The 144,179-nt window shown below is 37.5% G+C and overlaps 2 protein-coding genes and 1 pseudogene across 6 annotated transcripts; 1 reads left to right on the top strand and 2 right to left on the bottom strand.

Moving 5' to 3' along the window:
- Positions 1 to 17,620: 17,620 nt before the first annotated feature.
- LOC126945363 (nucleophosmin-like) lies at positions 17,621 to 19,053 on the bottom strand (annotated as a pseudogene).
- A 4,397-nt stretch (positions 19,054 to 23,450) lies between these two features.
- On the bottom strand, positions 23,451 to 55,874 carry FANCB (FA complementation group B). 4 transcript variants are annotated; one of them, XM_050775276.1, is made up of 10 exons: positions 55,322 to 55,392; positions 51,480 to 51,600; positions 47,144 to 48,164; positions 41,814 to 41,966; positions 40,513 to 40,605; positions 35,669 to 35,797; positions 33,147 to 33,313; positions 28,365 to 28,795; positions 28,012 to 28,249; positions 23,451 to 27,509 (listed from the first exon to the last, which is right to left on the bottom strand). In XM_050775276.1, exons 3-10 carry the CDS (start codon positions 48,092 to 48,094, stop codon positions 27,095 to 27,097), a joined length of 2,577 nt encoding a protein of 858 aa, XP_050631233.1. In that variant the 5' UTR covers positions 48,095 to 48,164; positions 51,480 to 51,600; positions 55,322 to 55,392; the 3' UTR covers positions 23,451 to 27,094. The 4 variants fall into 4 exon arrangements, with proteins under 4 accessions (XP_050631233.1, XP_050631235.1, XP_050631236.1 ...); XM_050775278.1 differs by lacking the exon at positions 51,480 to 51,600 and adding an exon at positions 51,669 to 51,698 and having other exon boundaries at positions 55,322 to 55,363; XM_050775279.1 differs by lacking the exons at positions 51,480 to 51,600; positions 55,322 to 55,392 and adding an exon at positions 55,791 to 55,874.
- Positions 55,875 to 56,136: 262 nt separating this feature from the next.
- MOSPD2 (motile sperm domain containing 2) lies at positions 56,137 to 107,932 on the top strand. Of its 2 annotated transcripts, none has more exons than XM_050775151.1 (15): positions 56,137 to 56,334; positions 56,486 to 56,555; positions 78,399 to 78,554; positions 81,001 to 81,087; positions 83,083 to 83,237; positions 86,557 to 86,617; positions 88,926 to 88,964; positions 94,809 to 94,933; positions 97,174 to 97,350; positions 98,178 to 98,290; positions 100,417 to 100,513; positions 101,413 to 101,509; positions 101,943 to 102,072; positions 104,423 to 104,525; positions 105,438 to 107,932. In XM_050775151.1, exons 1-15 carry the CDS (start codon positions 56,326 to 56,328, stop codon positions 105,573 to 105,575), a joined length of 1,557 nt encoding a protein of 518 aa, XP_050631108.1. In that variant the 5' UTR covers positions 56,137 to 56,325; the 3' UTR covers positions 105,576 to 107,932. The 2 variants fall into 2 exon arrangements, with proteins under 2 accessions (XP_050631108.1, XP_050631109.1); XM_050775152.1 differs by having other exon boundaries at positions 56,139 to 56,334; positions 107,147 to 107,932.
- Positions 107,933 to 144,179: the final 36,247 nt, after the last annotated feature.

Below are 144,179 nucleotides of genomic sequence, written 5' to 3' on the forward strand. Positions count from 1 at the left end.
TCATAGGTGGGAACTGAACAATGAGAATGCTTGGACACAGGACAGGGAACATCACACACTGGGGCTTGTCTTGGGTTAGGGGGCAGGGGACGGGATAGCATTAGGAGAAATACCTAATGTAAATGACAAGTTAATGGGTGCAGCAAACCAACATGGCACATGTATACATATGTAACAAACCTGCACATTGTGCACACGCACCTTAGAACTTAAAGTATAGTAATAATTAAAAAAAGATTGGTGGGGGGAAGAATCCCAAATTTAAAAAAGATGCCATAAAAGGTTAAAAAAAAAAAAAAAAGCTTGTGCACAGCAAAATAAATAATCAACAAAGTGAACAGATTGATTAGCTCAATATTGCTAATCAGATAAAAGCAAATTAAAACCACCAGCCAGAATGGGTATTATTAAAAAGTCACAAAATAACAGATGTTGGTGAGAATGTGAAGAAAAGGGAACACTTATACACTGTTAGTGAGAAGGCAAATTAGTACAACCTCTATGGAAAACAGTATGGAGATTTCTCAAACATCTAAAAATAGAACTACCATTCGATCCAGCAAACCCACCACTGAGGGTCTACCCAATGGGAAAAGCAATCATCTTATCAAAAAGACACCCACAGTCATATGTTTATCACAGCACTATTCACCATAGCAAAGATATGGAATCAACCTGTCTATGAACAGATGACTGGATAAAGAAAATATGGTACATATACACCGTGGAATACTACTCAGACATAATAAAGAATGAAATAGTGTCTTTTGCAGCAACATCAATGGAACTGGAGGCCATTATCTTAAGTGAAATAACTCAGAAACAGAAAGCCAAATACGGCAGGTTTTCATTTGTAAGTGGGAGCTAAATAATGTGTACACATGAACATAAAGTATAGAATAACAGACATTGGAGACTACAAGAGGTGGGAGGTTGGGAGGTGAGTGAGGGATGAGAAATTACTTAATGGATCCAATGTACACTATTTGGGTGATGGCTATACTAAAAGCCCAGACTTCACCAGTAGGCAATATATCCATGTATCAAAACTGCATTTGTATCCCCTAAATTTATGTAAATAAAAAAGAAAGAATTGAACAGATAAAATGTACAAATATAAAATAAAACAAAATAATTTTAAAAGGAGGATCAGAAATCTTGGCAAATATTAGTAATGTCTACACAGATACATAGAATATTTTTAGATTTTACTTCTAGGCAAAGAAGGAAAAATAAAATACAAATGTTATATAGTAAAAATAAAATTAAAATATTTCAAGGTATTTTCAAGTATCAGAAGTTTTTTCCCACCTTCCTCCCACTTGTTTCTTGTTTCAGTCTCTTGTGACCAAGGAAAAAAAAGAAATAAAAAATAAGACTTCAAACACTTTATTTATTTTAATCCAAGCCATGTCATTAATGAGGGAATGAGAGCTTTATTTAATCTATCACAGGGTTTCTCAACCTCGACATTACTGACATTTTGAGCTGGATCATGCTTGGGCACTGTCCTGTGCATTGCAGGATGCGTTGGCAGCCTTTCTGGCCTCTACCCACCAGATTCCACTCCAGTTGTGAAAAGGAAAAGTGTCTTCAGACATTATCAAATGCTCCTGGCAGATTGGAAACATTAATTCTGGTTGAGAACCACTTTTCTAAGTTTCTTTTGACCAGTAAATCATCTAAAAGGAGGAAGATGGTCTAAAATATCAAGTGGCTCATATTGAGGTCAAGTAGATCAAAGATGAAAGAAACACCTTCTCCCAGATCTACCACTTATTTCCCCTGTGACTTTGGGCAAGTTTCTGAACCACTCTTTACCTTATCTATAAAATGAGAATGATGTTACCTAGCTCAGAAGCTTATTGTAAGAATTAAATGAAACACTATCTACTATTTTCTCTCTGTTTTGGGAAACTATTCCTATTATACACCCAGTTCCTATACAGACACAGGGAGTCTATTTCTGAACTTTCTGTTCTCTTCTATTTGTGTCTCTGCCTATTTCTGTGAGAGTTCCCCGCTGTTTTTATTAACCATTATTATTATTAGCCCTCTATTATCCACAGGTGACTTGTCTGGGAAACTCAGCCATTCATACATGAAGAGGCTGGAAACTGAGAAGTGAAGAAAAGGGCATGTAGAAGCCCTGCACTAAAGGTCAGATACATTTCTCTCACCATAAAGCCCCCAAAGTTATTAAGATGCTTTATAAATTATTTCCTCCTCAGCCCCTACATCATCTTTTGCCTCACATACAGGTATAGACACCCAATAAATGAGAAACGAAATGACCAATTTCAGATATAAGGCAAACAAGATTATCATTATCGGGCTTCTCCATATCACCAAAGAAGTCCCAAATTAGGTAGGACAGGGATAGGGAAGGTGTTAATACAATCAGGACTGGTGTCAAGATGTCAGTAGTAAGAAGTAACAGGTCTGACATTAAAAGAGTAAATTAAAGGGCAGACATTAATTTAAAAATAAAAACCACATGCTCTGGAGAGTAAGCAGCCATAAACACCACAATAACCCCTTAGCTGCATTACATTGTCAGTGCATAATAACTGACATTCCTAATAATGACTCTGACATTTTGAAAAAAATGCTAATTTCTGTTCACCATGTTCCATTTACAAAAAAAAAATCAGGGTAGTGTATAAGGCATTTGAAAAAGATTTCCATCACAGGCTTGTAAAATATGTGATTTGCAATGCACTTTAGGGATTCCCTAATCTAATTGTTTTCTAGATGAAGAAAGTCATTTCCGGAAAGATTAAGTGCACTTGCCCAAGGTCGGGCACCAGAGAGACAGAAACGGAATAAAGGTCTTAGTTTGCCAACTCCACAGCAACTGCTTTTTCCACTGCTGCACATCTGCACAAACATAAATATATATTTTAAATTTATTAAGAGTACCAAATTTAATATTTGGCAACTCAACAGGGATAGACTTCAAATATTGGAATTTCCCTCACTGAGCTATTAATCAACTGGTCCTTATTGAGCCTTTGTATTGTTCAAAAAAATTAGATCTGATGGGTGGGTGTCAAAGGAGTGAGAAAGCATAATGGTTGACTCAGATGAATTTTTAGAAGGGAGGGTAAGATTTACATGTAAGAAGTCAGAGCTATGCAAAGCAGTAGGGAGAGTGGTGCCCCGGGAATGGAGGGATAGGAAAGGGCAACCCATGGCTGCTGGTCAAAGAAGGTACAGGGGTGGAATGGGGTGGGGCAGATCACCTGGGCTGGACCCAGAAGCATATTTGAGTTGGACCCAGAAGCATATGTAGGCCTTATTAAAAGAAAATAAAAAAGAGAGAGAGAGAGACTCTAGATGTGAAGATTATTAGAAAACACTAGGGGGGTTGGGTGGAAGCCTGGATCATACGTTCCAAAACATTCATTCAAACAAACTATTTAATGAGTTACTTATGAAGATTGGGGGGGGCTGCTACAGAAAATATTAAAAATTGAGGCTTCCCTGGAAAATCGAAGTTGAAGGGATGGGAGAATAAGGAAAATGGCCCAAACTGCTCTGGAATGGCACTATCTGGTAGAAATATAATACATGCCACACATATAATTTAAAGTTTTCCAATAAACCCATTTAAAAAGTAAAAAGTAACAGTTGACATTTACTTTAATATTTTAACTAACTCAGTATATCCAAAATGCTATTATTTCAATATGCAATCGATATACAAAAATTATGGAGAAGTTTTACATTGTTTTACTCATAGCAAGTCTTTGAAATAGAATGTGCATGTCACACTTAAGCATATCTCAATTTGGGTACTAAATTTTCAACAGAAACACTTGATCTGAACTTAGATATGGTAAAATTTGCAACTGAAAAAGTGAATTCACATACTCAAGTTGTTCCAAACACACTTAAAACTTTTCCAGTAACTGCATCAAATATCAAAAAATCATCTTCCACTAATATTCAAATCCACACCGACAAAACTGCTTCAGTTTTTAAAATTTAAATGCCAATTAACTAATAGTAATTCAAAGTTCAGTTCTCCAGCCCCCCTGGACAAATTTCAAGAGTTGAGTCATACATGTGGCTAGTGGCTACGCATCAGGCAGCTCAGGTCTAGAAGGTTGGTTTTAGCAGTGGAGCAGGGTTATCCCATGACATAAGGCCCTCAGAACATAGACCCAGAATGCACAGAGGTAGACTCTGTATATGAGCTAGTTCACAAAACAGAGCCACTCTATACTATCCAACACTTGGAGAGGATCAAGATAAAAATAGATTTCTAGGGAGGTTAATATGCAGCAGAACAGAGAAAAAAAAAAAAACAGGGAAGCCAATGAACAGTTTTTTGTCATAAATAAAATGTGAAGTAATGAGAACTCAAACTGGAGGTGGGAAGGAGAAACGCAGGGGAGCTGAGGATCTGAGAGGCAGCTGGATGGAAGAACCAACAAGACTGAAGAAGAGATAGGATACAGAAAAAGAGCCCCCAGCTAAAGACCTCAGAGGAACCTGATTTTTGTTTGATTGGTTGTTTGAGTTTTTTGTGTGTGTGTTTGTTTATTCTCTATTCTCTCTTCTACACATATTTTATAGGAAAAATTATATAACCAAAGGAGTGAAGTACTGTAAAGGTCTGTTTCAAGGAAACCACTGCAAAGAGCACCCCATTTAATATCTGCCTGAATAGGCAATCTATTACACAGCAATGACAAAGTTCTGCCATTTGGATGTCAAAATATTTCTCAGTTTCATTCATTTGCCTTACGACTGCCCTGTTCAGGCCACGTCTTTTACCCAGATTGTTGCAGTAGCATCCTAACACTGCCTGCTTAGTATTGCTCCACTCCAACCCATTCTCCAAATGGTAGCCAGAGTACTCTCTCCAAACATAAATCAGATCATGTCACTTTCTTGGTTAAAACAAGTCAGAGGCTTCCCATTGTCCCCCAAGTGAACCCTTTAACATGGTTTTGCAAGACTTTCATGATGCGGCCTTTCCTTCCTTCTCTAGCCTTACATTTCACCATCCCCTGCCTTTCTCACCACTCAACTAACCTACCCATCCCTCTTCCCTAGTCCTATGCTCCTGATTGGTTTTCTCTTCCTGGAAAACACTAATCTATCTCTCTTTCTCTATCTCCATCCGTCTGACTCTGCCTATGTCTCTCTTCTTCCTCCTTTCCCTTCTCTCTCCAGCTCTCACTTCCCAGCCTTTCCCCTTCTTGTTCCTCTGCCTGAAATAATCTATTCTTTACTGGTATGCTTCCTACTTCCTTATGTTACAGTTGAAACCCATGTCATTGCTTTGGTGATCCTCCAAGACTGGGTTAGAATCATGTCTTATATACTCCCACAACTACTGAACTTTATTGTAACGTAATATCCATTGTGTTGGTATTATAATTATCCATGTCATTTTTCTTGTTTGTTTTCCAACTAGAAGATAAGCTCATTAAGGACAAGGACTCTGTAAGAGTTTAGCTGATAGGAGACACAGAATAAAAATGGGTTACATAAATAAATAGAATGTAATACAATTTAATATCAAAAGTAACTGACTTACTAAATGCAGAGTAGTGGCAATAAATAATTTTGTTAGGGCATCAATCCAATTAGACCCAAATTTTACCTTCTTAAAGTTTAAATCTAAAAAAGATAACTGAGAAAGATAGATAGCAATGATCTCAGCTGTCCAGATCTTTATACAAAAATGGTATTTTTATTATTAAAATGCATTTTATTATAGTTATAGATGTTAACATAAGGAAAAGCTGGAGGAATGGTATACAGGAACTCTGTACTATTTTTGCAACTCATTGAAAGCAAATCTAAAATGATCCCAAATTTAAAAGCTTTTTAAAATGATTTTGGATGCATTCTCTCCTTCTTAGGTATGTAATCCCCTTCAAAAAAGGAATTTCATGAAAATGTGAGGGCAAAAGAATGAAAATCTGAAAGTTTTCCAAAATAAATATTGATCATGGGTCTCAGATATATATTCAGAATGCCTAAAATATTCTCTTCATTGCATTACTAAACATGTTATGATGAGTCTGGTCTATACAACTTTTTTTTTCTTGCTATAAAGATAAAAGTAAATATAGAAAATTAAGATTTTTTTTGCCATAAACTGCTTTGGTTCTCAAAAATGCTTTGATTCTCAAAATTTCATAATGCCTACAATGGCTAAAATACTATTCTTAGTTAAGAAACTGCCATATCAATTTAGTTGAAACACACTATAATTGTATCACAGTTCAGTAATAGATTATGTGTCTCAATTACAGAAAACCCTTGAGAGAGAAAAATCATATGAAAAGTGAAGCCCCATGCTGAGGGTATAAGTTATAAAAGCCAGTTAAGCAGGGAAAAGAGTCTATCCAATTTCAAATTTTAATTATATTTTAAAATATTTGTTCAGAAAATGCCATCCTCTAACAAATTAGCCCTCAGTTACACAGCTGACAAATAGTTAAGACATATGACATGACATAGACCCTAACAGAGTAAGACGAAACATTCAATATAATTTATGACATATATAACCTAGTTATTTAAACAGATGATTATTCTGGTTCTCTTTCAGTCTGCTACAAATTCACATGGGGCTTTTCTTATCATCTGGGAAGTCCTGTTAAGTCCCCAGAACTGAAGCCAATGGGCAACAAGTGTGCATTCATTCTAAAGTCAGCTGCTAACTTAGTGACAGGCTGCCAGACTGGTTCAGTAACCACCACCTACACTCAACTTATTTAGGAGAGACCCAGAGAGACAGAAAAATGAGGAGAGGTGATTCTCAAAGTGAGAAGAAATGAGAGGATCCGGGCATTTTGTTTTCTTCCTCATAGGGACATTCTCTCCTCCTTCAAGCCAGGTCAAGGGGACACTAAGAAAATCCTTTGAAGAGATGGGAGAAATGCTTGTCAGAAGGGAAGAAGAGCATCTCACTCTGCAGTTGGTGCTTGCTGAGCTGCACATATTCACAGGTTTGCCCTGTCCCACCAGACTAGAGGGCAAGAGGATTCTTAGGGAAGACCTGATAGCAATCATAGACCTTTAAGGAGCACCAAGACTAGTGCCAGACTGTCCTTTGGAGAAGTCTGAGAGCTGCCCCCTGACAGCTGGGAGAGAAGGAAGCAGTGCAAGCAACTGTACTTCCTGAGATTCAGGGGCACAAGGGTGACTGGTTTCTCTGTAGGCCAAGTAGATGCTGTGGGAGGTAGGTAGCCAACTCTGCTTGATTGCCTGATCCTCCACTGATGCTGTGGGGGAAAATGGAACAGGGTTGGGGTAGCCTTCACATTATCACTGTAAGGAATTGAACACTTGAATGTTAATTTCATTTTGACTTGCGGTCTTAATCAGCTGCCCTGACAACTGGCAGCTCAGCTCTCTCTAGCTTGCCTGAGCTCCTGACAGAAACTGAGGCCAATGGAGGTAAAGGAACTGGCCTAGTATTCCTAACTAGTATGTGGTGGATCCCAGATTTGAACACTGGCCATTTTCCAAAAAGTAGTCTTTACTTTCTAAGAATAATATACATAACTAGCGGAGAGTAATTAAACCCACAAGATTGAGCCCTTTCAAGCAGAGTTCACAAAATGGTCAACTTTAGCAAAAGACTTGTTACTCATTGCAAATAACACAAAGGGTTCTGGTATTAATTTCCAATCTGACCTCTCTTGAAACCAGGTATGTGGTTGAGGGAAATAACTTTCTTCTGGTTCTACAAACCCTAGAAAATTCCTATTAACTTTATTTCTAGATTTGCTTCACTCTAATGGTTTTGAAAAATGTTTGTTGCTCTTTTTACCTGAAAAGAATTCTCTCACTAATCTGAACCATGTTAGTTTTTTATTTTGAACATGGGGATCACATTATATTTGGTGTTAACTTAATATCTGGATATATTCACTAGTTTTTTTACACATTATGTTTATGAGATTAATCCATGTCTTTGTTCTGTTTTATTTCCAACTAGTATTCCATGGTAGGAACATAAGTTCCACAACTTATTTATTCTGCTATTAAAGGACATTTAGGTTGTTTCCTTCAGAGGCTATTACAAATAAAACTATCACAAACATTAGTGTACAGGTGTTTCTGTGGACAAATATTTTCATTATTTTAAGTAACTACTTAGGAGTGCTAAGTCACAGAGGTTTCTATTAACTTTTGGTGTTTGACTTACAGATCACAAAACACATATTTGGCTTATTACATCATAATACAAATAATTTTTTCATTTTCCTGATACTTCTAGAATGTAGTAACTTAAAATCTACTTGCTGTCCTAAATTCGTTTTGAGTGTTGTTCTGCATTTTAGTTCTGCAAATAAAGTCAAGACATGGCAATTACTGTCTTGTAAAGAAATTATTTATATTTACATACTACATATATTTCATACGTTGTTCATTACCTCCTGCATTTCCATGTTCTGTCCAGTATCATTTCGTTCCTAAAATCTCTTGTAGAGGAGGACGGCTGGAAAGGAATTCCCTTGGTCTTTGTCTGAAAATGTCTTTATCTTTTCCTTATTTTTGAAGCAAATTTTTGCTAGGCATAGAATTCTAGGCTATTTGTTATAAGCAGTTTTAAAGATATTAATTCCACTGCTTTTGGGGTTTGTTTCTGACAAGACATCAGCTGTCAGTTACATTGCTGCTTCTTTGAAGGCAATCTTCTCTCACCACTTTAAAGATCTTCTCAATGACTTTGCCTTTGTTTATCTGCTGATTTTCCATGAAGTGCGTAAGTCTGGTTTCTTCTTTTTTTGCTACTTGGGGTTTTGTGAACTTCATTCTCTGGGTTGATGTTGCTCATCAGTTTTAAACAAATTATCGGTTATTACCTTTTCAAATAATGCCTTAGCCTTATTCTCTTTCTCCTTTTCCTCTGGAGCTTCAATTATGTGTATCACATGTCTATTACATGCTAGTCTTTTTCCCACTTTGTTTTACCTCTCTGTGTTTCTGTTTAAGTATTTTATATTGATCTATATTTCAGTTTACTAATTCTGGATTCTGCTATGTGCCCTCTCCAGCTAAACTCATTCATTGTTTTTAATTTTAGATATTGCATTTTTTAGTTCTAAACTTTCTGATTATTATTTAAGCATTCTGATTGCTTTCAATTTTCCATCCTTTCATCTTTTGTCCTTTCCTCTATTTTGAACATATCATTTAACATATTATAACTATCTGCTAACATTAATACCTGTGCATCTGCATTTTTCTCTTGATTTTCATTGTCTTTCCTCTTTACATATCTAGATATTATATTGTGTGCCAGACACTGTATATAGAAGAACCATAGATGCTCCAGATAATTTTATCTTCCACCAGAGAGGATTTCTCTTTTACCCCATTAGGCAATAAGAGTGGTTAATCAACTCAATCCAATCAGAATTTGTGCTTAATCAGAAATATACTGCAAGTTTAGTAAGATTTAAGCTATCTCTGGTATGTTCATGCTCCTAAATCCTGAAGGGTATACATCGCCTTAGCACTGGAAATTAACAGAGACAGTTCTGTCCTTCAAAAGTTTTCAGCTTAGCTCTTTAGCCTCCTACTTCATTCAGTTTCAAAATTTGGCAAATGTCTCGAAAGGGAAACCAGCCATGTGCTTTAAGTAGAGCTCCTCCCTGGCAGCACTGTACAATTTAAAGAAATTTCAATCTGCCTTTTAGAAGTTTTGGGGCTAGCTCTCCCATTTCTTGTGTAACCACAGAACTATGAAAATATTCCAAAATGAAAATTGTTTCTGCATTTAAGGCTCCTCAATATTTTAATTTGTCATGACAGCACCATACAGCTGCTAAAAGGTTGCTGACTTCTGTTCCCAAGCAGAAGCCCTTTCCTTGGACTAAGCCTGATTCACAGCCTGTCCCTAGAGAAACAGTGTAGTTATCAAGTTACTTTGGAAAAATTCTCCCTTTTCTATAATTTTAGCTCATCTAGACCTTATTTTCACAGTTCTCTGTTGCCTTTAAGATGATTTCTGTAATGTATCCAGTTTTGTCTAGTGGTAGAGTATGCCTGTAGCAACCTATTTTATTTCACTCTTAAGTCATTTTTTTAATGTACTTTAAATCATTTCACTTGAGTGAAGCTGCACATGTTAAGAGTTCACTTGCATATCTTTTTCTGCTAACTATTTTTAAGTTTCCTTGCCCCTTTTTCTATTGACTCTTTTCCTTTATCATTTTCAAGACATTTTATCTGTATTTTGGAGGTTACTTCTCTGAGATAGGAGTCACAAATAATGTTTTTCCAGTGTGTATCTTGTCTTTTGACTTATGTTGTTATTTTTAAATTGAAGATGTTTTGGCTTTTTGTATGTGACATGGCTTCTGAATTTTGTGACACAGATTGATAAGCCTTCCCTACTCCAAGTTAATAAGAAAATTATCCCTTGCTTTCATCTAATATTTTTGTTTCATTTTTTTACATTTGAAATTTTGTTCTATTTCAAATTGATCATGCTGATAGGCACATTCTTTCCTTTCTCCCCAGATGGCTACTTAGATTTCCTAAGATCATCTTTTCCTCACTAAAGTGGAATGTCATCATCATCATATGCTAAATTCCCATGTGTATTTGATCCTATTTCTGAACTTTCTGTTCTATTGTAGCAGGTATCTATTTGCACACTAGAAACAAACTTTTATTTATATTATATATTTTAATATCCAGTACAGTGGATCTCATTTCCCTACATGCTTTTCTTTTTCAGAGTTTTCACAGCTTTTCTGGCTTGCAAATTTTTCCATAGAATTTTAGAATCAGCTTGATTTGTGCCTTAGATGGCTTATTGGTATTTTTATCAGGAGTGGGTTAAATATATAAATTAATATAGAGAGACCTGACAGTGAAATTTAGTTTTTCTATCCACGAATATGGTATATATTACTACTTTAAAGCCATTTTTTGAAATATTTTAGTATTATTTAAATGGTATTTTTTATTCAGATCTTACACATTTCTTGTGATGAGTACTTTTTAGTTGTTAATGTAATTATATTTGCTTTCTTATATAGTCTCATTTTGAAGACAATAGACTGGAATGAACTTTTCAATACCTGAAAATGAGATTGCTCTTCAGTACCTAAAAGTACCAAAGAAGCCATAGTGATGAAACAGAATTACTATCTGAGGGTAAAGAAAGAAGGCTTCTCTCATTGAGGTCAGCCCATTTAATAAAAATTGTTTTCACAAAGTGGGATAGATTTATTGAGGAATTCAAACTATTCTTCTAAAATCCTCTATATAATTAATCCAAAATAAAAACCTGGGAGTACTCCTTGACTACTCCTGCTCCTTCCATTGACCATCTCATGGTTTTTAACTAATGATGAGCACCAAAATCACATTTGTAGCTTTAAAAAATACATATAGCTAGGCCTTATTCTTGATTATTCTGGTTCAGATATAAAGCAAGTCTAGGCATATATAGAAATACCTCCAAGACATTTTGGGTTCAGTTCCAAACCACCATAACAAAACAAATATTTCAATAAAGTGAGCCACACATTTTTTTGGTTTCCCAGTACATATGAAAGGTATGTTTAAATGTTTAAACTATACTTTAGTCTACTAAGTGTGTAATATCATTATGTCTAAAAACCGTAATATATATATATATATATATATATACACATTAATTTAAAAATACTTTATTCCTAAAAAAAGCTAACCATCACCTGGGCCTTCAGTGAGTTGTAATTTTTTTGCTAGTTGAGGATCTTGCCGTGATGTTGATGGCTGTTGACTGATCAGGGTGGTGGTTGCTGAATACTGAGGTAGCTGTGGCAATTTCTTAAAATAAGACAACAATGAAGTTTGCCATGTTGATTGGCTCCTCCTTTCAGGAAAGATTTCTCTGTAGCATGTAATGCCATTTCATTGCATTTTACCCACAGTAGAACTTCTTTCAAAATTGGAGTCAATCCTCTCAACCCCTGCTGCTGCTTTATCAACTAAGTTTATGTATGTATCCTTTGTTGTCATTTCCATAATGTTTACAGCACCTTCACCAAGAGTAGATTCCATCTCAAGAAATTACTTGCTTTGCTTATCCATAGGAAACAACCCCTCATCCATTCAAGGTTGATCATGAGATTGTAGCAATTCAGTCACATCTTCAGGCTTCACTTCTAGTGCTAGTTCTTTTGCTATTTCCATCACATCTGCAGTTACTTCCTCCACCAAGTCTTCAATCCCTTAAAGTCATCCATCAGGGCTGGAGTCACCTTTTCCCAAACTCCTGTTAAAGTTGATTTTTTTTTTTTTTGAGACAGTCTGTCACCCAGGCTGGAAGTGCAGTGGAGCAATCACAGCTCACTGCAGCCCTGTCCTCCGAGGCTCAAGATATCCTCCCACCTCAGCCTCTTGAGTAGCTGGGACCACAGGAGTGCACCATCATACCTGCCTATTTTTATATTTTTTATATTTTGTAGATACAGGGTCTCCCTGTGTTGCCCAAGCTAGTCTCAAACTTCTGGACCCAAGTATTCCTCCTGCCCTGGCCTCCCAAAGTGTTGGGATTATAGGTGTGAGCTACCATACCCAGCTGAATGTTGATATTTTGACCTCCTCCCATGAATCACAAATGTTCTTAATGGCATCTAGAATGTTAAATTCTTTCCAGATGATTTTTAATTTACCCAGATCCATCAGAGGAATCATTATGTATGGCAGCTATAGCCTTACAAGATGTATTTGGGTGTCCAGGAACATTGTCAATGAGCAGTAATACTTTGCCAGAACTCTTTTTGTTCTGAGCAGTAGGTCTCAACAGCGAGCTTAAAATATTCAGTAAACCATGTTGTAAGGAGATGTGCTGTCACCCAGGCTTGTGGTTTCATTTATAGAGCACAGGAAGAATAGATTTAGCATAATTCTTAACGATCCTAGGATTTTCAGAATGGTAAATAAGCATTGTCTTTAAGTCATCAGCTGCATTAGTCCCTACCAAGAGAGTCAGCATGTCCTCTGAAGTTCTGAAGCCAGGCATTGACTTCTCTCTAGTTATGAAAGTCCTAGATAACATCTTCTTCCTGTAGAAGACTGTTTTGTCTATATTAAAAATCTGATGTTTAGTATAGCTACCTTTATTTATGACCTTAGTTAGATCTTCCAGATAACTTGCTGCAGCTTCTATATCAGTACTTGCTGCTTCACCTCACACTTTTGTGTTATGGAAATGGTTTCTTTCCTTAAACCTCATGAACCAACCTTTTCTATCTTCCAGCTTTTCTTCCAACTCCCTCACTTCTCAGCTCTCACAGAATTGAAGAGAGTTAGAGCCTGTTCTGGATTAGGCTTTGGCTTAAAGGGATATTGTAATAGAAGAACGTTGATCTATCCAAATTACTCAAGCGTTCTCCATACCAAAGATAAGGAAGGCTTGCTTTCTTAGTATGTTCACTGAAGTAGCACTTTTAATTTCAAGAACATTTCCCTTGCATTCATGGGTTGGCTAACTGTTGCAAGAAGCCTAGCTTTTAGCTTATCTTGGCTTCCAACTGCCTTCCTCACTAAGCATAATCATTTCCAGCTTCTGATTTCAAGTGAGAGACATGCAACTCTTCCTTTCACCTGAATACTCAAGAGGCCACTATAGGCCTCACTTTAATATTGTTGTGTATCAGGGAATAGGAATGTCCAACAAGAGGGAGAGAAACAGGGTAACAGCCGGTAGGTAGTCAGAACACACACGTTGATCAATTAAGTTTGCCATCCTATATGGGTGTGGTTTGTGGCACCCCAGAACAATTACAATAGTAGTGTCAAAGATCACTGATCACAGATCACCATAACAGACATACTAATAATGAACAAGTTTGAAATATTGCAGGAATCACCAAACTATGACACAGAGACACAACATGAGCACCTTATGTCAGAAAAATGGTGCTGGTAGACTTGTTTGATGCAGGGTTGTGGAGCTTTCAATTTGTAAAATATGTAATATATGTGAAGCACAAAAAAACAAGGTATGCCTGTTATATGCATGTCTTTGTGTACATGTACATACACACATATTTAGCTCCAGTGATTCTGGCTCCCCACCCTTTAAAAATCATTAATAAAAGAAAAACTAAATCCAATTGACAATCATTAATAAAAGACAAACTAAATCCAATTGACAATATATCCTTAATATCTCTGCAATACACTTCACCCTTACCTTTGTGAATTTAAATCAATACTTCATCTACTCACACCTAGACTACTCTAGCAATATCCTCATTCCAGAATCTACTTTGCCCCTTACGATCCTGCCTCCAAACAGATGACATGGTCACCTATGTAAAACAAAAAGCTGACCATGCCATGTGCCAACATAAATTCCTTCAAAATTCTCCTAAATATTGACCCCTGCTGACGGATGCCCATCCATACCTTTCCACTAGTGTGTTGCACAATGAGACTGAGAAAAATAAAGACAATGTGATTTTTCCATGAAACCAAATGTATTCACTTTAGATTATCTGTATTCTATGATTACACATTTAGTATCAATATATTCTTTGTTTTATGAAATCATGGTGGCAGAGGTAACATTTTTAAATGTCCTGACCTGGCAAAACGAAAAGGTTGTGAACTTCATGTTAGTCTCCACAGTGTTTAAAATGACACTTGCCAATGTGATCAAAAGGAACCACTGACTGCAGAATGAAGTACAAGCTCCTTAATGGACCGTCATCTCTGACACAAAGACTAGCCCCTTACTTTCTTAAAACAGTAATACATTTCATTCATTCATGTTTTCTTGAAAAAATTATACTAACATTAGTTTACCACCTACTACATGCAAAGCATTATGTTAGATGGGATACAAAGATGATCAAGATAGAAAATGGGCTCTGCCTAAAAGGAAGTTAGAGTACTAGGGGTTTTACATTTTGGAGTCAACAAGCCATGGTTTCAAATTGGTGTTAACTATATGACCTGTCTATAATTAGCTATTAAATTATAACTGTGAACACTGGAAAGAAATGAATCAAGAGCTGAGAGGTGAGAAATGAATGGGTATAAAACTAGGTGAATGGGGAAGTAGGATTGAAGAGAAAGCAGTATAAGCAATGGAAACTGCCTGTCCAGAGTTTGAGGTGGGAGGCAAATCACTGGTGCTTGAACTGAAAGGATGTCAGAGACTAGAGCCCACAGAGATGGGGAATGGAATCTTAGCTAGACTCATGAGGTAGGCTAGATGACACCATACCTTGCATGCCACATAGGGAATTTGATCTTCATTCTAAGAGTAATGGGAAGTCATTGAATGAACACTGAAACAGTAGAAAGATGATGAATAGTTTTTCAGCAGTGGACGATCAGACTTGTGCTTTGAAAAAACAACTGTGGCTGCAGTTTGTAGAACAAGACTGGAAGGAAGCAAGAGTAAAAACAAGCAGACAAGTTGGGAAGCTGCTGAAATAGTCTAGTTAAGAAATAATGGTAGCATGAAGTAGGGAGTAGCAACGAAGAGGAGGAAAACTAAAAAAAAAAAAAATGTAAAGATATTTAGGAGAACAGACTGACCACCAACAATCATGTTTATAGTCCCCTGGAAACATCATGGTGTTTCATGTTTTGTTGCCTTTAGAATGACCTACCCTCCTTCCAATATACCCTTGATTTTCTAATTTCCAAAAGTAATGAATGTTGTACTAGTTTCCTAGGGCTGCTGTAATAAAATACCAAAAACTGGGTGGCTTAAAACAACAGAAATTTATTGTTCCTCAGTTCTGGAGGCTAAAAGTCTGAAATCAAGGTGTTGGCAGGGTGAGGCTCCCTCTGAAACCTTTCTTACCTCTTCCTACCTTCTCGTGATTTACAGGCAATATTTGGTTTGCAGCTACGTAACTCCAGTCCTTGCCTTGTCATGAGCATTTTCCCTGTGTCTCTGTATTAACATGGCCATCTTCTTAAAAGGACACCAGTCATTGGAATGCAGCCCACCCTCCTCCAGTATGACCTCATCTCAACCACATCTGCAACAACCCTATTTCTAAACAAGGCCACATTCTGAGGTACTAGGAGTTGGAACCTCAGCATATCTTTTGGGGAGGGGGTGGGGACATAATTCAACCCACAAATAAGTGCCTACACAAAAAACTGCAGTAGTAGTAAACAGTAAAATGTGAAGTCTCCCTCTCTATCTTCAAGCCTAAGCCAATTAATATAGGGTATTCAACTGGCCACAGATAATAGTTCAGGATTGAATGTGTGAATGAACGTGGGGCAGTAAGACATGAGGGAAGATTTTCCTTTGGAAAAGAAGGTTCCTCACTCTTCCATAAAGCTCTCTTCTGGATGGAGTGGTGTGCAAATGTGTATCCTGGAAGTGTTGCAGCCCTTCCATAACACATGGGGGGCCAACTTTAGGAGGAAGCTGACAATCTCCTTAATATCCTGCTGAGTTGCTGCATCGAACTGACTCAAGCTTGAATGCTTTCCACTGGTTACAACCACCATTATTTATGTCTTTCATGTGTAAATTTGTTTTGAGTTGGGTTTTTTTAGTGTAAGTCTTAATGAATAAAGGATATCAGGCATTGTACAATCATCATCTTCCCATTGCTTCTGCATTCAGAATAATTTCTCATTTTAGGAATTAAAGAAAACATATCCTTCCTTCCACAATGATCATTTACATAAGGCATGAACAATAACCTAAATGGTAAAATGTAAAAATAGAAAAAGATTAAGTTCATGTATCTTTTCATTTTCCTTTCATCAGCAAAGATGCTGGAACACAGATAATGCAGGGAAATACTTTTGTACAAAATTTCTATCAATGAAAGCACAACACCAGCAAAGATGGATTACCTTGTATTTATCCATTCAGAGAACACATCGGATGGTGAGGACTTTTTGGAATGACAACAAAGCTCTATTTGAATACTTGAATTTTCCCCAAAACAAAAGCCCTGACTTTGATGAGGGTTACTTATTGAGTCTCAAAGTGTGGCCCATGAACCAGCAGAATCAGCATCAACTGTGAGCTTGTTAGAAATGCAGTCTCAGGCCCCACCCTAGACTTACTGAATCACAAAGTAGATTTCAACAAGATCTCCAGGTGATAGTATGTATGTTAAAGTTTGAGAAGCACTAGCATATTACATTGTTAAGACAATTATGCTACTAAAACTGAAAAATCTGTGAAGCCCTGCGTCCTGAAATGGTCAAGCTGATTGTACAGCAGTGGCTCTTAACCCTGGCTGTACATTAGAATCACCTGGGGAGGCTGGGCGTGGTGGTTCACACCTGTAATCCCAAGTAAAATCCCAACACTTTGGGAGGCCGAAGTGGGCGCATCGCTTGAGCCCAGGAGTTCCAGGCCAGCCTGGGCAACATGGTGAAACCCCGTCTCAAACAAAACAAAACAAACAAAAAAAACCACACTCTCTATATATATATGTACACACAAAAATTAGCTGGGCGTGGTGATGTGCACCTGTGGTCCCAGCTACTCGGGGGTGCTAAGCTGGGAGGATTGCTTGAGCCCAAGAGGTGGAGGCTGCAGTGGGCCGAGATTGTGCCACTGCACTCCAGCCTGGGAAACAGAGTGAGACCCTGTCTCAAAATAATAATAATAATAATAATAATCACCTGGGGAGCTTTTAAAGCGATGCTAAGGCTCAAGGCAAAACCCCCCTAAACCGTATGGATCAAAATTTTAAGTTGGGCTTAAGATCAGCAAAACATTTTAAGAAGCCCTTGGGTGATTCTTTTTTCTCCTTTATTAAAATAGTGAGTTTTATTTCACTTGTATATTTCTGTCTCCCCACCATTTCCATGTCTGACCACTGCTACTAATACGTCATAACATTCCATACATACTTAAAACCAAGCAAAGAGTGGAGTTCCATCTTTAAAAACTAAACAGGCATTTTGGACAACACATTCTTGGCAATGCAACCTGGACAACATTTATCAAACATAGTAGGGAAAGTTCTCACTCTGCATTATAAAAAGGAGAGCCAGATATCAACTGTTATGGAAATGAAGTAAGATGGAAAATTTTTAACAAATTGTCCAAAATATTTTCTTAAAGAGACTTCCTCCACTGCCAGAGATCTTGAATAGCCTCCTGGTCAGTCATCCAGAAGCAATTCTTCACATAACTGATGAACCTGGCTTCCACTCTGGGAAGAGAACCACCTTTTCTATACTTGCTTGCATTTTTGCTTTAATGTCTTCTACAGAACTAGGTCCTTTTGGTGTTTTAGGAGTTTTTTCCTGTTTTTTGAAGGATTCTTGTCCTTTTGCTCTTGGTGTTCATGATGGTTTTGAGTCTTTTCCATTCTGATTTGACTTGTGTGCATTTTTGGCTGGAGTATCTCGTATAGATTTCTTCACTGGTGTGGCGCTTTTTCTTCAGTTTCTTCATCATCAAAATCATCATCATCATCATCATCATCATCATCTTCATCTTCATCAGCAGCAAGTATTACTTTTTTCTGTGGAACCTTGCTACCACTTCCAGGGGCCAACCACTTTCCAGATATACTTAAGAGTTTCACATCCTCCTCTTCATCTTCTGACTCTGCATCTTCCTCCACAGTTACTAAGTGCTATCCACTAATATGCACTGGCCCTGAACCACACTTCAACCATAAGAGCACTGGTGGTGTTATTTCAAAGCCCCCAAGGGAAACCGTTGGCTCTATAGACATTTTCAAAGTTGCCAGTGTTACTTTAATTGGACTGCCTTCATAATTCATTGCCTCTGCTTCAACAATGTACAATTCATCCTTTGCACCAGCCCCTAAACTGACTGTTCTTAAAGATAACTGGTGCTCATTTTCATCATTATCCACCTTAAAGCGATCATCTTTGTCGGCCTTTAGTTCACAACCGAAAAGATAGTTCTGGGGCCTCAGGGGGCTCACGTCCACATCCATCGAATCTTCCATTGGGTAGCTACACACACTTAGATGGGAGAGAAGGTGGACAGAGACAAATGACCCCACTCAAGAGAACAGCCACACAGGACAGAATCACACCTGGGCAGGTGATTCTTATATGCAACTGTGGCTGAGAATTATTAGTGTAAAGCAGCAGTTCTCAAACTTGAGTGTGCATCAGAATAACCTAGAGGGCTTGTTAAGATACAGATTACCATGCCCAACTCTCAATTTCTGATTTAGCAGGTTTCAGGTAAGGCCCAATAATTAGCATTTCTAATAAATTCTCAGATGTTACTGATGCTGTTCCTCCAGGACCACACTTTGAGAACCACTGATGTAGAGAAAAAAAAAGTGACTGAACTGGAAACTCAAAAGGCTGCCCAGGGTCTCTTAAAGGCAAAATAATTCATTATCTCATACCCGTTAGGATGGCCACTATCAAAAGAACAGAAAATAACAAGTGTTAGGATGCAGAGAAATTGGAATCCTTGTATACTGTTGGTGGGAATGTAAAATAGTGCAGTTATTATTAAAAATAGTACAGAGGTTTCTCGAAAAATTGAAAATAAAATTACCATATGATCTAGCAATCTCACTTCTGTGTATATAGCCAAAAGAACTGAAAATAGGATCTCAAAGAATTATTTGCACACCCATGTTTATTGCAGTATTATTCACAACAGCCAAGAAGTGGAAGCAACCTAGATGTCTAACAGATAAACAGATAAACAAAATGTCATATATGCATACAATGGAATACTATGCAGCTTTAAACAGAAGGAAATACTGTCACAAGCTATGACACGAATGAACCTCAAGGACATTATGCTAAGTAAAATAAGCCAGGTACAAAAATATAAATACTCTATGATTCCACTCATATGAAGTATATCTAAAGTAGTCAAAATCACAGACAGTAGAAAGGTGGTTGCCAAGAGCTGGTGGAAGAGGGAGAGGGAACTAATGCTCAATGGGTATACAGTTTCAGTTTTGCAAGATGAAAAAGTTCTAGAGATCTGCTATACAACAACATGAATATACTTAACACTATTGAACTATATGCTTAAAAACTGTTAGGATAAATATAATGTTTTTTCAACCACAATAAATAGGGCAAAATAATTCAGATAATCACTTTTTAAAAGTTATTTGCTTTAATGTACATGCATATGTTATTTAAATTTTTACAACAAATTTTATTCTAAAAAGCTTTAAATATAATTATTTTAGTTCCCCAATAAAATAAACCAAATTTTCAATCAAGAAATACTTCAAAATCATGATTTAAATATTTTAGACCCCTTTTTGCTATTCAAAGTGCTTTGGTTTGAACTTCTTTGTGTAGACATTTTTCTCTGAGATTCTCTCTAAATGATGAGGTAAAACACCACGACATTAAAATACCACTTTAATCTTACAACTGCCCCAACATGAACTCCTTAGCTTTTGTCAGAACCCCAAAGAGTCCTCTTATCCAAAATTAAGAACTCCTGCTCTCAGAGGGTATCCCTACTGGGTATAGTGCCCTAGAAGGGTGTTCCCATGGAACTGCAGTAAAACTTTGTGTTAATTACCTCAGTGTCACCTACAACTCTGCAAGCTTTTTGAAAACCAAGAAGAGTCTTAAATTTATCTATCTTTGGCACCTAGATGTGCATGAGAATGTATTCAATGAAACCTCTATAGACACATGATTGAATAAAAGATCTCTATATTCCCTTCCACTTTGTACACTATTGATAATTTGCAAGAGGTGAAATGTTTTCTATAGGCATATCATTTGGAATGATTAGAGCAGGCAAAGGGTACAAATAGAAAACAGAATTCTACCTCCTTTTCTTCACAAGTGCTATAGTACTCATAGAGAATAAAGATGTAAATCTTTCTGGCTAGACACCTTGTACCTTTCCCTGGAATCCCAAGCCCTCAACCGCAGTGATCACCAGCCACTGACAAACACTTCAGAGATTCTCAGGACCTAGACACGTCTCAAAGAGAAACTACATAAAGGGCTATTTAGAGAACTGACACTTTCGTTTTAAAAATCCCCAAAACACGAACCAGCAATGGTAATGCAATAATTCTGGAGACTGGTGGTTCTAACAAAGACAACTGAGAGGAAATAGGGAACAGATACACAGGTATTTAGACATAATTGGAGGGAAGTAGTCAAGAGATAAAACTCAGCTGGGGCCATCAACCAACTCTAATAACTTGTTCATTACAGGATTTAGGATGATGTGGTCCACATTCTCCCTGACAATTCAATTATGTTAACAGATTTATACTTTTATAGAATTGTGTATTACATGTGACTTTCCCTTTTTAACAAAAAATGCATTTTGGTAATATACAACTGTCAAGACATGATAGTGTTTTATTACAAATTGACTTTATACACAGAATAGCATAGTGGTGAAAGAGCAAAGGTTCTGTAGCTAGACTGGATGATTAGAATCCTGGCTCTGTTCCTTACCAGCTATGTGACTTTGCATATATTATTTAACCTGTCTCAGTCTCAGTTTATTTATCAATAAATAGAGTTAGTTAACAGTATACATTTTATAACATCATTGCCTAATATAACTTTCTGTGATTATGGAAATGTTCTCTGCAGTGACCAAATGGTAGCCACCAGCCTCATGTGGCTACTGAGCAGCTTAAATGTGACTAGGATCAACTAAGGTACTAAATGTATAAACTGATTGTATTTTAGTTGATTTAAATATAAATAGTCCTATATGACTCATAGCTACTATCCTGGGAAGCACAGTTTTATAGGGTTGTAAGGATCACATGGGCTACGCATTCAGATCAATGTCTGGCACACAATAATCAATAAATATTAACTATTGATATTATGCACCATGTCATAGAAAATGGATATGCGAGTATGGGTTATAATTTTCTTTAACACTTTTCCTAAATATTGTGGATAATTCTTTTTCCTACTATTTATATTTACTGGCTAATTCCCCTTCCAGCTGGCACCGGCTTCAGGAAACACCTGACTAGCCTGCACACCAAGCCCTACCCACCCTTCCTGGGCCTAACGCATGTGCTGCATGTTGAGTTTTTCTTAAGATTTTTCATACTATTAAGAACACATTTGATCCTGGTCTGCTTCACATTCTACCACCACCATTACCCCCCAACCCCATCCCATCCCCAATGTTTTTACTACTTTTACCAGAATCTTTCAAGTATTAAAGCATATTGATTTCCTATTGGGATAATTTGTAAGATGATTTTATTATTGTACTTGACATAACCAGATTACTCAGTCATTCTAAATCTTAAAACATCTCATCAGGCTCACAAAAAAACCTACTAAAATTATAATCACCTTGTTTTTTAATGAGGTTAGAATGAAGTTAGAAAGGTTATCTTTTGTTTCCTAGTATATACTAAAAGGCAACCACTCATGTTTTAGCACGTATATGTTATCATTGAAAAGGTTATAAGCTCTAATTAATAATACTGTGCATCTCTTTTCATATAGCAATAATATTCTATTTCCTAAACAATCCCATGACATTAAACCAGTTGTTTCTAGCAGAAAGATTCCTAGAACAATACAAATTGATAAAGATTTCCTTCTCTTCCTACTGGAGACTATAGAGCTAGAACATGAGAATGGCTGTCAGGAGAAATGAGAACTGAGGCTGGGCATAGTGGCTCACGCCTGTAATCCCAGCACTTTGGGAGGAGGTCAAGGAGGGCGGATCACCTGAGGTCAGGAGTTCAAGATGAGCCTGGCCAACATGGTGAAACCCCATCTCTACTAAAAATACAAAACTTAGCCGGCAATTGTGACATGCGCCTGTAGTCCCAGCTACTTGGGAAGCTAAGGCAGGAGAATCACTTGAACCCAGAAAGCGGAGGCTGCAGTGAGCTGAGATCACGCCACTGCACTCTAGCCTAGGCGACAGAGTAAGACCCTGTCTCAAAAAAAAAGGAAAGAAATAAAGAAATGAGAACTGAAAGTCTGAATTCAGATATCTAAGAAACACTAGACAGATATGGCCCTTACATTTATAATTTTATATTCTAAAATATGAAATATTGAGAAACAAGTTAAATAATCTGACATATACTTCTACCCAATGAGGAAGGTATAATAAATCAACTGGCCTCATGTAATACCAGAGAGAAGCTAAGGAATAAAGAAAAGAAGATACAAAAAATAATTAAAGCATCTATTTTCAGGTATATACTACTATCAAGTATATAATAAATTGAATTATAAACTCAAAAAGAAAAAAAGCAAACCACTGCCCAGAAATAAAAGGGGCATATGGGGGTGGTGAGTGGATGGTTCTTTACTACTCTTTTTAAGGTAAAAGCATCCTGTTTCTGTAATAAACTGTTTCTATCCTGGGACTCCCCATGCTTTGTTCTCTGGGATTCTTTTTCCCATTTTTAACAGTTAGAAACAATTTTAACTACAAGTAATGGAAACCTTGAGTTCTGTTACAAGGGATTTTTTTTTTTTTTTTTTTTTTTGAGACGGAGTCTCACTGTCGCCCAGGCTGGAGTGCAGTGCAGTGGCGCAATCTTGGCTCACTGCAACCTCTGCCTCCAGGGTTCAAGCAATTCTCCCGCCTTAGCCTCCCAAGTAACTGGGACTATAGGCGTGTGCCACTACACCTGGCTATTTTTTTATTTTTAGTAGAGATGAGGTTTTACCATGTTGGCCAGGCTGGTCTCAAACTCCTGACCTCAGGTGATCCGCCCACCTCGGCCTCCCACAAAGTGCTGGGATTACAGGTGTGAGCTACTACTCCTGGCCAAGGAATTTTTTTTAAGTAATTGACAGTCCAGGAAAAGGGTGAGATTTAGATTTGATTCTGGGGTACAACAATAAAAAAAATTTGCATTCTATTGTATCAATTTCATTCTAAGCCTTGATTGCCTTGTGATTATAAGGTAACTCTCAACTTTTTAAATAAGGGCCACCTACCTTCAGTCCAACATAGTCTTTTTCTCAGAAAGAACCAAGCCCTTCCCCTCAGTCTGATTAGACCCATTTAGGTCTTGTGTCTACCGCAGATCAATAACAGCTGCCAGGGAAAGGTCTTGCACTAACTGGCTTAGATTAGTCAGGACTAATCTCTGGAACTAGGGATGGGATTCACCTCCCCAATCACATGAACTATGGGAAAGGAAGTTCCCTGGACAAAACGAGAGTTTCAGTAAGAAAAAGAGTGAAACAGATGTGGAAAAGGTAATCAATAGACTGCACTTCTCTCTCCTGACTGACCTGCTATCTAGTGTTAAATATTTTGACTGATTACTAATAGCATGCTTTACTGACCATAGCACTGCTTGTACATTTAGTGATACGTGGCTGTTGCTGTGGGGAAATGAATAATTAAAGTTAAGGATGCTAAAGAAACTTTCTAGCTGAACCTAAGGCCATCATGAGCCACAGTTATGCACACAGGTACTTTGGTCCAGCATAGGTGCTCACAGGTGTAGCACAGCAAAAAAATCTGAATAGTCAAAGCATGGTAGGGGTCTGATTTACCACCCTTACTAAAGTTCAGGACCTGAATAGTATGACACCCTTCTGAATAAAAAGGAAAGGCAGGATCATTGAAATAAAGCCCTAGAAAGTGACCAGACCATTAGCATTGCAAGGATATTCATCATAGTAGGATCTTACAGGACAGGGCTATTTTGTTGAGGCAGTAAAGCAATACAGCAACAAATATAGAAAGTCCAAAAATGGAAAACAGAACAAACCCTTGAAGAATTAAGAATACTGTTTATGTATCAGCATTCTTTCCATTGTACCACACTGTCTTTAGCAGAAGCCTAAAATTCTTCAGATGGGTTACACAAGAAAGATGTTTCACTCCCAAATTCTTAGAGTGGAAAGTAACATCTTCGTAATTTAGAAGACAAGGAAGAAAATAGAATCCTCTCAGTTTCTGATACTGTCCAAGTTTTAGGCAAAAAGGAAAAAGAAAGCAAAGTTTTACACAGGTTTCTAGCCAAGAGAGTTGGAAGTTTTTGTTTCTTCTGGGGAGAGCAGGGAGAGATGTAAGTTAATAGCATCTTTTCCTTTCTAACACTAGAAAAAAATGAGTAGTCAATTCTACATGGTATAAAGAGATGCTCTGAGGACAATAAGAGATTCACTTGTGTACTATTAGAATTCTTAAAGGGTCTACAGTGTTTGAAATAATTTGCAACAAGAGTACAGGATCAAGGTGTTTTCATGCATCTCCTTAGCTACATTCCAAAACACAATTCACTTTCAATTTGGCAGTGTGGATTTGGGAGGACTGTGTTTTTGAGAGGAGTCTCAGAGTTGTGACCAGGGCAGTAGTCAATAAAATACGCTTGTAGATGCAGAGAGACAACTGAATCATCAAAGTTGCAAGAGTGTCATTTCTTCAACTTTGGCTTTTCTAGTTTGTAGTAAGTTAAAAAAAAAATACTGGAGTACAAAATTCACTAGTAAGTTATTTGGCATATCTGTATCTTTTGGTTGCATTGATAATTTAAAAATAAGCAATATGTTATTTTTAGTATCTTAACTTCCCTACACATAAACTGTTACAATTAAATCCTGTTTAGTTTTTTTTTTTTCTAAGCAACTCTACTAACATGACTAGTTTTTTCACCACTTCTACTTTACAATTTACTTCCTGTATTTTACATTTGGTTGTTCTTTCAGAACATGTCATGGGCAGTTTCAACAGATAGCACATGACATATATTCTTTCCAGATTTCTACAATTAATCCTGAATTTATTCCATTTCCATTTGGAGAAAGTCTGAAATATTTTCCATTGACATTTCACAGGGATACAACTGTAGAGTTCTATCTCAATTTGCAATGGATTACTAGGAAAGGAGGTCCCTTATTATATGTACCATCATAAAAACCAAGACAAGAAACTAATAACCTATATTCTCTAAAAATCATGTGCATCACAAGATCATTAGGTATAAGCATTTGTAAGGCATGACAGAATTAGCACTTCACAGCTACAAGCACAAGATGCTACATTCTATAATCATCTTTCTTTCCTTCAACTGAGATGGAAACTTGCATCTCACTTAAGGATTTTAGAGCAAAAAGGATCAGGAATATTTATTCTGGCCCGTATCCTTTTGCGTCTTTTCTTTCTCCTGAAGCTCTCTTATTAATCCAGCATTCTTATTTTTCAAAGAAAAGACTAGCTTGAATATTTATCCCTTTGAAATGTATCTCATTGGACCCCTTATAAATCACTTCTTAACTGAAGTGAATTTTCATTTATTTTTAAATTTCTCAGTCCCTAAGGAGTACCATATTCTTTACGTTACTTTAGTTAGAATTTTATATTTTAATTTTGCCTAGAGTTGGAATTTCAGATAGTTTAAAAGCATTTTCATTGTTTTTTTTTTTTTTTTAAAACAGTGGCCTGTAAGGTATACTCAGCCTTTTGAAAGAGATACGCTTTTCTGAAAAATGCCTTACAATTTTTACATTCTTATAGACTTACATGATTTCAGGGCAGCTTTGTAATAACATTCAAATTGACAAGGGTTTCAAAAACTTTCATTTTAAAGGTCTCGCCCAGACAATCTGCCATTTAAATTTTTGTAGGAGAAATATTGATATTTACAGAAACTTGTGGATCCTTACAACCTTGCTTAATTTATCTATTTGAAGTTGATTTTTACATGCTAGGTTTTACTAAGCAGAAAGCAAGAAAAAAAATGAAGCTTTTAAAAGATTTAGACCAAAATACTATTATGCCACTTCAGTCTTCACTTAAGTAACTCTAAGACAGGATTTCTCAACCTCTGCATTACTGACATTTTGGGCTGGATAATTCTTTGTTGTAGGGGGCTGTCTTTTGCATAGTAGGATGTTTAGCAGCATCTCTGGTCTCCTCCCACAGCACCTGTGCCTCACTCCTTCCTGACCCCACAACTTCTGACAACCAAAAAAAAAAATATCTCCAGACATAGCCAAATGCCCCTTAGGGGTAGAGGAGAGGGAGACAAAATGGCCCTAGTTGAGAACCGCTGCTGTTTATTTTGTGCATCATCAAAACTAAAGATTCTACTACAGTAAGCCTCGGTGTTTATTTTTACAAAGGAGGCATATAGCAAGTAGAACCAAAATCTTATATGGTGGTGAAAACATATTTTAAAATATGATCAAATTGAAATTATAATTATAAATTACTCAGTTTCTGTGCAGCGAAGTCTGATTTCAACTGAACCTCAGCTACTTTTAAAGTTATTTCCCTGTAAAGGGCACCACTCACTTTTAGGTTCATTTGCAACATTTTCTTCTTTTCTCTCTGAAGTTCTTTTCTGTAGGGATGGATATTTTCCCTTCTGTCTGATAAAGCAGCCACGACGACACTACTCTTTCCTTTGCTCACTTCACACCTCTGCATAAAATTGCTTTCATGTTTAGCTATGGCAGAAGAAAGAGAACTAAGGGTGACTAGTTCCTTCTCCAAAGTAAATGCCATATTATCAATTAGGAAATTCTCACTTCCTGATTTTAGATTTTTGAGGAAACAGTTTATAGGGAGAATTCTGATGAGATTATGAAGGCACTGGAACATAACTGTTTGATTCCTAAAATAAAAAACCAAACAAAATATTACAAAAATTAGGACAGCACAAAGCAGTCATGTACAATATACTGCAGTAATCAGTTAATATTCATTTATAAACACCATAATGATAAACAGAACCAATTACGTATGTGAGAATTGATAAAATTCAGACTACAGCAATCAAATATACATATCCCATATCAAGTCAGTTAATATTAATCAGATTGTTTCCAATTAAATTTTTTTTTGCTGAGTAATAAGGTCAATATAATATTTTTAAAAATTTTACTGTGGCAGAGAGGTAACGGGAAATCTCAAAATAATTACTAGGCACTAAAAAAAGCCAAAAACAAATATAAAATTAAAGCAGAGATCTTCAGTTTCTAAATGAAGCCAATGTGTCCATTCATGCTAAGCCATGGCAATAATACAAAACCCATGCAGATCGCTGTTGAACCACACATTGATCACACTCATACACACTAACTTCTCTGGACTGATTACAATTTAATGTGCATTACCTGGAATAGATTATTAAAATCCCTTCAAATGGTGTTCTCTGTTTCCAGGTGAAGAGTGTCCCATAGAAACTTCCCGGCCTTTCACAAAAGTACACTTCTGGAAATTCTTTGATTATTTCACATTTCATATGTTCTAAAAGCCACACCTTCATTGAATTCAGGGCATAGCCAGGTGACATGATTTGAAAACAAGATTTGTGGAATGCTGCGAGAAGTGCAAACAGATCTTCCATGTGCTCTACAAAAAAAGTCACAAGCTCTATCATTAAACTCTGTCCATTATCAGATAAACAGAATTCTTAAAATTTTCTAATTCAATTAAATATATAATCTAAAAGTGCCAACAAAATTACCTATAGGTTTCTTCTTTGGAAACGTCAGTAGGTACTTCCCAGTTGAAAGATCTTCTAGACTTAAAAACACTCTGCCACACACAACATAACGATCTTTGGGACAGTTACCACTTTCTCTCTCCATAATGTGTAGCAGTACAGTGCAACAAAATTTACTGAATGCTAAAAGTGGTGAAAGAGATGTTACAGCAGTAATTATCTGTACACACTCTTTCTTAGATGGGTGTTCACAAACAAAGCTTTCCTCTTTCTTGCTATCAGGGGTCAACTTGACCCTTTTTGCTTCCAATCCTATTTCATCTGGCTTCAAGTATGGTGCTGGGAAAGGATTTGTACTCAACTTAATCACTCTATTTTGACACTTAAGAAGCCGAAATCTGGAGTCATGGGCTTGATCCATTAACAATGATAAAGTCACATCATTCAGGGACCTGTAAAAAACCCAGACTTTGGTTTAATCTAAAAGCTCATTCTTTAAAATCAAATTGATGATTAAATGTCATACAAACAACAGTAAAAAAAATGTTTATTCTTTCCTTTCCTAGAAAACATCATTTCAAATGTAAAATACATCAGAAAGTTAAGAGTAAAAGCCAAACACATTTTTAAAGGTCCTGTGATAGCACCTCTCTTTAAAAAGGCAAGCAAAACATTGTAAATATGCTAGGTTTTAGGAAAGCAAAATTTTTAAGATAGAGGAATGGTATTAGGAATAATAGTAAGAGAAATTAAAGAAAAAAAAATTTAAGGTAAAGGAATGGTAAAATAATGCCTGGATTTTATTTTTTAAGTAGGTCTTTTTTTGTCTCCTCTTTTTAAACAAAAAACCTACTCATTATTTTTTAAGAGTTTATTTTGGTAATACTTTAGAATGCTAATAGCTCTAAATGAAAAATTGTATTTTTTGTTCCTCTAAATGACTTGAATAAAATCTGTTTTTTCAGTCAGAATATTGTTTATCCCTCAGCAATTCTTTCCATATCTACATTTATAATAATTTACAAATATATACAGGCTTATTGTAGTATATTCCAGCATTGTCAAACAGGTAAGAATGGTGACATGACCAAAGAAAGAACTTTAATGTAGAAATTTAATACAGAAAACTCCTTTAATACAGGAATTTGACCATGTCTAATGAGTTATACTAAAGATTTTAAAAGAACTCAAAAATCTTCATTTGCACTAATTGAACTACTGTTTTGTTGGGAATGCTGTTTTATCAACACTACATATATACTGTAGAGTAATTATGTAGTAGGTACAACAGAGAATTGGAATTATCAACAGGGGAGAAAGATGATACAGAAAGAAGAAGATACATCATGATGATAAGCAAAAACCTTGAAGTTTTTACATCATGGTGATAAGTAAAAATGTGAAGTCCTTAATCTGAATTGGAAGTATCAGCATGGACTTACAGTATATTTTATCTCTAAATAAACCAAAACCACAACAAACCAAACTAACAAAACACATTATTTCCTACCTCTGCTTACTAAAAAGGCCCAGAAACAACAACCCATTCAGGATAAATAAGCACTTCTTGCACTCAAATTCTGATTTCTAAATTACAAATTATATTTGAGGGTCTAACTAAATAATTGATGAGAAGAGGTTTCTCTTTATAGAAGTATTCCAGGTAATAAATAAAGAAGCAATAATAGAATTAGAATACCATCATGTTGTAAAATGTAATGGAACAATGGAACTAAGCAATGAGCCTCAATAGTTGCTAATATCACAAAAGGAAAATGACCACACTTTATATACTTCCCAATGGAAGAAAGCTATACTATGAAGTATTCTGTTAACAAAAATCCAGGCATTATTCTGACCCAGTCTCTAGATCTAACCATCAACTTGGAGGAAATACAGGAGACAGAGAAACATGTTAAGCAATACCACAGGAAGTAATCAGCAAAATCCAGTCTATAGAACTTCACAGGGCAAACTGCCTGGCTTCTATAAAATATACTTTGCATTAAAAAAAAAAAAGACAGAAAAAGGATACCTACAGACTACAGATTACAAAGGACTTAGAGATAACAGTCAAGTCCAATTTATAGTCCTTATCTGACTCATGACTTGAAAAAATACTTTTAAATTCAGAAATGGGAAATTTGACCATTTACTGAGGGAATTACTGTTAATTTTGGGTGGGTAATTATATTTTTTAAGTTCTTATTTTTTAGATACATACACTGGAATAGTTACAGATGAAATAATATAATGCCTTTGAGTGCTTCAAAATAATCTGGGGGATGGGGGTGAGGAGTGCATGGAGGTATAGATGAAACAAGATTAGCAATGAGTTGATAATTACTAGAGCAGAGTGATGGGCAGAAGGGTTCACCACACTATTCTCCTTGTATGTTTGAAATGTTCTATATCTAAAAACATTTTAAGTAATTCTGTTTTGCATATGAAAAAAAATAAAAGACAAGACAGAAAATAGAGAATAAAAAATTACCAGGCAGATCTAAAAAAGAAAGAATAAAACTTATGATAATACAAATAATAATAAAACTTAGAAACTCAATGACTGGATTAAATAGCTGAATAGAAAGAACTGAAGATATAATTAGTGAAAATAATATAGATCAGAAGAAATTATCTAGATGAATAGAAAATATGAAACAGATGTTAAGAGACATAGAGTATGGAATGAGAAGGTCTAACAGAGTACTAACTGAAGTTCCAGAAGGAGACAGATACTAGAGAAAGTTAGGAAGCATCAGTATGTTGAGAATTAAGAATTAAGAATTTTTTGAATTGCCAGAAGAAAACAAAACAGTTTGAGGAAGCTCAACAATCTAAAGGAGGAAAAAAAAAAAAAGAAATCTGCACTTAATCACGTCACTGTCAAATATTTAGAAAAAGAATAACAGAACACATCCAAATAAAGTAAAAGTAAATACTAAGGGATCAGAAATGAACAGGGAATACACAATGGAAGATCAACAAAAAATTTAATTATTTGAAAAGATCTAATAAAATGGATGAATCTCTGGCAAGATCAAGGAAAAAGAAGACACAAATAAGATTTGGAATAAAAAGACACTGACAAACACTAACAATACAGTTGATAAACACCTAAAGAGGATCTTAGGAACAACTTATGCTAATAAATATAATAATTGAAAAATATAAGCAAAACGTATTCAAGAATAAATAAAAATGTGAATAATCCTGTAACTAAAGAAATTGAATCACTAGTTAAAAGTCACCTCACAAAGAAAATGCCAGATTTCTACTGCATTCCAGGCGACTACAACCAAATATCAAAGAGCAGGTAATTCCAAATTTACACAAACTGCTCCGGAGAACAGGAAAAAAGGAAATATTCCTCAATTCATTTATAAACTAGCATAGCCTTGATACTAAAACCAGGCAAGTATCATTCAAGAAAATTTCAAGCCAATTTCACTCATGAATTTAGATGCAAATATTCTTGACCAAAGGACAGCAAACCAAATCTAGTGACAAACTGTTTATCACAAGAATGCAAGACTTATTTTACAATATAAAATTGATTAATACATTAAAGAGAAGAAAAACCCAGATGATCAACCAGCCCAAAACAGCTTAGAAATTCACTGAAACAAAACAATAAATCCATATCTCAAACCCACGAGATAAGTAGTCTGGCTCCCTTACTATGTTAAGCTGCTCAAATATACTGACATCACCTATTACAAGGCACTATCTGGTTTCTCTCTATTTGTGTATCTGTGGTTCAAATTCAATGTAGTTACTGTAATGCCTGTATTTAGCCTGTTTTGGCTAAAAAGCTCTTTGCTAGACTGCAGATATAGATGGTATGCACATTACTTCTCTATCCGTGATTTCAACAGCCCAAAAGAGAATATCGTCTGTTATCAGAGGGAGATACTTTGTTATTTAACTAAACTTTTACCTATTCACTTTGGTCAATAGTCTCTAAGTATCCCTAATGCCTCTAAATGTTTTGATTAAAAAGTTCTGTACGCTGTTTGATTATCTCCACCGTGAGACTATAGCGTCTTAATTTCATAAACCTCATCCTCCTCATATTATTAACTCAATGCATTGGTGTAAAAGAGATACTTCTGGAGCTGTGCTGGCCAAGAGAGTAGCTATTAGATATATGTGGCTATTAAGCACCAGAAATGTGGCTAGTTGGAATTGTGATAGGTTATACACGTAAAATACACACCAACTTTTAAAAACTTTGTATGAAAAAACAGATGCAAAATATCTTATTAACAATTTTTATACTAATTACATGTTAAAATGATAATGTTTTGGATATATTGGGTTAAATAAAACATATCATGAAAATGGCCAGGCATGGTGGCTCATACCTGTAGTCCCAGCGTTTTGGGAGGCCGAGGTGGGTGGGATCACTTGAGTTCAGGAGTTTGAGAGCAACCTGGCCAACATGGTGAAACCCCATCTCTACCAAAAATACAAAAACTAGCCGGGCATGATGGTGCATGCCTGTAATTCCAGCTACTGGGGAGGCTGAGGCATGAGAATTTCTTGATCCCAGCAGGTGGAGGTTGCAGTGAGCCGAGATCATCCCATTGCACTCCATCCTGGGCAACAGAGTGAGACTTTGTCTCAAAAAAAAAAAAATAAATAATAATAATAATAATAATAATAATTTCCCCTGCTTCTATTTACATTTTTAAATATGGCCTCTAGAACATTTAAAATTGCACATGTGGCTTACTTTAATTTCTATTGGACAGTACTGTTCTGGAGCATCAAGATGTTATCATGTTGGAATTTACTTACAGCTTTAAAGAAGATGTAGTTTTCACTCCAACAACCAAGGTATCATCCATTACACGATACCATATCTTCTCTACTAGCTGTTCTGAATCTTGAAAATTGTCTGATAACTTTTCATCTGAGATATGGACGGAATTTTCTTCTTCACCCCAAAGAGGAACAAGACATTCCTTATTAAAAAAAAAAAAGTTTAAATAACTAATTATAAAATATGTACCATGTGCAGCAAAACTAAAAAAAAAAGTTAAGTGTGCTTTTGGCTAGGGCTTATGACCTAAATATTTAAAAACAAATCATAACATATCATATTATAGATTATACACAATTTACTAACATGAAATGTATAAAATATATAAAATTCCCTATCTATTCAGATGAGGTATCCAACAGAGAGTCAAAAGGGAGGTAAACCTGGAGTCCATTTTGGAAAAAAAAAAAAAGTCTGATAATATGTACCCCAGTTATACTGAAAATAATCCACTCTGTATTTTATCAGTGACTTGCACTAAGCCTATAACTGTAAACTTTTGTATGAATAAAACTGATTAAACTATCTTTAGACTACTTAGAGCTTATTGCTAAAATTTTATTCTTAAAAGTCCAAGCCATACTCATTTCCACACACATATGGATATACAACATTAGAAACAGCAGTAATAAGAATAATAGTAATGATAATAATAATATACAACATCTATTGAGTGTTTGCTTTATGCCAGGCACTGTTCCAAATGCCATTTTTGTATCAATTCATTTAACCCACACGATAACCCTAGTACCCTAGGTCTGTGGTATTATCATCTACATTTTACAGATTAGAAAAATGAGGTACAGGGAAGTTATGTAACTTGCCCAGGGTCACACAGCAAGTAGCAGGGCTGGGATCTGAACTGAATCCAACTGGTCCCAGGGCCCATGCTCTTCCTTAACTGTTACCCTATACTGCCTCTCTATGTGGTAATTACTGAAGAAAGATAGGGGCATTCACTCAATAGGAGACAAAATATGTTCCCAGGAATCTGACACTTCTGCCAGTAGTTGTGAGTTCTGAAGCAGGCTATTCATCTGAAACCTGGGGACATTTTTACTACCTGCCAGGTTTGCTTTTAAAACTAACAATGTAAAGGGCCAAAAATGGGGCCTTGCACATAGTGGTTTCAATATATTAATTTCTAAACATTCCTTCCCCTTTCTAAAATTGGCAAAATCATTGAGGTGAGGAAAGGAAATGGTGTAACAGTTTTAACAATGACTTTCATGAGGTTTCCCAGGAAATTAGAACAGTAATATAGCAACACAATGTGTTTTTGTTATGTTTTATTACATTAACAAGATCATATTTTGGACCCAAATCCTTATATGGCTAAGACTGGAATACAAATACAAAGCACAGCCCATGACAAAAATGGTCAATCCAGAAGGAAGTCAGAGCTAGGCACTACAGTGACTTGAGGGAATAAAAAGCAACATTAGTTCAGCTCTTACTGATTTACTTCTAGTGTCGCCATGTGTGTCTTTCTCGGTATGAAATTAATGTGCATAAATATTATTTTTATGAAGTTTCAGCAGTTTTTACTAACTTCCTACATTAATGTACTGACATAAGTTACCACATAAGAGACCTGAGGAAGTTCTTTTTTTTTTCTTTTTTTTTTTTTTTTTTTTTTTTTGAGATGGAGTTTTACTCTTGTCACCCAGGCTGGAGTGCAACGGCAGGATCTCAGTTCACTGCAACCTCTGCCTCCCAGGTTCAAGTGATTCTCCTACCTCAGCCTCCCAAGTAGCTGGGATTACAGGCATATGCCACCACGCCCAGCTAATTTTTGTATTTTTTGTAGAGATGGGGTCTCACCATGTTGGCCAGAATGGTCTCAATCTCTTGACCTCATGATCCACCCATCTTGGCCTCCCAAAGTGCTGGGATTACAGGCATGAGCCACCACACCCGACCCTGAGGAGGATCTTATTATAATCAGCCACAAGGAAAAAGAGAGTAAAATTATAAAAAGCAGATAGAAGGACTAAAAAACCCATAGCAGTGTAGGAACACTTGCTAGAGGGAAAAATATCCTTAGAAAGAAACAATCCAACAGACTAAAAGAACAATCATTATACTAATAATAAAATTATGTCATCACCAATACAAAGTTAAATAATACTCAGTATATTCTATTTAAGAAGTCAGTAAACACATAATTCACTTATGAGTAATTTCTATCCAAACAATACAAATAAAAAAGTTTAACAGTTAAATCTGTAAACAAAAGGACTTGTTCCCCAAGGTTCCTGATAACTGAAACTTTAATATGCTACAGAATTACATACAAATCGATAAAATATTGGCTCCTTAATCAAATATTTTTCAATGTCATAAAAGTCCACCATTATAACCTCTGCTGCTTTTCTTCTTGATCCACTGAGCAGCATTTTCTAATATATTCTAATATTCCAATTTAAATGACTTTTCAATAGCTCACAGATTTTTAATTCATAAAATGATAAAATGGTCACATGATTACTTTTACCTCCTCTGCACTTGATGTATTATCATCTTTTCCTTGAACCAGGTTTATCAAAGCTTTGTAAGATTTTGAAATAATTTTTTCCTTAAGAAAGAGATGCTGCCGTAATTCCCGAAAAGAAGAAAAACAAATCTATAAAGTAGAAAGAAAAATAGTTGCAAGAAACATGATTTCAAATGAAACCAGACATACCAATAATTCAGGAAGTACTTTCTCCAAATGTGCGTATCAATTCATTTTTCTGCAGAAAATAAAATACTTCTCAGAGCAAAACTGTTTTGTTTATAGATTTTAAGTCTCTAAGTTTAAAAAATTTATCTTCTTTCAAAGGAAAATATAGAAAATAACTGCAACATAGAGTTTATGTATCAAATTGAGAGAGTGGCAATATATTAGCATGTTTCACTAGTGAGTCATTAAGTAACTTCGAATCAATGTGAATAAAAATCAAGGCCTACAAATACACTCACCCCACACAAAATAACTTTTTCTTGTTGAAATAATTTCTGCTTCATAAACAAGGCATCCACATAAGCAAAGACATCATAATGAATAGAAATTATCACTTTTAATCTGATACTGTTCGAAATTTTCTGTTCATGTAACCTTTATAGCAAAATTTTTAAATAAAATTAAAATTGTAATAGCTCCCAAACTATGTTTATTTTTGTGCTAATAAACTCGGTGCTAGAGTCTACTGAAAAATACTGAAAACTACTGAAAAAAATAACAATTTGGCTCTGAACCGCGCATACAGCAATCCATTCCTTTCATGATACCAGATAACTAGATTTCAGCACTAAGGATGAAACATTCACAGAATATATTTTGCTACTGAAAATTTAAAGTCATGTTATTGAACTGATAGAAGTTGTTTCATTTCAGGTGGATATCTGAGGCTGTTTAAGTATTCATCTGGCTTTTAATGAAACATCTTTTTCTAGATTTAAACAACAAAATGCATCACTTTTGGGATTCTTTTCTTTTAAATTACATTTCAAGGCAAGTAAATTATTTTTCTTTTAATCAATGAATAGAAATTGGAGAATGAAGACTGAATTATTACTATGTGTCACCTTATTGCGCAAAGTATGTGAAGTGTCTAGCTAATGTTTTAAAACTTCCTATGCTGACCTAGTTCTGTGGGCTGCACATGATTCACATTCCATCACTCAGTAATTTGTGACAGGGAGAGGCAGATGTACCCATCAAAGGTATGTAGCCACAGCTGAGCTACTGGAGGGGTGGGGAGTAGAAGAAAAAACTATGTGGGCAGACTGAAATGCACCCTCGAAAATTAACAGTGTTCACTCTTCCTTCCTCCTTAACATGGCCCTTACTCCAGGACGATATAGTGATTCAGTAGAGTAGTTAAATAATCTTGGCTGTGAAGTTTTGCTACAAAGCTACAAAAATAAATTAGACACATGGTAAGAAACTTAAACAATGTGAAAAAGTACACCTCACCTTCTCTTCCTAGATGCTGAATTCCATTTGCAAAACCAATCGATTGTGTACCTTCCCAGAACTTTTCCATGTGCATGTTAAGGAATGCTTTTTCCTTTGCACCAACAAAAACCCACCCAAAACCAAACACAAGGAGCACATCGCACTGCATGACACTGAATCTTGCTTTTTTGTTCTTTATTGTGATCTCTATCATACATGCAGAAGAATGCACATTACAAAATAACATTTTACAGACTAATAATGAGGCCGACACCCATGTAATTCCACCCAAATCAAAAAGTAGCAGTCCAGGAGCTGCCCAGGGGCCCTCCACAATCACAGTTGCGCTTTCTCCCCTGGAGTCAATATTACCTTGGCCTTTTAAGATAATTTCCTTACCTGTCTTCAAATTTTACAACCTTTGCATGAATTCTTAAGGAATATTTTAAGTTTTTTGTGTTTTGCTTCTGAACCTTTTATAAATGGAATCGTTCTGCATGCATCAGGCTTTAGAGTTGCCCATGTTGACACTAGTAGCTGTAGTTCATTCCTTCCATTGCTTACAGTATTCCATCATATGACTGCCACAATTTACTTCTCCATTCTCCAGCTGATGGGTATTTGGGTTATGCTCAGTTGTGCAGTGTTACAAACAATGCTGCTATGAACATCTGTGTACATGTGTACAAGATTCTCTAAGGTCCTGGTCTCCCCATCTCCCCTTCCAGTAACTGATTGGAATACAAATTTCAGGGGAGAAAGAACAGTGAAACGGACTCTAGTTCTAACTCTGTAAGTCACTTAACCTTTCCGGCTCTCTATTTGTTACATCATGTGCAAAATGGTGCAAAGGTAGGCTGGCTCATCTCTAAAAGGCCTTCCAGCATTTAGAACTTTATTATCTACATTGAAAGCTACTGTTAACATGGGGATACTTGAAACAAAATGGATATAAGAGATAGTTATCTCTTATCCACCACCTCCATTCCTCCCTTCCTTCCCTTAATGTTGTTTAAAGCCTTTCATACTTTCCTCGTCTCTGTGCTACATTCTGGATAATTTTTCTCATATATTCGGGTTCACTAATTTGCTCTGTATCTCTTTTATCTCTTTAACTGTTAAAGTCATCTATTGAGTTTTTTATTTCAGTGTGTTTTTGCTTGAAATAGATGCTGTTTGGTTATTTTCTGTGAATACTTACTCATGATGCCTTTTTTCTTTATGTGTTTAGTTATTCTGTGGACAGCTCATTTTCTTTGAAAAATTACTTGTGAGATTTATGAAGGCTAGGATGAATGTGTGTTTCCAGAGAGGATTTTCTGTTTGTTTCTGTCAGGTGCCTGGGGCACCACCAATTTAAGTTCAACACACATGCTCCCAGGGCAGAAGTAGCATCAGTGTTCTGCTTATCTCTCTGGGTTCCAGTCTTTAAAGTTTGATTTGATAATTTATTCTTATAGTGTCAGCTTTTTGAAGCTTCTAAGAAGGTTTATAAAGGAGACTTCATCTATCATTTTCAGTTTTAATCAGGAGAGTTGATCCTGCTTCATAAATTAAACCTTTCATAAAGTCATGCTTTCATAAATTAAAGTACTTTGGCATCATTTCTAAATCAGTATAAAAATATGCATTATTCTCTTTGACAGCTACATAGTATTCCATGGTTCAGCACATCACAATTTACTTATTATACGCCTAATGATGTATGTTTAGATTTCAGCCAACATTGTAGTTTATAAATACTACATAAACATTCTTGTAAAATCATCTCTATCCTTAGAAGAGATTTCTAGAAGTGAAACTGCAACAGTAAAAAGACATGAGTAATTCATCTTTTAGTAACTACAATAACTTTACCTCTGAGAAGGCTGGGCCACTACACGTTCACAAAAATACGATAGAAGAATGTACATTTATATTAAGAAAATTAATATTTTGTCATTTATTACAATTTCTTTTTTCACAATTTGTCTTACTACTTTTACTTTGTTCAGGGTACAAAAATTTTGAATAGATGAATGTCTTCATTCATGGTTCTATGTCTGTTATGATGTTTTATTAATCTGTTATTCAAATTCATGTCTAATACATGTTCAATAAGCATTTATTAAAGTAAACTCACTCTAATGATGAAATAGTTGCAAAATAATTTTAAAACAACCTGCAAAGTAAAAATATTTGCCACCTGGCCCTTTCCAGAAAAAGTTTTCCAATCCTAGGCAAAGAGGAAAAAGTTCAGTAACACAGCAAGAAAAGAGACAAATCCAAAAGAGAGGATACAACTAGCATGGCCTCCTCTTTAGCATAATTTTTAAAAGGGGAAAAGGGGAATTATTCTAGATAAAAAGACCAATAATAGATATAATCAAATGCGAGTAAAAACTTTGATTGATTGGATCCTGGAAAAAACAGTTATAAAAACATTTTTGTGATAACTAAACATATTTGAATATGGACAAGATAGCAAATAAGATTAATGGATCATTAATAATTTTCTAACTTTGATAATGGTATTGTAGTTGCATGAGGAGAATATCCTTATTTTTAGGAGATTCCTGCTGAAATACCTATGAGTGAAATATAACATTTGCAACTTTTAAATGGTTCTACAAAAATATATACACACACACACAAACACAAACAAAGGAGGCCAGTAAGATTTTTAAAAGTAACAAGAGTTGAATGTATGTGGGGATACAGAGATAATCACTGTATTCTTGGAATGTTTCTGTATATTTGAAAATGCTATAAACAAAAAAGGCAGCTTACAAAACAACATACATCTTATAATCACATTTCTATGTAAATTTGCATAAATTCATTTAAAAATCTGCAAGAATATACATGCCAAAATGTTAAAATTGGTTATTTCAAAGAAGTGGAATCACAGACAATCATTAGCTTTGTTTTGTTTTGTTTTGACATTTATTTGCAAAGCCTCAGTATTTTATAGGGAATGTGCATTACCTTGGTACACTTGGAAAAAATCAAAAACAAAAAACTCTTTTAGGGAGCTTCTTATGGAAAATATGAGAGTAAACTGTTCATGTCTGCAATGTATTATGATTTATCATATTCACTGCTACTCTATAAAGATACTGTGGTATACTGATCCCGGAAGGAACGTGTTTTCAAAAGTGAGCTGCTTCTATTTTCTCTCATGAGGCTTATTAAATCTATAGAGTCTTACTATAAAAAAGGTATCATGTTTAGACGATACATTTATAAGTAGTATCATAATAGTTTGTACACAGGTGCCAAAAAGATAAAGATCCTTTGAAATACCATGTTTCCCCAAGCACCAAGTTGCTTATACTTTAAAGACCTTTCTTTCAACGTTCTTTCCTTCATTTAGAATAACACTAATCGAAAAGCAAAAGAAGCAAACAGACACTAACTTTCAGTCCTGTTTCTAGAGGTGGAACCACCAGGTAACGATTCTCTTGTTTGTCTTCAAATAAGTCATCTTCATTGCAATCCGATGGTTCACTCTAATAAATAAATAAATAAATACACTAAGACTGAAATTTTGAAATAATTGAAAATTCATAAAACTAACAAAACACAATTAAAGTATATCCAGTCAGAACACCCTGCTACACACTATTTTATAAAAGGCAAACTAGGCCAGACGCGGTGGCTCGCGCCTGTAATCCCAGAACTTTGGGAGGCCGAGGTGGGCAGATCACCTGAGGTCAGGAGTTCAAGACCAGCCTGACCAACATGGTGAAACCCTGTCTCTACTAAAAATACAAAAAATTAGCCGGGCAGAGTGGCGCGCACCTGTAATATCAGCTACCTGGGAGGCTGAGGCAGGAGAATCATTTGAACCCAGGGGGTGGAGGTTGCAGTGAGCTGACATTGCACCACTACACTCCAGCCTGGGCATGACAGAGCGAGACTCAGTCTCCCAAAAAAAAAAAAAAAAACCCAAAGGCAAACTGTATATTTTCCCCATCATCTTCTTATAACTAGAAAAAAATTATTATGGTTCCTACTACTACCACCTAACATTTATATACTGCTTTACAAAGTATCAGCTGGTTAGTTTTCTTTTTAAAGAGCAAACATTTTTCCATTTATTTATTTAAGAGACAGTGTCTTGCTCCAACACCCAGGTTGAAGTGCAACATAATAATCACAGCTCACTGGAGCCTTGAATTCCTGGGCTCTCATTAGCTTTTCAAAAAATCCTAAAATTCCATAACTGGAGAAAAATTAAATTATGCTATTTTTACTAATGAAAAAACTGAGGCTTTGAGAGATTTTTTTATTGATTTGAAACTTCAGGGGCATAATTTCCCTTATGTCCAAGATCTCAAGATATTGTGAGCTGTTACTTCCTTTACTAAAGCAGTTTTGCTTCATTTTATTCCTTATTTAATCCAATATTATATTTATTGGTATAAAATGTGATTTTCAGAAGCAAGAATAAAGTTAATTTATAGTATTGCTATCACTTAAGTGATCACCAGATGTACTATAATTCAAATTTATATCAAAAGCATGGTCAATTTGTATAACATTTGTTGAAAGGAGATTCAATGTATATATTTAAAAGATTCAATCTATATATTTTTAAAGTTCAAAATTTTAAGTATAAAACCACAAATATTTAAATGATAGGTCAAAGCTTTTGGGCACTTAAGTTTTCTGAAATGGTTCTTAAAATACCATATGATAAGTAAATAGAACTTACTGAATAGTTTATTTTTCCAAGATCCGTTATTTTAAATGAAGCCAGGCAATCTGAGTTCAAGGAGTCCTTAAAAAGTAGGAGTACTTGTTCAGTTCCACTTCCAATAAAGTCATCTATCAGTACTAAGCTAAGTTTTTCCCACTTCGCAGCAACCTAAAAGAAAGGGAGCATTATAGGAGGAATAGACAAGAAAAAAATCAAATGTGAAATAAACAAATTAAGTCCTTTTGTTTCATGTAGTTGTAATTTGTAAAATTCAATCTTATAAATGAGTAATGAAAATAGCAAAAACTAAAAATAAAGATATTAGGGGATGAGAAAATATAAGAGTTATAACAACTTCATAAAGAGCAAGGTACTTAGATTTAATATTTTATTCAGGTTTGTCCAGGGACTGTCACGTTCTTGATTTCTATATTAAAATTTTATTGTAATCTATAAGTTCTAACACTTTTCATGACTAAACCTTTGGAAATTCTAACATTTATCATGAGTCAAACTCTAGTGAAGATTCTTTCTCTCACACAGCTAATTTAAGGAAGACCCTCATTCCCATAACTCTTAGTGGATATATATTTATGATCAGACAAATTACCCAAGGAATTCAGTTGCGTTAGGTAACCAGACAGTACTAGTAGACACCTTAAGAGCTCTTAATACAAACTCACCTATAGTAGAATCAAGATGAGCTTAAAACCTTAAACCCTGATGTGGGTATGGAGGGGAATACAGCTAGTATCGGGTACACAGGTGAGGGGTCCTAAGAGTGGAACAGCCAGAACCATCCTAGCCTCATGGAATGATTTGGTCAGTTTATATCAGAACCTGAGACCTCACATTTAAAATAGAGGACAACTTCTTAAAGGTACATATAGCTGAAAGCCTCAAGATTGGTCCCAGGGAAAACTAACACCATGAGGATCAAATCCCCCTTCTCCCTGAGACAAAAAAGCTAAAACCCCTTCTCAGAATTCCAGGAGCACAGATACATCATCTAGATGATACAGGAGGGTAGCTCTCATTACAGCAAGAATGAAAGTAAGGCTCTTCAACCCACATACCCAAATATCAATCTTCCCCTACAAGGCTAATTTCCAAAGTTGATTCTTCACTTGTGCAGAGAGACAGCTTATCTGTAAACCCATATCCTCCCTTTCTCCCACCAGTATCATGGAGTATAATGGACTATGGGAAGAGACATTAGTAATAAGAATGTGCTTGGCAAGAAAACAGCACAGAACTATGTATGCATGCATGTATGCACACACATATTTGCAATCTATAGCTCTAGAATAGTGCCATCCAATAGAAAGGTAAGTGAGCTCCAAATACAAGGCATATAATTTTAAATTTTCTGGTAGCAGTAAAAAAAATGAAATTTTAATGTATCTAACACAATATATCTAAAATATTGTCATTTCAATTCAATGTAATCATTAAAAAATTGAGAGATGTTACCATTTCTATTCTATTCATCTTTGAAATTTGATGGTTGACATTTATAACCTGTTTTAATTCAGACTAGCCACATTTCAAATGTTGAATAACTACATCTGGATAGTGGCTACCATATTAGACAGCACAGCACCAGAACACATTAACCTCTATCGACAACACACCAATAGCTATGCTTCCGGTATACTTGACAATGACCTCAATTTTATTGACAGATGGATTTTTTTTTTGAGACAGGGTCCCATTCTGTTGCCCTGGCTGGAGTGCAGTGGCACAATTATAGCTCACTACAGCCTTGAACTCCTGGGCTCTAACAATCCTCCCACCTCGGCCTCCCAAGTAGCTGGGACTACAGGCATATGCCACCACACCCAGCTAATTTTTTAATTTTTTGTACAGACGGGAGTCTCACTATGTTGCCCAGGCTGGTCTCAAACTCCAGGCCTCAAGCAATTCTCCTATCTTGGCCTCCTAAAGCACTGGGATTACAAACATGGGCCACCACACCCGGCCTATGATCTCCATTTTGAAATGCCTGCCACATAGTTTCTTGTCAAAACTTGCAGAGACAATTTCTACTCAAGAGAGAAAGCCGAAGAAGAAAAAAGCTAATCATGTATTACTTTAGATTCACCTCTGTTTCAGGTCCTATTACCACATTAAACATCATACCTCGGGCTTTTATGAAGTGTTGATCTGGGAAAACACTAACCTTGATTTTCATTATTTACTCTAATTTATGCTTGTTTGTATTTTACCTCTCTTTGTAAGCTTGGCTTAATTCCTTCTTGGAATGAGGTAATAAAAGGATGGATGGATGGATGGATCCATAGCCAACCCAAAGGAAGATGGCTTCTATCGCTTTCTATTTTGGGGGAAAACTGCTATCAAAGACCCACCTTATTATTTAATAAGGTATTCATCTTATTACTCAAAACCTTTTACAAAATACCACACACAGTAAATTCTTCTCAGAACCTAATGTTAGAAAAAATATTTTCCCTTGTAGTATGTTCCTTTCAGTTGTAAAACCCATCATATTTATTTTTTTGTCTTAACTGTTAAAACTAAATGTAATTGTTCAAATGTAATTACTTGTCTTAATCTGGGTTTTTGGCATAATTATTTCTATTCCCACTTTATTTCTAGATTCTTAGGTCTTATTTCTGGTTTTTTTTTTTTTTTTTGGAGACAGATCTTGCTCTGTCAACCAGGCTGGAGTGCAGCAGGGCGATCTCAGCTCACTGCAACCTCCACCTCCCAGGTTCAAGCAATTCTCATGCCTCAGCCTCCTGAGTAGCTGGGACTACAGGCATGCACCATGTTGGCCAAGCTGCTCTTGAACTCCTGGCCTCAAGTGATCTGCCTGCCTCGGCAGCCTGAAATGCTGGGATTACAGGCGTGAGCCATTGTTCCCAGCCTTATTTCTGTTTTTAAAGTAACTGAATATTTTACCCTAAACTAATATTTCCCTTTTTTTTTTAAGCAGTTGAGTATAAATATAATACCAAGATAGAAGCAGGACCTGAATATGCCCAAAGTGGCAGGGTTAGAGGCAACTTTGAAGCACTTACTTGTAGATATCAGGGTGAATTCCAGAGCTTTTAAAACAAGGCATTTGAGAGCAAGTTAGAAGTACAGAATTCCTGAAGAAGCAACTTAGGGGGTAAGTCAGTAGGGACTTAGGGAAGCAATGTGTGGAAAAGATAGTGGTCCATTGTAGAGAGAGTGCCCTAGAACACAACTTCGAGTCAGGGAAGCAGCAGTTACAGGTCCACCTACAGGGAATGATACAGTCTCCTGCCTTGGGTAACATGTTAGTGGCAAAGCTTTACAGGGTCCAAGGAGGAAACCCACTTCAAGAGAGTGAGTACTACAATTAATGACATATAAAGGAATTGTTTTTTCCTTATCTAGGTGAATAGGGGATGTTGAGTAGGTGCAAATAACTGAGGACAGCCCTGACTTTTGTCTAACAGTAACATAACAGAGTAATACCTGCTACTTACTAAGTTCCTCCTGTATGCCAAGCTCTGTGCAAGACACTTTACAATGTCATTTGACTTAATTCTCCCCTCTCAGTCAGGATGATCCCAAATTTCATAAAGGAGGAAAATGAGTTCACAAGAATTACACTCCTTAAGGTAACACCAGTAAGTGGCTCAGTTGGGATTCAAACCCCGGTTAAGTGTGTTCTTTCTATTGTATTACCTTGACCACAGTAAAAGACTATAGGGTATACCAGATGTTTTCCCCCTACCATTTCTTTAAAGGAAAAGAAAATAGAAAAAGACAATTCCAAATAACTTTCAAATAAATGTATAATGTGCTTTTAAAAGATTGCTTTCAAAATAAAATAGGATAGCTTTCAAATTATTTTCCTTTTGCATTCTCTATGTATTAGAGAGAATACATATGTATTACAGAGATTCAAAATAATCCCTATTAATATAAAAGTACTTGGTAAGGCAAAGCCTGATTCACAATTCCAACTTGACATTCCTCCCCCCACACAAACAATAATGATTCACATTTAAAAATGAATTTCAAACTTTCTAAAACATTTAACAGTATTCCATATAGAGGTGACAATATGATAAAAATTTTCATTGAGCTTCTAATTAAATGGACAGGGCACACAAAATAAGGTAATATCTGCTTTTTTCTCCTAAGTAGCACAAAAACTAAAAATTGTATAGTGTACTACTTTTGGAAGAGACATTTCTAACTAGTAATGATTTGTCTTAATTCGTAAACACTTCAAATCACATAACTGAATACATTTTAAGCCAGAAGGATGCGACATTACCCAAAAAAACAGTCAGAGAAATATTATTGGTGGAGACACTCAGTTACAAAACTCTAATTTCCTATTGGTTTTCTGTGCCTTTTTACCTGTTATTTAACACTCAATACCAATAAATATTTTAGAGCAATTTCCAAACTTACTTTAAAAGAGCATACTTGCTCAAAGGTCCGTTCTGCATTTCAAAATATAACATAATAAAATCTCTGAGCAAGTTTTTAGAAAAAGTAATGCTTACCACTTGTCTCCGGAGAACAATTATTTGTCTCTCCAGATTTCTAGGAATTTCTCTATTTCACTTTCAGAAATGAATCAGAGACAAGTAAATTTAAACAGATAAGTATCAATGTTTAATAAGTTGGCCTGGCATGGTGGCTCATGCCTGTAATTGCAGCACTTTGGGAGGCCGAGACGGGCGGATCACTTGAAGCCAGGAGTTTGAAACCAGCCTGGCCAGAGATGGTGAAACCCCATCTCTACTAAAAATATAAAAATTAGCCGGGCGTGGTAGCACATGCCTGTAATCCCAGCTACTCGGGAGGCTGAGGCAGGAGAACCACTTGAATCTGGGAGGCGGAGGCTGCAGTGAGCCGAGATCACGCCACTGCACTCTAGCCTGGGTGACAAAGCGAGACCCTGTCTCAAAAAAATATATAAAAAATAAAAAATAAAAACATGAAAAACTGATTCAAATTTTCCAGGAAGGCTTATCTATCTAGTCAAATCACTAATAATCTTATTGTAAGTGAAAATGCACATCTACTATATTAATAAAAATTAGAAAGTTATACTAACAGGAAAGTAAATACATAATTATAGTTACATACGTATTTACACATTTCCAAACAACTCAAAGGCTTTATGACTCAAAATGGCAAGACAAAAAAAACACCATCAGGTTGTATTCAGGTAACTTTAAGAAAAAAGAACAATGTAATATACATTACTTCAAGTACAGAACTGAAAATTGACTTAAATAATAAGACTCCAGAATGAACTCTATGAAGTACAGACATGTTTAAAAGGTCTGAGACCACCAACTGAATTATTATCACAGTAAGTGTAGTACCTGAAAGTTCTCTTTCCATACAGCACAAGCATTATTGGACATAAAGGATACAACGAAAAACAGGTTTCCTCCACCTGAATCCATAAGTTGAACTGCACAAGGATCTCCAAATGGAAGCTGGCACACACTTTTAGGAGTTCCATTCTGAAATGAAATCAGCTGATTCCTTCGAGTAAGGGCAATGAGAGATATTCTTAACTGATGGTTGATGATCTCAGTTGCACAGATATGTACACAAGTCACCACACTGCTATAAGCAGGAGGAATAATGTATGTATCACTTAATACTTCTTGACTTTCAAGAGAATATACACAAAATTTGGTATTCCAAACTGCATAATCTGATTTTGAAGGCTCTTGAGTACATTCTTCCTCAGATAAACAACATTCCTTTAGTCCCAATAAAACCATACCTAAATTTTCAATCTCCCCTGCCCACTGAATAGAGGAAAAGTTACCTGACACACTAGCAACTTTGCCAGTTTGAGAAGAGATAAAGAAGAACGTTTTGACATGCTTCCATAAAATTAAAGGGCCATTAAGGACCCTTAGGCCATCCTTCATCTCATAGCCTAGTTTAAAACTCAAACGCATTTCAAATTTATTGGTACTGTGAAGGATCAGTAAAAAATACTCAAAAACATTATTCTTTTTATTGTTTTGTATCACAATGTAAGGGAGGTTAATTCCAGTTCTGAAATCTGACACACAGTTGCAACACATGATTTTTAAATGAGAGTTTTCTTCCTTTATGGTAAAAAATCCAGTGGACTTCTGAACAAATACTTTTGTTCCTCTGTCAAATACCATTCTTCTGACATGTAATATGGGTGTTTTTGTAGGCTCTTTATCTGCAAAATTTCCTTTAGACAACTGGAAAACAAGGACTTGCCCATTATAACACAAGAGCCTTTCTTGTTTGTTAGATGACATTGCTTGTTTGCTAGTCATTCCACAATATCAAGTCTTTGTGCTGATCTAATTTTCAAATGCAAATTGATTCCAGTTGATGTTTCCAAACCTAAAAAAGAAATGAGGAAAAACTGCCATGAAGTAGGAAGAGTTGAAAAGAAAACACATTTCTGTTAGAGAACTACAACATAGGTAACTGTACATTTTATTAAGTAAACATTTTAAGCTTTTTATACTATTTTGACAATATCATACTTATCAAAAAAATCCTAAATACTATTTCTCTAGACCCTTTAAAAAAGTTTGCTAAGAATACAAATAACCATATCAAAAAAAGATAACTGAAAGTGTTAACAGCATATATGTAAAGCTTTAGATGCTCTATTAAAAGTGACTTCAGATATTTGTTCTGGCTCAGAAAATTGCTTAAGGGTTATACTTCTCTGTTTCAAACCTAACAACTCTAATGTGGTTTCCCACTCTCTGCCTTAGCCCCTTTAGAATGACAATTCAATTAGTGGTTTACTTGTCTTGCAACTCACTCTCCCCAAATACGGTGATTTTCAATTATACTTCTCCCACAGCCCAGGCAATTGGACTTCTGCTTTCTAGAGACAGGAGCCTATACATGCTCTAAGACAAAGAAGAAACCCCAGGAATAAAATTAGGAGATGCTGTAACAAGGCTTTAAAAAATCTCCATAGGATTAATACAAATAAATCTTAGTTTACAAAGGCAATGCATTTGTATGACCCAACGAAGTCACTACTCTTATTCAAATTAGGAAAAAAATAGAGGATTAAAACAATTTATTATAATGAACACAAGAATTAAACAATAGTTATCAATCATTCAAGCTTATTATATGGCAGGTACAATACATGCATTATTTAATTCTAATAACTATTCTCTTAAAATAAGTACTCTTATTATTCCACCTTTTAAGCAAGAAAGCCTTATTTTAAAGAAGATAAGAAAATTTTCCAAGGTTACAACACTAATCCACAGTTAATAGTAATCAGCAATGGTGCTAGTTTGGAAAAGGGGCCTTCTGACTCCGGAGTCTACACTTTTTAACTACCACTCTGCCCTGGCATGCATTCCCTTATTCTGAACAAACTCATTATAAGAAAGGCAACTTGAAATAATCAGTAAAATAAAAGACAAAAGAATATCCTCAATATTGAACACACGTATAAAAAAAGTTGTTGATCTCTTTATTCAGTCTTCTATATACTGCATACAAGAAATCCTAGCCAAAACAATTAGGCAAGAGAAAGAAATAAAAGACATCCAAATCCGAAAGAACAATGTAAAACTGTCCTTGTTTGCAGATGCCATAATCTTATACAGAGAAAACCCTAAAGACTCCACCAAAAAACTGTTAGAACTAATAAATTCAGTAAAGTCACAGGATACAAAAATCAGCAGCATTTCTATATGTTAATAAGCGAACTATCTGAAAAAGAAATCAAGAAAACAATTCCATTTACAAAAGCTACAAAAAAAAAGATAACTAGAAATAAAGTTAACCAAAAATGTCAAAACGATATCTACAATGAAAACTATAACATACTGATAAAAAAATTAAGATGACACAAACTAATGGAAAGATCCCATGCTCATGGATTGGTAGAATTAATACTGTTACAATGGCCATACTACCCAAAGCAATCTATAGACTTAGTGCAATGTCTAGCAAAATATCAATGACATTCTTCACAGAAATAGAAAAAACAAGCCTGAAATTCATATGGGACCACAAAAGACCCCTAACAGCCAAAGCAATACTGAGCAAAACGAACGAACCTAAAAGCATCATACTATCTGACTTCACAATATACTACAAAGCTACGTTAACTGAAACATCGTGGTACTGACATAAAAACAGACACATGGACCAATGGAACACAATGGAGAGGCCATAAATAAATTCATGTACCTACAACCAACTAATTTTTGACAAAGGTGCCAAGAACCACACATTGGGGAAAGGACAGTCTGTTCAATAAATGGTGGTGCTGGGAAACTGGATATCCACATGCAGAGACCAGACTCCTATCTCTCACCATATAAAAAATCAACTCAAAATGGATTAGACTTAAATGTAAACCTGAAATTATTACACTACCAGAACAAAACACAGGGGAAACACTTTATGACACTGGGCTGGGCAAGGATTTTTTAAATAAGATCTCAAAAGCACAGTCAACAAAAGCAAAAAGAGACAAATGAGATTACATCAAACTGAAAAGCTTTTGCACAGCCAAAAAAAAAAAAGTAAAGAGACGACCCACAAAATGTAAGAAAACATTTGCAAACTATACATCTGACAGGGGATTTATATCAGAATATATAAAGAACAGCAATATCCCAATTTTTTAAATGGACAAAATAACTTAATAGACATATCTCAAAAGAAGACACACAAATGGTCAAAAGGTATACAAAAAAAATGCTCAATATCACTAATCATCAGGGAGATACAAATCAAAACCACAATGAGATACCATCTAATTCCAGTTAGAATGGCTATTACTAAAAAGACAAAGGATAACAAAGGTTGGCAAGCACGTGGAGAAAAAGGAACACTTACACACTGCTGATAGGAATGTAAATTAGTATAGCCACTATGGAAGACAGTATGGAAGTTCCTCAGAAAACTAAAAATAGAACTACCCTATGATCCAGAATCCCACTACTGGGTATACATCCAAAGGAATGAAATCAATGTCAAAGAGATGTCTGCACACCCATGTTTATTCAGCACTATTTACAACAGCCAAAATATGGAATCTACCCACGTGTCCAACAACGAATCAATGGATTAAAAAATTTGGTGTATATACCAATTTTTGGTGCATAGTATGGAATACTATTAACACAGCCACAAAATTAAATGAAATCCTGTCATGTGTAACAATATGTATGGACTTGGAAGACATCATGTTAAGTGAAATAAGCCAGTCACAAAAAGACAAATACCGCATGATCTCACTAATATCTGGAATCTAAAATTTTTTTAAAAAGAGTTGCTATCATGGAGGCAGAGAGTAGAATACCGGTTATCAGAGACTGGGGAAAGGAGAGAGGATGGGAGGATGGGGAGGGGTTGCTCAAAGGGTAGAAAGTTACAATTAGATAGGAGGAATATGTTCTAGTGTCCCATTGCACAGTAGGGTAAAAATAGTTAACAGTAAGGTGTAATTTATTACTTATTACAAAATAACTAGAGGTTTTTGAATGTTCTTACCAGGAAGAAAGGATACATTCATGAGGGAAGGATACACTAAATACCCTGACTTGACCATTATACAATATATGTATGTATCAAAACATCAAACTGTACTCTCTAGATATACACAATTACAATGTGTCAATAACAACAGGTAAATAAAGAAGAAAAAAGAAGTCATTGGCTTACTGGTTTGTTGTTAGGCAATTAACAGAAAGATCTAGGACAACAGCCATCACAAAGTAGTTTCAGCTTCATCAGTAAAGAAGACAGGGTAGGTAAATCAAAGGTGTGGCTTTTACTTATGACACTATAGTTTAGAGAAAATAAATGTATTAGTTATATTCCATCAAAATATATGAATAATAATGTATTTACCAAAGGTCCCATGTCAGGTTTCCTAGATTTCTAGAAAGGAAAAGCATGAAAATTACACATTCTGAGGTAAAGCTCTAAGAGTTCATCATCTTTTACTACCTAGTCAAAGTTTTTCAGATTTCTTAATATCAAAAGCAAACAAAAATCACCTCTGTATGAATTTTATTATTTTAATGTTAAATATCACAACTAATGTTTAATCAGTACAATGCTCTGGTTCACTTACCAGTAACTTAAGTGTGATAGGAGTAAGGAAAATCTGATTATAAAATGGTCAGAATTTAGGAAAGTTAGGCCCCTTACATTTTGTTCTTTAAATGTCATCATCAAGTTCCCTAAGTTAGAAACATCTAACTTCCAACTCTCTGTTCCAGTTGCCACTACTATAGTTCAGGCTGTGATCTCTCAGGTTGAGGTAAAAGCTTCTTAGTCTTCCTTAATCTAATCTCTCTTCCCTCCAAAACATCAACTCATTTATGCTATTTAATACATCAGTTAATTGTTCTAAAACATACACTTGATCCTGTCACTGTCCACCCCCTAATCCAAAAGCTTGCATGTCCCTTGCCTTTCTCAATAGACCTGTGATTCTTGAATTACTACCTGGAAAAATAGATGCTAAACACTGTGTATAGAACATATGAATGGTGTAAAGAAAAAAAGCTTGTGAACCATTGCTATGAAGCTTAGCATGGCATTCAAAACTCTGTTGTATAATCCTAATTCAACCTGCTTTCAATATGATCTCCAGGCAAAAAGCAAACTTATTCTCATGAACTTAAACTGATCTAAAAACATAAATGACTATTGAGTGAAAAGTTTTTGCAAGACTTATTGAATTTACATATATGTGCATACCCACTATATTTTATACTAATGCAACATGTTTCCAATCTCATTTGTTTTTAATGTTTGCTGTTTATCATATCTAATTAATACTCAATCATTAAAATTTAATTCATTGCTAAAATGAATTTTAACTTTTTTCCCAGCTTTATTGAGGTGTAACTGCTAAGAGAGTAGATATGAAGTATTGCTGCTGCAACGTCTATTTTTAAAGTTTTTGGCATATGTTCATAAAACCTGCAGGCCATGAAATAACTGGCATTTTTTAAAAAATAGAAACATATCTGGAAACAAATCAAACTAATGTTCAGTTTAGAGGTTCTTAGTCCAATTATAAGCAACCCCTCACTATTTTAGACCCTGATTATCAGGGTGCCAGGTTTACTATTCTAGCCTATGGGTTATTTGACTTTTTACTTATTAACATTGTAACAGTGGCTGCAGAAGATACAGAAGAAGTAACTAGGGATGGCGGTGTAGGGCAGGGTGGCAGGGCAGGGCGTGGAGACCAGAAAGCAGATTATTTATAAAATACTACATAATTAATTTGAGCTTTTCCTGTTCTATATTACCATACATCAAAGTTGACTGTATCTATTTTATATATAAAATTAAAACAGATGTGTGTGTATACTAGAAAAATGATAATATATACAAGCATATGCTAACACAACAATAGTAGGCTGGCAATAAAATCACCATCCTTATCTATTCTTTACTGTCCCCCGCCCCCACTTAATAAACATGTTGTTCATTCTCTTTAAATGCTCGTAAATCATTTTGGCCCTATAAATGTGATAATTCTTCAAATAAACTATCAGTGTGGTTCCAGATTATCCTAGAAGAGCAGATGAGATCCAAAAAGTCTAAGAAACCATATCAATTGTGACCAAGCGAAAGTATCCTTGGGAAAAAAGTAGAATTAAGACACCCAACTAAAATGGCACCTAAAAATACTGAACATAATTTTATGAAGATAATAATGATAGATGTTGTTTTTCCAAGACATATGACATTGTTAACCAAAGTAAATTAACATTCCTACAAAATAGGGCCACTGTTAAAAGTTTTTTTCTCCCTACGTAAGTTATTTATTGGGCCCTACACAGAATTGATCTCACCTTTTTCAACATTATCTAATATACCTGAAATGTGAGTAAATGTGGGAGAATGGCGATCAACTAGAGAATTTGGGAAGATTACATTAAAGAAGATTTTTATGTCATATTAAGGACTTCTAAATTTCTCATATAAGTAATGATAAACCACTGAAAGACTTCAAAAACAGAAATCACAGGACTGTACTTTTGAGTTATAAAGATCCTGGTGACAGTGTTAAAAATGTGAGTGAGATCAGACTGGAAGAAGAGCTAACAATTAGAAGAAAATTATGAGTACTTAAATAAAAGGGAGAGATGACCCTGAAGGTAATTTGGCAGTCAACTGAAATGCATATATCCGGTAGTTTCATTTGTAGATAAAAACCCAGAGACATAATCCCACATATGAATGAATACATTGCTCTAGAATGCTCACTGTGCTGATATTTGCAATATAAAAAAAGTACAAACCTCAATGAACACCAATAGGGGAATAAGTATAGATGGACTATCATACGAAAGTTAAAAGGAACGAATTAGATCTATCTATATGTATATGTATATGCATATATATATATATATAAAATCATGGTTAGATTTCAAAAATAAAATGAATTAAAAATTAAGTTGCAGACAAATGTACACTGCAGTATATTTACGTAAATTAAAACAAATAAAACAGCATTATATATGTTCTATTTACCTACAATGGCTACATTCCCTGAGTGCTTTCTCAAGAAATAGTGCCATGTACTATTTTTTTTTTCCTGAAGAAACAGTGCCAGGTACTGTTCTAAGCACTTTGGATTAACTCGTTTCTTCCTCACAACATCCTTATGACACAGGCACTGCTACTATCCCATTTTATAGATGGAGAAACTGAGGCATGGAGTTTCAGGATCTTCTCAAAGGTTTACAGATAAGAAGTGACAGAGCCAGGATTCAAACCCAGGCAGTATGATCCAAAATAGAAAATGTAAAACTGTAAACATTTCATGCCAAATTCTGAATGACTGTTGATTCTGAACAAGTAAGCGTCCAGGATAGGTGAGTAGAGGTAGAAGGAGACTTTAGTTATATCTGAAATATCTTTTAAGGATGTAGTCAAACAACGTTTAGACAATGTGTTCATTTTTTCCCAAAAAGTGTAAATATATTTAAAAGTCTAGGACAAAAGATGCTAACATGCCATTCTGTCATGGATGACTACGGTTGATGGAAATATGGGGGACTATTCTTTCAACTTGTTTGTAGTTTTCAGTGTCTTTCAACTTTACAAAAGGCAATATTGTATGCGCAACTATTTTCTTTCAATCGTTTTTAACTGACGAACAAAATTTGTTCCAGTCCCTTTAATTCGAAATCTTTCTCAACCTTGACACTATTGACATTTTGCCCTGGATAACTGTTGTGAATTTTCATGTACACAGCAGGATGTTTGGCAGCGTCCCTGGTCTCTATCCACTAGAAGCCAGTAAGCATCTCTTTGGCCCCTGGCCCCCAGCAGTGGAGACTAAAAATGCCTCCAGACGTTGCCAAAGGTCCCCTGGGTGGTAAAACCGCCCCCCACATCCCCCCGCCCCCCGGCTGAGAACAACTATCTTAATTAATAAGCCGAAAGACGCTTTTATCATTTAACTTTATATAACAATTAAAGATTTCACAGATATTTTGCTCATTAAGCATCTCATTAAGCATGCTACTCACAGAATAGGCCCTCCAATGCTGGAAGAAGTTCTTATTCCAAACTGTATCTTGCAAAGTACCTGTGAGTCCAGAATTGATTTATTGGTTGAACATTCTGTGTTCAGATGTCACAGATACTTGAGTTGTCAGGTACTTAACCGAATATTTAATACTTGTACAGTAATTTTGTAAAACATATGGAATAACTTATTGTAAATATGTAATTAAGTAAAGATTTAATTTTGCTCATTAAGCATCTCACACTCCAAGTTGGAAGGATACTGAAGGGATGAAAAAAAGCTTCAAGAGAAATAATCCCCGAATGTAGCACTTAAAATCCAATTATAATTCCAAGGAATGGCAGACCCAGGTCTGGGAATGCCCACTTCCTTCCCTCTCTCCCGCAATGCGGGGACAAGGGGAGGAAATGCAGCCCCATCGCCCCCTCTGCAAAGTCCCGGGAAGGGAAGACTTGCCAGCCCCATCCTACCTCAACGCAGCGGCAACATACCGGATGCCCCACGCGGATACTGTATCCATCGGCTCCAAACCTCCCGCCAGCGCGCTGCATCCTGGGAGGCCGGACAGAGGCTGCGTCGTCGAACGCAGAGGAGGCGGAGCCTAGAAGCCAGCCAGGTTGCCAAGGGAGGCTGAGGAGGCGGGGCCCTGGGAGTGTTGTGAAAGCAAATAGCCGGCAAGCTCTCTAGGGCGGAGCTCCGCAGGGGAAGCGCCGGCGATCTCCGGGCTGGCGGGGGCGGGACCGCAGTGCGGGGGATGTCGCGGGGCGAGGCCGGACGAGAAACGAATGGGACCTAGGCTGAGGGCCTGGTCCCGCCTCCAGACCCAGGCGTCCGCATTGGATTGGGCGGTGCGGCAGCACTTCTGTCCGCCTTCCGGTGTCACGCGACCGCCTCCCCTCCCACCCTTCTCTACCTCTGGGCGGGACTGGCGGGTGATGAGATACTCGGTTGGCGACGATAGAACGGGCGACGGCGACAACTGCAATCACTTCCACGACCGTGATCATGGCCGAGGTGAGGAGCCTATTGCACCGCCGCTGGCCCCCCGGACCCGGAAGCCGCCTCTAAGGCCCGGGGACCGAGCGCTGGTGTGCAGGTGGGCTGGGTTGAGGGTAAGCGGGTTGATGGAAGTAGTATCTAAGGTCCGGTCATGTCTCCCATCCAGAATCACGCCCAGAATAGAGCCAAGCTCATCTCTGAGACCCGGCGGAGGTTCGAAGCTGAGTATGTGACAGGTGGGTACTCTGTTCCGGGTGTGCAGTGAGCATCCCCAACTTTGCTGGAGTGTTTGTGAGTGTATTTGTGGGAGGTGTTAGGTACCCTTTCAACCCTCACAAGAATGATGCTGGGCACGTCTCAAAGGTTTTCCTCTCCATGACAAGCCGTGTGCGCTGCTTCAAATGGTCAAGTGGTGTGTCCCATGCTCCCTTTAAAGGATTAATGTAAGTTGGAAATCGGTTAAGTTTTTAGCATGTTCTCATGTTTATGGAACTTGCAGGATACTTGTTAGGCCCACAAGACGGGTGACATTGTCCAGTCCACGGTTCCACTGCTGGCCTTTCACCAGCAACACTAGAGAAAATGTACCTGGAAACTGCCATAATACTATTGATGTGTACTTAATCGGGTATACAAATTCCTTGGATATTTTGCTTGATCTCGCTTTCATACAACCCAGCATGCTACCCACAGAATAGGCCCTCCAATGCTGGAACAAGTTCTTATCCCAAACTGTATCTTGCAAAGTACCAATGAGTCCAGAATTGATTTATTGGTTGAACATTCTGTGTCCAGATGTCACAGATACTTGAGTTGTCAGGTACTTAACTGAATATTTAATACCTGTACAGTAATTTTGTAAAACATATGGAATAACTTATTGTAAATATGGAATTAAATAAGGATTTATATGTTGCCTACCTTAAGATTGATTATAATCCTGACCCTGCCACTAAATAGCTTGTCTATTCAGAGCCCCTGTTTTCATATCTATGAAGTGCAAATAATATAGTAGGATTAAATTTTAAAAAAACATGTATCAAACCGTCTAGCATGTCTTAACATATAGTAGACTCTCTGTGAATATTTTGCCTCAGTTGTCATTTTGGTTACTGTGAAAGGAGTGAAGCTTCTGCATCTTGGCTAGTATTCAGCAGAGGTTCCCTGCAACTTTAAACCATCCTAGATTATACATCAGTTGATGACAGAACAAATCTGGAAATCGGTTTCAAATACTTGTCAGTAAATCTTTTCATACCTCCTTGCCAATTTTCTTCACACCCCAAACTTTGTTCCGGAGAGTTGCAAAAGCACTTGATTCACTTTTCACCCAGAGTTCCTATTTCTAATAATATAGCTGGTTCCAATAGAGATCATTCTTCAATTGCTTTCTACAGAAATGTAACTACTATAGCAGTGAATACATGGTTTATAATATTTTACGAAGTAACTCAGAATTAGACCTAATGAGCTAGTAACACCCCAATAGTCATTTATTTATGCTGAAGGAAGGAAGCAGAATACAGGCAGAAATTAGGCAATAAACAAGATCTTAAAGGTCATCTTGGGGCAACCTTCTCGTTTTTAAAATGAAGAAAGTGAGGTCTAGAGAGATTAAGAGATTTGCTCAAAATCCCTGATGTTATTGGCTAGGCCAGGACTAGTGTAAATATCTTCTGATTTTCACTACAGTAATCTTTTGGCAATACCCTGATGTCGGATTAGATCATGTCACTCTCCAGCTTGAAACCCTTCAGTGCCTTTCCAACTGCGTTTAGAATAAAATCCCAATTCTTTATGGTGGCCTATAATTCAAGGCCATGTGTGATCTGGCTCTTGCCAGCCCTCCACCCCCTATCATCATCTGTTACTACTCTGCTTGCTTAGTGCAGATTTGACCACGGTTCAAAGTAAGATACATGTTATATGTTGCAACCCAGTACAAACATGTGCACACTCACATAACTGAAGCAAAAGTTCATTAAAGAATACTTCTGAAAACATGTGACTCTCTGATGTATTTTTTCTATTTGACTTCCTTTTAAAAAATGCAATTACCCACAAACTTAACATCGCAATTTAAAATGTGACCCCCAGTTTGAAAAACCACAGCTAGCCACACTGCCTTGTTTGTGTTCCTTAAACAGAGTGAGGCTGTTTCCATCTCGGACCTTTCCACTTGTCTTTGCTTGGGAAGATTTTACCCAGGTATTGCGCATGGCTTGGTCCTTTTTTCTCTTCAGTGTTTAAATGTATCTGAGAGGCCTTCACTGATTATTGAATGTCTCCCTGTGTTGTTTATTTTCTCTGCTTTACAGCCCTTATCGTAATCTGTAATTATCTTGTTCATTGGTTTGTATGTTTTTCATTTTCTCCAGTAGAATGTACATGGGTTCTGTAGCAGCCTATAGACATTTAGAGCAGAGGCCTTGTGTGTCTTACTCACCTCTGTATGCCCAGGACAGTTCTCAATATATACTTACTGAATAGATATAGCAATACTTAAATATGTACATAAGAAGATTAGTCCAATTTTAAAGATTTGCATGGAAAAAGAAAATAGAAGCCTTTGAAGACCTTCTTACCTTAAGGTTTCAGTTGTTTCCTGGAATATGGCAACAGATAAAGGTAGAATTGGAAAGTGATAATAAAAGGGGTGTTTTTTTGGTTGTTTTTTTAGTTTGCCTGTGTTTTCCCCTTAGAATTTGCTTTTAGAAATTAACTCAGGTGTTTAGAACATCCACTTTCCTTCTTTTTCTTTCACCGTTTATATTGTCATTAACAGTATTTTGTTCCAGAAGAGGCTTAAGGCAGACTTAAGCAAAGTCGATGAAAGGAAAATATTTATTTTCTGCAAGTGTGTCACTTCAAGCACAAACTGTATTCCAGAAATGCTTTTGGAGGTAGGTTCTTAGGAATGCCAAGCACAGTTTTGTGTCCATAGAAACTAAGTTATCATTATGTATAGATTTTTAGCTGGCAAAAAGAATAAAATATTAGCCCATAATTATGGTACTTGTTTCCTTATTGTTTCTGAGAAATTCCATGCTGAGTCTCAAATGAGAAACGTTTCCCATTCTTTCTTCCTCTTTCTCATGCCCAAGAGAAGAGACTAATCTCTTGTGACAACAATTTATTAAGTTCCTTAAGTACTCATTATATGCCTAATTCTGGGAAGCAGTGTATCAGTATTAGAGAAAGAGCAGAGGAAGGATAGAGCCCCTTCTCAAACTACTACAACCTAGTAGAGGCATTAAAACAAAGATAGCTATTAGAATTAAGGTAAATTGTATTAAGAGTAATGGTGCTAAAATATTTTCTGTAGAAATCAAAGAGAGAAATAACATCTGGATGGGGTGACTAGTTTAGCACAGAGTTAGAAAAACATTCATTAAAAAGGTGGTGTTTCTCATGAACTTCGGAAGATGGTAGAACGCAGCCAGGTAGAGAAGGTGATCCAGGCAGATTGAATAGTCTGAACTGAGGCACTGAGGTCAAAAGATATGGGGCATGTTCGGAAGCAGTAGGAAGTCTACTTTGATAACCTTAAGGAGGGTAAGCACACATGGCCAAATACAGTGGAAATATAGTGTAGAGAGCCTTGGGCACCAAAGTGATGTGTTTGTACTTTAGTTAATATGGAGAGCCATTGAGAGGTTTATGGGTTTTGTAATTAGGTTTGTTGTCTAGCTTTACAAGTATATGAATTCATTTAGATTAATTTGGGTCATACCAAAAATATCTGGAGAAACCCCCATAAACTCACCATTCAGAGATAGGTGTGATAACAGTGGATACATTGTTTACGGTCTTTTATCTTTTTTTTTTTTTTTTTTGAGACGGAATTTCACTCGTTGCCCAGGCTGGAGTGCAATGGCGCAATGTCGGCTCACCACAGCCTCTGCCTCCCGGGTTCAAGCGATTCTCCTGCCTCAGCCTCCTGAGTAGCTGGGATTACAGGCATGCGCCACCATGCCCAGCTAATTTTGTATTTTTAGTAGAGACGGGTTTCTCCATGTTGGTCAGGCTGGTCTCGAACTCCCGACCTCAGGTGATTCGCCTGCCTCGGCCTCCCAAAGTGTTGGGATTACAGGCGTGAGCCATTGCACCCAGCCTACAGTCTTTTTTCTATACATTTAAGAAAACAAAGTTAGAAGACTATTCTGGGCTAGGCGCAGTGGCCCACGCCTGTAATTCCAGCACTTTGGGAGTCTGAGGCAGGTGGATTATGAGGTCAGGAGATCGACACCATCCTGGCTAACACAGTGAAACCCCGTCTCTACTAAAAATACAAAAAAAAAAAAAAAAAAAAAAAAAATTAGCCAGGCATGGTGGCGGGCACCTGTAGTCCCAGCTACTCGGGAGGCTGAGGCAGGAGAATGGCATGAACCCAGGAGGTGGAGCTTGCAGTGAGCGGAGATTGCACCGCTGCACTCTAGCCTGGGCAACAGAGCAAAACTCCATCTCAAAAAAAAAAAACAAAAAACTATTCTGTATATAATTTTGTGTGTTATAAAATACATTTTTATTGACATGATTTTATTTCTCCGTATTTATGAAGTAAGCAACATTGTATAGCCATTCAATATTTGGTTCTATAAATAAAAGATAGTTTTCTTATCTTTTGTCTTAGATAGTCCCTTTGTGGACATTTAGATTCTTTCCAGTTTCATTTAATACAGTTTTTTTTTTTTTGTGCAGTAGTTCAGATTATTTCCTTAAGATTCATGTTCAGAAACTGAATTATTGGTTTTGAGAGTGTTTATATTTTTCAGGCCTTTGATTATATGTGCTAAACTTCCTACATGGAAGTTGCACCAATATTCATTCCTGCCAGCTTGTAGGAAAGTGTTAGTCTTACCACACCCTTACTCATATTTAGTGTTGTTATTTCTTAACTGATGGTTGTTTTAGTTTGCTTTTGATTGCTAATAAGAGTAAATTATTTTCATGCATTCACATCCATTTGTAGTTTAAACATTTTTTTATTAGTATGACTTTTAATATTGGTCTGGGCTTTTCTTGTTTGTGTCACTTTTACTTTTTTTCAGTTTTTGAACATATTCAAAATTACCCATTCCTTTGTGGTTTCTTCTATGGCTATTAAGTTAATAGGTTGGTGCAAAAGTAATTGCGGTTTTTGCCATTAAAAGTGACTTTCTAGTCTTTTCATTTTTGTTTTGTTTTGGTTTACTATTTTTTAATTTTGAGTTTTGGAATTCTGTTTATGTACAAAACGTATAAAACATGGATAAAATAAATACCCATGTGCTCACTACTCAGCCAAAGAACTAGAGCCTCCCAGTACTTTAGAAGCCTCCTGTGTATCCCCGTGCCTGCTATTCAGGGAACAGTTACTTTTTCTGCATTTGATGTTACTCATTCTCTTACTTCTCATTAGTTTCACAGCCTATGACATATTCATCACCGATACTTCATTAGGTTTTGCCTCTTTTTGAACTTTATATTAAAGCTGAATATATTTTTTCATGATTTACTTCTGTTGCTCAAAATTCAGTTATATTGTCAGATATGACTAATTTATTACTTTTTATGGCTGTGTAGTAGTTCATAGGATGAATATACCAATTAATGGGTTTGGGGTTGTTTCTAGGTTTTTGTATCATGTACAGTATAGCTATGAACATCCTTATACATGTCTGGTGCACACATGCAAGAATTTCTCTTGGGCAGTGGTTCTCAAAGTTGGTTCAAGAACTGGGGTTCCTTGAGGCCGTTGCAAGGAGTTTGAGAGGTCAAAATTATTTTCATAATACTAAACTACCATTTTCCTTTTTCACCTTCATCCTCTCACAAGCATATGGTAGCATTTTCCAGAGGCTGGGTGGCATGTGATGATGCCGTTGTTCTGATGGCTGATAGACTGTGTACTTTATGTTCTCATGTCTAATTCTTTTTCTCAATTTTCATACCTAATACAGTAACTACCAATAAATATAACCCATATCAACAAAGAAGCTTTTGGAGGGTCTGCAATTATTTGTAAGAGTGTAAAAGGTGTCCTGAGACCAAAACGTTTGAGAACTGCTGCTCTAGGGTTTGTTCCCAACAGTAAAATGGGTAGGTGGTAGAATAAGCGCATTGTTTCTTGTTCAACTTTAGTAGGTAATGCTGAACTGTTTCCCAAAGTGATTGTACCAGTTTTCATTTTAACCAGCAGTATTTGGGCATCCTTACTTTTCTACACCCTAACAATAGGCACTGCAAGTTAAAAAAACTAATAATTGCCCATCTGATGGGTGTGTTGGGAGATCTCATTGTGGTTTTAATGTCTTTGAATACCAGTGAGATTGAGCGGTTTTTTTTTTTTTTCATACCTTTATGATAGGACCTTTGGTTTCTGCTTCTGTGAAAATTACTCCTTCCAACTCTTCTTGGTCCTTATTTCTTCCATGTAAACTTTAGAATCAGCTTATCATATTTCTGCAAAACAAAACAAAAACCACTTTTGCTGGGATTTCAGTGGTATTATGTTAAATCAGAATGTAATTTCATGGAAGTTGACATTATCATGGTTGAGTCTTTTTATCCAAGAACCTGGTATATATTTGTATCTGCTAAAGTCTTCCTTACTGAAAGATTTATAATTTTCCTTATAGTGGTTAACACAATCTTTTGTTATATTTCTTCCCAAATACTGTATGTGTTTTATTTTTGTTGTTGTTATTTAAGTGGTATGTCTTAATATATATTTTCTAAATGATGGTTGCTGGTTTATGAGAAATATAGATGATTTTTTTCCATTAATATTGAATTTACTCTTATAAATTCTGATAATTTACCTGGGATTTTTTATGTACATAATAACCACCTTGAAATATTGATCGTTTTCTTTCTAACTTTCCAATTCTTAAATCTTTCAATGCTTTTCCTTTATTACATTGGCTGGAACTTTTAGAACACTGTTGAATAGAATCAGTGGTAATAGCCTACTTACCTTATTCCTGATGATAGAAAGATAGCTCTGAACATGTCACCATTAAGTATGATCTTTGTATATACCCTTTATCAAAGTGAAGACATTTTCTTCCACTTTTGGTTTGCTAGTTTGGGTTTTTTGTTTGTTTTGTTTAGTTCCGATCATGATTGATTATTGTGTTTTACTAAATGCAGTTTCTTCATCTGTTGCACACATTTATTGTATTTGATGACATTTTCATTTGGTATTTCTCCTTTACTGTGTTAATATGGTAGATTACATTGATAAGGTTTTAAAAATAAATTGCTAAATTCAGTTTACTAATAGTTTAAGAATTTTACATTTGTATTGTTGAATTGGCCTATAATTTTCCTTTCTAGTGTTTTTCTTGTGCAATATTAACATCAAGATTATCTAAGCTTCAGAGTGAGTGTTCCCTCTTTTCTATTCCATGTAAGATATGTTCATTGTTTAGCACAACCTGATTCCCGAAATTCACTACTCCCCCAATTTATTATTGTTGTTTTATGTGTCAGTGTTTGTTTACTTACCATGTATTTACTACTATTTTCTTCCTGAGTTTCAGATCTTGTATCCTGGGTCATTGTTGTTTCAACTAAAGTATAACCTTCAGATTTCTCCTGGTGGGATCTGTTGGTAGTAAACTTTCTTGGTCTTGAAAATACCTTTATTTTGTCCTTGTGTGTGTGGTTTTTTTTAAATTAAGCAGTTAGCTTTGAGGAATGCCTTCATTTTGTTAGGCTGAAGGAGACGACATGGTTAGAGAAGTAGGAGAACCAGGAAACTTTATTATTGTGGATAACAAAAAAGAGAATTTCAAGGACAGGAAGATAAGCAGTAACTGGAAAAAACTCCTGTAGGGTAAAGGGAACATATAACAGGGATTGTCCTTATTGATTACTCTTTCTTGAAAGGAAAATGACATTTAAAATGTAACTATAATACTGGAGAGTTTGCCTATGTGTCTAGACTATGAACCACTCAAGGGACTAGCTCAGGCTCCACTCATCTTTGCATCTGCAATACCTGGCTCTTTTAGGCTAGCATCTGGCAGGTGATCACAGATCAGTGCTCATAACTAATGAGTTATTATTATTTCCAAGTGAGGAAGCCTTTAAAAGATAGATAAATAAACAGACACACTTGGATTTGCTTAAATTCTGCTCCATCATTAACATTCTCAAGATCAACCTTTTTAAAGTTGTCATCATCAGAATAAGAGGAAAAGATTTTAAGAGGTTATGAGATGAATGGATAAAGACAATGTGGTATATATGCAGCCATAAAAAAGGATGAGTTCATGTCCTTTTTAGGGACATGGATGAAGCTGGAAACCATCATTCTGAGCAAACTGTCGCAAGGACAGAAAACCAAACACCGCATGTTCTCACTCATAGGTGGGAATTGAACAATGAGAACACTTGGACACAGGGTGGGGAACATCACACACCGGGGCCTGGCATGGGGTGGGGGGAGCGGGAGGGATAGCATTAGGAGATATACCTAATGTAAATGAGGAGTTGATGGGTGCAGCACACCAACATAGCACATGGATACATATGTAACAAACCTGCACGTTGTGCACATGTACCCTAGAACTGAAAGTATGAAAAAAAAAAAAGGAAGAAAAAGAAAATGTAATATATATATATATATATATATATATACACACACACAGTGGAATACTATTCAGTCTTTTAAAAAGAAGGAAAGCTTATCATTTGTTAACAGTTTGGGTGAACTTGGAGGACATGTTAAGTGAAATAAGCCAATCCCAGAGAGACAAATACCACATGATCTCACATAAATGCAAATCTTTTAGATTTTTAACGTTGAACTCATGCAAGTAGTGAATAGAATGGCTGTTAACCAGGGGCTGGAGGGTGAGGGTTGAGGCAGGAGATTCAAGAGATATAAGTCAAAGGAAACAAAATTTCAGTCAGACAGAAGGAATAAGTTCCAGAGATACATTGTACAACATGGAGACTATAGTTAATACAATGTATTGTATACTTGAAAATTGCTAAGAGTGTAGATTTTAAGTGTTCTCAGTACAAAGCTAAGTATGTGAAGTAATGCATGTCAGTTAGCTTGATTTAGCTGTTCCACAATATATAAATATCATGTTGTATACCATAAATATAATTTTTGTCAATTAAAAAATTAATTTTTAAAAGAGAGTTATCAATTTATGTCCTTATTACATATCTAAAAATATCAAGACTGCTTTAGAGAATATCAGATTGTAACTTCACATTGGAGACTTGAGTGATAAATTTGTGTTGGGATAGAGAATTGGTAAACCTATTTATTTTTTAATGTTTCTTTTCAGTAATGACTTTTTGCAGTGCCTAGTGAATACTCTTTTTTTACTCATCTCTTTAAGTTGTTTATACCTGTTCTTCATATATCCTCATTCTGAATGGTTAGGGAAATGTGCGAGACTAAAGAGTCTGTTACTAGGGGCCGGGCACAGTGGTTCACTCCTGGAATCCCAGCACTTTGGGAGGCCAAGGCGGGTGGATCACCAGGTCAGGAGTTCAAGACCAGCCTGGCCAAGATGGTGAAACCCTGTCTCTACTAAAAATACAAAAATTAGCCGGGCGTGGTGGCGGGTGCCTGTAATCCCAGCTACCCAGAAGGCTGAGGCAGAGAATTGCTTGAACCCGGGAGGTGGAGGTTGCAGTGAGCCGAGATTGTGCCACTGCACTCCAGCCTGGGCAACAGAGTGAGACCCCATCTCAAAAAAAAAAAAAAAAATAGAATCTGTAACTAGAATACTGTCATTTCTAAGATATCAGTTTGTTTTTAGTCATTGTCATTTGGAAAGCTTGCATGAGAGGAGTGGTCTGTTAACCAAATCTACTGTGTGCTCTTGATAGTAGTACTCTATTATATGAATGTTTTTCATTACTGAAAATTTACCCTCTAACAAGAATTTTGGTTTGATAAGATCTCTAGGAGATTGAGTAGTGCTCACAGAAATTCCTAAAGGATTTTTTCTTCCTGCAGCCATTTTGCAAGGAATAGGAGGACAAAAGTTTGCTACATTTCAATCAAAACTAGTTTAAGCTGAATTTGTAGTGACTATAAAGATTTGACACATATGTGTAGAATTTTCTTTGATATTAGAGTACTTACTAGTTGGGCCACGGTTTGCAGAAGCTTTTCTTTACCCATTATGCTGCTATATATTCACAATTGACATAGGACATTCATAGACAATTTTAAAGTTTTTCCACAAGTACTTACTCTATACCCAGATCATTGAAGGAAAAAAACAGATAAAAATGTGTAAGGAAAAATAAAAGGCATGAGAAACCCTATATACATTTAATCAAACTTCCAGAAGGAAAAAAAGAGTGCTATTAGAAGAAATAATAATTGACAGTAACCCAGAATTTATAAAAGATATCAAATCCTCAGATTAAAGAACCATAAGAAAATCTGAGCATCATAGAGAAAAAGAAATTAATCTCAAGGCATATTTTAGTGAAACCAAAAAACACCAAGGACAGAGAAAATCTAACAACCCAAAGAGAAATGACACATTATCCACAAAGAAACAAAAATCAGACTGATACTTGATTTCTCATCAGTAACAGTATTGCCAGGAAACAGTGAAATAATTTTCTGAAAGCGCTAAGGGAAATAACTGCTCACTTAGAACATTTTTTCAAAAGTGAAGGTAAAACTTTTTAGGCATTCTAAGATTGACCATTGCTGGGGGTGGGGGAACAACTACTCGTCGTCTACTTCACTAGTAAGTAAATAGTACACCAAAAGAAGCAGAGGGATGCAAGAAGTAATGAAAAGCAAAGAAATGGGTAGGCAAATTAGTAAATAAAAAATCTAACTGTGGATAGTAAGAAAAAATAAATAATATTAAGAGTAGAAGAAATGGAGGTAAAGTATTACAAGGAACTTTCAGAATGACAGTAGAGGTATTAACTTCAGATTTTGTTGTTTTCAATGTGAATACTTAAAATAAGGGTAACCCTTGAAAGACAGAAATAAAATGTTTGACTTCCACACCAGTGGAGGAGTGAAAAGGGGAATAGAGAAAAAGTCCTCTCCAGCAAGAAGCAGAAAAGGAGAAAAAAAGCAGCATGGTTACTAGAAAACACAGAGGAAGGATTTTTAAAGATCTTAATTGCATGCAGTCTAAGAGAGACTAACCTAAAATAAATTAATGTAGAAAGGTTGAAAATAGATGGAAAAAGATACAAAACAAATATTAACCGAAAGTAATCTTGTTTCGGCAGTACTTTCATTAGGTAAAATGTTAGTTAGGGTGAAAGACGTTAATACATATAAAAAGGGATACTATTCATGATAAAAGGAACCATAAAAGTGTATAACACCTAGGAACTAACAACATAAAAAACTACCTAACCATATAACCTTAAAATACTCAAAGCAAAAGCACCCAGAATCATAAGGGAACTCAAGAAATCTACAAACTTGTTGAATGATTTTAACAACCCTCTTTCAGAAACAGAACTAGCAGGCAAGAAATATTTAAGATTTAGAAGATTTTAACACTACAATGAGTAAATTTGATTATAGATATATATGTGTATGTATATAAGCATATAGACTCTCCTGCCCAACTATTGGAGAATATATACTTTTTGAATATATATTTGTACTTTCAGAGTCTTTGCAAAAATTCACCACATACTAAGTCATAAAGGGGGTCTCAGAAAATTCCAAAGAAGCTACATCATACAGAACATGCTCATACATTATTAAGCAACTACATCAGAAGTCACAATAACAGGTACTTAAACACATGTCATATAATAGAAAACTAGAATAACACACCTCTAAATAATCCATGGATTACGAACTTCTCAGCAATGTGTGTAATTCTTCTGCTAAATAGCCCATGGGTTAAAGAGGACATCACAATGGAAATTCCAGAGTATTTAAAGTTAAGTGTATCTTCTAAAAACCTACAGCAAATGTCATGTGTAATTGGGGAACTTTAGAATGATTCCCATAAAGTCAGGAAAAAGACAATGATTTCTGCTATTATTTCAATAATTCTACATTATATAGGATAACTTAGTTATGAACGTGGCAGGAAAATATGAGGTATAAAGTTTGCCAATCTTATCATAGGCTTATGATAACAACACAAAAACTTCTAAACTGCCTAATCTAGCAAAGAAATGTAAGGCTTTTATGGGAAGATCAAGGGTAACTTTAGCTTTATCTATGACATTCTAGTCCTTTTATTAAAAAAAAAAACTGAAGCCAGTAACTTAATATTTGTTAATTTTGGGCTACAGCTACATAAGTATTTGTCAACATCATTTACTATTCTATAATTTTTTAACTTTTCAAAAGGGAAGGAAAAAAACAGTTTGTTAGTGAAGTTCTGGGTCCTCATTGAACTCAAGATCTACTAGGGGATAGACTTGTACATGGCTAATCATTCAGTAACAAAGATTTAGCATGTACTTACTGTGTGTTGGGCAGAGTTGGAGGGAACAGGGTGTGACTTTTCAAAGTCCCTGACCTCGTGGAGCTTAGTAGAGCAGACAGCATCAGTCCCACTCCTCTCATGCCATCCCCTATTTGAGGAGCTCCTCTCAAAATGACTGACTCTTACTATTATTTTATTAATTTTGATGAAATTGGCCTTACATTCTCCCATTTGACCAAAATGAGCCAAGTGAATGATTATAGATAGTGTGCTTATGCCAAGACCTTGAGACAGAGTCTGTAATATACAGGAATAGACCAAGGTCCATTATATCTAATTAACCTGGATAACTGGCTGGTGACTAATGAGGACCTGGGGAACAGTTTTGAAACTTTGCTTGTTCAAGTGTACTAAGGAATCCAGCTCTTGAAGGATAAGAACTGAAACAGAAAGCACCTCCCCTTTTTGCAATAGACCAGAGATCAGCAAAGTCCTGTTTCTGTATGACCCTTGAGCCAAGCCTTTCAAAGATTGTTACACACACACACACACACACACACACACACACACACACGAGAGAGAGAGAGAGAGAGAGAGAAAGAGAGAGAGAGAGAGAAAGAAATAGAAAGAGAAAGAAAGAGAGATAGAAAGAAAGAAATCAGCAACAGAGAATGTAATATGGCCCTCAGAGTCTTAGATATTTGCCATCTGGGCCTATACAGAATAAGTTTGCCAGCCCCTGCAGTAGAACAACAGTTCTCGAAGTGTGATCTCTGACCAGCAGCATCAGCAGTATATAGGAACTGGTTACAAATACCAATTGTCAGATCTCACCCAGAATTAAACAGTCTAGGGGTGGGGCCCAGTAATCCCAGTTTTAATAAGCCCTCCTAATCATTCTGATATGTGCTGAAGTTGAAGAATCACTGCTATAGACCAATGGCTTAATCCCATTATAAAAGATTACCTGTCTCTCAGTCTCACCAGTTTCACAAAAAAGTGGAGATTCAGAATAGGTTGTGGCCAACTAGCAGAGAATAATCTTGAGGGAACATTTTGTTCTTTTGTCTTGATCACACCCATTACTGACATTTACACAGTCCAGCTAATAGAAATAGTCCATCCAATACAAATGCTCTTTTAAGGCCCTAGAAGCACTTTCAGTGGATCTGTGCTCAGAGTCATGGAGAAATAAGAAATCCTAAGATGTTTTAAACTACTATAATGATCTAGAGTTATATGTTTGCTGCTTTGGAACATTAACTGTTCTCTAGTTTTCATTATCAGAATACTTGCATATTTTTTCAACCTTTATCTGAAATTTAGGCACATTTATAATAACAATATACTTCCAAGATTTTCCTTCCTGGTTAACTAATAGGTAAATTTGAATTTAGTCTTCTTTTCATGGTTAGCATTCTATCATATGTTGATAGAAATTCATCTGTATAGTGTTTAAGTTTTTCAGTGTTCTTGATCTTTCTAAGACTGTAGGTAGACAGACCTCATTTTCATTTTACAGAGAAGAATAGAAAGCCTAGAGCCTGCTTAGCTTCACTATACATGGTGGCATGGGTCTTCCAAGTCCATCATTCTACTCTACATCCTGAATGTGGCCAGAAATTTTCTCACGTTGTTAACCTTAAAACACAGTTTCTGACCTGTTGGTAACATCACTAGCCAACAAACGCAAGAGAAAAAAAGAAAAGTTTATAATAAAGTTTGCTATTTTACAAGTTAGAACTATAGTTTATCTTACAACACAATTTTTAAAAAATATTAATTTTTTTATTTAAAAAATCGTATGTGTGAGAGAAACAGTGAGAACATACACATGCATGTGTATTGAGAGACGTGAAAAGCTGAGACAGGTCATTTTTACCTTGGAACATTTAATACTGTGTGTTCCTAGAGAGATATCACCATTGTCTTGTATCTTTAATTCTTTCTCTGCCAAATTATGGACTTTACAATTTATTTGGTGGTAATACACTTGTATAAATGTAAGAACAATTTACAGAGCAAAATTCATGTTAGAACAAATAAATAGTAGAAAGGGCCAATGAACCACAGGGTGCTGGTAGTTCATTAAGAAGGTTTCTTCATGAAGGATTGGCTGAAATTAGCTATTTTAAAGAAATACAGAGATGAGGCTTAAAAATCCACTACTTGGAATTAATGTTGTTTTTGATGTGGTTTTCACCGGTATTATGAGACAAGGTATCATTCGTGTATGAGGACAAGTATTGGGAGAATACACACACACACACACACACACACACACACACATCTTTTTATAAAACTGATCATATTCTATTCTATTCACACCTTCTGATATGGTTTGGCTCTCTCCCCACCCAAATCATCTTGAATTATAACCCCCACAATTCCCATGTGTCATGGGAGAAACCTGGTGGGAGGTGATTGAATTATGGGGGCAGGTCTTTATTTGCACTGTTCTCATGATAGTGAATGAGTCTCACGAGATCTGGTAGTTGTAAAAATGGGAGTTTCCCTGCACAACCTCTCTCTTTGCTTGCTACCATCCGTATAAGACATGACTTGCTCCTCCTTGCCTTCTGCCATGATTGTGAGGCCTCCCCAGCCACGTGGAACTGTAAGTCCATTAAACCTCTTCTTCCCAGTCTCAGGTATGTCTTCATCAGCAGACATTATGAAAACAGACTAACCCAGTAAGTATATATATATATATATATCCTATTAGTTCTGTCCATCTAGAGAACCCTGACTAATACACCTTCTCACCCTCATCTCTACACTTTGTTGATAAAGTTTTTCTTTTTTTTTTTTTTTTTTTTTTTTGAGACAGAGTCTTGCTCTGTCGCCCAGGCTGGGGTGCAGTGGCCGGATCTCAGCTCACTGCAAGCTCCGCCTCCCGGGTTTAGACCATTCTCCTGCCTCAGCCTCCCGAGTAGCTGGGACTACAAGCGCCCGCCACCTCGCCCGGCTAGTTTTTTGTATTTTTTAGTAGAGACGGGGTTTCACCGTGTTAGCCAGGATGGTCTCGATCTCCTGACCTCGTGATCCGCCCGTCTCGGCCTCCCAAAGTGCTGGGATTACAGGCTTGAGCCACCGCGCCCGGCCTATAAAGTTTTTCAAAAAAATGTCCTAGGTGTGTGTGTGTATGTGCATTCATGTGTGTTTTTATATCTTTAACCTTTTTGAGTGTACATCTTTAGCATCTTTCTGTAACATCTTGTCTTAGTCAATTTTGTGATGCTATAACAAAATACCTGAAATTTCATCAGTCTTAGTCCATTTATCTTGCTTTAAAGGAATACCTGAGGCTGAGTGATTTATAAAGAATAGAACAGGGTAATTTATAAAGAACAGAAATTTATTTTCTCAGTTTTGGAGGCTGGGAAGTCTCCAATCAAGGTGCCAGTATTTAGTGTCTAATAAGGGCCTTCTTGCTGTGTCCTCCTGTGACAGCAAGTGGAAGGGCAAGAGGAGGACACTGCTACATGAAGCCTCTTTTATGAGGGCCTTAATGACATTCATGAGGGAGGAACCCTCATGGCCTAATCACCTCTTAAAGACCCTACCCTTAATCCTGTCACATTGGCAACATTTGAATTTAGGAGAGACTTGCTTCAAACCATAGCACATCTGAACTTACCAAAGGACTGGTTTTCTGAAATTTCCAATCACTTGAGGGCTCAGTTGTCTGTAGGCTGTGTGTGAAAGCAGAAAATTGTGTTGACATAAGCACAATTAATTATCACCCTTGGCCTTGTGCTTCCTGGCCATGTTTTCCTTACCTTCAATGCTCAGTTTATCATGTTTGTTTCTCTGCTCTTTCTATCTTTACTTCCCTCACCTTTCTCTTCTCTGTGTCTCATTCTATCTGTCTCTCCCCCGTCTTCCCCCTCACCCCTCTCCTCTGTCCTGTTGTCCTCTGTCCTCTTCTGCCTCTACTTTTCTCCTGCCTCTCTCCCCCAACCCCCATGTGCCTAGCTCTCAAATGTTTATCTTCTCTTTTCTTTCCCCCACTCTGATTTCATTTCTATTTGTCTAGGAGTAAATGGTCAACAACTAGCATGTTATATGTAAGAACATTAATAAAAGTCATTTTAATATAAATGGGGATTTCTAATTTCAAAGATCAACATTGCTGAAAGCTATCAAAGCGCCATGGGCTTTAAATTTCTTGGTAATGGGCATTCATTTGTTTATGGTATCCCTAGTGATGGTACTAGCAGTGGTGGGAAAAATGACAACAACAACAATAGTGTTTTATTCTTCTTAATATGGCTAATATTTGCTGAGTTTTTACCACTTGCCATATATTGTTCTAAGTAATTGGTTTTTAGAATATATCTGGGGACCCTCGGGGATGACCAAGACTTTCAGAAAGCTATGAGGTCAAAACTGTTTTCATAATAATGCTAAGATATCGTTTGCCTTTTTCACTTTCTTTACATTTGCACTGATTACACATAAGCAATGGTGTGTAATCAGTACTGGTTGCTTCGCCCAAATCAAGGCAGGTAGTCACTGTAGTCCTCATTGTCAGCATTCTTAGTTTAAAAAAAAAAAGCCAATTTTATTTTAGAAAGTCCCTGATAAAACAGTAAATTGTATTAAGTCTTGACCCTTGAGTACATGTCCTTTCAATGTTCTGTGTGACAAAATGGGGAACTATGCATAAAACATTTCTGCATGCTAAATATGTTTGAGTTGCCAACTGAATTAGTCACCTGTTTCACAGGCCACCCTCTTCATTTGAAAAAAAAAATTTTAAATGTGCTTTGAATACTGATGAATTTTCAAATAGCAGAGCTAAACAACCATCTCTAAGATTATTTACCACAGAACCACTCATTTTATAGATTAGAAAAATACAACCCAGATATTAAAAGCCATATCCAAGACAACACTCTTACAAATGCGTGATTTATGGCCTCATCTTATATTTTATAGTGCTTTAAATTTCCAGATACTTTCATATATATATACTTTTTCATCCAATCCTCATACAGCATTGTGAGTATGTAAAACAGCTTAAAGATAAGGAAATTGAGACTCAAGGAAGACAATTCTCTGAATACATTTTATATTTTCCTGGCCTTTCAGCTATTATCTCTGAGGGCCTGAAGTAAGGCAGTGCAAATCAAGAAGAGATAGAATTCATAAAACCTGGCAACTAACTAGATGCAGAAGAAAAGGAAATGAAGGAGCCAGGGAATTTCCTGAAGTTGTTTTGCTTTGTTTTGTTTTGTTTTTTTGTATGAACCTTAGGAGGGTATGACTAACTGAGAAAAAAATGAAAAGGAATAGATTCCATCAACAGATGTTTATGGAAGGCCTTTTCATTGGCACTACAGTAATCTGCTTTGGAGGATGCTTAGATGTATAGACTGTCTGTCTCTACTGTCTATTTGGGAAATATGTCTTCCATGCCAGTAACTCTTATTTCAAGGTAAAAGTAGTAAGCACCTTGAGAAAAGCTAGTTCAAGTCCCATAAAAGTAATTGCTTTTGCATCAACCTAATACTTCTAGACTCAGGGAAAATTTTCTGGAAAGGGGAGCGTTTGAAAGGAGACTTGCAGAATGGTAGCATTTGGATGAGCAGAGACAAGGGAAGTTCAGTTACAGAATAATAGAGCAGGGCAAGGAAGGAGGAATGTCTGCTATGCAAGTTAGTGTGAATACAGTGTGTGTGTGAGCAACTGATGAGAAATTATTGTTATTAGAAATAATTATTCCATCAATAGAAAAAGAGGGAATCCTCCCTAACTCATTTTATGAGGCCAACATCATCCTGATACCAAAGCCTGGCAGAGACACAACAAAAAAAGAGAATTTTAGACCAGTATCCCTGATGAACATCGATACAAAAATCCTCAATAAAATACTGGCAAACCGAATCCAGCAGCACATCACAAAGCTTATCCACAACAATCAAGTGGGCTTCATCCCTGGGATGCAAGGCTGGTTCAACATTTGCAAATCAATAAACATAATCCAGCATATAAACAGAACCAAAGACAAGAACCACATGATTATCTCAATAGATGCAGAAAAGGCTTTTGACAAAATTCAACAGCCCTTCATGCTAAAAACACTCAATAAATTCGGTATTGATGGAACGTACCTCAAAATAATAAGAGCTATTTATGACATACCCACAACCAATATCATACTGAATGGGCAAAAACTGGAAAAATTCCCTTTGAAAACTGGCACAAGACAGGGATGCCCTCTCTCACCACTCCTATTCAACATAGTGTTGGAAGTTCTGGCTAGGGCAATCAGGCAAGAGAAAGAAATCAAGGGTATTCAGTTAGGAAAAGAAGAAGTCAAATTGTCCCTCTTTGCAGATGACATGATTGTATATTTAGAAAATCCCATTGTCTCAGCCCAAAATCTCCTTAAGCTGATAAGCAACTTCAGCAAAGTCTCAGGATACAAAATTAATGTGCAAAAATCACAAGCATTCGTATACACCAGTAACAGACAAACAGAGAGCCAAATCATGAATGAACTTCCATTCACAATTGCTTCAAAGAGAATCAAATACCTAGGAATCCAACTTACAAGGGATGTAAAGGACCTCTTCAAGGAGAACTACAAACCACTGCTCAGTGAAATAAAAGAGGACACAAACAAATGGAAGAACATACCATGCTCATGGATAGGAAGAATCAATATCATGAAAATGGCCATACTGCCCAAGGTAATTTATAGATTCAATGCCATCCCCATCAAGCTACCAATGCCTTTCTTCACAGAATTGGGAAAAACTGCTTTAAAGTTCATATAGAACCAAAAAAGAGCCCGCATCTCCAAGACAATCCTAAGTCAAAAGAACAAAGCTGGAGGCATCACACTACCTGACTTCAAACTATACTACAAGGCTACAGTAACCAAAACAGCATGGTACTGGTACCAAAACAGAGATATAGACCAATGGAACAGAACAGAGTCCTCAGAAATAATACCACACATCTACAGCCATCTGATCTTTGACAAACCTGAGAGAAACAAGAAATAGGGAAAGGATTCCCTATTTAATAAATGGTGCTGGGAAAATTGGCTAGCCGTAAGTAGAAAGCTGAAACTGGATGCTTTCCTTACTCCTTATACGAAAATTAATTCAAGATGGATTAGAGACTTAAATGTTAGACCTAATACCATAAAAACCCTAGAGGAAAACCTAGGTAGTACCATTCAGGACATAGGCATGGGCAAAGACTTCATGTCTAAAACACCAAAAGCAACAGCAGCAAAAGCCAAAATTGACAAATGGGATCTCATTAAACTAAAGAGCTTCTGCACAGCAAAAGAAACTACCATCAGAGTGAACAGGCAACCTACAGAATGGGAGAACATTTTTGCAATCTACTCATCTGACAAAGGGCTAATATCCAGAACCTACAAAGAACTCAAACAAATTTACAAGAAAAAAACAAACAACCCCATCAAAAAGTGGGCAAAGGATATGAACAGACAGTTCTCAAAAGAAGACATTCATACAGCCAGACACATGAAAAATTGCTCATCATCACTGGCCATCAGAGAAATGCAAATCAAAACCACAATGAGATACCATCTCACACCAGTTAGAATGGCGATCATTAAAAAGTCAGGAAACAACAGGTGCTGGAGAGGATGTGGAGAAATAGGAACACTTTTACACTGTTGGTGGGATTGTAAACTAGTTCAACCATTATGGAAAACAGTATGGCGATTCCTCAAGGATCTAGAACTAGATGTACCATATGACCCAGCCATCCCATTACTGGGTATATACCCAAAGGATTATAAATCATGCTGCTATAAAGACACATGCACACGTATGTTTATTGTGGCACTATTCACAATAGCAAAGACTTGGAATCAACCCAAATGTCCATCAGTGACAGACTGGATTAAGAAAATGTGGCACATATACACCATGGAATACTATGCAGCCATCAAAAAGGATGAGTTTGTGTCCTTTGTAGGGACATGGCTGCAGCTGGAAACCATCATTCTTAGCAAACTATCACAAGAACAGAAAACCAAACACCGCATGTTCTCACTCATAGGTGGGAACTGAACAATGCGATCACTTGGACTCGGGAAGGGGAACATCACACACCGGGGCCTATCATGGGGAGGGGGGAAGGGGGAGGGGGGAGGGGGGAGGGATTGCATTGGGAGTTATACCTGATGTAAATGACGAGTTGATGGGTGCTGACGAGTTGATGGCTGCAGCACAGCAACATGGCACAAGTATACATATGTAACAAACCTGAACGTTATGCACATGTACCCTAGAATTTAAAGTATAATAATAATAAAAAATTTAAAAAAATAAAATAAAAATAAATTAAAAAAAGAAATAATTATTCCAAGAAATTATTGAAAATGTTGGCCAGAGTCTGAAAATAGCAAATACCATAATATGGCATACATGATCAGTTTTCCATAGGTACTTAGTTAATTTTTTTTTTACTGTTTTTTTATTGTTGTTGTTGTTTTCTTTTTTTGTCCTTATTTTTGTATTTAATTTTATTTATTTATTTATTTATTTATTTTAGACAGAGTCTCACTCAGTCACCCAGGCTGGAGTGCAGTGGCACAATCTCAGCTCACTGCAACCTGCGCCTCCCAGGTTCAAGCGATTCTTTTGCCTCAGCCACCCGAGTAGCTGGGACTACAGGGTGCACCACCATGCCCAGCTAATTTTTGTATTTTTAGTAGAGAGGGGGTTTCTCCATGTTGCCCAGGCTGGTCTCAAACTCCTGACCTCAGGTGATCTGCACGCCTCAGCCTCCCAAAGTGCTGGGATTACAGGCATGAGTCACCACACCCAGCCTACTTAATTTTTTTTTAATGACACTTGCCAAACAAATGTCTTTTTAAAGTACAACTTAGTTATGTCTTTACGTATGAAATTTCTTTATTTTTCATTGACTTAAGAATTTCAAGTTCAGATAACATAATTGATCTTCCCAGATGTTGGTGTATAGTTTTAGAGAGGGCTGTACCAAATATTTTACTCTGGTGTAATTTTTAACATCTGTAGTGGCTTACTTAAACCTGCTGTCTTTAGATAACTGTATTCTCCTCACACTTGGAAATTCCATCAGTCTTAGTCCATTTGTGTTGCTATAAAGGAATACCTGAGGCTGAGTGATGTATAAAGAAAAAAGGTTTATTTGGCCCATGGTTCTGCAGGCTATGCAAGAAGTATGGTGTCAGTATCTGCTTCTGGTCAGGACCTCAGGAAGATTCCACTCATGACGTAAGACGAAGGAAAGCAGGCATCACATGGTGAGAGAAAAGGCAAGAGAAAAAGGAGGAGGTGCCAGGCTCTTTTCAACAATCAGTTCGAGTGTGAACTAAGAGCAAGAATTGAGTCCTTGTCATGAGAATGACACCAAACCACTCTTGAGGGGTCCTCCCCATGACCCAAACACCTCACACCAGGCCCCACCTCCAACACTGGGCATCAGATTTCAACAAGAGACTTGGGGGAACCAAACAAATCATATCCCAGACAATAGCACCATCAATCTTTTAAATGGCACTTTTATCTGAACTACATCCCTGAGTCTATCCTCAAATAGCTTAACTTTGTCTTCGAAGTCTTTCTTCTCCTTTGCCACTGCTGGTTATTTTTCACTGCAGAATTAATCTGACTTGGATGTTTATTCCTGTTTTTTCCCTAGATAAGTCAGATAAATATGATGCACGTGATGTTGAAAGGCTACAACAAGATGATAACTGGGTTGAAAGTTACTTATCTTGGAGACATAATATCGTAGATGAAACACTGAAGATGCTCGATGAGAGTTTTCAGTGGAGGAAAGAAATTTCTGTCAATGGTAAGCTGTTCAATTTAACCTTGACTGTAATATATCCTGTATAAATGGTATTGTTTTACATTTATCTAATCATGTATTTGCACATACTCCTAGCAGCCATCATAAACACCAAAATATAATTATTTATAAAGACCCAGTAATACTTTCAAAGGAACAGCTTATAAGTCTTTTTAGTAGAAACATTCATAAGGAAATCAGATCACCAAAGAGCAGAATCACACTCAGATTCTTCAGTCACAGCAGAGTTTCCTAATCTGTGTTTAATTCAGTACCATTAAGCAATAGCAAGACAGTAGCTTTGCTACTAGGCCTAGAAATAAGGAGATACTGTCCCTTTTTCTCAATTATTTCCTATGCCCTTCTCTATCCCCACAGTTCCTTGTGCTAATAGGTTAACAGGTGCACCATATAGAATTGTTAAATGAATGAGAGTCACCCCAAAAATGCAAGCTTATCCCCAGGGAAGCCTATCACAGTCTTCTCTTTATATTGTTTTTATTTTTTTCGGTACATAGTAGATGTATATATTTTGGGGTACATGCAGCCTTAGCTTCTTAATTTCTAAGTCTGCTACTAGATTCAATTTTTTCCCAAAAATGGGAGTTTCAAGTCTTGTAGTTTTATAATGGTCTTCAAGTACATGATGACCTGTTAGTTCTCTCCTCCAAAAAATTGAATAAGAAGAAACTGGCATAACTTCTGATTTCAGTTAGGCATAAAGCAGAATTTTCTGTCCTTGAGGATTATAACCTCTGAAGTGACTTCAATCTGAACACTTAACACAAAATGGTCAACAAATAAATCTAGAGCAGATACTCTCCTCACTCTTCATGCTTGCAGAAGGAATCCCTGAAAAGGGGAGTAGTAAGAAATAACGTGATTGGAAATTTAACAACCGTAGGTAATTTCAACAGTGAAGTATTTATTAACCAAGCAAAGAAATATAAATCTGATATTTCTAAACGAATTAAGTACCGAATAAATATTTAAATTCAACAATGTTTGTTTTCTTACATAGAATTGCTATTTTCTGGTGGAAAATAGCAGAGATCTGGTAAAAGGGGATGGGGAAAGAGAAATCTTTGAAAGGTCTTAAGGTACTGCTGGTGAATGAAACAAAAGCATTGGCATTTACTGCCTTGCTATGTTGGTCCTTAGCCTCCCCAAAAACTGGAGAGGCACTCTGTTTGTTCCTCCTGCTGAAGTTCAAGTTCTCACATTTTTTGTTTTCATTTCTTATTTTCTCTTTTCTTTCTTTCTTTCTTTTATTTTATTTTGAGACAGGGTCTTGCTCTGTCACCCAGGCTGGAATGCAGTGTTGTGATCATAGCTCACTGCAGCCTTCAATGCCTGGGCTCAGGTAAGCCTCCCACCTCAGCCTTCTGAGTAGCTGGGACGGCAGGCATGTGCCACCATGCCTGGCTAATTTTTATTTTTTTATTTTTAATTTATTTATCATTATTAGTATTATTATTTTTGAGATGGAGTCTTGCTCTGTCGCCCAGGCTGGAGTGCATGGAGCAATCTTGGCTTACTACAAGCTCTGCCTCCCGGGTTCACACCATTCTCCTGCCTCAGCCTCCCGAGTAGCTAGGACTACAGGCGCCCACCACCAAGCCTGGCTAATTTTTTGTATTTTTAGCAGAGACAGAGTTTCACCGTGTTAGCCAGGATGGTGTCAATCTCCTGACCTCGTGATCCACCTGCCTCAGACTCCCAAAGTGCTGGGATTACAGGCGTGAGCCACCACGCCCGGCCTAATTTTTATATATTTATCTTTGTAGAGAGGGAGTCTCACTGTGTTGCCCAGGCTGGTCTCAAACTCCTGGCCTCAAATGATATTCCCGTGTTGGCCTCCCAAAGTGCTGGGATTTTATGAGTCACCATGCCTGGCCATTTTTCTTGAAGTATTTTCCACTTTCCTAAAGGTTTTTAAATGCATTAAAGTCTACTAGATAACAAACTTCGTATTAGATTGGTGCAAAAGTAATTGCAGCATTTGCCATTATGTTTAACTGCAAATACCACAGTTACTTTCGCACCAACCTAATAGAAAAATACCATTTTACTAAAGAAACCAAAGTGATTTTTTTCTACTAATTCTGAGGCTGCAATGTGGATATTTACTGGAATGTTCTCTTGAAACTCTGATGGTGATTGTTTGCAAGTCATTATGTGAAACAATCAAAATGTGGAAATGTATACACATAAATAATGACCTCTCAGGGGAAACGGAGTTTGTCCATTTTGGTCACCTGTCATTATTTAGTTTGTTTCCTTGGTAGGAAACACCACTTTATATTGCCAGAGATTTTCTTTTTGAATGTTTGGGTACATTATATCATTTTTAAATATCAGAACTACTACATAACATTATCTTTACATTATGAGTTTTATTTTTAAACCCCTAAATTACAACTACTGATCAAAGCTTACCACTTTTTAGACCTTAATGAATCCTCCATTCCCAGATGGTTATTGGAAATTGGTGTTATTTATCTGCATGGTTATGACAAAGAAGGTAACAAATTGTGTAAGTATATTTATGTTCTGGCTTTTCAAGATTTTGAGATTGAGATATCTATGTCAACTGAATTAAGAATTAGCAGAACTTTCTCCATCTGTAGCACTCCTCAAGTCTACTGCAATGAGAGATTGGTAGAACCATTTTTACAGTGTTAGATACTTAGTAGCTGTACATACTGTTTGCGTTATAATAAAGTAGGCAATAAAGGCAAATGCTGCATCCTACAGCATAAACAAAGTTATTTAATTCAGAGTCGTTATCTTCTTTCTAATCTGACTGTGATATTAAAACTCAACTTAGTGTTTTTATGGAGAATTTTTTTTGACAGTCGCTAAAGGTTGCTAAGTAGGCCTTTTCCTTTTTTTTTTTTTTTTTTTTTTTTTTGAGACGGAGTCTCACTGTGTCTCCCAGGCTGGAGTGCAGTGGCGTGATCTCGGCTCACTGCAAGCTCCGCCTCCCGGGTTCACGCCATTCTCCCGCCTCAGCCTCCCAAGTAGCTGAGACTACAGGCGCCCGCCACCACGCCCGGCTAGTTTTTTTTTGTATTTTTAGTAGAGACGGGGTTTCACCATGTTAGCCAGGATAGTCTCGATCTCCTGACCTCGTGATCCACCCGCCTCGGCCTCCCAAAGTGCTGGGATTACAGGCTTGAGCCACCGCGCCCGGCGCCTTTTCCTTTTCAAGTCTCCCATAATCTCACTCTAGCTTTTTCTGAAATGTGTATTATAATGAAAGGAACAGTAACAATCATCTCTTTTGTTCCAATGACTCCCCTGTTATACCTCTCTCCCACTTGCCCCAAATCCAGCCTGGTTTTGTACCATGGATGCAACTTGGCAGGCGAGTTTGAGCCCCATACTGAACAGATGTCCTGCACTCATCTTCACTTCTCCGTAGCATGTTGTCTGTCCCTGTTTCAGCAATACTCTTTTTGCATTTTTCTCTTACTGCCACCTCCTCCTTTTCAACCTTTTTTTCTCATTTTTCTTCTTCCTCCTGTCCCTTAAAGGTGTTTCCTAGGCTTTATTCCTTTCTTGCATCTTTTACTTTACAGCTGATACAGTCTCCTTGGGTGATCAATCACGAGCATCTTGGCAGCTTTAGCTACCTCCCCCAGCACAGTATTGACCCTACACTATCCCCAGGACACATGCACATACCTAGCTACCCACTGACTGGCCCCACCTGCCTGTCAGCAGCCTTTAGCACAACACGGTACTGAACATCCATGCCCCTCCACTTGCTCACTTTCTGTATTGCCCACCTCAGTCCCACTCATTGGCTCTTCCTCTAATATAGCTTCAATTTGGCCTTTTTTCCATCCTCACCAGCTACTTCCTCAATTCAGTTTCTAACTACTACCCCTTTGCCCCAGTCCGTTCCCAGGTCATAACCTGGTGGGTTTCCTTCTCTGCCTCCTCCACTCTGCCCTCTGAGCTATTGCCTGAAAGGTGTTCTAAAATAGGAAAATCAAAATGCCCTGGAGTTTCATTCAGAGTCCTTCAAGTCCAGTTCTTTCCTATTTTGCTTCTCCTCTCACCACTCATCACATTTCATCTTAGCTACTACCACCACCTGAACAGTTTACCGTGCTCCACACACATGCACGGCACTGGCTCATGCCTCCATCGCCCTGTGTCAGTATCTTTCCTCTGGATGGAACATTTTTTCCAGTGCTCGACAAAAGCAGTGATTTTCTTTTTTGTTAAGCACAATGCAGAGCACATTTAGATTATTATCAAATAGTGTTTGTTCATCTGTATTTTCTTTTCCGTCTTACAAGTGAAATTTGTTTATTTCCTAAGGGAAAGAAACAGTCTATCTCTTTGCTACTCTTTAAGGCTCCCAAGTGCAACTCTTTCTCACTGAAAATAAGAGATGTTTTTGATCTAAGAAACAAAATGAATTGTAAATGAAAAATGTCAAGGGAAAGACTATATATATGTATAATAATAATATAATGCCATAAGTCTTGTTCTTGTTTTTATCTTCTGCTTAAAGTCTGGATCAGGGTGAAGTATCATATAAAAGACCAGAAAACCATATCGGACAAAAAGAAGCTCATAGCATTCTGGTTGGAGCGTTATGCTAAGAGGGAAAATGGGAAACCTGTAACAGTGATGTTTGACCTGTCAGAAACTGGAATAAATAGCATTGTAAGCATTTTTCATTCATTTCAAATCAGTGTTTATCATGGCTTCCTCGCTTTCTCCTATCCTTGCTGCCAACCACATATTGCTGTAAAATTGAGGCAACTAACTTGTATTAGGGATTTATTTTTTCACCTTGCAGTGTGAGTGTAGTCAAACATGGAATAGGGCTTGCAAAGAATTAAATTTGTTTCTGTATTTGGCGTTGAAACTGTTGATTTCCTAGAAATGTTCCTTGTCTGAGACACAGGATGGGGAGGTAGCATGTCAAGGCTGGCAAGGTATGAATCGATGTGATAACTGTGAACTTTGATATCAAAGCTAATATCCTATAGCACCTGCCCCAGTGTGTGCCACAGAGTAGTATATTCAGGAAATATCAAGTAAGGTAATATACCATCTCGAATTTGTTATATTCGTACCATGTTTTAGTTGCAAGATGTTCACATGAGTTTTGCACATATAACATTTTGTGATTTTATTGAGTGTTTTTGTTTGCTTGTTTGGATTTGTTTTCTATCTGTTTGATTTGGTTAGCTTTGGAAACCAGTTTTCTTCAGGTAATTTTGCCAAGCTTGAAAAATAAGTAAAACCTACCTGTCTTTAATTTGGGTCCTTGTGGCCTTAGTGATACCTACAAACCCTTCAGCAGCAATTGAGATCACTTGGCACATTTATTCTAACTACAGTCTCTTATATTTAATCTGTGGCTGATTCTGATAGCAGTAATGTCGAATTCGCAGACGTGCTCAGGGCAGTGTTGAAATCTTTTCGGAATTCCATTTGGCAAAGTATGTTAAGAACCTTAAAGTGTTTGTATTTATACTCTTTGCCTGGTAACCAACTTCTGGAAATCTATTCTAAAGAAATAACCCTGAATACAGAAAAAGCATCATATATCAAAATATTTTCTCAGTGTCATTTAAAGTAATGAAAAATTAGAAAAGAAATGTAAATGTTCAACATGATGAAATGGCAGATTATGGTATATCTAATTGATGGAATATATATAGCTATGTAAAATGTTGTTTATAAGGAATTTATAGTAATATTGGAGAGCACACATTTTTCTGAGATGAAAAAAGCTGTTTGATTATACATACTGTAATATGCATGTATACTATACGATACATAGCCCAACAAAGGAAACTGTAGCCATTATAACAAACACCAAATAGGCTAGAGAGAACTGCTAACAAGAGTTTTTTTTGCAGTGGCAGGACCACAAATTTTTTTTCATGTTTCTATTTCTCTTTTTATTTTTCAAGGATCCGATGCCCTGGAGTTTTCCAACCTAGTTTCCTTGTCAATGGGTTTTAAATTAGAGAGAGTAAATTATTTTATATCCAAAATCAAAATCAATTTGCCTAGATAAATAAATATGCCATAAAAATAAATCATGATTCTTTTATCCTTTGGATATGATAGTTTCCTAATTATAACCCAGAATCATGAAGAATAAATGTTAATATTTTTGTTGCCAAGTATAAGGAAAGAGAATTGACTTGAACTGTTTTATTTTTTCAAGCTACATAATTATCTCACCATCTTTAATTTGTAAATAAGGTGTATTTGCACTGCTAAGAATTTAAGTCATTATTAATGTTTTAAAATACTTGAATCTTGCTGAAGAATTTATTTTTATAAATGACCCTTTCATGATTCACAAAGAATTTAAGTGAGCTTATAAAGATGTCTACAAAATCTCAAGGCAAAAAATAAGAAAATCATTTGCTAGAGTTGGGACACCAGTTTGGCTCTAAGCTTTCAGCTGCCTGGCTGAAAGAAATGTAATCATTTAAAATTATTCAGCAACCATCCTTCACAACCAGTGTCTTAGAAGTATATCCATTCCTAATACTTGAACTAGAAAGTCTTTCATGGGTCCTCAAAAGGACGTTTTACAAGATAATAAATAACAGCCTCGAAAACTTCCTTATATAATGCTGAGCAATAGGGTTGATGGAGCTATTTCTTGTAGTCCCCATTAATAGAATATACCAGTGACATCTTATCATATCCACTTGAATTAGCAGTAACTCACGATTTTACGAAGAAGGATATTCAATTAAATAAATGATAGAAACAAGAATGTTATACCAAGACTATTTAGACAAAAATCTCTGGGGGCCATAAATTATAAACTAGGTAAACGAGGTAACCAAATTTTTATGTAACTGGTTCTTTTCAGCCATTTTCTTTGACTGTTACTTAACTACCAATTATGAAAACTCCATGCACAGTGGCTATAATGATTAGTTACAAAGGTATTATTTTATATATATATACACACACACACAAAGGTATTATTTTATTTATATATATACATACACACACACACACACACACACACACAGGTATTATTATATATATACCCATAACAAATACTTAAGATAGTTAAGGACGCTTACTTTTAGTTTACTGCAATTAAAGATGCTGCAACTAACATTCCAGGGATGAATTTAGAAACTTTCATCTCTAGGACAACCCACCTTTCCAGTAATTGTGATGGATTTCAGTTTGCTTGGTTATATCTTTCATTCCACAGTCTTTATAAGATGGCCAATCAGAATTAGTGAATCAGTATGTGGCCATGGAGTAAAATGACCCATGGAAATAATAACCTTAATGACCTAATTTACTGTTGCTGTGCTCAAAGCAGTAGAACCAACCAGATAGCTATGTTTGTAGTCTCCCAGAAATCAGAATCAGTGAACAACACTGGAATATAAACTGAAAAACTAATTATAGGTCTCTAAATAAAATGAAAAAAGCCAGAAGTGGAATAGATACAGCAGGCCAATGTGATTAGATTAAGTATTGTGATAAAAAAAGATTGATAAAACATATTTTATTGACACTGTTATGAGGTATAAAAATTAGGATTAAAAAGCAAATATATGAGAATTTACATACATGTGTATTATCATCCCAAGTAGTCTGATTATAAACTGTTTACTTGTTTCAGTAATTCTTTAGTTATTCAACAGATTTTTAGAATTTCTCTGTGGAGATTGCTTTTAGATCCATTTTATGCCCCGTTGCCTTAGCAGCCTGAAGTACGTAACTAGTTTGAGGTAATGTGAATAATTTTAAAACATCACTAAGCATCTGGTTTCTTCAAGTCAGTTTTAGGGCTGATTATTATAAATAGCTTAATGACCTAAAACCTTAATCCTTGAGAATATAGATATTTAGATATGAGCTTACTTTTTAAAGAATTTAATAATTGTCTCATTTGTATTTAATAATTTCTCACCTTTAGAAATGTGCAATTTTAAGTTATCTAATGTGGACAGTCTTAAAGATTTAATCTTTATTTTAGGACATGGACTTTGTACGCTTTATCATCAACTGCTTTAAGGTTTATTACCCTAAATACCTCTGTAAGTAACTTACTCCTTTATAAAAATATAACATATTGAAACTGTAGACAATGTCTGAGAATTGTGGAGCCTTATAGTATTATAGACTTTCATACCTGAAACTTTGTTTTCTGATGAAGAATTTTAAATATGCTCATAGACATTATTCTAACACATACAGAGGACAGTTTTTCATAAGTATTCATTGTCCTTCACAGTTAATTTTAAGAGTTTAAGTTCTAAACCGTATGTATGGCATCCTATAACACACTCACCCACTCACACACATAGGTACATAAAAGCATACATTTATTTCAAAATTATCTCATTTTTACTAATATTTCAATTTAGAAATTCATTTCAAGTAGTATTTATTATATGAAACAGATAAGCAGTACTGATAAAGTACACTGTATGATAAGCAGTATTGATATGTAAAGCATACTGTTACCAACTGCTATTTAAAAATTGTCATTAAGAAAATACTTGACTAGAAGGTACAACATTTGAATCTGGCATTTGGAGTTTGTTTGTTTTTCATTGTGACTATTCCATTAATTACCTGAATGAAGAACTCCTAAACCTTATATAGTCCATTTTTTACTTGTTGAATTTGTATGATGGGTTCCCCCTAGGGAAGCCAAGATGCCAACTCACATAAACAGTCAAGTATATTTAACCCCAATGGTTTAAAAGTGAAAAGACAGAAGAGAGGCAACAGGGACATCAGAAAATGGGAATTTACAGATCTGCCTGAGCATACTCCTAGAAAACAGCAAATTGGGTCTTTTGAGACTCGTGATTCAGGTGACTTTAGCATAAAATCCCTAAATTGTCTTAATTTGGCATATTGATTTTACTGTTGTTAATGAGAAGTGAGGAATAGACAAAAAAGCATAATGGATATCAAGAGTCAGTGCCACCCCTAGCTCTATACTCTCATCTTTTCAGAGAGAGTATTCATGAATATTTTTAGGTGAAAAGAATGATCAATAGTGTCCAGTTTGGGGAACCTGTACTATCTTAGGTTCCTTATGGATTTTTCCTGTATCTGGCATGTACCCTGATTCCTTAAGGCCTCCTGAGCAGTGCCAGTCATTGGTCAGTAGGAAATCACTACCCCATAGTTTTAGTTTGTTGCTCTTATGGACAAAATGAAAAAATACCCACTTGATCATTGAAATATCTAAAGGAGTTTGTGAAGAGCCACTTATCAATAGTATAAATATTATTATTACTTTGTAAAATACATCTGAGATTCTTTTGAGAAAACTATTAAAAAGTTAATAAATCTATATAAAGATGAATTATATAGATTCATCTTAATTAACTAGAGATTTTATATATATATATATATATATATATGTTCTACCTACATAATGTAGCTTTGCAGACATTGAATTTTGTGGAATCTTAATTGATTATTCTTCAAAATCTGTCATGAAGAATAACTATTGTATCTTAAAATCTTGAGTCCGCATTATTTTAAGCATATCCCAGATGAAGACTGCGGTATTAAGCACCAGGGTGCCTCTTCACAGATGCCTTTTTCCTTATATGTACTTTACTTGTCCTACATAAATGCAACAACTCTAGGAGGTTCTCTGCTCAGAAAAGAGTGAAATTACATTTTGATTCCTCTGGAATAGAAGAATGAATTGAATCTCAAAAATCTTCTTTGCAGTTTCTGTTTCTTTCTCACAGTTGTCTCATTTGTTAATAGGGCTGTTTAGTATCTTCAACTCAATGTGTAAATAATACTTCTGTATACTTTGGAATTATTAGCTTCCTGGTGCTCATGATGTAAATTAGAAATAATTTTTGCTTCTGAAAATGTAGTGATGTATTAAAAGGGGAGGGGGCAACTGTGAGACTGGTTTAACAATAGAATCTCTAGAAAATTGTAATTGAAACCATAAATTAGAACTGGAAATGATTTTAAAGTTCAGTGGCCTCAGCGCTACTATGACATGCCACATCCAAAGACTCCATTTATCCACTTAACTGTTTTCTTTTGTACTTCCCTGCAAACAACAAACACAGTGAATGACAAAAGAATAGGCTGTTTACCAGAGGACAGTGACAGTGCACTATTGATTTCCCACAAGTCCTCCTCCTGGGCTGGCACCTCACCATTGTGACATGCTAGTTCAGTTCCAGCACCACATGGAATACTATTCATGATACTATACACTTCACTGAATTAGAGCTCAGACAATGAGCTCAGTTTTTACTTACATTTAGATGACCAGTTTTTTCTAGGCCAGTATAAGTGATGTTATTACAGAGGTACTGATTCACATTCAATGAATTTTTTTTCATCTTTCAGCAAAAATAGTGATCTTTGATATGCCTTGGTTAATGAATGGTGAGTATATTTATACTTTCTTAAAACAAAATGTCTAATTTTCTTTGCCAATTTAGCCATATTTCTACAATTGTTTAAAATAATGTTTATATTGTCCTTTGCATGCACTCTTAAGAGACTGAAGCTAGAGCACTCGGAGGCTATTCCTAAGCAAACAGGGCTAAAATTCTATACCCAGGATCTGGGGGCACCCATTAGTCTTCTTTAAAAACAGCCTTGCCAGGCATGGTGTTGCACACCTATAGTCCTAGCTACTCAGGAGGCTGAGCCAGGAGGATCACTTGAGCCCATGAGTTTGAGGCCAGCTTGGGCAACATAATGATACCCTTCTCTTAAAAAAAAAATTAACAACAGCCTCAAAATATTCAACCATTAAGGTAATACTGTAGTCAGAAGCCTGAATTTGACATGCACAGATAAGGTGTGTCACAGAACACAGGCCTTGTCTAGGTTTTCTCATGGGCTTCAGGTGTTGAGAAGGAAGGTGGAATCAGTCTGAAACTCACCCCAAATCACTGTAGTGACATGACCCTTTTGACAGTCATGATATATTTTTTAGTAAATTTTTTTTGAAAAAGCCATTGGTTGATAAACTATCTTGACCAACTTTAAAATTACTATAAATTTAATGTTATTAAATGTTATTAAATGTACATTCTCATTTGTGTTTGCAAAAGTCAGTTGTTACATAGAAAGCAATAGAGAAAATCAACAAATCCAAAACTTGGTTCTTTGAAAAATGCAACACAATTGACAAACCTTTAGCTAATAAAGAAGAAAAGGAAAGACTCAAATTATTAAAATCTGTAGTGAAAGAAGGGACATTACTATTGACCTTAAGGAAATAAAAAGGACTATAGGGGGATACTGTGAATAATTATATGCAAAGAAATTAGGTAACCTACATGAAGTTAACAAATTCTTAGAAAGATACAAACTACTGAAACTAATTCAAGAAGAATCAGAATAGAAATATAAAAAGGAAGTTGAATTAGTAATCAAAAAACCTTTCCACGAAGAAAAGCCCAGGCCCAGATGGCTTCACTGCTAAATTATGTGAAATATTTAAAGAAGAATCAACATGAATCCTTCACAAATTCTTCCAAAATATAGAAGAAGAGGGAATACTTTCCAACTTATTTTATGAGGCAAGTATAACCATAATATCAAACATCACAGGAAAAGAAAACTACAGACTAGTATTCCTTATGAAAATAGATGCAACAGTCCTCAACAAAGTACTAGCAAATTGAATCCAGCAGCATATAAAAAGGATTATACACCATGACTAAGTGGGCTCAACATATCAAAATCAACTAATGTAATCTACCATATTAATATAATGAAGGGGAAAATGATGTGATCATCTCAAGAGACACAGAAAAAGCATTTGACAAAATCTAGTACCCTCTCATGATAAAAGTACTCAACAAACTAGCAACATAAGGTGCAAAGAGTTGAAACAACTGCCAAGTTAAACCACAGTAGTCCACACAAGACCACCCCCATTTCTGACACAAACTGCAAGTTCAGGAGGTGCTGAAAATTACCCTTAGGTTTGATAATTCTAGTGAATGACTCTGAGAACTCACTGAAAACTATTATACTCACAATTATGGTTTATTACAGGGAAAGAATTTAGATTAAGGTCAACCACAGAAAGTAAGGTGTAGGGCAGAGTCCAGGGAAGTACCAAATGTAGAGCATGTTACTTCACTGGCATCAATATGTGGCAGTGTGCATGGAGTATGTCAACCTGGGAAGCTCACCCAAGCCTCAGTGTTCAGAGTTTTTATTGGAACTCCATTATGTAAGCATGATTGATTGCCCATGTGGTTGATCTTAGTCTTCAGTCTCCCCCAAGGTCTACTGATACCGTGTAACCCAAACCCCTACCCTGAATCACATTGTTGGTCTTTCTTCCATGGCCAGCTCCTACCCTAAGTCATATTGTTCCATTGTCACTCAAGGCCCCCAGACGAAGACAATCCTATCAGGCATGAAGATTACCTCTCAGAAGCTGAGGGCAAAGGCCAGACCTCTCTTTGGGTAAGGCTAATCCTTCACAGAAAAGAACTTCCTCTGCCTGTCTATAAAGGGCATATATGAAAAACCTGAATCTATGAAAACCCACAGCTAACATCTTACTTAGCAGGGAAAGAATGGATGCTTTCCCCCTAAGATCAGGAACAAGACAACGCTGTCTGCTCTTACCACTTCTATTAATAAAAGAAGTTCAAGACAAGGACACTGAAAATTACAAAACACCATTTTAGTAAATTCAAGACCTACATAAATAAAAAGACTTCTTGTTCATGGATTGGAAGACAATACAGTCTCTCTAAAGTATCCATGGGAGACTGGTTTCAGAACCCTTCCCCCGCCACCACCACAGACTCCAAAATCCTTGGATGCTCAAGTCCCTCATATATAATGGTATAGTATTTGCATGTAACTGACACACATCTTCCTGTATACCTTTTTCCTTTTTTTTTTAATGAGTCTCATTCTGTCACCTAGGCTGGAGTGCATTAGCACAATCTCAGCTCACTACATCCTCTGCCTCCCAGGTTCAAACGATTCTCCTGCCTCAGCCTCCCAAGTAGCTGGGACTACAGGCACCTACCACCGCACCTGGCTAATTTTTATAGTTTTATAGACACAGGGTTTCACCATATTGGCCTGGCTGGTCTAGTCTTGAACTCCTGACCTCAAGTGATCTGCCTGCCCCAGCCTCCCAAAGTGCTGGGATTACAGGCATAAGCCATCACACCTGGCTCCTCCCATATACTTTAAATCATCTTTAGATTATTTATACTCCCTAACACAGTGTGAGTGCTATATAGTTGTTCTACTTTATTGTTTCTCATTTATATTTTTGTCATATTGGTTTTATTTATTTTTTAATATTTTCAATTGTGGTTGGTCAATCAAAAATCCATGGATGTGAAATCTGTGGATATGGAGGGCCGACTGTATTGGTAAGAGGTCAACACTTCCCAAATTGATCTACTGATTCAGTGCAGTCCCTATCAAAAGCCCAGCTGCCTTTTTTTGCAGAAATGGATATGTTTGTCCTAAAATTCATATGAAAATGCAAGAAACCCAGAGTATAGTCAAATCTTGAAATAGAAACACAAAGTTGGAGGATTTAACACTTCCTGATTTCAAAATTTACTACAAAGCTACAACAATCAAGACATTGGCCGTATATGGGCATAAGGATAAACATATAGATCAGTGAAATCGAATTGAGGGTCCAGGTATAAACCCTAGTGTTTATTATGGTCAGTTGATTTTTTTTTTACAATGGTGCCAAGACAATTCAGTAGAGAAATAAGACTTTTTAAATAAAAGGTGCTAGGACAACTGGGTATGCACATTCAAAGGAATAAAGTTGGACCCTACCTCACATCATATATAAAAATTAACTCAAAATAGATCAGAAACCTAAATGTAAGAGCTAAGTCTCTTAGAAGAAAACATAGGATTAAATCCTTGTGCTTAGATTGGGCAATGGTTTCTTAGATATGACAACAAAAGCACAAGCAACAAAAGAAACAGATAACATTGGACTGCATGAAAATGGAAAACTTGTGCCTTCAAGGACACTATCAAGTAGGTGAAAAGACAATTCTCAGAATGGAAGAAATCATTTACAAACCATACATTTGATAAGGGACTTGTTCTAGAATATATAAAGAACTCTTAGAATGCAACGTTAAAAAGACAAGTGGCCAGGCATGGTGACTCACACCTGTAATCCTAGCACTTTGGGAGGCTGAGGTGGGCAGATCACCTGAAGTCAGGAGTTCGAGACCAGCCTGCCTAACATGGTAAAACCCCGTCTCTACTAAAAATACAAAATTAGCCGAGCATGGTGGCGCAAGCCTGTAATCCCAGCTACTCAGAAAGCTGAGGCAGGAGAATTGCTTGAACCCGGGAGGCAGAGGTTGCAGTGAGCCAAGATTGCACCATTGCACTCCAACCTGGGCAACAAGAGTGAAACTCTCTCTGAAAGAAAAAAAAAAGACAACCCAATTAAAAAATGAGTGAAAGATTTAAATAGATGTTTTTCTAAAGAAGATAAACAAATGGGCAATAAGCACATAAAGAGATGCTGAGCATCAGTAGTCATTAGAGAAATGCAAGTCAAAACCAAGTGAGGTATGATTTCACACCCACTAGGGTGGCTAGAATCAAAAAGACACAATAACAGGTATTGGCAAGGATGTGGAGAAATTGGAAGCCTCGTACACTGCTGCTGAGAATGTTAAGATGGTCCAGCCACATCAGAAAACAGTTTGGTAGCTAAACATAGAATTACCATATGACCCAGAATTCTACTCCTTAGTATATGCCCAAGAGAAGTGACAACATATGTCTACAGAAAAACTTGTACACAAATGTTCATGGCAGCATTATTCATAATAACAAAAAGTAGAAACAGCCTAAATATTCATCAGTTGCTGAATGGATAAGCAAATATTGCATATCTATAAAATGGACAATTATTCAGTCATAAGAAGGAATTAAGTACTGATACATGCTACATTATGAATGAACCTTGAAAACATGCCAAGTGAACAAAGCCAGTAGAAAAAGCCACGTTGTATGGTTTCATTTATGTAAAATGTCCAAAATAAGCAAATCCATGAAGACAGAAAATAGATTGGTAGTTCCTAAGGACTTGGAGAAGGAGGCATAAAGAGACATTGCTATATGAAGGTTCTTTTTGGTGTGATGAAAATGTTCTAGATTAGATTGTGGTGGTGGTTGCACAATTCTGTGAATATACTAAAAACCATTGACTTATATATAAAAGGGGGATTTTATGACATGTAAATTATATCAGTAAAGTCATGAAAAATCAGATTTATCAAATTAATTAAAGTAGCATAGTTTCAAATATGTCAACTCACATTTTAAATTGAAATTAATGAAAATTTAAATGTTATGTAAAAAAACTTATAGTTAGCTAAAATAAAAAGATACTTCTCTAATGTTTATCATGCTATTCTTATTTTCTGTTGTTTTTAATTGACAGTTTTGCAAATTTAATGCAGTATTTCTATTGTAATTTCTTAAAAATGTACTTAGATTGTCACAGTGAAAATTAGGTTTAAAAATTAAGCATAAATAAGAAATTACATGACAGAACAAGATTATAATTACCAAACAGCTGTGTTTGACAACAGAACAGTGCAGTTCGTGCCACTGCACTCCAGCCTGGGTGACAGAGTGAGACTCTGTCTCAAAAAAATTTTTTAAACCAGTTTATTTTTGAGATTCTGTAAGTTCCCCACAATTATATAAACTGAAAGCCTGGGAGAGAGGCAGAGAAGTGTAGGGTTAGGAAGGAAGTCTGGATCCAGCTCACACTCATAATAAGAAGGGCTGTTTCTTTCTTTCTCTTCTGACTCGCTGTTTGAGAAGGTTTTTCAGATAGAGAGTTTATGAGAACCATAAGGTAAATGACTCTTTCCATACTATTGTGCAGTTATTTCCTGAATCATATTGCTGTTTGATTCAGTGTCTGGAAATCTAAATAGTTGGGATCATTGATGGATTTGTTCAGAGGCCAAAACCCTGATAAGCTTATTAATGAATATCAGGGTAGCTTAATCTTCCTGAATCTTCATAGAACATTTGAAACCCATAAGGGAGAGCCACAATGTAAACGCCTACAGAAATTAGAGAATGTTAATTAAGTACATCACGTAAAAATAAATATTAACAGATTATAGCCCAAACTGATTTCAGAAGACCTGGGTTAGCATTTATGGTAAATTAATTGAGAATGGAATGAAGATAATTTTAATGAAGTGACTGGTTTTTCTTCAGCTGCTTTCAAAATTGTGAAAACCTGGCTTGGTCCAGAAGCAGTGAGCTTGTTGAAGTTTACAAGCAAAAATGAAGTTCAGGACTATGTCAGTGTAGAATACCTGCCTCCCCACATGGGTGGAACTGTAAGTATAATATTTGAAACTTGTTTATAAAACTATACTGGATAATGACACATTAGGCTGTATACTTTCCTCAAGGAAAAAAGAAAAGTAGTATCATAATATACAAAGAAGTATCACAGATACCCTCAAAATAGCAAGTAGTGTTACACACATTTTTAAAGTTTTAAAGTTGTTGATTTTTTATTTTTTAATAGGTAATATATTTATGTGGTTCTAAACTGAAGAATATTCAGAAGAATAATGAGAAATAAGTCTTCAGTAAAAATATCTCCTCCTACTTCTATTTCCAATCACCATATTCCCTCCCCAGCTGAATTTCTTATATTAATTTGCAGGGATATGTATTACCTATATAAACAAGTATAGTATATAATTCTTCCTCCCTCTCATCTCTTCTAAACAGTTAGTGCATTTATGTGCTACTGTGCATCCTGCTTTTCTCTTCACAGCATGTCTTATACCAAATCAGTATGTAGCAGGCGCTCATACTCGTTTATGGCTACATGGCATTCTACTATCTAGACATAAGTTAGTGAATTTCCTCTTGATGTGTCTTCAGTGTGCTTCCAATTGTTTGCTGTTCAACAGTCTTTTTAGTTAAAAAGATACTGTTAAGCATATACTGTCAAGATTTTTTTGAGCTGATTTTTACTACTCATAAAAAAACTGTACAACTTATGGACTTGGTACGCTTTGGGTTAACTTGATAATATTTCACTTATTTGATTTTTTGCAATCTTTTTTTTATACTGCCTGCCTGGCAAAATTGTGTTCAATCAGAACTAGCAAGAGGAATAGTTTTGATATGTCCTTCTGTTGATTGTCTTTGATTAGAAAAGACCTGAACCAGTATTTTTAATTTGAAGTCTGCTTCTTTCTTATTCTAAGGCTTTATTTCACATTTTCACCTAGAAAAACCAAATACACTTCATTTCAGGTGCTATGCTTGATTTAAAATGTGATTTTGTTTATTTTTAATAACTTGCTCATAAAATTGTTGTATCTTAAATAATTATAATTAATATAATTCATAACATTTTAAATTATATTAATTTTATGTATAGAAAAGGTTATTTTATTTTCCCTCTCTGTTCTTAGTGATATATTTCTTCAGAATTACAGTCAAAATTATAGCAGGACTATTTTTTAACATTAATTTTTAAGTTTTTTTTTTCAAAAAGTAATACATATACATGATTTTTTAATAAAGTAAACACAGTACCAGAGATTGAAAAGTGTAACAGTACCATGAAAACTACATCTCCCTTCCCAGGTCCTTGCCCACCGCCACTCCCTAGAGGCAGTCACCATTAAGTTTTCTATCCCTCTGGAGTTATCTATTACAGTTTTTTACACAAATGGTCACATACCATATATATTGTCCAGTTGTGCTTTTTTCACATCTTTTATTTTGCAGGTTATACCATATTGATTCACAGAGGTCTATCTCATTTTTAAACCATTCCAAAATATTCCATTGTGTGGATGGATATAACATAATTTATTTAATCACTCCTCTTTTAAAGGACTGCAGTGATCATTGTATTCTAATTTTTTGCCATTACTAGTTTTGCTGCAGTGAATATCCTTGTAATAACACTTGATGTATGGGTGCAGCAAGAATGCATACAGAATAAACTCCTAGAAAAAAAATCAGTGGGTATAGTTTTTAATTTTGATAGCTGTTGCCACATTTCCTCTAAAGAGATTGTGCCTGTTTACCAATAATGTATGAGAGTTCTTGAACCACCTCCTTGCCAGCATCGCATATTCTTATTTTTGTAATCATTGCCAGTCTCAGGTAAAAAATATTTCATTGTCATTTTAATTTGCATTTCTTTAATTATAAGTGACGTTGAAAACTTCTTTATGATTCAAAAGAGTTTTCATTCTTTTTCAGTGTATTCTATATCCCTCTTTTGTATTGTTACAGAACTTATATGGTTCTTAAGAACACACACACACACAACATATACATTTAAAGCTTTTATCCATCTGAAATTCTTTTTGGTGTAGAGAACAAGCTAGAGATCTAAGGTGATTCTGTATAGATGGCTAGCCAGTTGTCCCACACCACTTATTGCTGCTTTTCTTTCTGGTTTGAAATACTTCCTTTATTTTAAATTTCGTGATCTAATTAAGTCTATTTTCTTGGCCAAAGTAATGAACTGTAAATCTACTAAGAGAATTATTTCTCCACCCACCATTTAGTAGGCTCATGTGAAATTATTTTCTTTTAGGATCCTTTCAAGTATAGCTATCCACCACTAGTAGATGATGACTTCCAGACCCCATTGTGTGAGAATGGGCCTATTACCAGTGAGGATGAAACTTCAAGTAAAGAGGACATAGAAAGTGATGGCAAAGAAACATTGGAAACAATTTCTAACGAAGAACAAACACCTCTTGTTAAAAAGGTAACTTTATAAATAAAATGAAACTGAATCACAAGTTACGGTCTATCCCCAATTCTGCCACTAGCCAGCTATGTGATTTTGGGTAATTCGCTTAACCTGCTACCCTTCCACATTTTTTGTGTGTAAAAAGAAAGAGAAAGGATGGGATTAGCTAACCAGAAGCACCACTTTAGTGTATTTAAGGCTGATTCCAGGCCAGGGCCTGTGTCTTATACCTATAATCCCAAGCACTTTCTGAGGCTAAGGTGGAAGGATCGCCTGAGCACGGGAGTTTGAGACCAGCCCGAGCAACATAGGGAGGCCCTGTCTCTACAAAAAATAAAAAATTATCCAGATGTGATAGTGCACACCTGTCATTCCCAGCTACTCTGGAGGCTAAGTTGGGAAGATCGCTTGAGCCCAGGAGGTCGAGGCTGTAGTGAGCCATGATTGTGCCACTGCACTCTGACCTGGGTGACAGAGTGAGACTTTGTCTCAAAATAAAATAAAGGCTGATTCCATGCTTTTGTATAAAGACTAGCAAAACACATCTAGAAGTAATTGTTTTATCTGAATTTTTTTTATTTGTCTAAAAGTAATGAATTTACAACTTTGATTTAGTTCCTTTCTCTAATTTTTAAAAGAGCACTTAGTAGTTGTCACTCTTTTTACAGGTAATCAGGAACTTGATAGATGGATAAATACAATGTTATATTTTAGAAAAATTTAAAGACTCTTAAGGGAAGGGCCATGTTGTGTTTTCTACAGTAACCTATGTAGGCACTAAAATAGATGTTAATGGTCATGTTAATATATGCTAAATAGTTATCCTTTTTTTTTGTCTTTAGAGTAACCCAACCGAATCTACTTCCAAAGCAGAAGAAAATGAAAAAGTTGATTCAAAAATGAAAGCTTTCAAGAAACCATTGAGTGTGTTTAAAGGCCCCTTACTACACATCAGGTAATCGCCAAATATTTTATTAGCTATAATTTTATAACGTATCTTGATCACCTTGAGGGAGCCACAAAATTAAGAAAACTTCTCTTTGGTTTTTGAAACTGTAGAAATATAAAACCAAGAGTTATCTGAAAATTACCTTGGTTTCCAGACATAGTGGATATTTTTAGCTACCTTTCTTTTACTATGTCGAGTGTCTTTAAAGGGCTCTCATCACATATCAGATAACAAAAGTAAATATTTATATATTAGTCAATCTGAATGGCAGTAGTTTCCTCACATTACTGATACTATTAGACTTGCCCAAGTTCGGGAATGCCAGAAATGACACGAAGGATTTGTTGATTTTACTTTCCAAAAGCCAAAGATGAACTAGAAAAATAGGTTTGTGACTGAAGCCAAACTTCAGGACATCTCTGTTTTTCTGCTAGGTTATTTGATTCAAAAGATTCCAGGTTTCTTTCAGCATTGTATAAAGTGTATAAAGACCTTTTTCTCACTGATGTTTTTGGTTGGTAAATATATTTTGCCTTACGTTAAATTGCTACACCAACTTTATGATCTCATGTAGCATTTTCTGTCCCTTTACTTGAAACCTTTCTATATAGCTGCTTTATGTGTGTCTCGTGTGAACAATACAGCCAGACTTCTAAAAAATCTAATCTGACATTCTCTAATTGATAATATTAGTTTGTTTACATATATTTTGATTACTGTTATATTTGGATTTATCTCCGCCATCTGTGTGTATGAAAGCCAACAAACAAGAGAGACAGATGCACATGCATTTTCTATTTTTCATGGTTTTTCTTTCCCATTTTCTCCCTTCGTAGTTTATCTTTTCTGTTCGTTTACTTGTTCCCTTTTTTCTCCCTACTTATTTGGAAGTTACACATTCTGTTTTCACTGGAAGCCTGTCACATCATAGGTCCTTGCCTGTAATTGTAGAGGTATGACAGGAAAAGCAGGCTAGGGAGAAAGCCAGACAGCTTCTCAACTGCATATCAGGCTCTGCTCCTCCCTTCCTCCGCCCCCGGTGAAGTCCCACAGCTGCTCCTACACGTACACAAGGACCTAACCAACCTCTGTCTTCCTGGAGCTGCTCACAGTTTTGTGCTGGTTACTAAGAACAATGAGATCCATAACCTTGTGTTTTTCTATGACTTACTTAAGATTGGGTTCTAAAAGGAAGCCAGCAACCATGTAAATTTACCACCTTGTCCAAAACTAGGCAAAGCCCTCCTGGGAGAGCTCATTCTTAAAAACATGTGTTAGTTAGATTAAAAAACACCCCCAAGGTACAGACATTCCTGATATAAAATTAACCTATTTAAAGATGTATCTCAAAATCAAGGGCTCGCTGAAAATCCACTTTAAATTATTCACCTTTTTATATAAAACAAAAACACTATTCTTCCCATCGTTTTGAGCCACCTGATACAATTTGGATAGTGTAATTAAACTACACAAACTTTGCTTGAATTGTTTTAAAAATTTTTTAGGTCATAGGCATTACAATGGAAAGTAATAGTAAAATTTAAATTTTGAAGCTCACTGATTTTACTGTTTAATAAGTTCTTCCTACAGCTCCCATCCCAAATTTACTTTTATGTCTATTTCTCTCCTTCCCTATTACTTAGAAAAGCTGCTATATAGTAAGAAATTATTCTGTTAAATACATTCCTAATCATCTTTCTTTTTAAGTTATGCTCTTTCCTGTTGGTGTATAGAAATATGCCTTATTCTAATTATTTGTAATTAGGTAAAGTTGAAGCAGCAATATCTTCTTTGCTTTATTATCTATAACCTTCCAAATAGTTTAAATCAGTGCACCTTAAGATAGTGCTGATTATAGGATTAATCAGAGCCTTCGTCATTCTCTCTTCTGTTCTTCCTGGTTTGCTTTTGATCTGGGGGAAAACCATAGGACTTTTTAAATAATGTGCATTGAATCAGTAAGATTAAAATACAAAATTGTATTGGGTAATTGTTTTGTAAGTCTTTTTTGGTGAAATGCCTTTATACAAATGAGCCTAAAATATTAACTAAATATTTTTTCTTCAGGCTAATGATTAGATTGTCATTTGTTCTGATTATTACAAATGTTGTATGTTTTTTTCACTCCCTAGCCCAGCAGAAGAACTGTATTTTGGAAATACAGAATCCGGAGAGAAGAAAACTTTAATGGTGTTGACAAATGTAACTAAAAATATAGTGGCATTTAAGGTAAATATCTCAAAGATACAATAAATTATGTTTGAGAATTTGACATGGAAAGTGATTTTAGACATGTTCTAATTGGAAGATTGAAAAATTTGAACTTGTACAGTGTTTTAATTTATGACAATTTTTAGGTATGTAGTACTCCCTTCTGGTTCTAACCAAGTGGCATAGCTTATCAAAAACTGTTCCCTGAGCTCTGTATCTGAATTTTTATGTGCAGTAATAGGTTAATGTCTAAGTTAATACAAGGGTTTAATGTTTGTTGTAAATAACAACCCAAGAAAAATTACTCTTTACTATGTGAATAATTTAATTTATAATAACAGTGAAACATAAAACTATAAAATTGATAGTGCACTTTCCCCAAGTGTGGTATATTCTGGAGTGTAGTTTATATCGGATATTAACCTGATACTGAGCATTAAGTGTAAGAAGACTGAGTCCGTGTCTACCCCATATTGTAGGTTTTCCTGCCTTAAATCTTCTGTTTAATTTAGACGTAACCACCAGGATGTTCCTGATGTGCTTTGATTATCTACTGTTTTTTAATTTCTGAACACCATTGTATTAATTACATGCAATCTAATGTGCATTGTTTTTGTGAATTTATGTCATTAAATTCAGGCAATTAACAGGATAAATATTTAACAGATGGATTGTTTTATTTAAGAGGGAGTCTGAATGACAATTTGACTTACAAGTATCTTTTTAGATAGGTCGAGATGCTTTCTTCCTGTTAGTGGGGAAAAAATCTATTCTATGCATAACCATCACTGTTACTTTGTAAACTCTTTGTTATTGATTATTCACTGCTAATTTTTTTTTAAAAAAGTCATTCTTAAGCCATTTCCCCCCCCAAAAAAGCACAAAGGATGTTATGTGACTATTGTGTTTATAAACAGGTGAGAACAACAGCTCCAGAAAAATACAGAGTCAAGCCAAGCAATAGCAGCTGTGACCCAGGCGCATCAGTGGATATAGTTGTGTCTCCCCATGGGGGTGAGTTGTCACTTAGTAGCCACAGCAGGTGTTTAGTGTGGCTGGGGGGAAGGGGACCTGGAGCTGGGCTCTGAGTCAGCAGAGATGTCTGGCTAGAATCTAGAAATTAGCGGAGTATCACGAGTCACCTCACCTCACTGTAGACATCGGTTTTCCCACATGTGAAATGGGATGGTCAAAGAGGTCTCTAAAGCCCTTTCCAGCATTAAAATGTAATTGTTTCTAACAAGTAAAATTGTTTAAACTGACACCAATTGAAATTGAATTTCAAAGGAGAAATTCCTCACTTTTAGAACTTTTTCCTTTTTAAAGATATTTCCATTTTCTTCTTTTTCCTTAATGTTAAGTTCCAGAATAATGCTTTAAACCACATGCATATGCAACCCCTTTGAAGGTTCCTGTTTATATGCTGAATTACCCTTTTGGAATGCAGGTTTAACGGTCTCTGCCCAAGACCGTTTTCTGATAATGGCTGCAGAAATGGAACAGTCATCTGGCACAGGCCCAGCAGAATTAACTCAGTTTTGGAAAGAAGTTCCCAGAAACAAAGTGATGGAACATAGGTAAGCTTTTTCCTCACATTCTTCTCAAATGTAGTGGGAAGAATCAGAAAGAGAAAAGTGCCTCCTTGGACCAGGTGGCCTCCCTTTCTTCTTACATCTGCTGGGTGCCCTGCAAGGCTCTGGGGATGCCCAGATGAAAGAGACCTGGTGTTGCTCAAGGAGGTCACTAGTAGCAGAAACTCACTTGCAGGTCAGTGCAAGAGTCTGGATCTGTCCAGATCACAAACACAGATTGTCTCAGCAGTTCTCCCTGTAGGAACGCTCACCTTACATACTAGAATGTTTTTACAGCATTGTTTGTAATAGTGAAAAACTGGAAAGAAAGAATCTAAATGGTAACCAGTAAAGCAATAGTGAGATACGTTTGAGTATATCCACACTAAAGCGTGCTGCAACCACTCAAAAAGGTACAGCAAGTCTATTTGTTCTGACATGGAAAAATATCTGTAATATATTTTAGAAAACAAATCTAGTGAGAAAAATTGGTTATGGACATTATCCTACTTAAGAGGGGGGAAAACTTGTGTATATAGATATATATGTGTATGTGCATGTATATAGATATATCAGGTTGTGACAAATTTCTTGAAAAGATGCATAGAAAAGGAGAAAAGACTGTATTGTAGTTTTATTTTGCTTTTTTTTTTATTGGAATTGTGGTTTATTGGAGTGTTCTCATTTTTCCCCCCAGGGGACATCTGTCAATGTCTGGAGACACTTTTGGTTATCACAACTGGGTGATGGGGTACAATGGGCATCTAATGGGGGCAGCATAGGGATGCTGCTAAACCACTAGCAGTACACAGGACAGTCCCATCCCCCAAAAATGATCTGGCTCCAAATGTCCATAGTGCCAAGGTTGAGAAATCTTGCTTTATAGGGTAGTTAAGGATGGCCATTCCAATGACATTAGAGTAGGCCCTGAAGCAAGCCACATAGATAACTGGACAGAGACCTTTCCAGACAGAACAACAAATGCAAAAGGAGTGTGCTTGGCCTTTGGGAGGAACAACAAGGAAGTCACTGTCTCATGACTCCAGTAAGGGAGGAGCATGGTGAGAGATGGGGACAGAGGTAGTAGGATATCAGATCGTCCCTATGGTGAGGACTTCTGAGTGAGAGGAAAAACTATTAGGCGGTGCTAAGCAGAGCCATGAGGTGATACGGGCTTATTTTTTTTTTAAAGGATTCTTCTGGGTACTGCGTAGAAACTAGACGGTGGGCAGTGATACCAAGTTCACACTAAAATGGAATTTGCTGTATGCCAGCACTGTTCTAGATGCTTTCGACATACTGATTCATTCAGTCATGAAGACAGCCCTGTGAGGGAGGAAGGCATTTTTCCTACTTTATAGAGGAGAAGCTGGGAAACCTGATAATGGCTATGGTTGAATGAAATCTTCAGGGCTGGGCACAGTGGCTCACACCTGTAATCCCAACACTTTGAGAGGCTGAGGTGGGAGGATTGCTTGTGCCCAGGAGTCTAAGACCAGCCTGGGCAACATAGGGAAACCTCCTCTCTACAAAAACTCAAAAGCTTAGCTGAGAGATCATGAAAATAGATTATGAACAGTGAAATTCCTGAGAAGGCTGAAAGTGTGTGGGGGACCAAAGCAGGGGAGATTAGCCTTGGTCCAGAGGAGGGAGAAGCAAATGGAGGTCAGCAGCCTGCCTTGTTTTTACATGTAATATTTAAATTTTCAAATTCTATTACAGGAGGGCCTACTTTCTGTTTTTATCAAGAGTTTTTCTTTTGTTCAAAGACATGGTTATGGGAATGTTTTGAAAGGGTAAGAAACACTGGTATAAAAGGTGTTGTAGATTAATTTGAAGTTCTTATGAAACAGTCTCTCAAAATGAAGGGTTATTTTTGGTTTTGTTATGTTCGAGTTGCTTTGTTTTCTTTGTTTTTTGCTGTACCAATTACTGATGGTTTGCTTTTCTATAACTGTGAGAGGAGATCACTGTTCTGCAGAAAGTGGGAGGGAGGCTTGGTGGTGGGGTACTGAAGCTCAAGGAAAGTACCTTTCTCCTATCTAGAAAGGGTGATTTCCTTCAAATCATAAGATATTTTGATGAATTCTACTGAATACCATATAAAAACTTTCATTTGAATTTTACTGAATGGTATCTGCCATATGTTGTGTTCCTTATACGTACATTAATTAACGAAGCTGGAAGATACATATACACAGAGCAGCTGTCTTAGGTGAACCTGGGGAAGAGGAATGAGGGTTTTCACCTCTGTTACATAGTCTTCTGTGTTTAGCTGTTTTCATTTTATATTTTACTTTTATAAGAAAATTCATTAACATTTTTAAGAAGTTATGTTTTCTTTGGATTTTCATAGGTTAAGATGCCATACTGTTGAAAGCAGTAAACCAAACACTCTTACGTTAAAAGACAGTGCTTTCAACATGTCAGATAAAACCAGTGAAGATATATGTCTACAGGTAAGTATACTTTCTTCCTACCCAAACAAAGTTATTAATGCTGATCAACATTAGAAATCCCTTTTTTTCTCACGGACATAAGGAAAAACCTTTGGCATAGACACAACAGAAATACTGTCTTCTTTGTGAAGAGATGCCAAATCAGAAATGGTAGGCAGGCCAGGTGCAGTGCTGCCTGTAATCCCAGCACTTTGGGAGGCCAAGGCAGGAGGATCACTTGAGCCCAGGAGTTTGAGGCCAGTCTGGGCAATATAGCGAGACCCTGTCTCTACAAAAAAACTGAAAATTAACCAGGTGTGGTGGCACACATCTATAGTCCCAGCTACTAGGGAGTCTGAGGCAGGAGGATTGCTTGAGCCTGGGAGGTCAAGGCTGCAGTGAGCCGTGATCATGCCACTGCCCTCCAGTCTGGGCAACAGAACAAGACCGTTTCTCAATAAAAAAAAAAAAAAGAAAAGAAATGGTGTAAGAAATGAGTTATTTTTGGAGATCTACTAACCATTTGAAAGCTTTGGCCATTTTTAGCAAAGCACAAGGTGCTTTGGGGAGTATCAAATAATTCAGTCTTGCAGAAAAAAAAGTACCAAGTAGTGCATTTAAATTTGAAAGAGACAGAGGGGCTCTCCGAGTAGCTGAAGGCTACTTAAGGGTTTCTGTACCTCCAGGAACTGACTGCTCTGCTCCTGTCTCAGCTAGAAATGTAGACCTCTCAAAATGAGAATAAGCATAGACATATCTGTCCACCAAACAAATCTAATGCCCTGTTGCACTTCCACCTCCTTCCACCAGCCTTACAGAGAGTAGTGGGCCCCATCCTTTCAGTGTTTGGATTTCTAGTATTCCTGTTTGTCGTGCCCATGATTAATGACTGTTTTATTGATATAAATCTTTCATCCCTTTTTCCCTCTTCAGCTCAGTCATTTACTAGAAAGCAATAGGAAGCTTGAAGACCAAGTTCAGCGTTGTATCTGGTTCCAGCAGCTGCTGCTTTCCTTAACAATGCTCTTGCTTGCTTTTGTCACCTCTTTCTTCTATTTATTGTACAGTTAAAGAAGTGGTGCCAAATAGGAACCACGGCTCCTTCGTCCATTAGTTGGAAAAAGTAACAGACCTAAAACTCTACCAAGCTACTAAAAACATTGCACATCTGTGCTTCCTAAAAGGAAATATGCAGCACTTAGAGGGGAACACATACATGTCTTGAAAATAAACTGCTAGAATAAAGAAATGCTGGAGAAATTGATTATAAGAGACTATAGCTATTTAGTAAAGTAAGTAAAAGCATATCCATTGTGTAAATTAATAGTTTAAATATAATTTATTTTTTCCTTTTGATCTGAATACTTTTAAAGCTTAAGTTTTATCGTGTAAATACATTAGCTAAACTGAAAAGTATAAGTAACATGCTTTGTTGCAGCCAAAAAATGTAATCTGCTTTTTTATGACAGAATTATTATAGCTGAGCTGACTTACTAGCTTTTCTATACTATGTATATAGAAGAACATGTATATTGAGAAAGAAAACATACTTATATAGAGGAATTTATGTAACCATGACTTTGTAATGTTGAGAATTCCTCCCAGGTGATGGTCAATATTCTTTTGGAATGTAAACCGATTTAATGCCAAACCACCTTAACCCTTGTTTCTCAGTGTTCCTTAACAGCCTGCCTTTTATTAATCTCAGACTTTTTTATGAACACTCTCATTTCAGTAGAATTTGGAAAACTAAGCGTGGTTGGAATTTCTTTGAATTCTGTTAGTAATGCCCAAAAGAAAAGTCTCAAGCAGTCCCTCTATCCAGTCATTTTTATGGAGTTTCATGTTGTCCACTATAGCTGGACACTGAACTTTTTGCCTAATTTATTAAAAAGGCCTGACCTTCTGTTGTCCCATCTTCACCCCCATTCCAGAGCAGAGGAGTCTCTGTGGACCATGAATTGCACTGTCTCCCTCCTCATTTCTAAATGAAAGGTGTTAGATATAAATGTTTTGAAAAGTTAGTTGTATGAGATGCTAAGCAGGATAATAAATTTAGATTTTAAAGTGTTCCTTGTTAAAGTCAGCCCATGACAAGGAAATTTACAAAATACTAGAGTATCTAGAAGGGTGAAAAGAAAAAAATAAAAAGAAACATAGATGCCCAGGTGTCAGCTCTCCATTTAAAAAATGAAAAATGTAACTCACGATGATCTCTGAAACCTTCAAACTAGGACCAATTGACTTACTTGATATTCTGCCTTTGATATGGTAGTACCCACCCGGTATTCCTAAAATCCTAACAAGATACACCTTGCAGTAGCAGAGGCGATGAAATTAGTTTGTTTTCTCATTAATATGGCCAGTTTGTTTGGGTCTATGTTGCTTCACATGTACATCTACTTTATTTGAAAGAAAAAACAGTCTGCCTGTAAAATGTTGAGTTTTGATTGAGCCATGTTTAGAGATTTTATTACTATTCTGAAGGGTAGTGTTGTTGGCTTTCATCTTCAAGAAGTTGATTCCAAAATTGAGTTATGAAGAATGATATAACAGAATTCCTTCAAAATTGGCCTAGAAAATAAAACCTTAAAAGGACACTGGTGTGCTACTTTGTCTTAATTTGGGCTTTTCTGTTTCAGTTTGCCACCTCCAGCTGTGAAACGGACTGCAGTCCACCCTAAGTACTGTGCACAGTATCTCCCTGTATGTGTGCACAGTGGCTTCCCCTTACATGGTAGATTTTTGGCCTTAATATAATCTAATCCCAAAGTAGTTGTATATGTTTTCTGTTCCTTGGCAAATAAATGAGGAAATAATTAGCCAAGATTGAAAATGTATTGTCCTAACGGTGTCCCTTTAATGTTTCATATGAAAAATTATGTTGACCCACTAAAATATCCTTGCTCAATGTCTGGTCAGTTGAATTTAATAACATATCCTGTTAATGTTTGTGTATCTATTAAATGTGACTAAGCAGGATTACTGAAAATTAACTATAAAATCAAAGGCATCTAAACGTTTGTACTTGTCTTGATTAATCATATATTTACACTTGATTTTATTCTGTCTTCATTTGTTTTTATTTAATCATAATTGCATGATTATTTTTGGTACTCTAATCAGTAATTTTATTTTTAATCATGTCATTACCTATTCATGACCAAATTACCAAGGAACCAACATTTAGATTTAGATACTTGTTTTCACTTAGGAATGGAAATTAATCGATTTTCCATGGAAGCACTAGTGAAATATCATTACCTTGATCTGCAAGTAGCCTGAAAATGCGATTGCTGGTAAACCTGGCCTCAAATTTCATACTACCATAACTGTTTTTATATATCGCCACTAATTTTGACTGGATTTAATAGCACTTTATTATACAACTACAAAAAAATATATTCCTAGAATTGTTGCCAGTGTAATTTCTCTAATGTTCTGGTGCTTTTCATATATTTTCAGTATTTTTATTACTATATGGGTATTTTCTTTGTATAAATTGATTAAAAGAACATGTTTTCTATTTTAATATGTTTTAGAAAAATAATTACATTTATGAAATAAATATCATCAGGAAAAAAAACCTCTGGTCTCTAATTGATAAAGCATCTTAAAGAAAATCAATATTCAACCTCACTCTGACCTTTTCAAGATCATAGTAATTTCTTTTGGATCTGCTTTGCATTTCTATAAGGACAGCACTGCAGGCCTCCAAAGATGCAGTTCAGTGTCAGGTTAGCCTGTCCTTTAGTGTGTCCTGTTTCTCCTTGTCCCCGTGTCAGGTGTAGCTGCTCTTCAGTGTAGTTCTTCGTTTTCCCCAGACATAGCATTGGACCCACTGTCATGCTTAGAGCTCATTGTGGAGCCTGTTGCTGAAGCTGCAACGAGTCAGAATTGCCACGTAGTTTCCCCAATCCTAGTATTCACACATAGTTCTCTGACAGGAGCAAGCAGGAGGCAGGCTAACAAGAAGTCTGCCTGACTGCCAGACACACAGGGAAGATAGCAGTGTGGCACTGATCATTCTGAAATCAGGCACGTGCTCAGGACCTGGGACCTGGGGGGTGTTGCAGAGGGGCAGCAGGGAAGCCCCAGGATGGTGATGTTAGAGGTTCTCAGGGTTCTTGATTCCTGGTCTGTCACCAGTGAAATACACAGCCTCCCAAATGGCAGCTACCTCTCCATAAAAATAGCATGAATGGGACAGGTCCCTCTTCTACACTGAAAAATATCCTGGAGATAACAAAATCAGGTGGTTAAAGAGTCCCAACCCTCTGATAAATTCAAAATAGAGCCACAAAGAATGTTAACCTGCCAACAAACACCATACTGACCCGGGATGTGACAGGGTGGTCTCCGTCCCTAGAGGACACAATTTTCTAGGAGACTAGAGCTCCTGTCAAGAAAATCTCCAGCTAGGTCGGAAAGGATTGGTTACTTTACAACAGTCTCCAGCTCTTTCTCCCCTAAATGTTTACCATCAACTCTAGGTTTCCTGATATCAGAACAATATGGGCCCTCGAAAGCATAGGGCTCCCCTTCTCTCCCTGGCCCAAAGAGACAGACTAGAAATCTTCTGTTCCAACTGAAACAATGGTTGTTAGGAGTGAGGGCTCTGAGGTAAGACTGCCTGTGTGACTTGGGAAAGTTAAGCCAGTTTCAGCCTGCTTCCCCAAGTGATAATCATAGTACTACTCCACAGGTTAGGTGTGAGAATGAGAGGAAATAAAGCATTTAAAACATCCATGGAGTCTAGCCTTGCTTTGCTGATATATTACCTCCACCTCCTTGACAATTCTCCAAACTTTCTCCTGTCTTTTATCCACTCTTGCATTCTTGGCACCTCAATAAAATTATCAAATCAGTTCTTTCACATCTGCATCTTAATTTGTCCTTGTATTGAATAAAAATTATCTCCCTATAATGTCCAAAGAGTCTCATACCTTCCTTATTCCCCACACATGTTGCCTGCCATGAAGAGTGAGACCGATCTCCCACGTGTTAACATATTTGAAGACAACTGGTTTAACTGACAAGAATACAGAGAAATATCTCCCTGACCCATAGGGACAAGATTTGTGCACATTTTCAAGTCTTCCTGGAGGGAAAATTTGAGTGGTCCTTGAAACCAGCAGTTTTCCCACGCTCATCTTGAGCAGTCTCGAGACAAAACGTACTTGTCATAACATGCAAATATGGTTAAGCAGCTTGGATCAGATACCAAATAATTTTTCAGTCATAAGTGGAATACATCATAACACACTGTCTTTTATAGATAAAGGAAACCCAAAGTAACATGACTAGTTGGTGTCAGAACAAAGAGTTTAATCTTTTAAGTCCAATGCTGTCATAACTGCCCAGAGCTGCCACATTGGAGTAGTAGGTTAAAATGCTGAACAGGTACGTCTGAGAGCTTTACTTGCACCAACAGTATGAGAAGAAAAGAGAATGAAGATAAAATAGGTGACAAAGTAGAATAGCCTCTCAGGACCCTTGGCTGGAAGTTTCTTGGTATTCTAAGCTATAGACAGACTGTATTAGTCCATTCTCACACTGCTATAGAGAACTACCTAAGACTGGGTAATTTATAAAGAAAGGTTTAATTGGCTCACAGTTCTGCAGGCTACACAGGAGGCATGGCTGGGGAAGCCTCAGGAAATTTAAAATCATGGGAGAAGACAAAGGGGAAAGCAGGCACATCTTGCGTGGCTGGCGCAGGAGGAAGAGAGAGAAGAGGGAGGTGCTACACACTTTTAAAAAAACCAAATCTCATGAGAACTCACTATCACAAGAACAGCAAGGGGGAAATCCACCCCCATGATCCAGTCACCTCCCACCAGGCCCCTCCTCCAACATTCCCCAATTTGGCATGAGATTTGGATGGGGACGCAAATTCAAACCATATCACAGATCTTATTTTCAAAAAGGTTTTAAACATACAGATTAACATATGTTTGCTTTGTGGAGTGGTTTGATGTGCAGCATCAACCTTCAGGGAAGTTTATTCATCTCTCTGTAGAAGGACATATAGTAGGGTGTGTTACCACCAGCTGTCTGAGGAGCCATAGTCTAGTAACCTGAACAAGTCTTGTATTTAATAAAATCAGAGCACATATGTTAGTTTTCTATTGCCATATAAAAATTTCCACAAGCTTAGCAGCTTAAAACAGCACAAATTTATTATCATCTCACAGTTTCTGTGGGTTACACCGGTACAGCATGACTGGGTTCTCTGCTCAGGGGCTCAGTAGTCTGAAATCAAGATGTCAGCTGACTGCATCCTCCCTGAAGGCTCCACTAGGTAAAGATCCACTTTCAAGTGCCTTCAAGTTGTTGGCACAATTCATTTCCTTGTGGCTATAGGACTGAGGTGGTCAATTTGCTAGCAAAGGGTCTTTGCAGCTCCCCACCCCTATAGGCAGTTTACAGCATGGCTGTTGCTACCTCCAATCTTCCTTCAGAAAGGACCCGGTTCCTTTTAAGGACTCACCTGATTAAGTCAAGCCCACCCAGGACAATATCCCTTGGGATTAACTCTAAGGTAGTTTATTCAGAACCTTAATTATATCTGCGAAGTCCTTCTTAATCATGGGAGTGACATCCCATCACATTCACAAGCAACACCCCCCACTCCGTACTCAAGGAGAGATGCTGTGTGGGTGCTGGGTGGGACCTGCAAACTCATCCAATTCAGTCCCCCAGGAAACAGAGGGTTGAAGAACTGAACTCAACCTTAAGCAGTGTGATTGACAGCTTTGAATTCACAGATGTTCCACACCTGAAAGGAAATAGACTAGAACTTCTTTATTAGGCACCAAATGGCAGGTGTTGAGACCATATATCTCTATCTTGGTTGGCTTTCTCTAGTCTCGTAGATTCAGTTCACACAAGTATTCAAACTTTTATGAGTAAATTGTTAGGGGAAAGTATGTCACCACTATTTTAAACATTTATTCAATCATAAAAAGCGCTTAAGAAAGATTCTCACAATGAGTTAATTTGCTAGGACAAAGGGTACTTCCAGTAATCGTGTTCTTTTATAAATGAAGCTCTAGTGAAAGCAATTAGCTTTTTTTAACTTTCCCTTTTCTTTCAGAATAATCCATTTGCTTCAGTTAATTTGAGTTAGTTTTCTTAGACATAAATATGCTCTGTGGATGTAAGTAAATAAGAAGGACAAAACTATTAAAAAACAACAAAAAAGGAAACAATTCTTACAGAAACCTGCATCATGATATCCAACATGTATACTCTCTAATTTACTTTGGATTAAATTCTAGTGCCTTGAATTCTATTATTTCAGAAAGTCCTCTGCACATTTTCAGGTTGTTCTGGAGCTATGTATACATGATGTATATGTGTTTAAAAATCTCACAGATTTCCTGGTTCATTTTGGAAATCATGTACATATGTGTGTATTCTTAGTAAGTTTCTGAACACAAGAAACTTCCAAAACTCCTAATATTATGCTTGACCATTTCCCTTGCTGAATCTGAGACTATAACAAACCACGAAGCCAATCATTTGTGTTTCTCAATCCAGTACCCATTTATCCTTTTCTGCATCAAGTTTTCACTCTAATACTATAATACAGATTCGTTCAGTAGAACTTATGAAATTTGCCTGAACTGCCTTCACCCACTACCATGAAAATATGGTTGAACAACTTGAATCAAATACAAAACAACTGTTTTCAGTCATAAACTAAGTGTCAAAAATGTGTTTTGGGTACTTTTCCAATATTCTAGATTCTGTGACTCCAGCTACTTCCTCTTAGTGGGGGTGCAGAGGAAGGAAGCTATTATTAGAAGCAATAACAATAGTATGACACAGTCTAGCAGAATTTAATTTTTTAAAATGTGACTGAACTGGTAAGTTACTAAAAAGGATAAGTGAAAGGAAATTGATGTAAAAAGCAAAGCATCCTTGCAAATCCAGTATTTACTGCTCTAGGATTTCTTAAACTGCTTAAGAACTTAGTCATTAAAGGTGGAGGTGCATCTTACAGAGGAGCTATATTCTAAAGTCAGTGCTTAGGATAGAATTGAGTATAGTTAGAATTGTTCTTTAAAAATCATTAGGAAGGTGTCAGCCAGACACCGTGGCTCACGCCTGTAATCCCAACACTTTGGGAGGCCGAGGCCGGTGGATCACCTGAGGTCGGGAGTTAGAGACCAGCCTGACCAACATGGAGAGACTCCGCCTCCACCTCCACTAAAAATACAAAATTAGCCGGGCGTGGTGGTGCATCCCTGTATTTCCAGCTCCTCGGGAGGCTGAGGAGGAAAATTGCTTGAACCCAGTAGGCGGAGGTTGCCGTGAGCCAAGATCACGCCTTTGCACTCCAGCCTGGGCAACAAGAGTGAAACTCCGTCTCAAAAAAATAAAATAAAATAAATAAATAAATCATTAGGAAGGTGCCACAACAGAAATGGCCATAATAACGCCTATCTTGGTCAATTAGACATTCATTTTTAACACCAGGTAAAGTATTTGGTTTACTTTTTATTATTTTGCCAGGAGGAGGGGGTCATGTAGTCTAATAAATTTATGTAACATGTCTTTAAAACTAGAATCACCATCAGCAAGATTCTCTTGCTTTAAGAAGCACAAGAGAATTGAGAACGAATGAAAGAAAAACATTCTTATTTACCATTCTACATGTGTAGAGTGGAACAGACCTTCTTCATTCTAAGAGTTAAGATATAAGTGAGGTCACTCATATAGTTAGGGCCAAACTCCAAACTGAAATCTGATCTTCCTCTTAGACAAATCTCTAAAAAGGGCCCTCAGGACATTTCCACTTGCATCCCTCTCCTTGTCATCGCACTCCATTCTATTGTTTATATCCATCACTCTGGCAAAACAGTACCGTGTACTTGCTATGGCCCAGCAATGACCTCCTTGTTGCTTCTTCCAATGGACCCACTTTGACTTGAGTCTGAAGTGAGTTCTTGCAACAGCATTTGACTATATCAACCACAAGTTTTGTAAGACAACAAACTCCTGCTTTTTTCTCCCAGTGACATTCTTCAGTTTCCTTTACTGGCTCATCTTCCTTCACCAAGTCTTTAAGATGTTAAAGTCAGAACTGAACTCTCTTAGCCAGGCGTGGTGGCTCACGCCTGTAATCCCAGCACTTTGGGAGGCTGAGGCAGGTGGATCACCTGAGGTCGGGAGTTCGAGACCAGCCTGACCAACATGGTGAAACCCCTGTATCTACTAAAAATACAAAAATTAGCTGTGCGTGGTGGCCGGCACCTCCCAGCTACATGGGAGGCTGAGGCAGGAGAATTGCTTGAACCCGGGAGGCGGAGGTTGCTGTGAGCCGAGATCACACCACCGCACTCCAGCCTGGGTGACAGAGCGAGACTCCGTCTCAAAAAAAAAAAAAGAACTGAACTCTCTTTCCTCACTCCCCTTTAGGTTAACTCCTCCATACCCATGGCTGCAATTACCATCAATAAGCCATTAACCCTTGTATATTTCTAACCCAGACTTCCTGTTTTAAGTCTAGACACATATACCCAGTATCAACTCAGTAGTTCCAGGTATCTATCAGAAAATGTCAAAACCAACCCGTAACCTTGTCTTCCATTCCCATCTCAATGGATGGTAGGCTAGGCTAGGCTCCACCCATGTGTCAAGTACTATATTATGCTATGTGCTGGGGACTAGATGGTGAATACTTCATGGAGTTTATAGTCTAATGGGGAGTGAGACATTAATAAAAATTGTACAAATTTTTAAATACAAGCTGTAATGAGTGTTATGAAGAAAACATGGTGGTGTCATGGGAGAATCTAATAAGGGGACCTCCATCCATTTACACCAGCTAGAAACTGAACTCCATCCTTGACGCCACAGAGTTCACCCTCTTCCAATTCTACCTCTTCATTGCCACCCTCACTTCAATCCACAGCTCTGTCACTTGGACTACTCCTGCAACAATCTCAAGTGGTCTCTGGGCATCTTCTACAATCCTTTCTCCATACTGATTCAGGAATATTCAGGGCCTATTGAAACTGCACATCCAGTCATATCTCTCTCCTGATTAAAAGTTTCAAGTAGCTTCCATGGCTTTTAAACAATGATTAAGCTTCCTAACTTGTCCTACAAAGCCCTGAATGATCAGTCCTTACCTGCTTTCTGGCCTCATTCCCCTTGGTCCCTCTTCATTGTTCAATCCCATTCTCTGCTTGGAATTCTTCATCTCAGCCTTTCACCTTTACCCCTTCAGTATTGCTCTCAGCTCATCATTTGCTCAGAGAATGAATCCCTCATCCCAGGAATCTAGGTAGTCAGGTCCCCTTATCCGATGCTCCCATGACGCCACCATGTTTTCTTCATAACACTCATTACAGCTTGCATTTAAAAACGTGTACAATTTTTATAATGCCTCACTCCCAATTAGACTATAAACTCCATGAAGTATTCACCATCTAGTCCCCAACACATAGCACAATACAGTACTTGCCATATGGGTGGAGCCTACCTGATGAAAATATTCCTGAAATTTTAAAAATAGACTATTTTTAAGTTCTAGACTAGCCTTCCTTTTCTTCATTTCTAGCTTTTTGCCTCATGTATATCAATCAACTGACATTCATCAAGTACAGTTTTAGGCAAAGCCTATAACTTGGTACTCTAGGGGGAAAAGCAACTATAAGAGACAGTGGCTGTTCTCAAAGAATCTGGAATAGCTGGTCTGCAGCTCTAATGGGAATTATAGGTCAGTAGAGCCCCGGTCTCTCCAAGACTTGCAAAAACATTTCTTCTGTCATGGACTCACTACAGCAGGATAGTGTTTGGACTCACCCAAATGTTTAATGAGCAGGGAGCTTCCCCCAGCTTTTCTTACCCTCTACTCACTTCACAGCAGGGACAACTATGCCCCATTAATATGCTAGAGCAGTTTTTCAGGTGCTGTTTTCTATCTCTGTAGGCCTGCATTTTCTCAAGTAGGTACCTTAGAACACTTAATTCCATAGTTTACACTGGGCCAAAAACTTTCCCTTGCCATGTAATTTTGGGAAATATTGCGTTAAACAAAATTAAAGTTTTCCCCCATAGAATTTCTCAGAATCTTTAGTGTACTAATGTGCATGACAAATCTTTGAGAATATTATATATTTCCCAAATTTATAAAACCATGGAATCCTCTTTTCAAGCACTATGTTTTGGGACTAAATATCCTGAGAATACATTGTGTTGGGGGTTTTAACACAGAGTTGAAGGGTCCCCGCGTGCCTGTAAGCCCAACCTGCAACAGAAATGTAAAACAGAGCTGAAGGTGACGGTCAAAGTTAAAATTCCACAACACTGGTAAATAAAGGAGAGGAGATTTATAGCTAAAGCCCAGGATAGATCTTTGTATTCTCATTTTCTTAATTCCATTTGTAAAATTAATTGAATGTGACAGCATGTGTATTTTAGCTAAAAGCTGCATGTAATCTTGAAGACCTTTCTGTGGATTTGCATTTCTGTGTCCTATTTTGCCCACTACAGCAATTCGTAGTTTAGTCAGGGCCAGATTGCACACATCTGACTCTCTCTTCCTTCTTATCCCTATATGGACTTATTTTTGTCTGTCATCTTTCTGTGGATTGGTTAAATATGTGAAACGTGTTTGAGACTCTCTGGGATGGAAGTTCATCATGACAACCAGCCATTATTGCTCTCTGCTCGCTGCTCAGCAGGACTTCAGCCAACCCACACACAGCTTGGAGCACAAGCTCCTGGCAGTAGGCAGTTACTACCTGCAGGACACACACCTGCCTTTGGCTTTCATTGACTTAGGGGCAAATCCAAGTAGACCTCAGGGGCATTACGAGGTTCCTATGTATTTAGGGGACTTCCTTATAGATCCTAAATGTAAGTATGCAGATAATATTTGCTTAAAGCTAATGGTATTTTGTAAGTATTGGCAGACTTGGATTTAACTGTATGTAATTCTTTCATCTCAGCCTGCATCTCTGTGTATGTTAATGGCATTTCCTTTTTGAGTCTTCTTTTCCATATTGCTGTTTCTCTGAAGACAGAAATTCTGCTGAGTTCTTCACCTTCATTCCAGTAGTATTTTCTTCTTCACTTACATCTTTGAATTTGAATTTGTAGCACTGAGTTTTGGCTAATTATACCCATTAATGCTTTCATTTCATGGCTTAAAATCAATATATATTTTTATTAAAGAGTCCAGGAAAAAAAGGTAACTCTGAGCTTCCTATATCCAAACACATTTTATTTACCCCAGGCACATCTTTCTGCTACTTATTGAATCTAATGTTCTTTGACTAGATTACACATGAAATTTCTGAGTTCCTTTTCTTGCCCGTGGGACTCATTAGCCAATATTGTATTTTCCTGACCTCCAGTAAACAGCATGTATAATAGTATTACACTGTTTGCTAGGCAGTCCCAAAGCAGACACGCTTGAATCAAAGGGACTGAAAGTTCAAAGTTCTATGGTTTCAGAAAAAGTAGGAATAAAAATGTGCCTTGTGTACCTTTAGCAATAAGCTTGGACAAGCCAATCAATTATAATGGAGATATAGAGCCATCAAAGAAATACCACTTCTTAAGCAGGGCCAGGTAACCTTAGAAAAAGATCAATAGGAAGTCCTTGGACCTTTGCCAAGAGTGTTTTTGAAGGAATCATTGAAAAAGGAGCCAGAGTCTGATTTAAGAAGGGCTGGGATAGGGCTGTAGATCCTGCATTTCTAACAAACACCTAGGTCATGCTGATGCCGAAGTGCCTATCCCATACTTTGAGTAACAAGCCTTTAGAAATTTTAGAAAATGCACATCTCAGGACTCATCCCAGATGAATCAGAATCTGCATGTTCACAAGATCGCAGGTTCCCAAGTGATTCTTATGCACGTTAAAGTTTGAAAAACATTCATCCAAAAGACTCCTATCTTTTATTCAAAAGTCTTTTTTTCTCTCTCTTTTTTTGAGACAGGGCCTGTCTCGCTCTGTCTCCTAGTCTGGAGTGCGGTGATCTTGGCTCACTGCAACCTCTGCCTTCTAGACTTGAGCCATCCTCCCACCTCAGCCTCCCAAGTAGCTGGGACTACAGGTGTGCACCACCATGCCCAGCTAATTTTTGTATTTTTAGTAGAGACAGGATTTTGCCATGTTTCCCAGGCTAGTCTTGAACTCCTGGGCTCAAGCAATCCTCCCACCTCAGTCTCCAAAAATGCTAAGATTACAGGCGTGAGCCATTGCACCCAACCTAAAAGTCTTTTTTTTTTTTTTTTTTAAGTGACTTCTCATTTTATTTGACTGTTAAACATTTTCTTGGCTGCAATAGTTGTGGTTAAAACTGTTATGATCTTTTGTGGGTTTTGCTAGCCAAGTATTTTACAGCCATTTATAAGTGGGTTATGTTATGTATGTATATTCTTTAAAATAAATTAAATATTTATTGAGTGTTTTCTAGGTGCTGTGTGCTGTGCTGGACATTGTTACAAAGAGGATTAAGATGTGCTGCCTGTTCCCAGGGAATTACAGCTGTAGGGTGAAATGATCCTGGCCCAGATTTAACATAGGATATCTCTAAGTGTCATAAGGTGGGGAGTGGAGAGACACTATTTTCACAAAAGCAGCTATTTTTGTCATGAAACATCTTCATTTTATACCATGATCACTAAAAACGCCATTTACCACCTGACCATGCTCCAGAAATTCACAGATTCTAGGTGTGTTTACCATAAATAAGCCTAGACAAACCTGGTATATCTTGACAAAAGCATTCTATAGATAAGGACTCCCACTGGCAATTACCATCAGGAAGTCCAATTAGCAAATTCACAAGGACATGTGACCTGGTCATTTCTCTCAGGTGTGTCCCCCTGGGTAAGAAAGGCTGGATTGCAGATCAACTGTTAACCCTTTCCTTCTCACTTGCATATATGTCACGCGGGGAGCTAGCTGATGAAGTACACTATTTAGAAGGTGGGCTCTTGGTAATGGGGGAAGAACAGGCGAAACAAATTTCTAAGAGGTTTCAGTGGAAAACAGCTTACTGTAGTCTAACAAAACACACCCTGTAAATGTAGCATCTGAAAGAAGATAGGCATGCAATAAACATTCATCAAATACACAAAAATGCAAATCTTCTATAGGGCAAATGACTTAGAACACCAATTGACTCGAAACACACACCTGCATCATCTTAAAGACATTAATGATTAACCCACTTTCACACTGATGGGATTAATCCTGTGTGGGATTAATCTAGCACAGTAAAAAATGCAGGGTTTGCCCTGACCTCTAATTGGCCGAGTCCACTTGTTAGAACTGCTGGTGTGATCACTGGTAATAAATGGCTTTATGTTTATTCTCACTTTAAAAAGCCACTTTGACATTCAGCTTTGCAAAATGAATTCAGATGTTTAATGCTCCATTGAGAATTAGTGGATTTGTTTAAGGTTCAAAACCCATGAACAAAACAGCTTATTCTAGAAACCAATTATTCTATTCTGAAGCTCTCCAGAGCACATATAAAAGAAATACCTTGGCCAAGCATGGTGACTCGTGCTCGTAAGCCCAGCATTTCGGAAGGTTGAGGCAGGTGGATTGCTTAAGTCCAGGAGTTCGAGACCACACTGGGTAACATGGTAAAACCCCATCTCTACAAAAAATACAAAAAAATTAACCAGGCATAATGGCACATGCCTATAGTCCCAGCTACTTGGGAGGCTGAGGTGGGAGGATCACCTAAGCCGAGCGAAGTCAAAGCTGCAGTGAGCTGTGATTGCACCACTGCACAACAACCTGGGCAACAGAGTGAGACCTTGTCTTAAGAAAAAAAAAAGAGAGAGAGAGATACCTGAATAGGTACCATTTAGAACTGTTTAAGAAAATACCTGAATAGGTACTGTTTGTTTTTTGTTTGTTTGTTTGTTTGTTTGAGATGGAGTTTCACTCTTGTCACCCAGGCTGGAGTGCAATGGTGCGATCTCGGCTCACTGCAACCTCTGCCTCCTGGGTTCAAGTGATTCTCCTGCCTCAGCTTACTGAGTAGCTGGGATTACAGGCACCCACCACCACGCCCAGCTAATTTGTGTATTTTTAGTAGAGATGGGGTTTCACCATGTTGGTCAGGCTGGTCTTGAACTCCTGACCTCAGGTGATCCACCCGCCTTGGCCTCCCAAAGTACTGGGATTATAGGTGTGAGTCACTGCGCCCAGCCTCTGTTTACATACTACCATATAGGATGGTCCTTGGAAACAGAAAATACTACCCGCACTCTCTCCTGGCAATCACCCTTAAGTGAGTGCGTTTCATTTTGGTGCTAATTAAATGAATTTTGCTTTGCTGGATCTGTGAAATCACTCAATTTCTTGTTTAGCTCCTTCAGATAAACCATAAGTAGGCTGGGCGCGGTGGCTCACACCTGTAATCCCAGCACTTTGGGAGGCCGAAGCGGGCAGATCACCTGTCAGGAGTTGAAGACTAGCCTGACCAATATAGTGAAACCCTGTTCCTACCAAAAATACAAAAAAAATTAGCTGGGTGTGGTGTCACGTGCCTATAGTCCCAGCTACTCAGGAGGCTAAGGGAGGAGAATTGCTTGAACCCAGGAGGCGGAGCTCACAGTGAGCAGAGATGGCGCCACTACACTCCAGCCTGGGCTACAGAGCGAGACTCCATCTCAAAACAAACAAACAAACAAACAAAAGCCATAACACTACTAACTTGTCCCTTTTTCTTAATTCCTTTTTGACAGATTTATTGAGATATAGTTCATATTCCATAAAATTCACTATTTAAAGTGTATAGTTCAGTGGTTTTCAATATATTAAAGAGTTTTGCAACCATCACTGCAATCTAATTTTAGGCCATTTCAATTTTCCTCTATTAAAAAAGGATCTCCTAAACTAGGGCTAGCTACCAAGTATTCCCAGGGTGGAAGAAACGGGCGGAGCTTTTAGATTATGATTAGGTCTAAAGAAGTGTCACTGGACTGGAAGGCAGATGGGGAAAGAAGAGTTGTTTTGTGTGGTACAGCAACCCTGCCTGCCACTCACAAGGAGAGAAAAAAAGGTCAAGTTTGCATCTATAAATAGATTCTAGAAATAGCCACTGAATGAAAGCAGCAACTCTCTTGGAAGAGCTTTGCTGCCAACACAGATTAGATTCCTAGTTCCCAAATGAGGTAAGTGCTAGGTTGTACTGGGAAAAGCCTCTTGACTCAAAAAGTCCTTTGAGTAGATGTTGGGGTAGCAGGATATTATGTTATGGATTTAAGTCTCCAATTAGAAGATATAGGGCTTGTGAAATGCACACACACCTGTGCAAATCCAAGCACCTCCCATAAATCTTCAGAATGGTTTTGTACCCAAAGTGATGCAAAGATCACATAATGAAAAAAAGTGACAGAATTTAAGTGAAGAAAGCAGTATATGTAACTATTGGAAAGTATAATTTAAAAGAAAATGCTTAATATTTTCAGAAAGAAAAAAATGAAAATAAAATACAGTGAATTAACAGAAATTGTATCTAATGGTAGAGGACAAATTTTTTTTCCTAAATTTTCTGTCTTATCCCATTGTTTAATAAGCTTATGATACTACTATACTTTTTTATAACTGAAACTTTTAATGGAGATATAAAACAAAAGCAAATTGTGAAACATTAGTGGGTATAATTTTTTTGATACTTTAAAAATATTTTTTAGCCAACATCAAAAAGCAAAATTAAAAAATGAATTATAAAATTAAAATTAAAAAATGAATTTATACTCAGTGACAACTGAGTATAAACAGATACCATAAATGCATTTCTAGCACAGTGTCTTATACGTCATAAACATTCCATGTTTCTATGTTCATTTTCTTCCCCTTTAAAGTGGACACTAGTCCTCTTTCAATTTTTATTCATCAAAGCTAAGAGCTCAAAACCTGAATAATTTTTTTTGTTTGGTTAATGAACTGTAAGTGATCAATCTCAAGTCTCATAAGAACCTTTTCATGGAAACCTGATTTGCTAGACAGTGATCTGGACACTGCTGAGGATTTCAGAAATACTCTGCTTACTCCAGTCAGAGCTCCAACCTGGGCCTCTAATCCTCCATACCCCCAAATCACTTACACTTTCTACCTCCTAGATGTCTCCTGAAAGTGTCTGTTTTCTCCAACACTACTCGCTGCTTCTCTAGAGCAGGAGTTGGTAATGTTTTTCTGTAAAGGGCCAGATAGTAAATATTTTAGACTTTGCAGACCATGTGGTCTCTGCTGCAACAACTCAACTCTGCTGTTGTGCAGCAAAAGCGGCCATGGACAATATGCAAATACACGGACATGACTGTAATAAAATTTTATTTACAAAAACAGGCAGTGGGCTGGATTTAGTTTATAGCTCACAGTTTGCCATTCTGGCCCTAGAGTGTTTCGCTACCTCATTGCTGATCTACCCGGCTCCAGTCTTCTTCCCTTACAACCTGCTCTCCACACTAGTCAGAATGACATTCCTGAAATGTAAACCTGATTATGGCAGTCTTTCAGAGAGATATGGGTACCAAACGTACATTCTCTTCTATGTACTTTGTCACAGAGTTCTGATTTTTTGTCAGAGAATATATAGTACATGGCAGTCCAGAAAAAAATAATAATACACTACCTAGCCTCCTTCACAACAAGGTATAAATATGTAATAAGTCCTGGTCAGTAACATATAAATTGCAGTATGATGTGAGATTTGAAGAGAGGCCCCTTTAAAATTAGGAAGCAGTGCTGGGTGTGATGGCTTACCCCTGGAATCCCAACTCTTTAGGAAGCCGAGGTGGGAGGATCACTTGAGGCCAAGAGTTCAAGACCAGTGAGATCCTGTCTCCACAAAAAAATAAAATAAGATAAAATTAGGAAGTGGAGTATTGACTTGGAGTGCAGATGTGAGGATGTGATGGGTAAAATTTCAGCAACTATCATGGCCAGCGCCATCTCTGCTCACTGCAGCCTCTGCCTCCCAGGTTCAAGCGATTCTCTCACCTCAGCCTCCAGAGTAGCTGAGACTACAGATGCATGCCACCATGCCCGGCTAATTTTTGTGTTTTCCGTAGCGATGGGGTTTCACCATATCGGCCAGGCTGGTCTCAAACTCCAGACCTCAAGTGATCCACCTGCCTCGGCCTCTCAAAGTGCTGGGATTAAAGGCGTGAACCACTGCGCCCGGTCCCCTGCATTATTTCTACAGCCTCAGCTCATGCTCGTTCGCTTCCTACTCTCAACTTCAGCCACGTTTTACTTTCAGTTCCTTGGAGGGGTGATGACTGATCTGCTGACCACCTCCCACGTAGCACCCTCTGCCTGCAATGCTCTCAGTCTTTCCTGCTTCTCCTCCTGGATTGTCACTCGTTCTCTTGTCTCTGCTGAGGTGTCATTTCCTCCAGGAAGGTTTCCTGAATGACAATGCCTTCCCTCATAAGTGGAGTTTCTTTCTCACTGATGTTTGGATCCCCAGGACCTAGCCCAATGTGTGATATTCAGGGGGTTGTAGAACAAATATGCACTGAATTCATTAACTAATCAATGAATCAAAGAAATGATGTACTATCTACAAGTCAAATGCAGTATCTCAGCTGCAGTCTTCATAGCCAGCTTTCCTGGAATACCAGCTGAAAATTAACAGATTTTTCTAAAGTCATTTACTCCTTTTAAAAATTAAATAGAGGTTGCCAACAAAACTACTAAAGCTAACTTAAATAATATAACTTAAAGGTGACAAAAAACGGAATAACATGTAAGAAATATAGACTTTAGAACAATTTCTTACTATGCTGCAAGTATTTCTTAATTGAATGCATTTTTTCCTCTGATTTCCTCCAGATTAGCGCCACTGAGTACCAGGCTGGTTCATTATTCATTACTTGCTCATTTAAGTATAGAAATTGAGAGTACTTAGAAATATTGTCACCTTCACAGAGTAAATGAATTATATTTCAATCTAATAATAAAAATATTTTTGTATTTTTTGTCCTCTTCTTACTTTATTTTTAAGTAAGTAAATGTTACTGTGTTTTAAAGATGTATGGGTTCACAATAAATAGGAAATTGTTTTAAAAGCTGGTTTTCCCCACTGATAATTTGGGAAGCACTGTGCAAATGTTTTAATCTGGGTTAGATCATCTAAAGCTGTGGTTCTCAATCAGGGGAGTTTTGTTTCCCAGAAGACATTTGGCAACGTCTGGAGACATTTTTGGTTGTCACGACTGGCATAGGGGGAATGATACTGGCATCTGGTGTGGGTAGAGACCAGGGATGCTGCTAAACATCCTACAATGCACAAGAACAGCCCCCACAGCAAAGAATGTTCGGGTCTCAAATGTCAACAGTGCTGAGGTTGAGAACCACTGATCTAAAGATTCATCTAAACTCAGAACCTAAGCCAGTTTAGGGTAAAAGACCGACCTACCCTCCCTCCTTTTCTCCCTTCCTCCCTTCCATTCATCTTTCCATCCTTCCTCTCTCTTCTCTTCTCTTCTCTTCCTCTTCTCTTCTCTCTTCTCTTCCTTTCTTTTCCTTCTTTCCTTCCTTCCTCTTTCTTTTCTTTTCTTTCTTGTTTGTTCTTCTTTCCTCTTCTCAGCTGATAAGTTGCTTCTTCACATCAGAATGACAGACAGAAAAATCACATGCTCACATGCTTACACAGATTTGATAAAAACGTTCTGCTCTTTTGTTTTTGAGTCAAAGAGACTTTCTTCTTCCTCTTGACACCCTCAGATTCTTCATGGCAGAGCAAAAAGAGAAGCACAGTATGATTATTTTGCTGCGGGAGGGTCTCATGACTCTTTTCTCCTATGACCGGTTTTTCTGACAGTTAGCTTTTCTTTTTTTTTTTTTTTTAATTTCTCAGGCTTTTATTTAGACTGTGCGTTAGCACGAATTTGAAAGCAGTGCTGAGATGTTCCCATTACAAAAACTTCTCTATTGACCCTTCTGGCAACTATCTCAATTAAAATTATTTTCCTGTTGGACTTGAATTTACTGTTCAAGCTTCTTGGAAAATAATTTTTTCAAATACATATAAACAGGCCCTAACAAGTTTTGCTAAACAGAAACATGAAGTGATTTATCTATTGCTGTTTATGCTTATTTGCATTCTCATTGCTACTAGAAATCATTTAATTTCACTTGATTTTCATTAAATGACCTGATCTGTTTTCTTCATTTTGGCAGAAGCACATTTATGTCATCAATGCTATTTCTAGTTTACTGGCCCCAAAATTAAAATGGTGAATCAGAATGGGACCAAACAGAGGGAGTTACTTTCCAATGCCTCACAAGACAGCCTTAAATTGTGGTCTCTAAACTAGCAGTGTCAGCTGGGTGTGGTGGCTCACACCGGTAATCCCAGCACTTTGGGAGGCCAAGGCGGGCTGATTACTTGAGGTCAGGAGTTTGAGACCAACCTGACCAACATGGTGAAACCCCATCTCTACTAAAAATACAAAAAATTAGCTGGGTGTGGTGGCATGCGCCTGTAATCCCAGCTACTCAGGAGGCTGAGGCAGGAGAATAGCGTGAACCTGGGAGGCAGAGGTTGCAGTGAGCTGAGATCGTGCCACTGCACTCCAGCCTGGGCAACAGAGTGAGACTCTGTCTCAAAAAAAATAAAATAAACTAGCAGCATCAGTATCACCTAGAAACATAGCAATGCAGATTCTCAGATCCTACCCTAGACCTACACTCTAAGGGTGGGGCTCTGCAATCTATTTAATATATTTCTTAAAACTATCCTGATTATTCTGATACAATAGGTTTGAGGACCATCGGCCTATACTCATGATTTCCAACCCTGTTTGCACATTAAAGATCACTTCGGGAGTTTTACTTTATTTTCATTGTTTTTTGTTGTTTTGTTGGTTTTGAGACAGGGTCTCCCTCTGTCACCCAGGCTGGAATGCACAGGCGCAATTGTGACTCACTGCAGTCTCAATCTCCTGGGCTCTATCAATCCTCCCACCTCAGCCTACTTAGAAACTAGGACCACAGGTGTGCACCATCATACCCAGTAATTTTTAAATTTTTTATAGAGAGAGGGTCTCACGATGTTGCCCAGGCTGGTCTCAAACTCCCGGGATCAAGCAAATCTTCCCACCTCAGGCTCCCAAATTGCTGGGATTACAGGTGTGAGCCACCATACCCAGCCCACTTTGGGAGTTTTAAAAGCCCAGAGGCCCATGCTACATGCCAGACTAATTAGATTGTTTAAGAGTGAGACAGAAGAATTTTTTAAAGCTCCCCAGGTAATTCCACTGCGTAGCCAAGGTTCAGAACCAGTGGGTTATCCCAGGGTTCCTTAACTGCAGAAGGCTGTTCTAGCACTGCAGGGGGTTTAGCAGTGTCCCTGGCCTCTACCTACTAGAAGCCAATAGAACTAACCCCCCCCATACCCCCACTGCCATTGTCATCCAAACTTTGTAGACATTGCCAAATGTCCTTGGGGGCCAAATTCCAAAATTGCCCCATCAACCGTTGAGGCCTCCCTCCTACCCATCCCACTGTGGCTGAGAACCATTGGGTTAGAGTTCATTGTTTACTTTCCAAGGGAGATCATTGACCCACCCATATCAGAATCATCTCAGCTCAGGGCTTATTAGCAGCGCAGATTCTAAAACCCCACCCAGATCTGAATCAGAATCCTCCGGGAGATCCAGATGCTTGTTAGTATCTATAAATCTTAAGTGGTTTAAAGTTAGAGAATCACTGAGTTCAGTATTCCTTCTTAAGGGCAGATTGACTTTGGTGCTTCAAAAAGCAAAATATGGTCTGTTTGGGATCCTGTTATTTATCATGGGTAGAAGGAAATTGATTTATGGTTCTTCCAAAGATTCTAGCTTAGTCAGACAGTCCCACTTAAGTTTAGACATCTCTCTGATGTGCAGTGAGATAAAGCAAAGCTATAAAATTATAATCCAGTGATGTTTTGTGTAAATGACTATTTCAGCATCAACATAACATTTTATTCACAGATTCTTGACCGTAAAGGATATTCATTGTTTTTGTCTGTACATCTTGAAAATCACTGATCACAGAATCAGATGAGTTTGCTACATTGATTCCAATTTACTTAAGAGTGTGAGCAGCACCGATGATCATTTTTTGTAACTATTTTGGTCTTTGGTTTCCATTGTAGACGCTGTCAATCCTCTATGAATTTTGTTAACTTTTTTGGAGAGCTTCTTGGCCATGTCCCAAGCATGTCTCCACTTACTGGTTACTTTTGCTCTGTACATTGTCTGTGCATATATAAAACCCACTTCCCAGTTTAATCAAAGTTTGCCATGCCTCAAACCCCCTACCTGTAATGTCACTTGGAATCATGCATTCATTCACTATTCAGGGATGACTATAATAAGGAATAGATGCTTTTAGAGGAGCTTTGGCAAAAATCTAAGAAACCTCTGACAAAGGGTCATTTTTCTGCCTTTGGAAATTAGCAAAGTTTTCATACACAAGGAGGCATTTGAACTGGCCTTGTAGGATGAGCAGGAATTCACCAAGCAGAGTATAGAGGACTGTTTTAGAAGATGAATTTTATATCAAAGATTCAAAGATTAGATAAGAATCTGTCCTATTTCTGTATCTCAAAGAGTTTATAGTACCATGGCCTGAAACAAACATTACTGTAAGAGGTCTGTTGCTGGATGCACACAGCAAATCAATACACCAAGGCACCAGGTTGTAGCAGAGAAAAAGGTTTAATCATAGGGGCAATGAACAAGAAGATGGGAGGAAACTCAAAGTCCATCTCTCCAAGCAGTCTGGGGCTAGGGGCTTTAAGGGTTTTGGAGTGGGCCAGAGTGTGGAGATCATTGATTGCTTGAAGAGTGCAGGGTGAAGTCATGGGACAAGGAGATGAAGAAACTGTGTTCTAACACTGATTGGGTTCCCCTGCAGGGGACTTCATATTGGTTGGTACCAGCTGTTTCACTGGAATTCAGGATCTGCTGAAACAATTCTTAAACAGAAGCCTTGTGATTTCTAACGTCAGAGATCCTATTGATAGGAACAATGGGGCTGGAAATGGTCAGGATCTAGTGTCACGTGACTTGTGGTTACAAGGAAGTGGCACCAAGTGCAGCCTGAGGAATGCTTAATGATTACTCTATTTCTGTCCAGATTTCTTGAGAACCCCATGAAAATGGCCTCGGTGCTGTTTTATCAATGACCAAAGAATACCACAGGCACTTTTAGACAATATAATTTTCCCCCAAAGAGGAAAACAAGTTGGAGAGCTTGACATTCCATAATATTAATCTTTAATATTAAAGAAATACTATTAGTCATATAAAATTTCAAATTTGGCCAGAAAGAAGAAAAAAGGAAAAAACAAAGAAGTAAACCTCCATGCATGCATCAGAAATTCATTTCATTGTGGTCCAGTGATTCTCAACTGGAAATCATTTTGACTCCCAAGGGACATGTGGCAATATCTGAAGACATTTTTGGTTGTCTCATCTGGGGTGGGAGTGTGATTACTGGAGACCAGAGATGATGCTAAACATCCTACAAGGCACAGGACAGCCCCTCACCACAAAGAATAAAAATTGTTAAAAACTTTAAAATCCAAAATATCAGTAGTGCTGATGTTGAGAAACTGTTCTAGTCCACGCTGTAGACATGGCTAAAGGTACATTTATTTAAAGTGGCATGCTTCATTTTGTGGAATGGAAATCAGTCTTGTTCAGCTCTTTGTTCCTTAGACAGTTTAAATGATGACATACAAGATTTCCTTTGTCCCACCCTTACTGCTGCACAGTTTCATCTATAAACAAGGCCCTCATGAATTTAGAACACTAGGCAAACTCATGCGAGTTTAATAACTTTAGTTGAGGAAAAATAAGATAAGAATCAAAGCATGAGGGAAGACATCATGGCTCTAAGGCTATGGGCCCATCACTGTCAGCCCAACATAAATATTTATGGCAGCACATTCCACTATGAATGTATTTGTCTAGAAAAGAGTTGTTTCATCCCACTTTAAGCAGAAGCAAGGTTTTCTCAATACAGCCTGTATTATCTGAAATGAATAGTCCTATAGTCGTGCTAGGAAGAAACAGTACAGAAATTTAATATTCAGTCAACAAACACGCAAAGAATGGGGGTGGGAAACAAGACTGCCTTTGTCTAAAACTGCACTGCCAATTTGGTAGGCACCAAGTAAATGTAGCTATTAAGCACTTGAAATGTAGCGAGTCCAAATTGAGACATCCTGAAAATGTAAAATACATACTACATTTTGAAGACTTATTCCAGAAAAAAGGATACAAAACGTCTCATTAATAATTTGCATATTGACTACAAGTTAAAGTGATATTTTGGACATGTTGGGTTAAATAAAATATTGCATTAAAATTAATTTAACCTTTTAAAAAAATTTTAATGCGGTTAATAGAAATTTTTAAATTATATATGTGACTTGTTTTATTTATTTATTTATTTAGAGACAGGATCTTGCTCTGTCACCCAAGCTGGAGTACATTGGCACCATCTCAGCTCACCGTAGCCTCCACCACCTGGGCTCAAATGATCCTCCCACCTCAGTCTCCCAAGTAGCTGGGACTACAGGTGTGTGCCACCACGCCCGGCTAATTTGCTTTTTTAAATTTTTATAAAGACAGGGCCTTACTATGTTGCCCATGCTAATCTGGAACTCCAGAGCTCAAGTGGTCCTCCTGCCTCGGCCTCCCAAAATGCTGGGATTACAGGTATGAGCTACCACATCCAGCCTGGTTTTACATTTCTATTAGACAGTGCTGGTCTAAAAGCACAGATTTCTGTTGTTCTTTTAAAAGCTTATTGTGATGGTCATGAAGGCCTTAGAATTGAGATTTCTAATTTCAGTCACCATGCTACTGGTCCTCAGCCTTGGCTGCTTGGAGAGATTTTAAAAGATATTGATGCTTCAATATCCACAGGCAAAGAAAGAGAAAAATAAAAAGACCCTAGACTGAAACCCTACATCTTATACAAAAATTAACTCAGTGTATAGATTTAAATGTAAAATGTAAAGCTATAAAACTTATATAGGAAAATATAGAGGAAGATCCTCAGGGTCTAAGGCTAGGCAATGTGTTCTTCGGCTTCATTAAAAAGCACAGTCTGTAAGAGGAAAAATAAGCTGGACTTAATCAAAATCACAAACTTCTGCTCTGTGATAGTCCATGTAATGAGGGTGAAAAGACAAGCTACAACCTGGGAGAACACATTTGCAAACCCACATCTGACGAAGTATGGAGAAGATCTAGACAGTTTCCAAACTCAACAGTACAAATACAGATAATTGAATTAGAATTTGGGGAAAAGTTATGAACATATATCTGACCAAAGAGGATATATAGATGGCAAATAAGCACATGAAAAGATGTTCAACAACACTAGCCATTAGGAAAATGCAAATTAAAACCAATGCATATGGGCCGGGCACGGCGGCTCATGCCTGTAATCCCAGTACTTTGGGAGGCCAAGACGGGTGGATCACGAGGTCAGGAGATCGAGACCATCCTGACTAACATGGTGAAACTCCATCTCTACTAAAAATACAAAAAATTAGCTGTGCGTGGTGGCGGGCGCCTGTAGTCCCAGCTACTCGGGAGGCTGAGGCAGGAGAATGGCGTGAACCCGGGAGGCGGAGCTTGCAGTGAGCTGAGATCAGGCCACTGCACTCCAGCCTGGGCAACTGAGCGAGACTCCATCTCAAAACAAAAACAAAAACAAAACCAAACCAATGCATATGAGTCTACAATAATCTCAGTATAAATTTCAATTTTAAAAAGTACGAACACCACCCCCATTCAACCCCTTTCACCCACCACACTGATTTAAATGGCTTGGAGTGTGACCTGGGCAGTGAAAGTGTAAAATCTCCCCTATGTGACTTTAATGTGCAGCCAAGGTTAAGAACTATTCTCCTAGGACAAAGAGTATAGCTTAATAGAAATTTTTAAAATAGAACCTGAAGGGGAAAAATGCTGATGTGGAGTTTTCTGATTGAGAGTTATCTTCACACTCAATCTCCAAATAAGAGAATGAATGCAGCTTGTTCTCAGGATGTTTTATGTTGCAGCTATAGATCTAGCAATTTCTAATCACCACAAAGAATATGATTTGGGCAAATTGACCAGGTGGATATAATTATTAGTGATGCTTTTCTGTGTCCTCTTTTTTTCTCCATTAACTTCTCTTTCCAACTACTAGTTTTCAAATTTGTTGTCTGCACATTGGACTCACCTGGGGTGCTTATAAAATGTTGATATCTGGGTCTTGCCCTGGAGATTCTTATTTTATTGCTGTGGAGTGTGGCTTGGGCATCAGGACTTATAGAAAATCTCCTAGAGGATTCTAAATATACAGAATTTAGAGGACCACTGTTACAGGCCACTGGGTTTCAATCCTGCCTACAAGTTGGAATTAACTGGGAGAGATTTTCAGCATCCTGATGTCTGACATCCAATGATTCTGATTTAATTGTTCTGGGATATGGCCAGGTCATAGGGATTTTTAAAGGTCCCCAAGTACTTCTAACATGCAGTCAAGTTTGAAAACCACCAGTTTAGGCATTTATCCTGCATTATCTTCAACAGAGCTATCATCTGTGTTCTTGCGCACTGATGATTGAATGCTTTAATAGGGAGGAGAACACTTTATAGGTCGGGGGAAGGGGGAAGACCTAGTTTGGTCTCTTCAATTTCGCTAACTACTTTAATTAATTAATTAATTAATTAATTTAGAGATGGAGTCTCACTCTCGTCACCCAGGCTGGAGTGCAGTGGCACGATCTTGGCTCACTGCAATCTCTGCCTCCTGGGTTCAAGCGATTCTCCTGCCTTAGCCTCCCAAGTAGCTGGGACTACAGGTGCCCACCACCACACCAGGCTAATTTTTGTATTTTTGATAGAGACAGGGTTTCACAATGTTGGTCAGCCTGGTCTTGAACTCCTGACTTCAAGTGGTCCACCTGCCTTAGCCTCCCAAAGTGCTGGGATTACAGGCATGAGTCACCACACCCGGCCTTACTTTATTTATTTTTATTTATTTTTTGAGACATGGTCTCACTCTGTTGCCCAGGCTAGAGTGAAGTGGAGTGATCACTGCTCACTGGAGCCTCAACCTCCTGGGCTCAAGCCATCCTCCCACTTCAGCCTCCCAAGTAGCTGGGACTATAGGCATGCACCACCATGCGAAGCTAATTTTTTAAAAAAAATTTATAGAGATGGAGTCTCACTATGTTGCCCAGGCTGGTCTTGAACTTCTTGGCTTAAGTGGTCCTCCCACCTTGGCCTCCCAAAGTGATAAGATTATTGGCATGAGCCACCATGCCTGGTTGACTACTTTTTCTATTTGTAAGGCTGGGAAACCATTTTCACTTAGCCTTATTACCAGTGCACAGCATAATATCCCCTTTCCCTTACAAATGGATTTGTCTACCTTGAGCCCACAACCACCCATCCAACTGCCATGAAACTGCCCATGTTGAGGATCAGAAAACAATATCCCAAAGTATGGCATTTGGACATGCTGAGTATTGTGTGTGTGCGTGTGTGTGGAAAACAGGGTCTCACTATATAGCCCAGGCAGGTCTCCAACTCCTGGGCTCAAGCTATCCTCCCATTCCTCCCTCCCTAAGAGCTGGGACTACAGTATGTCCATGCCCGATGGACATACTGAGTACTTTGAACAAAAGAAGCAGCTTCAGAACCAATGTTTCTCTGAACTTTTCCTGCCTTCGTTTCTCAGCCTTCTGCCTCTCCCAAAGTACGGGGAGGGGATTTCTCTGAAGGTCCCTTATCTGACTAAGAGAAGTTCCTCCAGAAGGAAGGCAATGGTTTTAAGCCCCCTCCCTAGAATCTCATCAAATGGGGAAGAGTAACTCTCTAGAAAGAAAACTAGAATTGACACCACCAGAACCCAGAAGAACTCTGTCTCAGGATATTGTCTGTTCATCGGACCCATTCATCTCCTCTAAAAATTACTTACTCTTAAAATTGCCTACATTCTCGACTTCCCTCTCCCTTATGAAGAAGGGTATATAAGCTTTATAAGCTTTAAATCTCATTGGGTTATTGGGTACTCACTTTCCTGTGATGACCTTGTACATGTAATAACTTTATATGAGTTTCTCCTGTCAATCTATTGTAGGCGCATTTTCATAGACTCAAATTAATCAAACGTCCAGAGGGCACAGGGGAAGTTCCCTTTGCCCCTGCACCCAAGCCAGTGATTCTCAAATTTTGCTGCATATTAAAATCTACTGGAGATCTTTAAAAAACATCAATGTATGGGCCCTAAACCCAGAAAGCCTGATGTAAATTGCCTGGTGTGCAATCTGGGCATTGAGATTTTTAAGTCTCTAAAGAGTCTAATGTTTAGCTAAGTTTGAAAACCACTGGCCAATGTGATATTTTACTTAGTGATGCAAAACTGACTTTTGTACCAAAGATCCTAACCAAACAGTCAACAAGAAGGAGGACTGTAGAATGTCTTATGTTCAAACTAAGGACTCACTACAACATGGTGCAACAAAGAATGTTCGTAGATGCATCATTACTTGGAACAGCATATTCCAAATCTGAATCACCCCTACACATGCAGCTAAGACTGCTACAGTGCATCAAAGAGTCTCCTGTGTAAACTATGCAGAGTTCATGAACACGCCAAGTCTCCAGATGTGCTGAAGGGAAAGTAGCTCTTCTGCAAAACAGTAACTCTCAACTCATCAACCCTCTACCTCCTAGTGGGCCAACATCAAATGCAAATGAAAGATAAACTAATTTAAGTACTAACTGCCTCTACCTCATCTCCTGAGGGAGTTGGTGTTTGTGATCACACCTCCAAAGTGGTATACCACCTGCAGACTGCCATTTTCATCTGATGTGCATAATTGCACAGCCTCATTTTGAATATATCTGCTTGCATTCATTTCCAGATTCCGTAATAGTGGAACATATTATCCCACGTTAAAATATTCTTTTCATCCCCATTCAGAGGGCACTTTCAGTTTCAAGATGAGCATCTGAGACGAATCAACACCCCTGCGAGCAATCTTTAGGGAGACTCGAAAGAGAAAATAAATTTAAATAGACGTTATAAGAGAGAATCATATGCTTTATGCTATGATTAAAAGTCCAACCTCTTGCTGAAAGGGATAAGTGCCAGAAGATGAGTTGCATAGGCAAGAGGAGTGGGATGTATACAGCAAGCAAGAGTATGTAGCAGGGGCCCTAAGAACCATGGCTAAAGGCAGGCAAACACGTGGGTTGAAAGCTTATGGTCCCCAATTTTCTTGAGCTGAGCATTCTGGAAGCAAGCTTTTAAACATCTAGGAGACACTGGGATGGTTTTGCCCAGCTGAGCCCACTGGAAGCTCTTTCCACATGCAGATGATGATGTGAAGTCAGAATATAAATAAAGGTTAGAATGAGCACTGGTATTTCTAAATTTCCCATTGATTATATATATTTATATAGATATCTATTTTCTACATAAGGGGTAGTCTGTCCTGGGGTACAGAGTTTACCAAATCAGGGAGCAGAATGAGTCTGTATTAGGCTTAGCTAAAAACTTCAGAGATTCTGCCTGCAAAGCTGTGTAACCAGGTCATGGCCAGAAACAGAGAGACAAGAAGCAACTGCATTTTTCATTATACACACTGGCTTTTCCTGAACATCTGTGTTTCAAATTCTAGTAAAATTAAAAATCTATACAAATGGGCCAGGCGCGGTGGCTCACGCCTGTAATCCTAGCACTTTGGGAGGTCAAGGCAAGTGGATCTCTTGAGGTCAGGAGACCAGCCTGGCCAACATGGTGAAACCCTATCTCTACTAAAAATACAAAAATACAAAAATCAGCCAGACGTGGTGGTAGGTGCTTGTCATCCCAGCTCCTCAGGATGCCAAGGCAGGAGAACTGCTTGAATCTGGGAGGAGGAGGTTGCAGTGAGCCGAGATCACACCACTGCACTCCAGCCTGGGCAACAGAGTAAGACTCTGTGTCAAAAAACAAATAAAATAAAACAAAATAAATAAACTACAAATGATTCTCACACTTCAGCATGCATCAGAATCACCTGGATGGCCTGTTAAAATACACCTGGTCTGTTTTGGGTTCTGTAGGTCCAGGGTGGGATCTGAGAATTTGCATCTCCAACAAGTCCCCAGGAGATGCTGATGCTGATCCAGGGACCACACTCTGAGGGCCACTACTGTGAGGATAACTTACAGATATTTTGTTAAATTTAAAGGATGATTTACACATGACTCTGGGGGCTTATAACCAAGTTTTTTTTTTTTTTTTTTTAATATTTGGATCGCCAGTAAGTCAAGTTGGCATGGGATTTGAAGTCACATGGAAGATGCTGACTTTGGATGCCCATGATGTAATCATGTGATGGGAACTTCTGATTTCACATACAAAGCAGTAGCTGACTACTAAACAAAGAAAACAATGTATAAAAAAACACATGGGGGCATAAAGGGAAATACCAAACTCCAAATGCAGAAAGCAGAGTGAGTGGGTGGATTGGGGAGACTGGGAAGACAAAGAAATGTTGTTTTGTGGATGAGATGCTCATCTTTTATATGAAGGACAGACTGCTCCTGAAGAACTAAGCAGGAAGGTTCTGGTTATTTATTTACAAATTTCATGATTATTAACGTCCACAGGGTTGTGCTGAATCACACATCTGAAAGAATTTTCTAGTTGGGAGGTTTGTGATGTTGAAATATGGTGTGAATGGAGATGAAGTTTATCTTCTTTGACGATTTAAATTTGGGACTTTGCCATTATTTACTCATCAGCCAGAGCTGGTTTTAGGTAGACTCTCCTTGATGGAGAAGGACTGATTTAATGATCTCTCAAGTTCCATTTCTTCTTTACGCAAAGAAGATATGTAAAGACAAATTACTGCTTCAGTGGGAAACTATGCATTGTCTATAGCTCACCTTGCCCCATTATTTTATTCTGATTCTACGGAAGCTATTTTACAACTCTGTAAGCTATAGATAACCAAGAGCAAAACAATTTTTGGTTATATGCAGGCAAATTTTGTTTCTTGGAGGTTCAATCAGCTTCCTTCTTCCACTGAGGCAAAAGCTGGTTTTGGTTTTACATACAATACTGTAATACAGTTCTGATAGTAACCACCTGGAGTTAGTGCAGACTCCACAGGTTAAGGGCACAGTCCTCAACAAGATTTCCCTCTCTACAGATGCCAGCTGCAAATTTGGCAGAGACACTTTTATCATTTGAGAAATTTTGAGGATTTAGAAGCTCCTTTCCAGGAAATGGTGAGGACAAAAGCCAGTCCAATTTTTTTTGTTATATAATGGTCTACATTTGCATATTTAGTTTGATATTATTGATCTATAACTGTGTCTATTTTTTTTTTTTTTTTTTTTGAGGCAGAGTCTCGCTCTGTCACCCAGGCTGGAGTGCAGTGGTGTGATCTCAGCTCACTGCAAGCTCCGCCTCCCAGGTTCACCACCATTCTTCTGCCTCAGTCTCTCTAGTAGCTGGGACTAGAGGTGCCAGCCACCACGCCCAGCCAATTTTTTGTATTTTTTTTTTTTTTTAAGTAGAGATGGGGTTTCACCGTGTTAGCCAGGATGGTCTCGATCTCCTGACCTCGTGATCTGCCTGCCTCAGCCTCCCAAAGTACTGGGATTACAGGCGTGAGCCACCAAGCCCAGCCTGGATATTTCTTTTAACTGGTTATAACATCTGCTTGGTTCTTTTGAGTCTTTTAACTCTTAGGTGTGTTGGGGCTCAGGACGCATCACCCCAAAATATTTCTCTTTGGGCTCTTGATTATTAGCTGGTTATTTTGAGAAATTGCATACACAGGAGTAGCTCTGAGAAGCTGTACTTTGTAAAACAAATTTACATCTTTTGGGAAATTTTCATTAGTAAAGTTATCTGTCTCAGGAAGAGAGCTGGTCCAGAGAGACCCTTACCTGCATAAGAAGGCAATCTTTAGTTACCATATATTTCCTCTTCTCACCCTCCCGTAACTTGTCTCCACCACCCCCAGAAGCCCCAAGCCTTTCTTTCTTTGTGTAGCTCAGGATGCCACAGAAGCTTCAATCATCTAGCCCTTCTTAGACTTTCATATTTTGTGGTACTCTCACAGATACATACATAATTTAATATGGTTTTCTCCTGTTAATCTGTCTTACGTCAATTTAATTTGTAGCCCAGCCAAATAACCTAGAAGGGGGAAGGAAGGAATTTTCCACTCCCCTCTGGGTATCTGTAGCAGGAGGTATACCAGAAATTATTTTAGACCACCCGCTCATTTTGTAGTTACGAACCCAGTGCCCAGAGACGTTAAGTGAAGTGACCTTGGGCCTCACAGCCAGGAAGAACTAACCTGGGATTGGAACTTCTGCTTCCAGATTCAGACTATCTAAATTGTATACACCACATTGACAGACCCTTTATTCTGCTCCCTGCCCTTCTTCACAGGTGCTTGGCTCTCTGAAAAGAAGACCATCCAAGCACTTATTTACCCTAATTAGGAACTCCCTGCTTTTTCTGTGTGACTCTTCCATTAGATCATGAATCTCTTAGGGGTAAGTATGGGGCCCTGTCCCACTTTGCATCTGTGGTACCCAAGACAATTCTGGCATGTGAAGTGCTCAATAGAAAACTGTTTATAGAATGAAGGAATACACAAATGGATAACAACAAGTAATGATAGTTGTATGCCATAAATTCCTTTCCTTTAATTATTACATGTAAATCTTATAGCAGCTCCACAGATTAGTTACTACTGTTATTACTGCTATTTTATAGATAAGGAAACTGAGGTTCACAGAGGTCGGAAAAACTGGCCCAAAGTCACAGACAGAAGGTGGCAAAACTTGGTGGGTTATTTTCCCCTTGAGCTCTTAATCAACATTTCTCAAACTTGAATATACATCAGAATCACCTAAAGGACTTGTTAAAAACCTGGGGTGAGACATAAAATTTGCATTTCTAGCAAGTTCTTAGGGGAGAATGATGACGCTGGCTCAGGGTCCACAGATAAATCACTGCTCTAGGCTCTGATTGGGTTTGGTTAACTTACAGTGAATGAAATCAACAACACAGGGCAGTACAACATAAGAATAAATGCAAGCCAAGTTTTTAATACTGAGGGCAATCTTGTTGTACATTTTTCATTTTTACCAATCAGTCATGAGCAACCCAGCTTTACTTTCATTGTTTATTAAGCATAGGATAGGATTGGGGAAGGGTGTGAAAGTAAAGAAACGGATGTCTTCTAGCATTTTTAGGATATTTTCTGAGTGGAAAAAATGCCAGTAAAGTTATCTATTTCTATACAGAATTAAAAACTGAAATATGTGGTTGTTTCCAAACCAGAGAATTCTATCAATTTTGTGTTCTGAGAAAATGATGCAGAGGAATGGAAGAAAAAACTCATTTGAAACTCCTTTTTTTCTTGTTTTTTTGAGACAGAGTCTCACTCTGTCACTCAGGCTGGAGTGCAGTGGCGTGATCTCGGCTCACTGCAACCTCCTCCTCCTGGGTTCAAGCGATTCTCCTGCCTCAGCCTCCCGAGGAACTAGGATTACAGGCGTGAGCCACCACGCTCAGCCTGAAACTTCTTTTTTCTATCAACACCTATGCCAACCAGGGAGAAGATGGTAATGTACCTGTAGCGGTCTTTAGGGTAAACATACTGGCATTGTTCATTAGCCCAGGCCTTTTGCAAGAGTATAGCTCCCAGCTGCGACATCATGGTCAGCTGCTCTACTAACCAAGGTCCATAGAATACTCCTAGTCTTTCTCAATTTAAGGTGAATTGACCTGGACCATCAGATTAGATATCAAACAAATACTATAAGAGTCCTTTAAACAAGTGTCCACAATGATCAAGGAGAAAACTTTAGTGAGAAAAGTGGGTCATTTAAAGCAGTGGTTCTCAAATTTAACTGCAAAATAGCATCACCTGGGGAGCTCTTATTAATTCCTGCGCCCAGGCAATAACCCAGGCCAATTACAACAGAATCTCCTCAGGTGGACCCAAACACTGGCATTTTTTGAAGCTTCCCTGGTGATTCCAATGTGCAGCCAAGTTTGAGAATCAGTGTTCGAGGCCAGTGCGGTGGCTTACGTCTATAATCCCAGTGCTTTGGGAGGTCAAGGCAGGGGGATAGCTTGAGTTCAGGAGTTTGAGACCAGCCTGAGCAACATAGTGAGACTCCCCCACCCCTGCCCGCCCCGCCACTACCGTCTGTACAAAAAAATAAACAAAATTATCTGGGCGGGGGCGGCATGCACTTCTAGTCCCAGCTACAAGGAAGACTGAGATGGGAGGATCAGTTGAGCCCAGGAGGCTGAGGCTGCAGTGATCTATGATTATGCCACTGTACTCCAGCCTGGGTGACTGTGACCTGTTTCTTAAAAAAAAAAAAAAAAAAAGGAAGAAGAATCAGTGTTCCACAGAAGCACTTCTGAAATTTCAAACTGTACAGGATTTCCCTGAAGATCACGCAGATTCTGATTCAGTAGATCTGGTCTGGGGTAGGGCCTGAGATTTTGTATGTCTAATACTCTCCCAGATGGTGCTGATGCTAGAATGTATCTCAAGTGTAAGAAAATCAGCTAAAATGACTGGCAAAGTTGTGCTGTATTGAATGCAAAGACTTCCTACTGCTGAGACTTGCCTACTTCTGCTTGCCAGTAGTCTTAGTAAGCACCAGAAAATGTCAGGAGAATGTCTGTTATTCAGTTCCCATTGATAGTGTTAATATCCTATTTTTGGTGAGGAGTTAAAGAAGCTCCAGAAACAGCGGAAATCCTAATTTCTCTTATGTAGTATCACTCCATGATATGCCCCAGAGTTTCCTAGAATAGTGTATAGTGCCCCTTTAGATAGACTGTTGGATTAAATGAATGCTTAGAAATCCTATGTTTACCATTGTGCAGTAAAATCAGTTTTCAGGGGACAGGATATCTTTCCATGTAATTTGCAAGGCTGAGCCTTGCGAATGATTTTCCAGGTAATCAGGCATTTCCCCTCTTTCCATGTCAGTGTTTTTTCTGTTGCTATAACAGAATATCACAGACCAGGTAATTTGTAAAGAAAAGAAACTTATCTCTTACAGTTCTGGAGGCTGGGAAGTCCAGTATCAAAGTGCTGGTATCTGGTGAATGCCTTCTTGCTATGTTGTAACATGGTGGAGGGCATCACATCTTCAGAAGACAAGAGTCTGCCAGTTCTGGCCTCTCTTCCTCTGTTTTTTTTTTTTTTTTTTTTTTTTTTTTGAGACAGGGTCTCACTTTGCCACCCAGGCTGGAGTGCAGTAGTGTGATCATGGCTCACTGCAGCTTCAACCTCCCCATGTTCAAGCAATCCTCCCACCCCAGCCTCCTAAGTGGTTGGGACCACAGATGCACACCACCATGCCTGGTCAGTTTTTTAATTTTTTTTGTAAAGACAGGGTCTTGCTCTGTTGCCCAGGCTGGTCTCAAACTCCCAGTCACAAGTGATCTTCCCACCTTGGCCTCCAAAAGTGCTGGTTTTACAGGTATGCACTATCATGTCTGGCATCTCTTCTTTTTATAAAGCCACCAGACCCATCATGGGGGCCTCCCGGATGACTTTATCTAATCCTAACTACCTCCCAAAGACCCCACTTCCAAATATCATGAAAATATTAATTTGGAGATTATATTTCTAGCACATGAAATTTGGGGGACACATTCAAACTGTAGACTTCTACCACTATAATTCTATGAAATATGTGATTTGCTTTGAGCATATATTATTCAATGACATCCACCTCTGTTTTCCTAAGCTAGCTGTTCACCAAATCCTATCATCATTTTCCTAACTAGTTTACTTATCCCAGCCTCCATGTGACTGGATTTTAGCCAATGGAATGTGAGTAGAAATGATATGTGCAGACGTGATCCATAAAAATCTCTCCTTGCATGAACTTCCAAACACTTTCCTCTGTGCCAACTTGAGGAAAATGAACTCAGCAACTTGGAAGCCATGTGTTGAAGATGGCAGAGCCATAAGGTGGAAGGGGAGTACACTAGTCCATTTTCACGCTGCTGATAAAGACATACCTGAGCCTGGGCAATTTACAAAAGAAAGAGGTTTAAGGGAATTACAGCTCCATGTGGCTGGGGAGGCCTCATAATTATGGTGGAAGGTAAAAGGCACACCTCACATAGTGGCAGACAAGAGAAGAGAGCTTGTGTAGGGAAACTCCCATTTTTAAAACCATCAGATCTCATGAGACTTATTCACTATCATGAGAACAGCATGGGAAAGACCCACTCCCATGACTGAATTATCTCTCACTAGGTCCCTCCCACAACACATGGAAATTATGGGAGCTATAAGATGAAATTCGGTTGGGGGGGGTGGGGGCACAGAGCCAAACCATGTCATTCTGCCTCTGGCCCCTCCCAAATCTCATGTCTTCACATTTCAAAACCAATCATGCCTTCCCAACAGTCTCCCAGACTCTTAACTCATTTCAGCATTAACTCAAAAGTCCACAGTCCAAAGTCTCATCTGAGACTAGGCAAGCCCCTTCTGCCTACGAGTCTATAAAACCAAAGCAAGTTAGTTACTTCCTAGATACAATGGGGGTACAGGCATTGGGTAAATACAGCAGTTCCAAATGGAAGAAATTGGCCAAAACAAAGGGGCTATAGGCCCCATGCAAGTCCAAAATCCAGCAGGGCAGTCAAATCTTAAAGTTCCAAAATGATCTCCTTTGACTCCATGTGTCACATCCATGTCATGCTGATGCAAGAGGTGGGTTCCCATAGTCTCAGGCAGCTCTGCCTCTGTGGCTTTGCAGGGTACAGTCTCCATCCCAGCTGCTTTCATGGGCTGGCATTGAGTGTCTGCAGCTTTTCCAGGTGCATGGTGCAATCTATTGGTGGATCTACCATTCCAGGGTCTGGAGGATGGTGGCCCTCTTCTCACAGGTCCACTAGGCAGTGCCACAGTAGGGACTCTGTGTGAGAGTTCTGACCTCACATTTCCCTTCCACACTGCCCTAGCAGAGGTTCTCCAGGAGAGCCCTACCCTTGCAGCAAACTCTTTCCTGGACATCCAGGCATTTCCATACATCCTCTGAAATCTAGGTGGAGGTTCCCAAACCCCAATTCTTGACTTCTATGTGCTGGCAGGCTCAACATCACATGGAAGATGCCAAGGTTTGAGGCTTGTACCCTCTGAAGCCACAGCCTGAGCTCTACACTGGCTCCTTTCAGCCATGGCTGGAGCAGCTGGGATGCAGGACACCAAGTCTCTAGGCTACACATAGCACGAGGACACAGGGCCCAGCCCACGGAACCACTTTTTCCTCCTAGGCCTCTGGGCCTGTAACAGGAGGGGCTGCCATGAAGACCTCTGACATGCCCTGGAGACATTTTCTCCATTGTCTTGGAGATTAACATTCAGCTGCTTGTTACTTATGCAAATTTCTGCAGCTGGCTTGGATTTGTCCTCAAAAAATGAGATTTTCTTTTCTATTGCATTGTCCAGCTGCAAATTTTCCAAACTTTTATGCTCTGCTTCCCTTATAAAACTGAATGCCTTTAACGGCACCCAAGTTATTTCTTGAATGTTTTGCTGCTTAGAAATTTCTTCCTCCAGATACCCTAAATCATCTCTCTCAAGTTCAAAGTTCCACAGATATCTAGGCCAGGTGCAAAATGCCACCAGTCTCTTTGCTAAAACATAACAAGAGTCACCTTTGCTCTAGTTCCCAACAAGTTTCTCATCTCCATCTGAGACCACCTCAGCCTGGATTTCATTGTCCATATTGTCATCAGCCTTTTGGTCAAAGTCATTCAACAAGTCTCTAGGAAGTTCCAAATTTTCCCACATTTTCCTGTCTTCTTCTGATGCCTCCACACTGTTCCACTCTCTGCCTGTTACTCAGTTCCAAAGTTGCTTCCACATTTTCAGGTATCTCTTCAGCAGTGCCCCACTCTACCAGTACCAATTTACTGTATTAGTCTGTTTTCATGCTGCTGGTAAAGACACACATGAGACTGGGCAATTTTTTAAAAACGAGAGGTTTAATAGACTTACAGTTCCACGTGGCTGGGGAGGCCTCATAATCATGGCAGAAGGTGAAAGGCACGTCTCACATGGCAGCAGACAAGACAAGAGAGCTTGTGCAGGGAAACTCCCATTTTTAAAACCATCAGATCTCATGAGACTTATTCACTATCACGAGAACAGCACAGGAAAGACCCACCCCCATGATTCAGTTATCTCACACCAGATCCTCCCACAACAGGTGGGAATTATGGGAGCTACAAGATGAGATGGGTGGGGACACAGAGCCAAACCATATCAGGGAGCTTCCTGCCAATTGGGAGTACCCCACTTTGACTTTACTTGATGCAGAAATATACTTCTTTTGTTTCTAAGCCATTGTTTCTTTTTGTTGTTTGTTACAGCAGCTATCAATATTTTAACAAATATGTCTCCCTATTATCACAACTCCACCCACCATGGAGAAGCAGAATGTTGGGGTAGGTGAAGAGAACCACGAGTCATTAAGGACACACTGTGCCAGCATCTCATCCTGGAAAGCAAGGAGTTTGTTGGAGGAGATTAAAATATTCTCTTCCTAATGAATCTCTCTCTTTCCATGGCTTTATACTGCTAGACTGTTGCCATGAGGCTTGGGAAAGTTTCTCTACTAAGAGAATAGATAGTGGGAGCTAATTAAGGAGCAAAGAGTTGCCGGTTGCTGGGGTATGCTTCCTGTCTTTCTTTTAAGAACAAAAAGGATGAAAAGACAGGTTCACACATTGCCCAAGTGACCTCATCAAAGAAAGAAACAAGGAAGGGACAACAGTGATAATGAGGAGTAGAAGGAGGAGGAGAACTAACAATATTAAGTGTTCAACATATGCCACCACTTTGACAAAGTTTTACAGACATTACCTCATTTATTCTTCAGAACAATTCTATTAGTGAGCACTATTAATATCCTCATTTTGCAATGACAAAAACAGAAGCTCAGAAAAATTAACTTGACCATGGTGTAAGTAACAGAGCCAAGATGCAAAACCTAGGCAGTCTGCCTCCAGATCTTATGCCCACATTCATTGTACTGTGCTGCTTCAGGGTCTGGGAGAGGAGACTACTAGTGAAAGGTATGCACGTGTCTGTAGTTTGTGTGTTCTTTCTCAGGAATGAAAGTAGCTGAATAGAGTAGGGATCTGGCAGAATCAGGGATTCCTAACACCTGGGGAATCTTGAAAACATGTGTCATGGTTATAAGAAGCAACTCTCAGCTAGCTCACACCTGGCAAACTACATGGTCAATTTTTCACCATTATTCCTGGCTGAAACCTGAAGTAACACATTTAAACATAACCTCATGTGAACCTAAAATAAATGAATGAATGACTAAATTCATCAAAAGTTCCAGTTTCTTCTATACCAATTTTTCTTTCTTTCTTTTTTTTTTTTTTCTGAGACACGGTCTCACTCTGTCACCCAGGCTGGAGTGCAGTGGTGTGATCACTCACTTCAGCCTCAATCCATCTCCCGCTTCAGCCTCCTGAGTAGGTAGCACCACAGGCATGAGTCACCACACTCAGCTAACTTTTTTTTATTTTTAGTAGAGAGGAGATCTCATCATGTTGCCCAGGTTGGTCTCAAACTT

This window comes from Macaca thibetana, chromosome X, assembly GCF_024542745.1.
Source record: "Macaca thibetana thibetana isolate TM-01 chromosome X, ASM2454274v1, whole genome shotgun sequence".
NCBI lineage: Eukaryota > Metazoa > Chordata > Mammalia > Primates > Cercopithecidae > Macaca > Macaca thibetana.

Excerpts from the sequence above, each read along its gene's own strand:
- MOSPD2 (XM_050775151.1), top strand. Across the intron at positions 86,618-88,925 it reads TTATTACCCTAAATACCTCT|CAAAAATAGTGATCTTTGAT; the intron begins GTAAGTAACTTA and ends TTCATCTTTCAG. Across the intron at positions 101,510-101,942 it reads AGTTGTGTCTCCCCATGGGG|GTTTAACGGTCTCTGCCCAA; the intron begins GTGAGTTGTCAC and ends TTTGGAATGCAG.
- FANCB (XM_050775279.1), bottom strand. The coding sequence starts at position 48,094 with ATGACTAGCAAACAAGCAATGTCATCTAACAAACAAGAAAGGCTCTTG. Across the intron at positions 35,798-40,512 it reads CTCTAGAAACAGGACTGAAA|ATTTGTTTTTCTTCTTTTCG; the intron begins GTTAGTGTCTGT and ends TCTACTTTATAG. Across the intron at positions 28,250-28,364 it reads TCCAAAGAAGAAACCTATAG|AGCACATGGAAGATCTGTTT; the intron begins GTAATTTTGTTG and ends CTTTTTTTGTAG.